This window comes from Chaetodon auriga, chromosome 4, assembly GCF_051107435.1.
Source record: "Chaetodon auriga isolate fChaAug3 chromosome 4, fChaAug3.hap1, whole genome shotgun sequence".
Taxonomy (NCBI): domain Eukaryota; kingdom Metazoa; phylum Chordata; class Actinopteri; order Chaetodontiformes; family Chaetodontidae; genus Chaetodon; species Chaetodon auriga.
Genome location: NC_135077.1, coordinates 8525628 through 8665474, shown reverse-complemented (window position 1 = coordinate 8665474; position 139847 = coordinate 8525628). Strand labels below are relative to the sequence as shown.

The window sequence follows — 139847 nt, the reverse complement described above, 5'->3', positions numbered from 1 at the left end:
GCTGCCTGGCTGTTTGACATCACGTGTTCATGTTTCCACATAACACTTGTCTAAGTTGCATGTTGGACAGAGATTTGCATCAAACTGGTTCTGATGTTACGAAGTCATACTCATGAGTGCAGGTCCTCAAGGAATAGTCTGGCATTTAAGAAAAAAGAAAATGCTTGTTAGATGACAACATACCTCTCTCATATCCGTCTATTCATTATATTACTACAGCTTGTCGTACAAAAACAGGAAACAGGCAAGCAGCTCGTGTGGCTAACCACCCATAACAGATTTTTTTTTTTTTGCATCAATTAAAAAGGAGATTTAATGTGTTATGAGTTTTAAAGATGCTAACAGGCATGTTTTTTTTTTTTTTACCTTTTCACAAAGCCAGGCTAGCTGTCTCCCCTGTTTTCACTCTTTATGCTAAACCAAGCTAACTGGTTGCAATCTCCAGCTTCATATGGAACAGACACGTGAGAGCAATATGAATTTTCTTATATACCTTTCTACCAGAAAGCCAATACTTGTATTTACCCAAAATGTTGAAGTGTTGGACTCAGATACTCAGGTGAGCACAGAGAAATGTTCCCCCCCTTTTTTGTGAATGAATTCTTTTTGTGTCATTCTGCACAGTGAAGGTCAAACCTTGAGGTAAAGTACAAACAAAACATGTTTTAGTGAAGGTTTTTCAGCTAATACAATCCTATCACTTCTTGTACTGTCATGCCTTCTTAATTTATCACATTTTCAGCCTGGGGTAAAGCTAACTCTAAAAACTAACTGAGCGAAGCGATTTTCCATGGTATCTTTGAACGAACTTAAGCCTGCTTTATTCAGCTAAATTTTCTGAAATCTGCCTGATATGCTGAAGCAAGTGGGGTTTGACTTCGTGAGACAGACCTCAGACTGCCCTCTGATACCCGTGACACAGTCAGCAGACAGCTTGTTGAGCATGATGCCTTCTAGCTTCATGAACTGTTGATGCACAAACAGAGACGGCTACAAGAGCCTGAGCACACACTGAAACACTGAGGAGCTTATGCCGTGTCACAGCCATGAGCTGATTCTTGAGAGCAGAGTGACAGAGAAAAGGGGCTTGAGACCAACAGCATACTGTGCAGAATATAGTCTGTGACAGCACTGTGAAAAAAGGATCATTCTAAAACAGAATCATGACCATTTACTGAAAACACCCGCTGCAGTGTTTGAACAATCACATCTTTGTAGCTTTTCTGGATATTTAAAACGCTGTTTTATGGCTCTGAATCAGATGACAAATTGGCAGTAGACTGCTGCATCTTATCTGACTCCTCTGGTTGGCTGGCTAAGTTTCCTTTCTTCTTGGTTTTTCAGCTGGATAAAGAATGAAGATTCATCAGCTCTTCATTTTTTTCATCCTCTCAGGTGGGTTTTGATGGATTTTAGCTGAGATGTATGGTTTATTTGTAAAAGTTGCATTCTAAAGTTATCATTAAGTTATATGTGAAAGGGAAGAAATCTTCAGCCTCTAATTGATTTGAAAAAATGTAAATGTACTGATGCATCAGTACATCTTGGGTGACAATAACAGGAACTTTAAAATTGTGGCGGCTGTTTCTACCAATTCCTTAAACTTCGAAAATCATTTTCTTTTATGGAATCTGGGGTTCATTGAATCACTATTCTTACTGTTTTACCGACAAGAAAAACAATCGATGCGACAGTTCTACTGATTATAACAACTGAAATGTTGTTGTTTAAAACTGTCCTGACATGTAACAAAACCATTGAAACAAGGTACATCTGGTCACTGAGAGGTGAGGACACACAAAATGTAACCACGACCGTCTTGCCTCAATTCCATATCTCCACTATTTCAAACATCTTATAAACAAAATATTGAAACAATTTGAAAAACCGACGTATCGGTGCATAACTGTGGGAGTGATCACATGCAGTTGAACAGCCCATTACACATGAATAAGACAATTTTAAATTAACTGATGACTTCCATTAGTAAAGGATACTATAAGAACCCAATGATGAAACAACAAACTGAGGGCAAACTTGCTTGATTTTACAAATTAATTTACAAAGTTTGAGTGGAAAAAAATTCTGTGGTTGCATGGTATTGATGAAGTTAAGTAAAGCTAACAGTGGAATCAGTGGAAACAGTGGAAGCTCATTGTTTAGCTGTTTTTACTGTTGGTTGGCTCTAATTGCACTGTGTGCAGTAAAAAAGCACAAACAGCGGGCAGACACAGTTAACGAGCTGGTGATCATAGTGGGACACTGAAAGAGACAAGTATTTCCCTAAGGAGTTGGTGGAGACCAAAAACAGAGCTAAAATGAATGAATATTGGACTTATGTTTGCCAGGTTGTTGCTCTCACAGAAGCAACTTGCAAGCAGATGTGCTGTAGTCACGAGTTCATATGATTTAATGAGCCTCCCTGTCAAGCAACTCATCCACATTTCATGTCAATCCATCCAACCATAGTACTGTAAATACTGTAGTCAACTTTGTTTTATACTCTAGTTGTTTGTGTGGAGGCCCCAGCAGTGCTGGAGGTGAGCGGCCATGTTGGATATTACTATTACTCTTAAATGGTAAGTTTTTGGTTGGATGCATAAGCAGTCTTGCAGGTGATGGAATATTTTGAGATAAAAGTATCTTCTATCTATGGACTGTATATCTTCTTTAAACACTAAGGCAGTAATAATATCACGAGAGCACACACACACACACACACACACACACACACTCAGAGCATTCCTTGCCAGTCATCCTCTGTTCTGTCTTCTCAAAGCCTCCACTGTTCTTCCTGGATCTCCTCCCTCCACCACCACCACCCTGCAGACTGAAGCACAGACTCTGCCCCGAGGCAGCTTGCCATCCAGGACCGCACCATCACCAGCAACCCTGCCCGCTGCAGAGGAGAAGACCAACCAGCGAGCAGCAACCAAATTCACAGGTATTTCACAGTTTAGCAGCTGTTCTCATGAATCTTAATAATGATGGTTTTGTCAGTTTGGGTAACGGAGTCCTGCTGCTGCTTCTCGTGGATGTTTGAGCTTCACTGTTCAGGATGATGTCTGTGCAGAGTTTGACACCTGAAAGCTGTTTTCACATGAATCTGCCAAAGGGGGAAACTTTCTCTGTGCCCACCTTAAATTTGAGTTTAACTTGATGATTTTGTGACATCGCAACTAATCTGGAAACCACATTCATAAATTCTGGATTTCCCAGTGACTGAGAAGGAATTGGTGTGCGTTTTTTTTAAGATTTACTTTTAATTTTTAACGAGATTGCTGATTTTTTTTTGAATGGAGAAGTCTTATCAGCCATTATTCAAAGCAGAAGAATGTGACATAAGTATTTTTTTATAAACTGTACATATTGTACATGTACATGTACACTCGTGCAATCTCTGGATATGGTGTTGGTAGTTTTTCTCATAAGAATATTGGCAATAGTATTTTTATGGGCAGTAGATTTTTTTTTGGAAGTGTGGGATCAATAAAGTTTTATCTTATCGTCTATGTGTTAAAACGTGTCAGCAGGAGATTTTTTGGTCACGCTTAACTAACAATTTGTTTTATTATTATTATTTTCTAGCCAACATTTCTGAGGACTAGCATCTGGATTATTTGTCAGCATACATTTTTTCTGGCTTACTTATTTTCCTCTTAGTTTTAGGAAACCAGCACTGTATGCAGAGTGGATTAAACCTGAGTCATAGAATCTAAAGGCCAAACAGACCCCGGTGGCCTCATAGTTCAACAGTTACTAGTAAAGTGTTTGTTATAGCTCCACCATCCACCAAGATCTGACTGCTGTGAGTCAGATCTTACTTCAGTCTGTAACATTTCTTATCAGCCCAACAGAAACCTCATGAGATATCATAACAAAGATATTTCACCTTCCCTCCAGGAGGTGGCTCACTACCATAAATTTCAGGTAGTTGGATGTACTGTATGTACAAAGAGCTCATTCCCAGGTGATAAAAACACTATAATTCTTATCTTCAGGCGACTATACTCTAGTGGAAAGATGTGTGTTCGGGGCAAAACAGGTTTTTTTTTTCCACGACTGGAAAAAATGTGTTGCTTTCTTCCTCTTACCATGAGCCACAGCTGAATATAACATGTTCACACTTGAATATCTGAGTGCACTGAAGACAATCACTAACTAAAGCATCGAATAAGGCATGTTGAGGCAAAGTGGGTACATTAGAAAGTAAACGGACACGTGTCGATGCAAAGAACCTCCTAGAATCCAGAGAGTATTCTTGACTGAATTAAATGTTACTATTTCCAAGACAGAAGATGAACCTGAGACGAGATGTTGAATAATTATACTGTGTTGAACAATCACATTGAGAATTATTATTTTTATGCAGAAAATCAACTGAAAATCAGGCAAAACTGTTCTGAATTGGGACTCTTTTGTGTTTGAAGGACCTTTTGTTCACGTAAACTGCCATCAGCACACGTCTGTCTGCGTCTGTTGTTTGCAGATACCACAGTGGTCATCATTGTTTCAGTGAGCCTGGCTCTTCTGGTTTGTGCCGTTATACCTCTGATATTCTACTGCCGCAGTAACCCGGGTGAGGTGACGCGTGCACACACACGTACACGCACAAACCAAACACCAACCATTCACATGTGCATGTACACACAAACATTTGAATGAATCCTGTTTCTTTTTTGTCTCAGATGATCAGAACGGAAGAGAAGCAAACAAGGGTGAGGTGAGTGACCAGTTAGTAATTTTAATTTTGATTAAAATGTTAATTTGTAATGACTGTTTTAAGCATTAAAGTTTGCGACTCAGATAAAATGAGGCTTAGTGATGATTCTTATTCATTTACAGGCTGATTGCTGTGAGGACAGTGCTCATGATGACTCCAGGTATGCTGCCATCTACGAGGCACTCGATCCTAAAGGCCTGGACTGAGCGTGTGTCTGAGCTGACTCAGACTCCTTGAATCAATTAAAGGAAAAATATTTGAACATATTTCTGCTTGAGTACATATTATTCCTTACATTACTTATGTGAGTGAAATCTCTGTGGTATATAACATTTTCTTCTGATATTGTAATGGAGGGTGACATCCTTGCTGTCCTGTGCATTTTCCAGAATAGGAATGAGGTCAGTAAGACTTTAACATTTTAAATAAGCCTGAGACACACCTGCTGCTGCCTGATGAAAGAGAAGAAGGGGGCTACTATGCGGCATACACAAGTATGCAAGATTTAAAATGCCTAAATTAAAACAAATCAAGCCAAGAAAATAAATACAATACACATTGTAATACATATTTCCTTTTTATGTGCGTATATACTGTGCTGTAACTAAATGAAAACACATGTTTAATGTGTAAGAAACCAAGTGAAGAGGTGTATTGTGTTGCAGTTCAGTGCATAAATAAAAAGGAAATACATACAACATTTTCCACTGTATTTCACTTGATTTCTTTGTTTGATTTCTTTTCATTTAGACATTTAAAATCTTCCATATGATGGGTTGCTGATATATATGTATAAAAAAGGTAAGGCTGTAATGACAAATACGCTCATGTGAATAAGATAATGCCATGTTTCAGGGACAGAAATATACCAGAATAATACGCTGCATATAACACTGCTGACTCACCACATCATCCTCCCGACAGCTCAATGACCATCGTTGCAATATGTGGTCTTAAAGATCACGTCAAACACTTGAAAGGCTTGCTATCACTCATCTAGTTTCCACTTGTCTCTTACTGGTGCTAATCTTGGTGTGACGAAAACAAATGCAATAGAGGGCTGAGTGTCCTTTCCGTATGGCTGTTTACAGACATCTGCATGCACATGCACAAGAAACAAAAAAGCACCAGTACTATATACCACGCACAGTATAATGTGGCTCACTCAGTGTTTTTATTGCTGATTTTGCATGATTAAGATTAGAAATTCTTTTCAGAAACTACATGCAGCTCATTTTGGAACTGGACTCATTACGAAGCAGTGAAAAGCAAACAAAAATATCAGAATTTATTGGTGACATGAAAATAGCACAATTAAAGTTAAATGTACAAAATAATTAATAATTCACGCACACATGTCTGCTGAGTTGTGTTGATTGCTCAGTATCACTCTGTGTCAGTAACTTTCAGGCAGGGTGTGAGGAGGTCAGAGCACTCATTGCTTTAACTCATCAGCCCACTGGTGGAATACCCATCCAGAGCCATTTTCACTCAAGTCTTAAAACTTTATGAAAGGTGTCGCAGCCACAATGATTCATATCTGTGAGGTTTCCTGCTCTTTAAGTAACAACAGAGTCATATCTTATCTTTTACTTACATATAGTGCAACTAAAGGTCCAGTCTATAAGTGTTTCGTGGTTCAAATTTTAGACAGAATCTCATCTCACTTGCTTACAAAAAGATGATATAAAAACCACAGTTCCCATTTACTCTTGGACAGAGCCATGGTTTCTATTTCCCCGTCTTTACAGTCCTTACGCTAAGCTAAGATAATCAGCTGCTGATGGCAGCTTCATATTTAATGGACAGACATTCTTGTCCTACTGTCAGCAAGAAATCAGTCGGTATTTATTTTAAACACAATAAAATGGACAAAACGCCGTCAAAACAACATGCCACTTCTGAAATTACATGCTTAAACCTGCAATAACTGGGCAACTTTGGTGCAGCAGAAACAACAATGTTTTTGGCAAAGAATCGTTCCTCAACATGTCAGTAGTAAATGTGAAAAGAAAGCAGTTCTAGAAGCATAATTTGCGATGCTTTTGTAGGTGATATATGTGGTGAATCTCAATTCCTGCTTTGCTTGACATTCACCCGCATTGCTAAATACACATAATAATACAAGAATTTGAAGGCACTGAAACTGAGTACAATGCTCTCACTTCACCTTTCTCCACGCACGCCTCTCTTCTTTTGGCTTGACACCCACAGTCTCTGAGGGTGGAAGTCAATGCAGTCAAACCACAGGAAGAAGACAGACAAGTGAGTGTTTATTTAGACGCTGTTGCATTTGCACGTCGGTCTGCAGTATTACAAGATGATGAAACATTTAACCACTCTTTAGGTGTTACCTCAGCTTCAGGAGCACTGCGTTTTTTAAAAAAGAAAAAAAAGAAAGAAAAGAAAACAAACAAACAAACAAACAAAAAAAAAAACAAATCCTGGAGGGACGACCCAGAATAAAAAAGAACTGGCAATCAGAATGAAGACCATTTCTGTCTTCTACTGTCTTCTATATGGTAAGTGTATTCATAAAATGCATGCATTAATTTATTTAAACAACTCGACAATGCCTTAACTCTTGTCACATAATTTCATTTCGGCAGCTATGTGGACAGAGGGATCAAGCATCAGTGTAACGGGATTTGAGAGAGGAAACGTTTCGTTCCAGTGTTCACACAAATTTGCAGAGAGCAACAATAAATACTTCTGCAAGGATCCATGTGAACATAGAACAAATATACTGGTAACTGTTAAGTCCGGTAAAAGAGCGGAGTCAGGGAGGATAACTCTGGTGGACTTGGGGAACGGAGTCTTCAGCGTGACTTTCAGTCAACTCCAGCTGTTGGACTCGGGCAGATACTGGTGTGCAGTGGACAGACCTGTTTTTGATACATTCACTGCAGTATATCTAACTGTAAAGAAAGGTACGTGTGTGATCAGTCTTACCATGAATACACAAGAAGGATTAGACAATTATCCCATTCTGTTTATCTTATGTTTTACACAGCGTTCCAACCTCTTTAGAATCAGGATTGTAATTAAAAAACAAAAAAACATGACACCTTAGAAAATAAGCTCCGTTTACAACCCTGATACCAAAAAAGTTGGGACATTGTGCAAAAATGTAAATTGACACAGAATGTGATGATTTGCAAAACACTGAAACCCCACATTCAATTGAAAATAGCACAAAGACAACATATCAAATGTAAAACTGAGAAATTTCATTGTTTTTTTAGAAAATTAGAACCTCATTTAGATTTTGATGTCAGCAACACGTTTCAAAAAAGTTGGCACAGTGGCAACAAAAGACTGGAAAAGTTATGAAATGCTCAAAGGAAACAGCTGGTGGACCATCTCACAGTCAATTAGGTTAACTGGAAGCCAGTTAGTCACACGATTGGGTATAAAAAAGAGCCTCCCAGAGAGGCTGAGTCTTTCTGAAGTAAAGGTGAGAAATAAATATTCAGAGAATCTGAAGGAATCCGTGTACACAAGGGACGAGGCCAGAATCCAGTGCAAGACGACCGTGATCTTCAGGCCCTCAGACACTGACAACAGACAGGATTCTGTCATGGACATCACTGCATGGGCTCAGCAACACTTCCAGAAACCATTGTTGTTGCATCCACAAATGCAAGCTGAAACTCTGCCATGCAAAGAGGAAACCGTATATAAAACAGATCCAGAAACGCTTTAAGATGGACTGAGGCAAAGAGGAGAGCGACCATCCGGCTTGTTATCAGCACGCTGTTCAAAAACCAGCATCCGTGACGGTATGGGGGTGAATTAATGCACATGGCACTGATAACCTGCACATTTGTGAAGGCTCCATTAATGCTGAAGGATATATATACAGGTTTTGGAGCAACCTATGTTGCCAAGTAGACGTCTTTTCCCGGAAAAGCCTTGATTACTTCAGCAAGACAAAGCCAAACCACATTCTGTATGTGCTCCAACAGCATGGCTCTGTAGTGAAAGAGTCCGCGTGCTAAACTGGCCTGCCTGCAAAATCAGAATCAAGGAAGAGAGGGAAAAGATTCCAGTTGCAAAATGCTTACGCAATGATTCATCAGCTTTAACAATCTAATAATGTTGTATGTAATGGTACGTCACCCACAGTTTGCATTTTACTGCAGAAAGTGTACTTTTACCTTTGATGCTTTTACTGAAGTAGGATTTTAAATGCAGTAAAGGTTCTGAATACTTCTTCCATCACTGTCTGCCATACAGCTGTCGTAAAACAGATAACAACTGCCACTCCAGAACTTTCTGTTTCCAGCTCAACACAACTAATATCTGGAATAACCCTTTCAGCAGGTAGGAAGAAAACATCACATTTTAATCCTTACAAATATGAATCCCTGATAGACAACCATTCAGAGAGTAATATTCCATCTGACCTTACAGCCTCAAACTGCACGAGTGGAGGAGAACAGAACATCAGCACAGGTGACTTTCTGTCGTATCATTTGATGTCTACAGTTAGTGCATGAATATCAGCAGGTGTCTGACACTTGTGGACATGTAAAGTTGTTGAGCCCTCGTCTTTGTTTTTGGTCAGGCACTGTGGTCTACACTACTGTTGGGGCTGTTGTCTCGCTTACTATCTTGGTGATCGGTACGTGCTTCAGGAAATACAGGAAAAACTCAAAACCTCAGCCACGAGTTTGCACCAACAGCACAGACCTCGTCAGTGCAGATGAAAGACAGGTAAATTGTGAGACAAACTGTGTTTCTTCACAGCACAACTGTCTTCAGAGAGAAACATGATGAGTGTTGTGACAGCCAGTTAAATGAAGCTGATGATGATCAAGTTTCTATTCCTGGCTGCAGAGGTCGGTGTATGAACAGGGGGTTTCCAGGAGTATATCAGTTCACATTTCTTTTGAAACTGTGGAGTTTTTCACATGTAGAGGTTTTAAAACCACATCTACTCAGTACAGCCAGTAATACAGGAGAAAGAAATACACTTACTCACAGTTGGATGAGAAGACTGATACCAGCATGTCTTTGTATTAAATATAAAGCTGCAGCCAAGAGAAAAGAGCGAGAGCAGGGAGAAACCTGAAGTGGTGCACACAGCCTCCCTCATGAAACCACAACTTTTTGTTTTACACTGTGGTTTTTGTTGGGATGAAATGGGATTTTTGGTGAGCTTTACAGGTTCTGCATTTTGTTTAAACTAAGGCAGGCTAGCTGTTCGCCCCTGCTTAGCATACATGCTAAGCTATGCCATCTGTCCCCTTATCAATTTAGATTTTTATTAATAATGTTTTCTGATATTCACGTTTGTAGTACATCATATTCAGTTCTAAACTGTAATAAGGCTAGTAATTCAAGCTGTTTTGCACTACATCAGTAAACTTAACATAATATCTATACATAATTTATTGACTAGATCCAATACAGAGACACAGTTAAATGCAGCTCAGTAAGATGTAGAACACACTATAACTAATACCTGCTGATTCTTTTCAACAGGCCGACTGTGAGTACGATGATTTTGTCAAGGAAGTGCAGTTGATGCAAAAATTACCTTGTGCTCACCGCCCAGAACAAGGAGCACCACCGCCTGCATCAACAGCAGCAGAACATAACGAACCTCATCTCTATGAAAACATCTGCTGTGGCAAAAGCACTGCAGATTCAAGGTGTTCAGCTGCAAACGTCCAAGACGAGCCTGACATCAGCTCTGCGGTCTACATCACACCTTTGCCATTTGCAATACCTGAAGTAAGCCGGGATAGTTCTCTTGGAAAATACCCAAATGAACCTACACCACTTAGAAATACGACAAGCGGACCTACAGAGATCTGCACAGGCAATGAATCAGATTGTCACACCAGATCTGACAGTGATTACAGTGAAGTGAGACCCAGATCACTTTGGTTTGGTTTGGATTTATCAGGCACATTCTGAGCTCTGCTCTCAAAGGTGGGATGAAGAGGTTTTTTTATGGACATTGATGGATAACTGAACTGCATGCCCCATTCTGCTTTTCCAATCATAAGTTGATGAAGCAACAATGGAGGAAGGTGATGACAGCCCGAGCTCAGATATATCAGGATATGCACAATAACTGGTATACCTTACAATATGATGGCATCTGATACAGCCCTATAATTACCTTTGTGCAGCTTATAATGCACTGTTGTTGATAAGAGAGTCTTTCAAGACTTAAAGTGTAACATCACAGTGTTTGCATCCTGTGGTGAGCTATCTTAAAACTCTTTGAGCTGCACTTCATGTATGAAGGTGAAGTACGGTTCATTATTATTTCTATTATGGCATCTTGTCTACTTGGATGCACAAAAGATATAAATGTCTTTGATATGGTCTCAACAATAATTAATCATTACAGGCTTCAGGTGTGGTACTGATGCACAAAGGCAGAGAACAGTAACTACAGAAACAGCAACGCTGATAAGAAAAGGTCTGAACTATGAAGGCTCTTGGCCAAACTGTGTAACATATAAAAAACTAAAACCTTAAAGTCAATAATTGCCACAGACTTAAAACAAAAAAGACATTTGTATGCTGAATAATCTAAGGGTTGCAGGGAAACGCAGTGTCTTCCGACAAAATATGCTTTTGTTTCTGCAGCTTTGTGGTCCATTTGAACCAATAAGCTACTTTAATGAATCATTTTTCGCTAAAATACATTTAAATATGTGCTTTAAAGCTGTAGTCAGAGGGTGCAGAGAGGCCAGCTAATGCTACTCTGCTAAGCAAGGCTTGTTATTTTTTAGCAGGACTAGTTTTTCTGGTGTTCTGTCCATTATGATTAAATTTGAAGTAACACAAAATGAATTACATTACTGTGTGTGTGTGTGTGTGTGTGTGTTTAGATGTTAAATGACTGTGGCTGATTATGTCGGGATGCATGTACGCATTTCGATGTGTGTAAAAGAATGTGAGCTTCAACCTTCAGTAAGTAATAAGATTTGTGTGTACCTTGAAATACACATATCTACTCTTTTAGGCTGATGGCATTTCTTTGTAAATTTCTTTGTATATTTCTATTGTAATGTACCAAAAACACTGAGGCAATTTCCTTGAGTGTGAAAACTCTTACATGGCAATAAAACTGATTCTGATTCCTCCATGTGTAGCATGTTCAAGGGTCTGACTTTGGCCACTCCTAGTGGCCATATCAATAAAGACACTGTGGCAGACAGCACTGCACAAGTGCATAATATTCTCTATGAGCCCCTCCTCAAATCAGTTCCCCTTTTCCCCTGGTCCTACACTCTGGCACTGAGCACTGAAATTACCCATTACGCATTGATGTTGTGTTGTTTTTTGGTCACTTGAGGGCAGCAGAACGAGCAAACACAGAGCGACTTCAGCCTTCATTTGTAGTTGTTTCTGACCACCTGGCACTTATAATTCCAAAATTAACTCTCTCTTATCTCTATTTATTTATTTTTTTCAACTCCTGAGAAGAACATGTTGCTCTATAGCTGCTCCACTTGCCCAGCTATTCCCTAAGTGTGTCTGTTTGCTGTGACATGCTGGGCAGTCAGAGTAGAGGTTTATTCCCTGATGAGAGTGGTGAGAAAAACAATCAGCTAAAAGAGGCTAAAATGCTTCATAGAGCTGTTAATCCCAGAGTCTGGTCAAGTGAAACCATTCACATTATACATAGCCATGTCATGCATTGTTAATAGAAATATGAATTGGTGCATCGTTCATCATTAATAAATCATTTCTTAAAGCTTTATACATCAGTAATAACAACATCTGGGTCAACACACTGTGAAAACTCCCTTCGGCCGGTGTTGATCCTCGTCTCACCTATTCTTTCGGAAGTGGTTCCAGACATACTGGTGTCAAGCACAGTCTGTGATCAGTGCAGCGGGTTGCAGAGGAGGGTGGGATTGCTTCTCAGGACGCAACCAATCAAACCTGCATTGTTTTTTTAACCAAAGTGAAAAACAGTGACAGTGCAACAGATTGGCCATATGGACACATAAAGGTCACATTCTGAGTGTGAATGTTAGGTGTGCAGTGGTTTGTATATGAAAGAGGAAGAGGTCTCAACACATGGACATGAAAACACGTGATTGAACACACAGACACATTCTTTAGACCAGCTTGCTGCCTCAGTGTGCAGCTGGAAGAATCTGTGTGGAGTGTGTGGACCGAAGGTAAACTGGGAGTGATGGGAGCCACCTGGATCTCACGGAGGACAACGACAGCTGTCATCATTGCTATATTGCAAATCCAAGGTGGGCTCTGTGCTATGCATTTAGACTCTTAAAGCCAATGTAATTGACTTATTCAGCTTATTAAGGCACTTGAGGACATGATTATGCGACTAACACAGCTTACTCTGACTGACAGCGCTGATCAGTGTCGAAACCAAAGCTGTTACCGGTGTGGAAGGTCAGAGATTTGACTTCAGATGTGAATATCAAAACGGCCAGCAGAGCAATCCTAAGTACTTCTGCCGTGTTGATGACGATGTGTCCTTCAGTCACCTGATACGGACAGACAAACACAACCAGTGGGTGAGAGATGGACGTTTCTCTCTGTACGACAACACCACCAGAGCCTTCTTCATTGTCAGGGTGGACAAACTCATCTCAGAGGACAGCGGGACGTACTGGTGTGGGGTGGACATCAACCTCCAAGCTGATGATATCAAGGTCATACAACTGAATGTGTCCAGAGGTACAGTCCACGTCACAGCACGGGATCACTATTGTCACTGTAACTGCTTCTGTCGCACACATTTCATCCATATGCATACAGGAAAATGAGGTTTCTATTACTGAGTAGAGTCTGTCCACCTGGTAACTGGAATCTAAAATTGGCTGCTCATACTCTAAATGAGAAGTGTTGCTTTTCCCATACGTCTTCCTCTTTTTGTGAGCTTATATATATATATATACACATGTATAGAGTATCGCAGGTTATTACAACTGTACATTTGTATGTTTTTCTAAACTGATGATTTGCTCCCCATCCACAACAGCAAACCCTTCAGAAAACCATACACATTACAGTAAGTAAGACCTGTGTTACTGCATATCAGGTGCCATAGCGCTGTGTGGCTGTATTTACTTTCTTGCATTTGCACTTTCCAGCAACTGCATCAGCCATCTTTCGAAAGGAGCTCAAAGTGGACAGTGAGTGATTTGTCTATCTGTGTGTGTGTGTGTGTGTGTGTGTGTGTCCATCTATATTCATAGTGTTCATTATTACATGTGTGTATGAGTGAATCTTCTGCCAGGTAAACAGTTATTGTTGTTTCCCACAGAGCTCAACCTGCCGCTGTACCTGACTGCAGTGATGTGTGTGGCAGCGATACTGAGTGTGTGTTTCTTTACACTTTGTCTCCTGCTGGCTGTTAAACACCGAAGATCAGGCACACAGCAGAACAGAGAGGTTTGTCCATGAAACATTTAGCCTCACTTTGGTCCAGACTGTAATATCTCAGGTGGTTGCGTTCTTCATGTCATCTATGCTGTAGCCTGTGGTTTAACCTCAGAGCCTACACACTTAGTTTGTATGCAGCATTTATGCTCCAGCCCCTTGATGCATAAGAGTAAATCCAGCTTCAGCATACTAACACACTAAACTAAGATAGTAAACATGATACCTGCTGAACATCAGCATGTTAGCATTGTCACTGTGAGTATGTAAGCATGCTGATGTTAGCATTTAGCTCAAAGCAATACTATGCCAAGTACATACTTACAGAGCTGCTAGCGTGGCTGTAGACTCTTAGTCTTCTCTGCCTACTGAAAATACCACAATGCCCAGTAAACGCTAACAAATTTGCATTCCACAGACATCATCTGACTACGAGACAATGAATCCTGGTGTAAGCACTGAGCTTGAACTCTACTGCAGCTGCTGCTGTCCGGACTGCGCTGATCTTTCAGCTTTACCGTCTCCACCACCTGATCTCTACTCCCACTGCACGTCCAAGCATCGAGAGTCTACTGTCACTTCTGGCCTTGGTGAATATGTTGATGTGGATGTACCAAGACACATCTGCCAGTATCAACATCTGGATCTCAGCCAATTAGAGGAGCATGTCTATCACAGCCTTCAGGGAAACAATGGGCCTAAAGATGGACCTCTGGGAGTCCGAGAGCAAATCAACTGTTGATACTGTCAAAGGATCATTCAAAAGTAATTACAACTTAGGTTTTGGGTTTGAAGCTTTGGCCACAATTTCTGTCAGTTATTATAATTAACAAAGTCCAACAGAAAGTCTGTAACTTTGTGGTTAACCTTTGCTTTCCTCTGCCATGTTCCCACAGCTCACCAGTGTAACCTGAGTAATGTGTCCTTACTATTATAGATAGGAATGATGGCTAAAACTGCAACAATAAGATCCAGGTTGTAATGAACCAGCATTATTCTGACTGTGTATAGATGAAAGATTCAAAAGTTAATGATTCATGATCTTCAAGTAATTGTAGTGTTAATTTTTGCTGTGTGTCGTTATTTCTGGGGCAAAATGAACCACTTTGGACAGCACGAATAAAAGAAAAGACTGAAAAGAGATACCACAGTCTGAGCATGACTCTCCACTCAAGCTGTCAAAGTTAACAAAATCCACCAAAGAGAGCAGACTGGACGTTTTGACTACTGTCTCATTCATTTATTTCACCAAAATAAATCAAGTGGTAATATCTGAGGATGGCTGTTTTAATGCCTTTCACACGGTTGAGTAGTACTGTAGGGAGGTTCAGACAAAGGAAGCTGGCCAAAGATAGGAAGCACAACAACTGAAGGAAGAACCCATGACAAGTGCACAGCTGTCATTCATTTGGGAGAATTATAAAGACATGAAGTCAAGACGAGATGAGAAAAAGGCAAACGAAGCGACAAACATGTAACTCCTGGTCTGCCTGCCGGGAGTTACGGTTACTGAGATGACTTATTTTGTTCCTCTCTCTCTTCCTCTGAACGTGGTTGTAAGTTTTCTCAGGTAGATGTGTGTTTTTGTTTTGTTTTTTCAAGTTCACCCTTCCTGATATTGTTACAGGGTCAAGCAGCTCCTTCTGCAAATATAGCATAGCTTTTCTTCTTCAGGCCTCTAAAGATCATTTGGGTGAAACAATCAAAAACAACAGAAATTCCCGACAACTAATAAGCATATGCAACCTGTCAAGAGCCAGAAAGCAAATAAAAATCTGACAGTTGTTGCTGTGTGTTTTGTGCATGATTCTGGAAGACTGAAGGGATGTCAGGAAGTGTTTGGAGAGGAAATTAAAATTAAAAAAAAAAATTAAATAATTAAAATAAATTAAAACACTTAGGCTAACCATCCTGTACAATGTAGCATTAAGCAAGCAACATGCAGGCCTTAACAGGATGACCTGCAACCACCTAAAGGTGATTCACACTGACTACCCTCAAAAGCCCTGGTAACTGCCCATACACCATAAAAATGTATTAATTGACCGATTTTGCAGATTGAGGAGTCTTGTCAACAGTTTTACTGAGGTTGCTGTTATAATAGTGGTCTATGGGGAAAATGCTTTTTGGCCCGCATGGGATTTTTTTGTGACAATACAGTGAGTAGCCACGGGGAAAAATTAGCACCAAGGCTGAGTGGTGATGCTGTATTATGCTTTTTAATATGCAACCACCTAGCAACACCGGAGCACCTGCCTTGAAAACATAGCTTGCATCTAAGTAGCTACCACATGGCAACCGCTTTGAGCATGGAGACAACCATTTATAAACCAAAGTTCACAGTCTGAACTCATCTTCACTGCTAAGTGCCGAGTCTTCCTCTGCTGTAAGAGTTTGTGTTGTGCTGCAGGAAATACCCACCAAACAGATGGATTTCTGTTAATTAATTGTTATAATAATTCAGAATGTATTGATTTCTTTAAATTATCGAAATAAAAATGTAAATTGTACATTGTATCCATAAGATTTGAGACTTTACCTTATGATTAATAAAGTAATGGATTTTCTTCTCTAAGTCTTTTTTATTTTCTGTTTGTGGTGGACTATGGTGAGAAAGTAGAATGAGTTCACACCAACCACCCACTATAAGAGCATAGACACACACACACACACACACACACACACACACACACACACACACACACACACACAGGCACACTTAGCTGAATGATATGGAAACTGATACTGAACTGAAAAGTGATATGAACAAAGGAAGAGGCTAAGAGCTTCTCTCTCATAACGATAACCTATTTGAGCCATGGCTTATGATTAACCTCAAAACCTCCTGTTTCACTGTGGGGCGACAGTAATGTCTCCTGAAAAAGATCAAAGACTCTAATTGATTTTACTGAAGTGATCTGAGAGTTGACCAAGAGCAGAGAAAATAAGGAAAGTAAAAGGTAAAGTGCGCAATGAGGAAAATGCTTCTTCTCTGGATCTGGCTGTCCTCTGGTGAGTACTGAACACATTGATCTTCATTATGCTTTTTTGAGTCATTCTGAAGATAATTAATTTAAACAAAAAATAATCGTCTCTGTTTCTTTTACTTTGGAAGCAGTCAAATGCCAGCAGTCAAAGATTCAGCTATCAGCCAAGGAGGGAGGCCCGGTTAGGATCTTGTGCCGATATGACTCCGGGTATGAAAGATATCCTAAATATTTCTACAAGGGTGATTATGGTAAAAAGCGACCACTCATAGGAACCACTGGTAAAAAGTTTAAAGAGAGCAAACAAAAAGGGAAATATTATCTCTTTGATGATACCAAACAAAGAATCCTGCATGTGACCATCCATGACCTGAACCTGAATGATGGTGGGACGTATTGGTGTAAAATAGACGCGTACACTTATGATCCTGTAACAGAAATCGAGCTCAAGGTCTACAAAGGTATGTTAAAGTTAGCCATTCTCTCTCTATCTATTTTTTTCTTTTTACTGTGTGTATTTACATTCTTCCTTGGTGACACCTACTGTCGTTCTTTGACAGCTCCTGCTCCTCTCAAACCTCCACTGGTCACCTCAAATCCTCTTTATTTCAACCACAGTTCAAGGCCGCACCAGGAATCAGCAAGAACTACAGGTTATTTAAAGCGTGCGTGATACGTTGTGTTGTGTGTTCAGGAAAGCCCATCTTTTAGAGCTAATCATGTAGACAAACATAAGCTGATTTTCAATCTATTTTCTGGTGGCTTCTTTCCCTCAGTGTCAGAGAGTGCCAGCAGTACAGCACCATGGTCCACGCCTCCTGAAGATATGCACACAAGTAGCACATCAAACACACAACTGATTCAGGACAAGATCTGAAATGCATCCTAGTGAAAAAAAAAATAGCAAAGAACGTGTTCTGTTTTGGGGGGGATTGTCCGAGTCTTTGCTTACTTTAAAAGTAATCCAAATAAGGATTGTCTAATTCAAACAAGTCGTAGTCATGATGCCATCTGGTGGTCGGTCTTTGTGACATGGAAGTTCATGTGTACATTGGCAAAGGCAAAAACAAATAAATGAAATAAATTAAATCAAGTGAATATGAATTCATTCTGATTCATTTAAGAATCAGAATCAGCTTTATTGGCCAAGTATGTGTGCACATACAAGGAATTTGGTTTAAACATTGCACTCAATGTGCGTGCATAGGAAAAAAGAAGACACACAAAAGACTCAACAATAAGTGAAATAGTGCAACGATATAAAATAAACAATTTATACAATTTACAACATGTGTTGACAGTGACAGCGGAGTGGCTAAACGCTTTGCCAGCTGTTATATCACAAGTTTCCTTATCAGGGGTTTCACAGGTTTTAAAAAAGGGGGAAATGAAAGCTCTGGGCTTGCATGCATTGCTTAAAGCAAAGAATTGATTGAACCACTATTGCAAATTGGTCTCGAAAAAAAAATGTTGCTTTGAGAAGTTTTCTTTTTTTTTTTTTTTAACTTATTTTCCTCTTTTCAAGCCAAAATGCATGTTTCATTTCAAACTGTGCGACAGAGGCTTCAAGTACACATTTATATTTGTATTGAATTGAAGTAAAAATTAGCAGTCATGACAAATAAAGAGTGCTTTAGGTTTTTTGTTTTGTACTCTTCCCTCCAGCGTTACCTCCACCTGCAGGAAAGGAGCAGTACTTGGCTACTGCTGCTGCTGCTGTCCTGCTGCTGAGTCTGTTGGTGGTTTTGTACTTTAGACTGAGGAGACACAGACATGACACAGCAAGAGGTGAGTGACCTCAATTTACCTTGTAAGTCTCTGCAACATTACCCAGTGATTCTCTGACTGCGTTGCCATTGGTCAAAATCATTTATCCTGCTTATGGTCTGTAAAATGCTCATTGTGCATTGATCCCAGCAACACTGGAACACGAGGCGGACCCATGGATCAACACATCCAGTGCGGTGAGAGGTCCATCTGTGTGTGGTGTGCATGGTTATATTTGAGTTTACACAGCCTTGATTCAACACTGCACTTGTCCTCCAGCAGGGTATATATGTGGAGAATCACAGCCAGGGTCAGCTAAGAGAATCGGACCCATCAGTCAACGTCAGCTCACCTGACAGCCTGTACGCAGCAGTAACCAGCCGCAGAGGTCCAGGTGCCCACACATCAATTTCTCATCCCGACACAATCCAGACTGGGATGGCTAATTCCACGCTCAACATCTCAATGAGATCCTGTCTGCAGGATGATGCCTCTGAACAGATAATCAATCAGCACAAGGAGAACATCTGCAGCGTCAGCAGTCCCTCCACCGAGGCTGGAGACCAACACATCAGCGAGGACGTCCATGTGATCTACTCCACAGTGCGCAAGGCCAAGGGAGTCACCCAGCCCAGGGGCCAGATCGGATCAGCTGCTGGACCCCCTGAGGTGCAGACCACCATCAGATACTAAGAGAGATAGTCCCTGTTGTTTTATATACTCAATTCCTTGTGTTTATTAGTGTGTCAATCATTCATCCATGTAGTTTGGTGGGGGGGTTAAAGAAAAATGGTCACAGCCTGTTCTTTAATCCATTTGCTGTATTATTTTGTCACTTTTCAAACACTTGTTTTTATGTGTTGGATTAAAAAATAATTGTAAAAGTGTGGAGCATTTTCTTGCGTTACATGTTGCTGTGCCACACCCTCTCTCCAGTGCAGCAAATAACTTTTACCAAACTTTACACCCTGAGTGTCAGAACAGACCTTATTCAGCCTCTAACTTAAGCTTTTCTCCGCTCATAAGGTCAGGGGTGTTGATGCATGACAAAATTCTCAGGGGGCACAATTACAGCACATGAGGGTCCTTCCCAAGGGAAAAATAAAGAAAAACTAATGACAGTTTTCTGCAAGTATCACAAATTATTCAAAGACTTTGGGAGGATTATTTTAAAACTCAGATTAATGTTGTCATCATGTGGCTTTTCGTGTCACCCTAGATTGATTTCCACATGGTGGAAACATTTAACCATGAAAAACATCCAATGTTCTCTACATTGAAAATGATCATCTTATATAGTGAATGCAGTAAATACCCATTTAAAGAAAATACATGATTGAATTAATGTTAAAAGCTGAAAAAGTTCCCTGTTCCACTTCCTCTTTTGTCTTTCTACCTTGTTTATCTCATGTCTCACTCTGTCACCTGACACCTGACAACCTTTACGTCATATCTATATTTATTTCATGTTAACTTTTTATAGATACAGTGAACGGTCATTTGGTTTTCTGTCACTGCTTCAGTGGGACATAAAGACGAGAGGCTCACTTTAAATTCTTTGTTTGGAAATGGAGTATTATTTCAAAAGGTTGTTTCAGTTTGTTTCTTTCAGGTACACACACACACACCATGCGAGCATCACATGGTCATACAGGTGCTTAATTGTCCATTAAAGCACATTTTGAATATTCCATTGTGCTGCTGTCCTTTTATCTGAAAAGAATCCATCACGAGATCACTTGGAAACCTGCAGTCTGGATATAAATAGCTGGTATTATAATTATTTTGATGCACAGATAAATGGTACATTGTGGACATTGTTCTGTGAAGTACATTTGGCTTTATGTATAAACAGATGAAGAGATCATGAGATACAGCAGCTTCTGCATTAAACTTTATCTCTGTTTCTCATTTGCCTTTATCTCTCAGTTTCCCCCTCACTGCATGAAAAACCTGCATCCTCATTCTGAGATGCAAATGTTTCTAGTTATGTGCTAGAAAGTAGAAGATGACACGGTCTTATGTGCACAGAAAGGCAGAAGGTGTGACAGAGGGAGTAACAGAGAAAGCTCTGATCAGATTTAAACTGTAAGCTAGAAAAAGACGGACTGAGACGATGGGAGTGTCACTAAAAGTCATCATCTACTTAATGACGGGTAATGATACTCTTCTCTTGGTGTTTTTCTTTGATGACTGTGAGACATATTTTGGTAAAACCTATTGATGGTGTAATGATGACTTTTTTTCTGGCATTTTCTTATGCCAGCTAGGACGAGTTTATTGTCTGTGACAGGAAACAACGAAGGACACGACATCGCTACCAGTGAGTACAATGAAGCTGTTTTGTCCTTTTTGTGCTACATTTATCAAACAGCTAGTCACTTTTAACCTGAACATGTAAACTGCAAGCGCTTTCAATGAAAAAATACTTGGCAGGTGATTGGATGAACCATCTCTGTCCATCACAGGCTAACTTCAACCAATTAGACCAAAAACCCAGGTGAAAAAATATTATACTTAAACTACGCTTGACCTGGGAAACCTCATGCGGTAAGGACTCTAGCTGTCGAGAGAAGAGTGAAAACATCTTTTCCATGGAGAAAACCCTTCAGTGTCATTCATGACGAAATACTCTCCACTTCTATTATAACTGATGCTATAGCAGCATTTACACTTATGTCTTTTGCAGCCGCCATTTTTGATTTTGAACAAAAATAATGTTTTTGCAGTTCATGAACCCCCCCCCAAAACACATCCATACAGCCGCGATGAAGCAGAGTAATTACAATTTTGCCTGTTAAATCTTTCATGAATAATAACATAAGATGTTTTTTTTTACTTTGAATGTTGCTTATTTAGTCATTGATATTCAGTTACAGAGAAACACCTGAGTTTTTAACAGCTTTGATGTAATCCAGTGAGTCAACATATAATCATAAGGGATGGATGGATGGCCATATATGACTGAGATAAACCTGTTCATTTTAAACCAGTGTTGATCTGCTTTTAATCATCCTGATTGCAATGATCACTTTTTTTTTTTTTTTTTTTTTTGGGATGACATTTTACTAGAGGCAAGATTTCATCACTCCGGGGACACTGTACAGATCAAATGTCACTATCCAGACGGCCATGAGAACGATGACAAATTCCTGTGCAAAGGGGAGAATCCTTTCAGCTGCAAGGAGCTAATACATACAACAGAAACGAACACATATGTGACCGAAGGCAGGTTTCATATAAAGGACAACAAAAGGCTGAAGTACTTCTATGTGTTGGTCAAGGATGTGAACCCAGCTGACTCTGGAACATACTGGTGTGGCTCTGGCAAGATGAGGCAGGAGTTGCACCACAAAATCCTCCTGACTGTAGGTGTGTACGCTGAGCTGTGCTATACTAACACAAGTAGAACTTACTCACGCTGTAGCCATGCAGCAAATGCAGGAAAGGTATTTAACCAGAGAAAAGCGTGTGCTGCCGTTGATGAATAGATGCACAGTAACTTTGCAGGTTATCATCATAACCAGTAGCATGTTCAGTAGCATGGCTGAAATGACAGTGTGACAACTGTTTGACAACTATTTCCAGTGCTGGAAAGTAGCTAAGTACATTTCCTATTTCACTTTGATTCATTTCTGTTTGTGAAGGAAAACAGTTGTGCGTGACCATCACTTCCCTGTTGTGAGAACGTCCACGGCCCCTCTGGGTTGAAAACAGTGCCGGCACCAAGTTGGAAAATCTGGTCGCACCATGCTTAAGAGCGGCTGTGCCATATTTCGCTCCTCAGTCAATAAAAATACCCTGCCGCTTTCGATTTTCTTTACTTCCCCAAAGAGCAAGGGCAGTAAAAGATAGTGACAGTGTTCGAGTACAGAGTTAGTGTGTGTGTGTGTGTGTGTGTGTGTGTGTGTGTGTGTGTGTGTGTGTGTGTGTGTGTGTTTGCATGCAGTAATTTCACTTATGCCTTTCACCACATCTCTAACCTTCTGGCTTTTTGCCCTGGCACAGACGAAAGACCCATCAAATCCAAAACAACAAAAGGGGTACCTACTTCTACTCGCCAAGGAAAAGTGCCTCCAAACATAGGTGACTTCATCACTAAGCAGCTGCTTTTCATACCTCCCAAAATATGTAGTAACTTCTGCTGCACAATCACGTCTGCTGACACAACCTCTCACTTCTGCATGATTCTGAGGACATTGACGCTCAGCTGACAGCTTGTATTCTGCTGTTGTCTCTTGCTCGCAGGTGTGATTGGTGGTGTGGTAGGGTGTCTGGTATTGCTACTGATACTTGTGGTCGTATTTCTACTGGTCAGACACAAACTCCCCAGTCGACAAGGTGAGGGATGGAAATTTGGCAAAACATGAAAAACCCCATACACACATACTTTTATGCATTTATTTGTAGTTTTATATATAAAAAAAAATCCTCTTGTCTTGAATCCTCCTTTGATTGGCAAAATTATCATTGGTCGTCTAAGTTAATATATTAACTTTCAAAACAGATCCTGTGATTTTAATGGTAAATAACTGAATTAAGGAGGCAAACACGTTTCAAACTGAATAGCTTTACTTGCATGTGATTATAACTGTGAGGAGTCAATGCAGACAGTTAAATATCTTCTTCCCATCTATTCAAATGTTTTTTTTCTTCTCAGTGTGTTGTCCTGCACGGGGATCAACACAGCACGGGACAAATGCTGGCCATAACACAGAGGTGCATTTGTGTGTGCGTTTGTGTGTTTGCGAGTTTGCATATGAGAACAACAGCTGCATCCATCACACCGCTCTCCTTCTTCCACTGCAGGGAAATCATGGAGATCACCACTATGAGGACATTCATATGTGCAACCAACAGGCAAGCTCAGGAAACACACTGCCATCTGTTTACGCCACCGTCAACCCTCCTGCAGATCAGCTCCACTATGCCAGTGTTAATTTCCAGAACGACCCAGCCAGTGTCTCGACGGACAAGAACGCACTCTCTGACGCAAACAAAAATGGCTCCTCGGCCTGTGATTACTCCTCTGTCAGTAGGACTGTGGCAGCGGAGCAGACTCTCTATTCTGCAGTCACAAAACCTGGGGAACAGTGTTGATGTCAGCTGTGCAGTTTGAGGGGAACATGCTGCGAAGGATATGCATTTTGTCCAATGTAGATATCGTCCATTCACTTACAGAACACAGAAAAGTCATTTAGCAACAATTGTGAGTGATGGACCTTAGAATTTAGCACTATGAGTTTGCTAGTTAGCTAGTTAGCATCTATTACAGCTTTGTGGTGAATAATGTGACAGAAACATCAATGTAAATCTGCTCTAAATATGATTATTAAACTCTTCTGTGAGGATATTTCTTTCTCTGACTTGGGTCTGTCACTCTCACTTGCTGTAGGCTATATCAGTTTGGCCGGGTGATGCTCTACCTTACTTCACAATAAAATTACCACTGAAATAGACCCGACATTACACATTGCCTGCAAAAAAAACCACTTAACCTCAGCCTCTCAAACTGTGTGCTGGCCCTCGCTAGAGGGATGCACAGGCATCGCAAGGGGGATGCGCATGGCCAGGAGGGAAACGTGGAGAGCCTGTAAAGTAGTAAAGTAAAGTAGTAAAGCAGTCTGATGCTTGTGAGGCAGCTGTTAAGACTCAGGTTTGGAAGAACAACATGTACATGATTGGCAGGTTTATTAGTAAGGCAGCATGTCTTTAAACAACTGTTATATAATCCTTGATTCATAGATTTTCTGGATCTTCTTGGTCAGTCGTTCCTTCTGACTTTTGGTTATTGATTTTACTTTTAAATACTGCAGTATTAAATCACACCATTAGATTAAATAATAAAAAGGTTGTGAGCCAGGCCGTAACTTGATACCTCATACTAACTGCAGGATCAGTCTGCCACCTGCCACTCTCTCCATCAGAGCAAATGAGAATACACTGCGTCTATCTTACATTTCACAGGCACGCAAACAGCTTTTATTAGATTTGGTTATATTCAAAACCGTAGCTGCTACTGTTTTGAGCTTTGCTGTGAATAAGACATCAGCTTATACCGACAGAAAATGTTCAGTTTCACTTGTTTCACCACTTTCAGTTAATGATGACATGCTCTACTAACGAGTGATGAACAGCCTGTACACAGAATATTTGTGTTAAATACAGTACATCTGGTTACAGAGAGAAAACGCCATTTGTTGCTGACCCTGTTCTGCTCTCCAGCGCCCTCTTCTGGTTGAACAGGTGATTAGCTGGTGATCGGCTGCTGCGCTAACTCTGCCTCTCGCATACATGTTCACCACCTATGACCTCCACCTGAAAGAGAGAAACCTGTTTGTCTTCTTATAATTAGATCCCACAGGCATTTCTGAGCCCAGTTTAATGAATTTTATGCTGAAAAAACTGTAACCTTGGTAGACATTTGCTTTCTTTGCCTCATTTTAGTCTCAGATAAACGTCTGACTACATTATTGTGTCGAACAAAAGCTGTGGATTTTGTCCTCCATCACTTACAAAGAAGGCACGTTTGGAAAGCGGCTTTTAACAGCCAGTATGAACAGGAGGAAGGATTACAGTTATTAAAACCTGTGTCAGTATTCATATGGAGTCTGGAGAACAGTCATTTTATGGGTCAGTATATTATTGAAGTGTATGGGGTAAATGAGGCACAGCTTGGTTCATTTTTAGGTGACAAATTTTAAAAAAATCGATGAAAAAATAAATCCAAGTGGATGTTTTTGAGATGGTTTAAAGATCATGTAAATGTTTGTGGCTCTGTTGTAAAAACACAAACCTTTGAGGTCCAGGTCCTAACAGAGGTCAGAGTTATGGGTGAGGTTTGAAGGTGGTTAACAGCAGACACACGTAGCTGTAGTAGAACACGACCTGCGAGTTATTTTCTCGTACAATCCTGAACAGCTATCAGGAGCCAGAGCCAGGCGAGGTGAACGTGCGACAGCAACTATCAAGGCAAACAGGAACAGATCTGATAACAGGGAGGATTGTTGCTTAATAGTTTTAAAACATACAATATATAGAAATTAGAAACAAAGGCCAATCCCTAATAAAAGCCCTGCTTAAATAAAGGTGTGCTTCACTCCCTGTGAGGCGACTTTTTTTCTTTTGCAGGTGTAAACCAGGTGAAGGTGAAGCTAGCTGACGTGTTTTGTGTGTTTTTTTATTATGTATACAAATAGATTGTTCATTCTTCCTGTTTCAAAGTGCAAGTCCAACAACTGTATTGTAAAAATGATGACATGTCTGTGTACGTTGACAGACGTCTCGGCTGACCAATGGCTGAAGGCAGTGACACTGGAGGCGGAGCCACAGTCTCCGGCGGAGGCAGGGAGTCGCCTGACCGGATGATGACAGAAGTTTTCGGGCTTAATGAATCTACTTTTTATCATGCGATCATCCAGTTGGTGAAGCCGCCGGTGCTCTGAGCCTCTCTGGGACTCTCGCCTCTAAACTGCCTCCAGTTTGAATGAAATAAACACACTGGGACTCTGACAGACTGCGGTGCCATCTGGGAACTTTTGGTTTGCTAGAAGATCGACCCTTTGGCTCTCACTTGACCGGGCAGGAGAGCAGTAAATAGCCCGCTGGGCTGACCGAGGTGCCGCGATGGGAAACAGGGGAATGGAAGATCTCATTCCCCTCATCAACAAGCTCCAGGACGCCTTCAGCTCCATCGGCCAGACCTGCAACTTGGACCTGCCGCAGATAGCGGTCGTCGGCGGCCAGAGCGCAGGGAAGAGCTCCGTGTTGGAGAATTTCGTCGGGAGGTTGTACCGTTTATATGCAGTCTTGGATTCATCTGACAGTGTGAATGTGATATTTACTTTGTTGACTGAAGTTTGTTACTGTTCGTTTAAGGCAAACTCCACCGAGCTTTTGCGTAAAAGTCGCCAACTAAGCACTTGGTTACGCACTCTGTGTCGGTGCCTCCCAGTTTTTTTTTTTTTTTTTCCCCCTCAACGGGTTTTTTCCATGTTGGAGCTCTCAGCTATTCACAATACATTATTGCGCATTTTACGCAAGTAAACAGCTGTGAAGTGAGAGACAGAAACGATCGGAGAATTGGTGTAAATGTGACTTCAGTCTAGAGCTCCACGTCCTAAATCAACACCATTAAAAATGTAACTTATCAGCAGAAACATGAACACTGACGCGTGAAGTCACTGCTTCAGTTTGTCAAACATTTACAAACACTGTTTCCTTGTCGGCAATAATTTTTATAGGCCTCATATTACGTGGGCCGGGTCAATGTTTTTAACCTTTAAGGGTGAGGTTGATGAGACGATCATCAGGTAGATGAATTTTTGGAGAGTTGCCTCCAGTCTGCGCTCTCAGCTCGCCTGCACTGCTGAATTTCTGTGTGAGGTTGACGAATGACTGAAGGAATTTGAATGAGCAGTTGTGGACCCTCTTTGATGACAAATACCCACAAACCAACTGCTCCATTAATGCCACATGTTAGGATCATTCTGCTCAGTTTACAGAAATGTGGAAAAGAGTCACATGGGGAAGAAGACATGGCTGTAGAGGCCCTGACTACTGAAGACATCCGCAGCAGCTTTGTGTTTTTATCTCCAAGTGTAGGTGCCCAGAACAGGGACCACTTTACGCGTCTCCATGTCAGAATGATTTCACTTGTTGTCCAATAGATAGGGAATGTTGATTAGGCAGCCACGGCTCCTTTTTTTCCTGCTGCCTTTTGTCTCTGAGTCCCGAGCGGTGGCTGGGGGAGACAGTAGGGGCATTGATGTGTTCGTGCTGGGGTCATCAGTGATGTCACCAGCTGCACTGTCATGTGTATATGACACACTGGGTACCAGATACCCACAGAAGGCTACTTAGCTGTTTTCATGTTTGTTAATTAGCCCTCTGACGCAGAGGTGTCACGCCGGCCTGTGAGATCTGTTTATTTATTCACTTTGAGTTAGTTCAGGGCTCCGGCTAACACTTAGTTTTCCACTTCATCGTATAGACCAGTGGTTCTCATCCTAGGGGTAGGGACCCCACCACAATTGGGCAGATTCATGGTTAAGGTTGATCTGAGGGGCCACATGATGATTAATGGGATAAAGCGAAAGAAAGAAAGAAAGAAAGCATTATTCATGTACACAGATTTAAGTTTTTGGATTTTTCTATTATCTTTTGTTTGTGACATATTGGACGATTCTGGCTTCAGGTCAGTTTTTCAAGCATGACAATCTGAGCTGTTTTGAGGAGGAAATCACTCTTTTGTGCACATATGCAAGCTGTGACAAGGAGTCACTGCTTCATTTCAGAAGTTCGAAGGATTTGGAATAGGGAATAATGATTATCTTCATTATGAATTAATATGTTGTTTTTGATAATAGATTAATAGCTTAGTGCATGAAAAGTACAAAAAAAAAAAAATGTGGAAAATGTCCATCATCAGGTCTGAGAGTCCAAGATGACATTGTCAAATAGTCCAAAAAGACATTATATTCAGTTTAAAATGACAGAAAATAGAGAAAGGCACTAAATTCTTATACAGAAGAAGCTGAAACCAGAAAATATTTGGTTTGCTTTTCACTTGATTTAAATGACAAATAACTAATCAATACACAAAATTGTTACAGATTAGATATTTTGTTGGGAACCACTGATTTACACTATAAAGAGTGGAGCCCTGCACAAGTTCTAAACTAATGCCAGACCAACAGCCAAAAGCTCAACAGTCTTCAATCTACAATGATGTAAAACACCAAAAGAAGCGAATCCTCACTGTGACCAGCAAACGTTTGGGTGGGCTGTTTACTGCGCAGATGTCTCAGCCATTTCATTGATTAGCTGTCCTGTTGGTCATTGTGTTGTTCATGTCGTGCTTTCATAAGTGACAGGAAGAGATGAGGAAAGAGGATGGGAATCGCTGTTGTGTAACATCCTGACTGCTCTGTCAGCAGTGGACAACAGGCACAGGGTGTATATGTATGTATGTGTGCAGATGTGTTTTTCTGTATGTGTGTGTGTGTTTATGGCCTGCTTTCCTTACTCTGAAACTCAGCTCAGTCTTTGCTGCTGACCTGGCAAACACACACACACACACACACAGACAGACAGACAGACAGACAGACAGACAGACAGACAGACAGGCAGACATATTCCTGTAGCCTGCAGAGATGTGCAGCCAGTGACCTGAACATGATCACAGTTCTATTGAACAGGAGTTTCCATCCAGATGAACGTCTGTGTGACGAGAAGGGAAACAGAGACACGTGTTTCTCCCTCTTTGCGCTATTTATAATGAATAAGGTTGTAATTCAATCTTTGTTTTGCATCAATAATGCACACGTCTGCATGCACAGAGACTCGGCATCAGTTTTAGAGCTTGAATACTTATTTTGGTCGAAGCTGACCCGTGTTCAGCTTTTTGACATCAGAATGTCTGGTGTGTTTTTTTTGTCCTCTCAGCTGATATTTGTTGACTGAGAAATAGCATCATGTTACTGAATAATTAATCCGGGATTAATGAGAGTGCTTCTTATTTGAACATTTAATTTGACATGTTGTTATCCTCGTCCCTGAGTGTGTGTGCATGTATATTAAACATTATCTCTGCCTCTCCCTCAGGGACTTTTTGCCCAGAGGATCCGGCATCGTCACCCGTCGTCCTCTCATCCTGCAGCTGGTTAACAGTAAAGCAGGCAAGTTGTGTGCATGAGCTGTACTCGTGAACGTGCAGCCGACAGGTGTAGACACACACACACGCCTTCCGTATTTGCCTCTGTATCCATCAGCCCTCCCTCTGATTCTCTGCTTGTCTCCATGTAGAGTACGCAGAGTTCCTGCACTGTAAGGGACGTAAGTTTGTGGACTTTGATGAGGTTCGCCAGGAGATTGAAGCAGAGACTGACCGGCTCACCGGATCCAACAAGGGCATCTCCCCCATCCCCATCAACCTCCGGGTCTACTCCCCTCATGGTAACACACACACACACACACACACACACACACACACACTGCCTACTTGCTGCACTTTTCCAACCTCTGTCTGACTTACTTCTTCCTTCCTGCTTTCCTCTCTCAGTCCTGAACCTGACCCTGATCGACCTGCCCGGGATGACCAAAGTGGCCGTGGGAGACCAGCCCCATGACATCGAGCACCAGATCAAGGACATGCTGATGCAGTTCATCACCAAGGAGAGCTGTCTGATCCTGGCCGTCACCCCGGCCAACAGCGACCTGGCCAACTCTGATGCCCTCAAGATTTCCAAGGAGGTGGACCCTCAGGGTAAGGGGACCTCGCAAGACCTTGAGGAAAACATGCTAATGTGACCATTTTTTTTGTTCTAAATTTGAACAAGGCTAATTACTCTTTGCTGTATCTTGCAGCTATTCTTCTTACTATTAATCATTGCCTCAGCGCAGGAGCCAGCTCGCCAAAATAATTAACAGTTACATTATTAAAAGACTTCCTGGCAGCATAGAGGTACTGAATAAGATTAGTTAGAAAATATAATGAAACTGAATAATCCCCACCTTTGGCCTTCTTTCATTCAATCCTGAAGATGTTATTGACATTTCATAACTACACACTGTGTGTAGACACTGTGTGTAGCACTTAGTAGAGGGTCATTGCTTCTCAGCTCAATGATTTTATTTTGTAGGTTGTCAGAAACATCAGCTGGTTCCACATTAAATGCGTTCAGGTCCTTTTGTTGTCTTTTCATGTCCTGAAACCCCTCACCAAACTCTTGAAGTTTTCACACTCGGCAGCGTATTCAGATGTCACGGCAGGCGCACATTGTTTCCTCTTTCCAGCTGCACTTTCCACAGCTTTGATTTCACTTCAAAAGATTTCACATTTGAAAGCAGAGAGCCGAGAAGCTGTCTGGAGCTTGAGGTGCTTGGTAATGTCCACCATGAAGGCCAAATCACACCGACACTCGCTATCACTGAGTCTCCACCTCGGGTTTTACTTCATGTCTTTGAATTATTCCAAACCGACACGTTGGTAGTCCACTATTTCATGTTATTTTCTTTGTGGCTGAAGTCAGTGCTTGAATTGAATTTTTGAACTGCCTTGTGGGTCGGATCCAACAGTCTCTCGGGCTCCACATGTTCCTCACCCCTGTATGAGAACATAATCGTGACACCTTTGTCCTCAGGGCTGCGGACCATTGGTGTGATCACCAAGCTGGACCTGATGGACGAGGGGACAGACGCACAAGACATCCTGGAAAATAAGCTACTGCCACTCCGCAGAGGTAAGACCACACACACACACACACACACACACACACACACACACACACACAGAGTACATTCTGAGGTGCTGCTCTACTTTTTTGACCTCAGTCTGGTCTTCAGCAGGTGAAACACATTGGATTTGGGTTAGAGGTCAAAAACATTCTACTAGTCGAACAAAAACAACAGTTTGGCTGCCTTGTCTGTATTTTTCTGCAGGCTACATCGGGGTGGTGAACCGCAGTCAGAAGGACATCGATGGGAAGAAAGACATCCGTGCTGCTTTGGCTGCTGAGAGGAAGTTCTTCCTGTCTCACCCTGCGTACAGACACATTGCAGAGCGCATGGGCACACCACACCTGCAGAAGACGCTCAATCAGGTTAGACCTGACACACGCACACACGCACACACGCACACCCTGCAAGTCTATTTAATGTCAAAATTTCCAGGGTTATTCACAGAATAAATGAGAAGCTAAAACCCATTAACAGGTTTTCTTTAAAGGTTATTTTTCCCTTTATTTTTCTCCAGCAACTTACCAACCACATCCGTGACACATTGCCAGGGTTACGCAGTAAGCTGCAGAGCCAGCTGCTATCGCTGGAGAAGGAGGTGGAGGAGTACAAGAACTTCCGCCCCGACGACCCCACACGCAAGACCAAGGCCTTGCTTCAGTCAGTGCATACACACACAGATGCAGACACTCACAAGCACACATTAGTTGAGGAAGTGATAACATTCCCACTATGCTATGCACAACCTGCAGGATGGTGCAGCAGTTTGGCGTGGACTTTGAGAAGTGCATTGAGGGGTCCGGGGACCAGGTGGACACCTCCAACTTGTCTGGTGGAGCCAAGATCAACCGCATCTTTCACGAGCGCTTTCCCTTCGAGCTGGTGAAGGTGAGCATGCCATGATCTTTGCTGTCATAGTACTATTTTTAGTGCCTCTGTGAGTGTTTTGTATTTACACTACTGAAGTTGTAATCTTCATAGATACTGTGACTCTCAGAACTCTCATAAATCTAATACAAAGAAAGGGCACACAACCCTACAAATGAACAAGAACAAATGAAAGCTTAGCCTTTTTTTGCACTGTGTTATAGATGGAGTTCGATGAGAAGGAGCTGAGGAAAGAGATCAGTTACGCCATCAAGAACATCCATGGAGTCAGGCAAGTTGGGATGACCTGCAAACAGCACATCACATGTAGCAGCTTAGCTGTGTGCCAGCCTTTTCCCTGTTTCTTTGTGTCCATTCAGCTTTATAAAGGGCCTCAGTCTTGTCTGTCTTCAGGTGTCTATGTCTGTCCTGTTTTTCATGTCTCTGTTAAGTTCTTCTGGCTCTTCTGTCTGTCCTTGTTTTTCTATCATCTGTGATGATCTGTTTTTATTTAGTCTCCCTGGTTACCCTGATGTCTGTCCTCCTCACCACTTCTTCCAGTGTCTCTTCCACTACTCGTCATTTGGTCTTCCTAAGTGTCTGTCTGCAGATGTCTTCCTTCATCTTCCTGTGTGTCTATCTACATCCCCCCCTCCATGTCTGTCTTGTCTGTATGTCCTTCAGGACAGGCCTGTTCACCCCAGACCTGGCGTTTGAGGCCATAGTGAAAAAGCAGATCATTAAGCTGAAAGAACCCTGTCTGAAATGCATCGACCTGGTCATCCAGGAGCTCATCAACACAGTCAGACAGTGCACTAATAAGGTATCACTGCATGGTCTCCTGCCCGGCGCCCACACCTGTACATACACAGCACAGAGACCAGCCAACTTTAGAGCTGCCAAGGGCTGTTTTAGTGCCAAACTTCTGTAAAAATGCAGCTGTTTTAGTTTTTTAGCCATAATTTCAATAAAATGGATACATTCAGTGGGAGGGTTCAGTTTTTTCAGTCCTGTTTTGAAGTTCATGTTTGAACGTGCCGGCTGTACTGCAGTGCACTGGAGTGGTGTCTCTGAGAGGCTGTGTGGTCAGAAGCAGACGGGCTGTTACATGTTCCTGCAGGTTCATTACAAACAAGCTGCAGGCTTGGTTTAACGCTAAGAGTCTGCAGCCATGCTAGCAGCTCTGCTAAGACACAGCTACACGCAAATGCGAGCATGCTAACATTCTCACGGTGCCAATGCTAACATGCTGCTGTTCAGCAGGTATAATGCTGTCAATGTTCACTATCTTACTTCAGCATGTTAGCATGCCAGAGCTGGATTTATGCTTACGAATTAAGACTCTGCTGCATTGCTGCATACCTACAACGGCTACGTGTGTCGGCTCCGATCACACTGATGATGGAAATGTCAGAAGATAAGTTGAAATTTTGACCTGATGGTGGCAGTAGAGGAAATTTAAAGCATCACCAATAATTGATCATCGTCTGGGAACCATGAATGTCCCAGTGTACAAGATTTAATTGCAATCCATCCAATAAGATGTTGAGATGTTTTGGTCTGGACCAAATTGGTGGACAAACTGACATTTCCATTCATAGAGCCGTGCAGCTAGCATGGCTAAACAGCTGTAGGCTGACTCTTAACATGAGGAGGAAGCTGCAGCTGCAATGAGCTCTGTTGAGAACCTGCACCTTGTTTCTGTTGTGTACATGAAGTAGAACTAACGAAATACCTGTTTTTTTTTCTTTGTCATACTCCTCAATCTCCATCATCCTTTTTTCCTTTTTGAAACTTTATTCTTTATCTAATCTGTTCCGTCCAACTTGGGCTTTTATTTTTCTACCAACATTCCCTTTCTTCCTCATCACGACCCATGCTACACCGCCTCCTCCTTCGCCTGACATTAAACCTCCAACTCCCATGATGCCTCACCACAGGACAGGCCTGTTCACCCCAGACATGGCGTTTGAGGCCATAGTGAAAAAGCAGATCATTAAGCTGAAAGACCCGTGTCTGAAATGTGTCGACCTCGTCGTTACCGAGCTTGTGGCCCTGATCAGGAAGTGCACTGAAAAGGTAAACAGGACCAGCGGAGAGACAGATTAAAAAGTGATGAATGCAGAGAGGGCGCTGAAAGGGGAGCGAGTCAAAGGGGAGAAAAACAAATTCAAGCAAAGATAGAGAGCAGTGAAGGGAACGACTCAAATCACAAAAATCAATGAACTAACTTGTCTCTGTCTTTCGTTGTTGATCGATACCTGCTGCTTTGAAGGCTTCGCTCAGCACACATCCCACCCACCCTACCCTTCAGTGACAAATGAGCCCATTCTGGTCCAGGACCCCTACCAGCCCACTTACCCACTTGGTGATTTATGTAACAACCCCCCACTGACACTCAGAAATTCCCCTGCTTAGAAATGGCTGTCTTCACCCGGTCTTCACACACTCTACTCTGCACCATTGACAACAATAATGCACCCCTCACAAAACTGACCTTTTTTCCTCATTCTTACCCGATTTGTTGAGACTCCTCAAGAGCTTGAGATGATGTCCCGCTAACGGCGATTTTTAACACACTGTTTTGACGCAACTGCCGTCACAACATCTAAAACTGACATGAAATCTCAAGCTGAAGTGGAAGTCATTAGTGCATGGCACGCCTCCTCACTCTTCATCCGTCACATGGCTTTCCTCATAGTTGTGTTTACACTGTATGTAACTGCTGTGGATGCGCAGTGTTTACGGTGTTGTGTAAGCCTACACAGGTGTGTATATCCTGTAATCGCGGTGCCTGCAGCAGTGCACGTGTGTGTGTTTTGCGTGTGTGTCAACAGCTGGGATCGTACCCTCGCCTGAGAGAGGAGACCGAGAGAATCGTCACCACCTACGTCAGAGAGAGAGACAGCAAGACCAAAGACCAGGTGTGTGTGTGTGTGTGTGTGTGTGTGTGTGTGTGTGTGTGTGTAGGATGGAGAGAGGCAGGTAACCCACCTGTACACTTGTATGGTTTCAAGTCTTGTGAACGTAACGAGATGTTTTGCCTCTCAGGTGCTGCTGTTGATTGACATTGAGCTGTCCTACATCAACACTAACCACGAGGACTTCATTGGATTTGCCAAGTAAGACGAAGCTTCAGATGCTCATTGAACTGAGACAATTAATCGATTAATTGATTAATTGATTGTGAGGGTTTCTTTGTTATGCTTTATGCTAAATAGATTTTTTTTGGCTGTCTGTAATAAGAAATTTCAGTGTCATCTTGAGTTCTGGGATACTATCTTCAAATATTTTGATTAATTGGTTAAAATAATCCTTATGTGGTGCCTGAAATTTTCTTGTGTGTCGTATTCTCTTTAACACACAGTCAATGTGTAGGGAATGATCAATCAAATGTGAAGACACATGAACCAAGTCACAGTCACTGCTCATCTTATTGAATCTCTCTCCTGCAGTGCTCAGCAAAGGACTGCTGCTAACGCCACCAAGAAGAGAGTCATGCCCAACCAGGTAATGACCCCCCCCCCCCCCCCCCCCCCACACACACACACACACACACACACACACAATGTCCTCACACCACTGTAGCATCTCGGCAGCTACTTTCTCCTGCTGCTCTTCTTATTTCTCGTTGTGTCGTTGTCTCAGCCCGTCTCTCCTGTCATTGTTGCCCTGTGTTGCTTCACATTTACATACTCTTGTCTGTGCCCCTCTTGTCTTTTCTATTTCCCTTTCCTCTTTCTCCTCTCCTCTTCCTCCTTTTTACGGCCCAGGGAGAGATTCTTGTAAGTACCGTACCCCCCTGCACCTCCACTTGTCACTTCCTCTTTGGGTGGGTGGGGGAGTCAACGGTCATTGAGGCCATGTCGGAACATTTGTGCTCCTTGACGAAGAAGAGGGAAGTGAAAGAGTCACAGTAATGGACGTATTACGAGAACTGGACACAACGCACAGAGACGCTCTGTTCATTCCAGTTTTCCAAGTTTCTCACACAGCGAAAAGGTCAAAATAGTTTTGTGTCATCGTGTTTGATTTTACTCTGTGCGGCTCACTGCACATCTCTGTCCCCGTCCCCATTGACTTTGCACTGGGATGATGTCACACACTAAAGAGGAGAAAGCTTTACAAATATTAAATCTTTGTGGTTTAAAAAGTTACAGCACAAAGAGCAATAACAATGTTTGTCTGCCATTTTAAAGGTGGACATTTTGGTGCTCCTGGTTGGACTGATCTTTTTATTCTAATACTGTGTGGAAGTTAGAATAGTTATTTATTTTATTCCAAATTCAACTTCGATCAACTTCTGGTCTGACTCACACCATCATCACCCTGTAGTCTGTCAGTTAGCACCTTTACATGCACAGTAGTGTCTGTCATGTCATCTCATGGTTTTGATGATGATGATGATGATGATGATGATGATGATGATGATGATGATGATGGGTTGGGGTGGTGGGTGGATACATTTTATTTCTACAATACTGTATGAGAAAAATCGAACTAATCACTTGATATGAATAGAACAATGTGGTGTATTTGACTCCTCATCGAGGACACACGGCATCTGACTTTCTCTTCCAGATGTCCTGACGAGGGTTAATGATCCAAAGTTCAATTTAATTTCATTCACATTGCACTTTTACAGTTCAACCTACAACAGGCCTGGATTCAAAGCTTGACGTCTGTTTCCTATAGTAGGATGCTTGTAGGGTATCTAAAGGGGATGTCGATGTGGATCTGTTTTGACACGGGGGTCTGGACATGACAAATCTCCCTTCAACCAACTGCAGCAGTTTCAAGTTGCCCCTCATCTGTTTGTAAAGTTCAAGGCAGCTCTGCTTGCATGGCTCACTGACGTTCGCTGTCACATCATTAATCTAAACTACTGGCTGCAGCTTTTTGGCAGCTGTCAGTCCAGAGGCAAACATCTGGCTGATACCAAGACTATATTAACCAAAAATACCTGGACTGATCCCATGTCTCTTGAAACTTTATTTCACTCTAAGTTCGGGGTGTAGATCATTACAACTTTCATTGTTCTTTCAGTGTCCTGGTGTCAGTTTTATCCCAGTTTTGATTGTATATGAGATATGATGGAACTTAAGCCTGTCTGGTGCTCTGTCTCTGATTCTTATGCAGCAGTGTGTGTGGGTCATAAAGTAAGTGACAGCCAGCATTTAAGTCAGGACATGACAGTGAGCTTCAGTCCTCAGTAAACTGTTCTCATGTCAGCCTGCAGATTCCACAGATCCAGGCGTATATATGGCAGTATGACCATCGAGGTTTTTTAACAGTGAAATGTGTGCATAGGTTATAAAGTAGATCGGGTGTCTTCCTCCGCTTTGGCACCCTTCCAGCTGGTGGTATCCATGGCAACCATCAAGCTCGTCTGCTCCTAAAAATGGCCCAGATTATAATGGTGGTCTATGGAGAAATATGCTTTTTAGGCTGCAGGGGAGTCTGTTTTGCAGCACCACAGCTGTTACACGGTTGCATGGTTAGACCACCCAGATTAGGCTTTTGCATCTGTCCGCTTATTATTCCTGCGTGTGTGTGTGTGTGTGTGTGTGTGTGTGTGTGTGTCCTTTGTCCTCCTGGCCGTCAGTCCGGCAGTGAGAGGGATGCAGAGAAGGTGACTTTTCATTGGAGCCGTCATCATTTCTTTTTTTGTGTCTCTATGTTTGCAGTGTGTTTTCAGTCCATGCCATGTGGGTTGGCCTGCACTGGTCTCTTATTTAACTGACTTCTGCATGACTGTTGTGCCACATGTCCGCCTTTTTCTCCTCTGTTTGTTTGTAGTGTTCTGTTTGCTTGCTGTAGATACACATTACCCCTCTTGTGGGGTGTGCAGTTTAGTCAACTGTTGGACTCTCGTGTGCAGGTGATCCGCAGAGGCTGGCTCACTATAAACATCAGCATCATGAAGGGAGGATCCAAGGACTACTGGTTCGTCCTGACCGCTGAGTCCCTGTCCTGGTACAAAGACGAGGAGGTAAAGCTGCTGACGGGACAGTGAATGCATGAAAATATAGAGTTTACTCTTCTTTTTTTCTGACAGTTTTCAATGTCATGATCTGTGGGTGTTTTATCAGGAGAAAGAGAAGAAGTACATGCTGCCTCTGGACAACCTGAAGCTGAGAGATGTGGAAAAGGGCTTCATGTCCAGCAAACACGTCTTTGCCATATTCAACACGGAACAGAGGTGTGGATGCCAGCATCCTCTCAGACGGTCATAATCATGCTGTTCATCTGCTCATTAATCTTTGGATAATGTGTGTGTGTATGTGTGTGTCTTACAGGAATGTGTATAAAGACCTGCGTCAGATTGAACTGGCGTGTGACACTCAGGAGGATGTTGACAGCTGGAAGGCTTCGTTCCTCAGAGCCGGTGTTTACCCTGAGAAAGACCAGGTACACAAGAGGGTGTTCACACGTTAAATACCAAAAGCCAAATTGTACAAATTGTATTTACAAAGGATTCCAGCATTGCTTTAAATTTGGCTGAGGGATATTTAAAGATGCACAGCACACATTGCCTGTTTGCATATATTTGGGTAAGATTACTTTGTGGGTAAAGTTTTAAACTGCATTTTACTGTATTATCCTGTTCCACAAGCACAGTGTGTGCTGCTGCTTATTCAGTTCAGTGCCATGCTGGTCCAGGAAGCAAAGTGAGGATCCAGTATCCAGGTCAAAGCTATGCACTGGTGACCTTCCACACTAGTATATTTAGATCATCTAAAAAAAAATTCCCATCCAGCATGTTTAAAATGACGAATGTGTCCAGATGTATTCGCATTGGAGGGTGCATCCAAAAAGATCTGATAGTTGAGGTCATGAATACAGGTGGAGTGTGGTTCAAAGTATTTTTCGAGAACAATAAATAGTCAATAAAAGACATATTTCTAATAATAATAACAATAATAAACGTCATCTATGTAGCATTTTTCTGAACAAAGTGCTATATAAATGAAGTTATTTCTTTTAATCTCAGCCAATCAGATTTGATTGACAGAGTCCAAATACAAATATTATTTCATCCTGATTGTGTGATGTCACATATTGCTGAGCACCAGAGACCCGCCCAAATGGATGCGTCACATGTGAAATAACCGAAAGTGGGAGACAGTATTGTGTTCATGGAGCAGCCCTTTAACCGATCAACACCTCTGCTCTCTGTCCGTCTCTGTCTTGGTCTCCAGCCCGAGAGCGAAGATGCGATGAACCCCAGCGACACCGTGTCCATGGACCCACAGCTGGAACGGCAGGTGGAGACCATCCGCAACCTCGTGGACTCATACATCGGCATCGTCAACAAGTCCATCCGAGACCTCATGCCCAAGACCATCATGCACCTCATGATCAACAGCGTGCGTCTCGTCTTCCATTAGTCATACACAACTTTTAGCATACTAGTATAGCCGTATTAACCGCCCGTCCTGCCTTTTGCCCTCTCCCGTCTCCAGGCGAAGGACTTCATCCACTCTGAGCTGCTGGCCTACCTGTACTCGGCCGGGGACCAGGGCAGCTTGATGGAGGAGTCGGCAGAGCAGGCTCAGAGGAGAGATGAGATGCTGAGGATGTATCATGCCCTGAAAGAGGCCCTGGTCCTCATAGGAGACATCAGCACCACCACTGTTTCTGTCCCAGTGCCTCCACCAGTAGACGACAGCTGGATTGCCAAGGATCCAAAGTAAACATGAATAAACACAAATCTATCAGCCAGTATTTGCTTTTCGGCGTACGTGTCGGCCGATAGGGAACAAGAAGCGTCAGTGCAGACAAGCCAAACTAGATGAGAGGAAATTTAGATTCAGTGTCACCATTTCATAGTTTGTCCACCAGAGAGCACTGATGTGTTGCACAATGTCCTGGTTTGTATTCTGGTAACAGTTCTTTAAAAAAGCTAAATCAAAGGTATCTGCCTCAAAGATTTTCTTGTGACATTTCCTGTAAGAATCAAAACGAATACTTGGAGTTGTGCAGGTCAGAAAGAGGGGCGTATTTATTCCAGATCAAAGTTCCATCTAAGTCAGTCCCTCACTGACTTGATGTCATATTCAACATTTCACAGCTCATCAGCAGCTGGCAGTCTCATCAGCATCACCTTATTTCTCTATTTACATGTGCACACCAGAACAGTTTGAGCGTGCTGCCACCTGATACAAAGGAATGAAATAATAAGTACTTGTATTCAAGCATGTAATCCTAATTTTTGCATAATCCGCTTATCAAAAACATGCCTAAAACCTCTATATAAACCTTGTAAAATGGAATTTCTCTCAGGGAAATTGATAAAGTGTCTTCTTCTTCTGGCTTCGGAGCATCTAAACGTATGACATCAGCATCAACAATTTACCAGATACAAAAATGTGTTTAATTGGCTGTTACTTGAATATTGTCATTACTAATGACCCTCAGTGATCTTTTTCTTCTGTGTGTGTTTATCAGTGAACTGAAGGTTACTCAGTACCATTCTGCCTCTCTGTTTCAGTCATCCACCAGGATCCCGCGCTGCCCCAGCAACAGCGCCCCCTCCCAGCCGACCCCCAGCAGTCAGGGGGCCCACCCCGGGTCCTCAACCCACCCTCAACCCCTCACCGGCGTTCGGTGCACCGCCTGTGCCGTCTCGACCCGGCCCTGGCCAAACGGCCTACGCGGGCGATCCCAGCTCTGGGTCTGTGCCTCTCATCCCCTCCAGGCCGGCCCGCGTGCCTCCTGCCGTGCCGCCCGGGATCCCCAGGTAAAATCGTATGCACACACACGCACACACACACTCTGATGTCTTTATTCGTGGCTTTGGCATTGGTGGAAGTTGAGGGGACTTTTGAGACAGCTGGTGATGGGTTGTACTGTACGTTCTGGCTTTTGGTGGTTTGGGAATCATTGGTGCATGACTGTCTGATGATATTTTGCCTTGCATGTTTCTTCTCTCTCTGCCCCTCCCCCAACACCTCCCCTCCTCTCTCTTCCTGCAGCAGAAGACCCCCGGCTGCTCCCAACCGACCCACTGTCATACGTCCTTCAGAGCCCTCCCTGCTTGACTAGAAACACACACATATACACACACACACACACACACACACACACACACACACACACACACACACAAAACCACCTTTCCTTTTGTTTACACTTTTATATTTCATGTATATCCCTATAACTACAAACTTTGTCCTACTGTAACTGGTAATCTGATGCTGTTTCAGTCTGTGCATTTCAGAAGCATTCTGTATGTAATTTTGACTTTGTGCAGGAAGCTTTTTTAACATGATGAATTATTCTGCGTTCAGTATTATGAAAAGGGATACATTTGATGATTTTCTTGACTTAAAGGTTATGAACCAGCAAGTCATCTTGAATTTTGCTCATTTCATTTGAAATGAAATGTGTCTTAAAACAATATATGATTCGTAACTTTTATATAATGGTAAGAAAACACTTGTAGAAGTAATTGTTTCGTGAGTTGTATACTTGCTAACGTTTTGTCAGTAATCTTACACACTAAGCACCTCATTAAGTAAGCAGCACTTTTTGATAGTCTTTTTCTCCTCATTGTTGGTATTTTCATATTTTCAAAGCTTATTGAAAATAGACTGACCAATGAAATTTGTATGCGCCAATATTTTGTCTAATTACCGTATTACAAATTTTTTACAGTGTGGTGTAGTTGAGGTAAGAGTGACGTCCCACCACAGCCCATCCTTGCTGATATTCGTATCAAAATGATCTTAAAACAATGATGAAAAATGGTTTTGTAGTGTTATCGCCTTTAAAAAGCCATAATGAAAACAGCGACCATGAAAGAAAAGGGCCTCTCTGTCAGAAGGTGTATGAAGCGACGATGAATAAAAGAGTAGAAACAGAAGGTGTGCTGGCCGCCGCTTCTTCTTGCTGTTTGACTTTCTCTGCTCCCCTCAGATTTCCATGCACCACCGAGCCTTCCTTTGTGTTTTTCACCTCATCTTTTGTTCCATCTGTTGTTCGATCTGCCGTTTCTGCGCACTAAACACACACTACATGCACCTCCTGACACTGACGCAGAGCACAGTTCAGTGAGTCCAGGTCAAGACCTGTCGATTTGCCCCATAGTCAAATGGAGACAGCCAGGCAGAACAAGAGCGTTTCACGTCTCTGCGTGCAGCCTGGCGTGTCCGTCTTTCCTTCCTGTATGATGGAGCTGTCGGTTACCATGGTAACTGCAGTTGCCAGTGGCAACACACAGTACAGACAGTGTTACTCGTTGCTTCGGGGCCGTTCATAGAGACAGGCAGGGATGAATAAAGGTACGCAATCCCACTCCTGTTGTGTCTGTCAGCTGTGTGAGTCACTGATCCACTTATCAGCACAAACTGACTGGAAATCTTTTAATGGTTTTCTCTCACAGGCGACCTCCACAAGTCCCCTCTCGTCCAAACCACTGGTAAGAGAAACCCAGATGCTTGGACTCTGTACAGTCTGCTCGGCCTGGTGTGTTTGGCATGAGCGCCAAGGAGTTTCTGGAGCTGTTTCCTGTTTACACACCCAAAACTGTTGATTCTTCATTTTTTTTAGTTAAACATTTCAAGGAAAGACAAAATAATTGGGATGAATTATGACATATGGTCGCGTCTGCACCAACGCTGACGGCCTGTCAGCTCAGCCTCAGTTAAAAGTACTGACGAGCTCTGTAACATGCAGGTATGTTACTGATCTTACGGAGTATTTAATTGACACCGGAGATCAAATATAATGTCTATGAATGTGAGAGTAACTGATATACTGTCTCCTAATTCCTCTCTTGAAATGTCTGTGAAACCTGAGGATGGATGAGACATCTAGTAAATGGAAGAAAAATCTCAATGTCAAATTAAAACATCAAGAAACTCAGAATACTGTAATGTCCTCCTTCGAGATTGTAGAATAAACTGTTTTACACTCCTGCTCCATCGTTCTCTCTTACATTGTTAGTGTATGATGTGCACAACAAACTGTTTACACACATCATGAACTATAAACTCAAGTCAGAAGCTCATCTCTGGCAGCCACATTTGGGACTTCACACTCTATGATCAAGCAGACACTTGGCAATTTGACAACTAATTCAGTGTTTGTCAGATATTACCAGCATGCTGATTCTTCGAGTGTCTGATCAAATATGAGAAGTATTTAACCTTTATACCAACTTCAGCTTCATGTCTGATAATGTCGACGCTGTGGTTGTTTTAAGGTCAGACATTAGGGGGAGCTGCATCAGCAGAAATAAACTGTCTGGATACAGTGTGTTTGCAGGGTTATGTAAAAAAGAGTCTCAGAAGACACACACACAGACACACACAGAGTTTAAAGCCGTCAGTGTTAACAGCACTAAGGTTTCTCAATTGACATGCACAAAAAGCAGAAACCTGCTTTTGAAACACGCCTTTGCAGTACAGATTTTGCTCAACTGTAGTGTTAAATCTGTGAAATTCAGATTTCATTTCACTGGAATTAATTCCAGCACAACAGATGTTAAAAGAATATGTCGATCAACAGAGACAATTTTGAAAGATTATTCCTTTATCAGACAAGAAAACTGACATCAGTCCAAGTTTCTCCTGTGTAAAAAAAAGCATTTATCAATAACATCAATGACATCCATGAAAATATGATTTTTAATCATTCTATAGCATATGTAATGCCTGTCCTTATTTTAAAGAAAAAAAAACCCCACTTGGCATCTGTCTGAGTAAACTCAAAACGTCACATCCTGTTGACGCAAACATACATCTGGAAAATAAAAAGCGAGTCTGATCATAGGAGACCAAGCCGAGACATCCGAGCACTGAATGTTCCTACTACATATCTGTCTGAGTGCTGACGTGTACATTATTGGCAATCAGGCTGGAAAACATCCGTCTTTCTCATTCTACATTCTTATTCGTCAACACGTCAGCGTGGACGTGACCTGGCACATGAAAAGAAATCACCTTGAAACAAAACAGACAAAAAAACCCAACGATGAATGAGACTGTGGCCGAGGAAAAACCTGGACAGACAGACAAATCACAAATATCATGAAAAGATCTTTAACTGTCAGGAAGGACAAATATGCCAACAATACTATTGCACATAGTCATCCCTTACAAACTGGCATGTACCTGACCTTCAAGGTTAATTTCACCTTTAACGAAAAATTCCCAACACCTCAAACCAGTTTCAGAAACCTGGGACAGCAGTAACACCACAACATTTATTGTTCTGTCTTTGCAGGCAGCGCCTTTTTCAAAATATATTTCCTCATTGGTTTGTGGTCAGATTTGACATTAAAGACACTAAATCAAATTATATAACCTCGGTCTCTTCCTCATCTGGTTACCCTTCAGGGTCATTTCATTATTGCTCACAAACTGATCTAAAACAAGAGTGTAGGAGTGGAAAAAGATACATTACAATTGGTGTTAAATGCTGGTGTTGACGCAGACTAAATGAAAAATAATGGAGTGTAATCTGAATGGGTAACCAGCTGAACGTCTTGTGTTGGACTGTCCTCCTTCCCAAGCTGCCATTTATCACCATAAAGCAATGCCTCTATGTGCAGACCCTCCGCTTGTCGTCGAACAGTTTACGGACAGTGTAGACCTGGGGGGGGGGGGGGGGTAAACACAGATATCAAGGAGCGTAACAGACTGTAAAACCCCCTGAAACATGATCACCACAAACTTTTAACAGCTGATATTGTGTGGTGAGTCACTGCTCCATTTACCTGGGTAAGGGCCACACACAGCATCACCAGCACGCTGGCACAGGACCAGAATGAGACCCTCCACAGGTTGTCTTCTAGAAGGTTTCTGTCTCGCGCCTCAAAAGCCCGCAGCACTGTCTGCATCTGCCGGCTGCGCTCCAAGCGTCTGTGCAGAGAGTCCATGGACTCCTGAGGACAGTGTGGGGAAGACACAAGTGGGAGTAGGAGACAGAGGAAATAAAATGACACGAGGGACACAATGGACTCAAAAGCACACAGTATTCAGTCGTTTCGAGCACCGGTCTCTTCTTCAGACTCGAGCACACAGCAGTGAAATCGTTTTCACAGGAACTATTTGTTTCAAACCAAAGTATTACGCCACTCAACCAGCGCTGTGGTTTGGTTTAATAAGTAAGTCACACCTGCAGAGTAGCTGCAGAGTTTAGTTTATGAGTTTTCCGATATGAACCTCAATCATACGTTGGCTCCCTGAGTTTGCAATCAGTCATCAAAACGTTGAGAACTCCCCTGCTTGTTAAGGGTTAAGGTTGACGTTATTCTATAGTTTTCATACTGTCAGCACAACCCAAGAAATGACCAAAACCAAAAACACCAAGACGGCATTGTTCTGTCTTTCAAAACTTCCCCACTTCCCAAGCCTGTTGCTTTCAGCCTCAAGCTCAATTCGCTCCTACGGAAGAAAAAAGAAAATGCGTCCAACTCACGTCATAAAACAGCTGGACAAACATAGCAAACATGACTGAAAACAGGACTAAATTGTGTTTTTGTTGGGAACAATTTACAGCCATGGATTAATGTGCTCTAGTGGGCATTCGGACTGACTGAAAATGAACCACAGTGAGTGTGTTCATTGCAATGAAGAAACACGTCAGCCAGTGCAACAGTGTGGCTCACTGATAATACTCTTTGGACAACAATGGAGCTCTCCGGCACAGAGGAAATATCAGTCTTAGTTTACGCAGACAATACAAGATCAATTGATTGCTGGTGTTAGTCTTTTCATTGGATTTGATGACAGTAAGAAAAACACAGCATAACGCAGCCGTATTGTTTGACCAGCCAAATAATCCAGAAAGCTTAACAGCTCATCAACAAAGGCAAAAAAAACACTGATCCAGAAGACTGCTTTCAAGATACAATTAACAGTATTTGGCTCAGAGGCAAGAGCAGATGTAATCCAGAAAAAAGCTGTCGTCACTCTCCACGTTTGATTAAAACATGACAAACCTGTTACACCTATCTCTCCTCTTCTCACCTGGATGTTGTGTAGACATGGGTGAACGTATCTAAGTCAGTCAGTCAGTCAGTCAGTCAGTCTGGGGTTTATTATGAGGTCAGCTGCATAGTGAACTAGATTCCTATTTATGAATTCATTTGTAAACCCCAAAACAAGCATCTCACCCGAATGTCCTCCAGCTTGTACTCCAGAAGGCTTGCATCAGGCTCCTCTAATCCGACCCACTCATCATCTCCACCCACATCTCCTCCTTGACCCTCGATGATGATCTCGAAGAACACCATCTTCTCCGAGAAGCGACTGAAGCTGTTGTCAAAGCAGATTTCATAGTCTCCCTCCTGCGTAGGCTCTACCCTGGAAAAACAGGAAGCACAGACAAAGATAAACAGACAGCTCTACCGGTCAAGGTCAGTAAATATGAAATACGTGACGTAGCACTAACACATGGACGCCATCAGAGCGTCGAGACTCGAAGATGAGCCGGACGCCTTCTGGAGAGAGGATGGTGAAGTCCACATCCATGCCAGCACCCGCTATCACCTGTGTGCACACACATACATACACACACTGAGCAACACGCTCACAAATGATCCTCCAAAGTCAACCACTTATTTTCACCCGCTTTATCCGGGGATTATTGTTTTAGCAATTTGCTTTTACTAGATAGCTACAGTAGAGCTGACAGACAGGAAATGTGTGCCTTTCAAGAGAGAGCCATTTGCTCTCTTGGATTGGGACCCTCCCACTAAACAAACACACTGCTGACTAGTTGAACTTTATGTGGTTCTTCATGTTACATTTACACAGTGTTGCACAGCTTGGACAGTAGTAGAGCTGTAATGATTGGTCGATCAATTAATCAGCAACAATACTGATAATTGATGATTAATCATTTAAGTCATTCTTTTAAGCAAGAATGTCCAAAAACCAAAATCTCTTTTTCCTGCTGGAAAAGCAATCAAGCAATCTTGCTGTGATGGGGACACTTGGGACACTATGATGGTCACTGGTTCTGATATTTTTCAGACCAAATGATTCATGGAGAAAATATGAATGGATAATGGAAATAACTTTTGGTTGCAGCACTAGACTGGAGGCGTCATTGTGCAGCCGGAGCTCCAGTGGCTCTGCAGCAGCTGTTCGATCCCACTCAGTTAACTTTGATGAGTGAGCGGCTTATAAATCAGCCACTATGACTGATCGATCGTAAGATTCTGATCTCAACCTTTGAATAGCAGTGCCTCGATAAATGGGCACGACAAGGGTTTGGTCGTTCCTTTGCCCCTTCTCACCAGGAGCAGGGCGTCACTTCAGGAACAACCTGCTGGATGACCACAGGCTACCAGGATCTGAAACCTTCAGACAGAAGTTATGTGTACAGTCTCAGATTTACATAGTGACTCACTCAGACCGGGAGCAATGCCTGGTGTACTCTTCATTTCCTGTTATTTCCTGTACACTACTTTCTTTTTTGTCTTGCTTTGCATCTCTTTCGGGAAGGTCTTCTTAGTGCAATCATTCGCAAAGGGTGCTGGATAAAGAAAGTCTGACGTGACGTTACAGATTTTGACCACAGTCTATCGCCGTTTGTGGAAAATGTGAACTTCAGTTGGTGGTGATTAGATTGGTTACGATAACTCCCACAACATGAGGTTAGCGGAAGAATGTGAGCTATTATTAGCTTATTAGCTGACTGAGTATGCAAATGTACTCCCAGCATGTCAGCTAGCTCGAGGAGGGACGGTTAGAAACTGTTAGCCAACAACATCGTTTTCCTGGCTGGTATGAGTCTTTAGCAGATAGCAGTTAAATGTGAACACATTAAGTGCTTTTGTCTGTCGACCACACACAGTACAGTTACCTGATATTCGACCTCCATAGTACCATTCTTTACAGCTGTTTGAAAGAAACACTCGGATCTTCCGGCTGGCAGCAGAAACGTGAACTCGCTGTCTAGGCTCTGTCCGAAACAGCTCACAGACCCTAAACACCACCCAAACACTACCGCAAGGACGAGCAGTCGTCCTCTACTCCCCTCAATCCTCCGGAGAAGGTCCATGGTGAAGATATTCCCAAACCCAGGGCTATCTAAGTTCAGCCATCTCCTTCGCATCCCTCTTCCGCATCAGAACTTTGCGATATTGTGATTGGATGGAGGACCCCGGACGAGGCAAACGATGTGAACCAATCAGAGGAGGAAGGGTAGCAATCCTCCTCCAATCACTGCAGGTCTGAGGTTTTCACTCAGCACCATCCTAACAGTGGCAGCTGCTGTGACCCACTCCTGAGAGGAGTTGACCTGCTCCCAATACATAAAAATATGATGATAATGATAACACTAATAATACACTTTATAACACACAATTTATAAAGCACTTTTCCTATCAAGATTACCAAGCACTTTACATACGTCTCCGCAAGGACAAAATCATTTCATAAAGGGTTTATAGGTTGTAATTAATGTCTTTAATTATAGATTATTTCAGAATTTTCTGATATTTTCAGACTTGTAAATACTAATAATAACATAAACAAAAATGTATAATAACATACAGAATAATATCATTATTTTTGGATGCCAGATTGTAAAAAATCTCTGCAGCCATAGGCTGGAGATTTCACTCTGCAGTTAGTACTTTTTTGGTTATAGAGCAGCTGTTTAAGACAAAAAATAATAATAATAATAATTAAAAAAACTCATTAAGTAAACTTGTGACTGTGGTAATCCTTGGATGTGTGTGCAATAAGAAGAATCTTTGTCAGTGTCACTGTTTCCAAGATCAGCTACATAATATTAACTACAGAAATTGACCAATAATCATATCAGTAATAAGAATGTTGATTGTTACAACTATTAGAAACAAAGACAGAAAAAAATAATGGTAACAATAATAATACATTCATAAAAAAAGTAATGTTATTAGTCATCTTTACCACAACAGCAAATAACCTATTATAAATGCTTACTAATCAGCAAACCTAAAGCCAACCTATTTTCATAGCTGCTCCTGAGACAATGAAAGTACTGTATAGTTACAGCAAACGAGAACTCAAAGAGCCTAAAATATTATTTTGATTCTATATTAGGAAGCTTTATGTTTTCCCAAGCTGTGTGTAAAATCTCCCTCATTAACTGATTCACTATTGCCCACACAAGTGACACAAAAGTGTCCCAGTAAGTCATGACAGTGACAGTGAGCCAGCATGCACACTACCAGGACCTTGAAACTGAAACAGTTAAATGGAATTCAGCCATCATTATTTTTGTTACCTACACCCATGATTTCCTACTGTGGCATGTAAAGATGTCTTCTGGCAAAACGCCTACGGAGTACTCCATAATGAGCAGTGAATTAGGAAGCTAGACACTTGTACATCATTACCTTTTTGCATCATCACTGAGGAAGTGTCACACAACTGTGATTTTGACTGACTTTTATTGTTGGAGGAGAGCACTACATAGTGCATATTTTTCATTGAGAACTGACACTCAATTAAAATTGGGGCGAGTAAACATAGTGCACTCCGTAGCAACCTGAGTGATTTCAGACAGTCCTAGTAAATTACATACTGGACTAAGGGTATAACACTGCTTAATAGCTTCATTTTATTTAGGTGATCCAAGGCCAGCCATGGTATTACTGGGGCACTTAAATGGAATGGATTTATCATTAATGATATTACTTGGACCTGTGCTGTTCCTGAGGCCCAAGTCCTCCTCCTCATGGTGCTCAAACAGCCTCATTACTGCAGATGCAGGCCAGGCAAAAGCAACAGCAACTACCAGAAGAAAATGACTGATTCCCTGAGCTGCTCACCGAAATAGAAAGTAGTTTATATGCCTTCCTCTAGCCTGTGTTCCTTTGTGCTAATGTTGGACATCCACAGCCCAAACAAACCCCAGACATAGCAATGCATCAGTCTCCTTATCATTATCAAACAGGAAATATGAAGAATGCTACGACAAGACCAGGGGTGTGTGTAAAATGTGAACTGAAAGCAAAGTTTAGCTATCCAAATATAACTTCTGTAACTGTGAAGTGACGTGGGTAGAATCATAGCTCACTAGGCAGTTTTAATCAGCTACCGTAAGTCATGCTTGATCCAAGTCATTGCAGTTTGCCTACTGGTGTCCCGTAAACATCTATTCTTGGTCCACAGATGACTCTATTTTATTGGTACATTGCAGTTCCAAAGCAGATGCTGAGGCTAAACTCATCTCCATCTCGATGGCTCAGGTCACGACATGGTTGAAAGAGAGCTGCCATGTTTCTGTGCAAATCCAATAGACCTGCCAGTGACATACTTTTAGCAGGTGAACAGTTACTCCTTTCTTTTAAGTCACGTGTTCAGGAAACCCATAAAAGGGTCAAATTCAATCTTGCAAATTTCTGATGTTTGCACATTCTATAATTTTCACTCATGTGAATTGTCATATCTGTAAAGCCCTGGGCAAAGACAGGCAGCAGCTAGTCCAAGATGAAGTTTGAGCGGGAGTGGAGGAAGAAAGAGCAAGCAGGATGGTAGGTCTGAGACAGCTAGGCGCACGGACAAAGTGGGTATCTGTCGACCAGGCAGGTGATCACTAACCCTGGAGGCATGATCATGATGGGCCAGAGAGAGACACACCCCTCAGCCAAACCATGCAACAGGCCTCCTCTCCTCAGCTGCTAACCAGCAGTTGAAAGTCAACCTGGGCAAGAAGCTGAGGTTTCCTGAGCACATCGTCCCAACAACGTTCAACCCAGGCATGATCAACGCTACGAAGCAGGTGATCATGTTGGAGCTCCCTGTTCCTTGGGAAGAACGCATGGATGAAGCACAAAGGTGCAAATGTGCCAAATACCAGGAGCTGGGGGAGTAATGTAGGACGCAAGGCTGGAAAACCTCCAGCAAACTTACTGAGGTGCTGGGGCTTTGCAGGCTGGTCACTCTGCAAAGCCTTCACCAAACTCGACCGAGTGGAACTGGCAAAGAACGGAGCCATCAAGAGTGTCACTGGCTGAAGAGGGAGGCCCTGTGGTCAACTGCTGCTGGGATGCAAGCCGGGAACTGATCATCCTGTCTGGGTGGCCGGGGTGATCAGACTGTAGACAGATTAGACAGATAGACTGTTTGATGTTGAAAGACCCGAAACACTTGATGACCCCAGGTTAGATCATGTATTGCTGGTTTAAAAAGTTGGTCACAGGCCAACCAGAATACGCCAAAACCACTCAAATCATTATACAATCAAGCATTAAAAACACCAGTTAAAAACAAACTGATTTTAAGTTGGGATGACCTACTAAAATATGCAAACTGGTGCTTAGTATACAAAGTCAGTCATGACTTGGCTCCACTGCCAATTGTAGCCTATGTCAACAGAAGAACCCGTATGAAGAGAAGACAGCTCTATTCTGCTGCAGAAGAGTGCCTTCAGAGGCACAACACAGTGGAATATACAGTAATTCCAAATCCCATCAGACAATTAAACACTGTCAGCCATCATTTAAAACAATGGATGATAAATACTTACACATGTAAGCTGCTGTAACGTATATGTCCTGCTTGTTTGCAGTGTTGTTCTATAAGGCATGTACGTATGTCACCACTACTTTTACTTTCATAACTGTGTGTCCTTTTCCAATCTTTAAACTGCATCCCCTTTTCTGTTTTCGCTTTGATGTATTTTAGGACGTATTTTATGTATATGTATTTTATTTAATACAGCCCCATTTTAAATACACTCAGCTGAATGTTGTTTGGCAAAAATAGGAAATAGATCATCATTTAACTTATGCTATGAAAGTGAGGAGATTAAAAAAATAAAAAGAGTTAGTAAAATGGGCCACGTATGCTGTTTAATATATTATTCATGAAATCAGTTCCGCAGTTACAGTTAAACAATGATCACTTCTGGGGTTCCATACATGTCCAGCTCTCTCTCTTAGTATCTGCCTTTAACAAGCAACACCGGCCGAACTGTAGACTTCCGTCTGTCCTCCTTGAGTCTTTATCAACACTTAACACATTGTGCACTTGTGTGTGTGTGTGGGGGGGGGGCAGTAAGTAAGTCAAAGTGTATGCAGTGTAGTTTCAACATATGGTGCCTGTCATGACAAACTGTCCCCTCCTACAAGAGAGAAAAAAACCCAGATTGGTTCAAAATAACTCAGAGTTTTGCGATTGAGTTTCACTCTGATCCTTGAATCATCTCTTTTTTTTTTAACTGAAACACTTTTCATTACATTTAACACAGCACTTAAATAGCAGGGAAAAAGACCAGCGAGAGGTTTGATAAAGAGAGGAAACTGAAACTATTTCTCAAAATACTTTAGCACATGAAGAAAAAGAACAAAATCGACGAGATTGGCTGTAATTCTGTGCTTCTGCTCCGTTGAACACACATATGTAAGATGGAATTACATTGGTGGGATGCTGCAGGGGTAACGAAGCAGGCAAAGCAGATTGTACCTAAAAACAGAAGCGTGTTGATGTGTCACCCGTAAAAGAAACAATACGGGAGAAAAAAGGAAGAGGACAACGATACTTGACATGAGGAAGCTCTTGAGTGAAGCAGTGATCTTAAACATGTGAAGAAAAAAAGATAAAAAGCAAAACAAACCAAGAGGTGACACCACATTACAACAGGCCTTGCACCTAAACTGCGGTTTGCTTCACTGCCTCCAATCCTCTGCAACACAGTACTTATCTTCAATCACTGCAGGTCAGCCAGCTGACACGAAAAAAGATCCTAACGTTAAAATAAAAGCAACTGCTGAGATGTTTATATTGGCTAATATGTGAGAAAGCAGCAGCCTGTAAGAATAATACTGTGCTGCATTAAAATACAAATGAATCAGGCTGTGATAGTAGGTGGTGATATTAACAGCGGTGGGTAGCTGTTAAAGTATGGGTGTGAATTTAACAGTTTGCAACAACTCCTCCACTGTCCCCTCTGTGTTTAAGGTCACACTGCATGGTTCAATAGGACTAATAATGTCCCAGATGCATGGCTCAGCGAGAAAAACAGTCCAGTTTCTCAGGAAACTGACTAAAGAAAATAGCTTCAAAAGCCGAGAACACAAACCAAAAGTGTTCGACACACACGAAACACGCAGAGTGAGAAATTGAAGAGAGAGGAAGTGTCAACTGAGGGACGATAACTACATCCAGTAGTGTAGGGAGTGTCCCACGCACACACACACACACACATACTCACATGCACACTACTCACTCTCTCGCTCTCTGTCTTTCTCTCTTTGCTGCCTCTTCCTCATGTCATCTTCATTTCCTCCTTACATGAGCTGGCTTGAAAAGCAAAATTAGTGATAGCTGGCAGCAGGCGAGCAGACGCATGAGGTGAGGGAGGACAGATATCTACACTTGGAGGGTTTTCTTTTCTCAGAAGGTGAGATATTTAGAGTAATCATATGCGCTTAAAGGCTCAAAGAATGTTACTATTTTTTTCTCAGCTGTTTAAATATGTTTGAGATGTGTGAGAGGTGTGAAAACTGCCCTGTGCTGCTTGATGGTTGACTGAGCTGTGGCAGGAACATCTGGTGTACATCTAAATCATCATGAACTCTTTCGGAATTACTCTGAACAAAATATAAGAGTTGGACTTTGGATTCATTGAAGCTGCCTCTCCTTGTGTGCTAGCAGTAAGCAGGGTATGTTGAAATCACTTTGTTTCCCAGAAGCCTGTTGCATCGCATGTGCCTACTGTAAACAGAGTAGACAAAACGTCTGCTGTCATGTCTGAATGTCTCATGCCTCTCTTTCTCCGCCTTTTTCTGACTTCCCATCTTTATTTCTTTGCTTTTTCTCATCTCTCCACTGCCTGCCTGTCTTTTTGCCTCTCTGCCTTTCTGCTCCCTCTTTCTTTGCTTTACCTTACCCTAACCCCCATCTCTTCCAGCACCCCTTCTTCGCCACATCAGGCTCTTTGACGTGTAGCTTAGGTGGAGTGTGATCTGGTGGGATGGCAGAGGGCAGCATGGGTACATGCCCTCAGGTGTTTGTGGTGGACAGCCAGGCGAACTATACCTCCGTGCCCGGTGGGAAGAAGCCGAGGTGGGCGGGGGCAGGCCAAAAGTTTCTTCTCCTGGTGGTGGGACTCACCGTGCTGGGACTGGTTGTGGAGGGATTTTTAATCTACAATCTCTACCAAAAAACGGAGGTGAGGCTCCTTGTGTGTGTGTGTGCGTCCGTCTCAGTGAGGGGCTTGGCCTCGGTGTTTGGAACACATGGAAACTTCCTTTCAATTGAATTTCCCTGTTTAGCTCTACGTCATAACCAGACACACATACTCGCAGACAGATTAGTACGTGGGTCATTATTTGATGAAGTTCCTGGTTCAAAATTTCTTTCTTTCTCTAGGTTCTACTTCCCTTTCTTTTTGCTCTCAAGTGCAAAACCACAATTTAACTTCGCTTTTGAAAGAGTTTCATAATGCTGATTATTACACACCTGCCTCTACTTTGCATGTTATGTAATTTGCACCACAGATGAAAGTCAAACCTTAGAGAACATACAATGTCATGTTTTGTCTGGAATAACAGAGGCTAGTAAAGAGAGTGATGGACCAATTACCATTTATTTATATTATTTAAATAGTGCAAAAGTTTCATTATAAAACAAACTGAAAATGGGGGCGGCACAGTGGCGCCTCACAGCAAGAAGGTCGGCGGTTCGATCCTCGGGTCGGGCAGGGCCTTTCTGTGTAAAGTTTACATTTTCTTCCCATGCATGCATGGGTTCTCTCCGGGCACTCCGGCTTCCTCCCACAAACCAAAAACATGCTCATTACGTTGATTGGTGACTCTAAATTGTCCTTAGGTGTGAGTGTGACTGTGAATGGTTGTCTGTCTGTATATGTGGCCCTGCAATTGACTGGCAACCGGTTCAGGGTGTACCCTGCCTCTCGCCCATTGACAGCTGGGATAGGCTCCAGCCCCCCTGCAACCCCAAAAGGGATAGTCGGGTATAGAAGATGAATGAATGAACTAACTGAAAATGTACTTTTTAATTAACTTTTTAAAATTCATGTTGTTGTGTCACAACGTCTGTGTCTTTCTTTGTGCGTGTGACTTAAGTTATGTAAAAGTTAGAATGTGCTTGTATTCATTCAGGATATTTTCACATTTCCAATCATTTCTGTTGGTTTCCACGAGGCTGGGAACTTCCTGTACTTACACGCTCTTGAACTTTTGACATCTTGATTGCAAACACACACACAGATTGTGGTACTCACCTGTGCCTTCAATCTTCATCTCTCACTCACTTTTCTGTTTCTCCCTGCAGGCGTTTTCCCACTGCAACTCTCACCTTCTCTGCCAGAACCTGTCCAACCACAAAACATCTGGCCAGCAGGTAAGCGTGGGTGTATAGTAGGCATGTCTTTGTGTACAAATCATGGCTTATGCCAGAGTTTTGAGCTTTCACTTATTTTTTTCTGTTTCAGGGTGGCACCATAATGAGCAGAGTGGGACCTAAAGGTATGGAGAAAATATGTAATGTATGAATTAATCATGCATCTTTAACAACTGTCGACAGCTAGATGATGTGACATAAGATAAAATGTTGTAAATAAGATTACAGCACAAAAATTTTATTTGTTGAGAACAGGGCTCAAAACACATGCAAAACCTCACATACAAATTCAAATGTTGATTTGAACATTGAATAGTTGGTTGACTGGCTTATTGATCTGGCCCTTTCTTGAACAGCATCCAGTGAGCCTCCTACAGTGCAACCACATCTGGAACATGACCAACAGAGGCCATTTGCTCAACTGATTGGTTAGAGACCTCTCAATGCTCAACCCTAAATACTGTATTTGAACTTAATGGTTAAATTGAACTTTATTTTCTCTTCATTCGCATCTTCGTCTCAGGCTCCGGGAGTCCTATAGGGGAGAACAATGTGGTACAATGGGTACACAAAGGTGGCGAATCCATCACCTACAATATGGGTTACAGCAACGGCCGGTTGTTGGTCGAAAAGGAAGGCCACTATTACCTCTACTCCAAAGTGACATTAAATGCTGCAGAGGAGTGTTCGCTTATCCAGCACAAGGTCATGAAAGTCACCAAGGCCTACGATCACTCTATAGAACTTATGAAATCAAAAAGGTTAGTCAGTGTGCCACTCCTTACTTCCTTCCTCTGTCTTGCACATGTGCTTACAAGTGCCTGCTTGAGTGCAACCTGTTTGCTGCTTTGCCTCTCTGTATTTATAGGCAGGTTGAGATTAGTGCTGTGCTCATTTTTGCTGCAGTACGATTCCTTGTGACATCTGTGGCATGTTTCCTCTAGTTTCCGCTGCCGGACTCCGAAACCTTCAAGCGCAAAGTTTTCAGGTGGGGATGATCTGTGGAACAGTTTCCTGGCTGGGATCTTCCACCTACAGAAAGGAGATGAGATTTTTGTCACATTGGAGGACATACAGAAGATGCGTCCAGGAACTACTGACAATTTGATGGGAGCCTTTATGATATCTCCATAGAGGCATATGGAAATAGCTCTGTCCCACATTGTGATCAACAAGAACTAGTTTCCCTGGAGGTATTAGAGTGTTTGGTTTATTGCAAACATTGCTGTTTTTAGGTAACTTCACCACTTGAAGAATCACATTAGTAATGTTTGTTACAATGACAAAACCCAAAGACACATGTAAATTCCTTTATGACCTCCATGGTTTAGTTTTGGCGCTCTAGTGAGGCGCAGTGACTGATGGGTAATCTTGCTTGTCAACTTGCAGCGAACTGATGGACTCTTCAGTTCTTCTGGACACATCACATCCCACATCACATTTCCCTTTGAACTGAGCAGTTTTCGCAGGCTGAACACCCTGTGCACTTCACAGGAAACTATTGGAATGCAGGAAGCATTTGCAATGCACCTTATGTCTCTGTGTTAATTTACATATGTTGTGTTGAATTTTATATATCTAATATATACTATCCCGTATACATTATCTAAATTATACGGTGTCTGATGAATGTATTTGAATCACTTATGAAAAAGCAACAAATGATTGTGATATCATAAAATGTATCTGATATTCAGGTTATATAATCCTACTTGATAATTTGATATACGATATTCTGTTGTGTGAATAAAATACTGTTTCTTATCAAACAACAATATGAGGTGACATCAGTTCCTGATGACAGTCATATCTCGGACAGATGTCAACATCAATGTAAGAAATATTTTAAGTGGATAATCAGTGGGAGGAAGTTCAAACAGATTTTTTATCAGCTTACATCACAAACTGTGAAAAAACCAACATGAAACTGTTTGGAACCAGCTTGAATACCTGAAGCACACTGAGACAAACCACAGATAAGCAACCCACTCAACACAGCTGCAGATCTATAGATTTTCATTATACACAACTGCCTGCAAAGCAGTGTGTTTGTGTATATGCTTGTGTGTGAAATGCAGGATGTGGTTGTGTAAGGATGCATTGAGGAGAGGATGGAGGGGAGGTGGTGAGGCCGGTGTGGCTGACTCAGCTTTTCTCACAGTGCAGGGGAAAGTTTTGCAAACAGCAGCTGTATCAAATGGAAAAAAGAGCCATATAGAAGTACAGAAATTTTAAGTAAAGGATCGTTCAGCAGCCAGAAAGGGAATTCTGTCAGGGAATGAGGGTGGAAAAAGAAACAAAACAAAAAGTGTAAAAAATGCATGAAAATGGTGTGAAGGCACAGGAAACCATGTAGACAGGTAGACAGACAGGTAGGTGAGTGGAAAAACTGACCTCAGATGCTGCTAAACTATTTGGGTCATTTCCTGCCCTGAGACACAGATAAACATCTGTGCATCTGAGTGAAACAAACACACAATGAGATTACGCTTTTGCAGCTTGAGTGTGAACACTTTGCAAAGAACACCTCATGTTGCGCATTCTTTGCACTGTTGACATGCATCAAGTATATTTACTCAAATACTGTACTGAAGCACAATTTTTATGTGCTCGTGCTTCTTTGGAGTACTTCTGTCTTGTGCCACCTTATACTTTTACTCACTACACTTTTCAGAGGTAAACAGTTTTTAGTCACTTTGATTTTAATTACATTGCATATATCATAAAATATGATGCATTGTTCTAGATTAAACTACTGAACAGTTGTAAAATAGTTCAAATTAGCTCAAACTTGACCATACTGCAACATAAAAAGGCTGCTTACACATTAAAGAGAAGTGTGTGTGTGTGTGTGTGTGTATTGGTCATTTGGCTTTCGCTGGCACAAAGATGAGCAAGTCCAGTCCAGTGTTATTAGTAGTTGGTGTGACAGTCCAATAATAAGATGCCCTTCTCCAGGCAAAATCAAGCCCTCTGCTGTTTCTTGCCCTTCACCACCGAAGCAAGGGTTGCTGAGGCAGCTGAAAAGGATGTCTGGACCATCCTCTCATCCCGCTGTTAGATGGTGTAGCAGCTGCCCTTGAAGCCTGGGGCACTCTGCCCTGGGGCTGCGAAAGCACAGTGGAGAGCGGGCCCGACGAGGGATGAGGATTCACAGGGCAAGCGACTCTTTCTACTGCCACTGAACTTGAGGGTTTTGTGAAAAGGGCTTATTGGAAAGATATGAGGCAGCAGAGAGAGCAGCAGAAGGTTTTGCATTGGGCATGTTCAAACTGCCAACTGCATTTGTAAAGCATTAGTACCAAGTGGCAACTTCCAGGGCTGAAAAACGAATCCAGTGCAGAGACCAGCCAATCCCCGTAGATCCCCATATTAAAATGCCCAACCTTACAGCAGACAGAAACATGATAAAAAAAAAAAAAAAAAAAAAAAAAAAGGTTTTGGTCTCTATAGCTAATTTCCCCATTCATGGCAACTGCATGAGGGCACATTTTCATATAACTCACTTATAGAAATTATGTTAAACTTATGCATAATTATGGGAATAGCATGTTTGACAGATTTACCTGTTGAATAAAATTTGATAATCACTCTTTTTTTTTTTTTTAGCTGTTTTTGGTCTCTACCAATTCCTGAGATAAATATCTGTCTATTTAGCTGCTAAATGCTCCACCATGTTCACCAGCTAGTTACTAACTTTGTCTGTCAGCTATTTGGTGCTGAGCAGATAGAGTTCAGTGGGTTTTTAGATTTTTTTTTCTTAGAAAACAGCTGCTGCTGAAAACAAAAATATGAGCCAGTGAGAGTGAAACAAAACAGTAAAATTGTAATAATAATAATAATAATGATAATAATGTGCTGAAAGTCACTATAAAACGCTGTAAAGCTGAAGGCAGCTGCTCATCACTACTAGAATGTAGCTTTGAACGTAAACAATGAATTGTACTTGATGTATTTCTCATTTGGGGAATCAGTACCGTTGAAGACAGAGCGGCCATTAAGCAAATAAACGAAGGGCAAACAAGTTTAAAACACACACACACACACACACACACACACACACACACACACACACACAGAGGCATCAGAAATAAAAGACATACACAAAATGGCTCGTCAATATTAATTCATTGATTTGGAAAGCAGATCCATTTTTGTGACATGCATAAAAGGTGGATTTGTCTTCAAACGCAACATAGACTCATTAATCCAACCATAACTTTTCGATTTGCATTTGGCATTTCCTTTCAGATGCAAACATGTGAGCATGCCCTCCGCTTCGTGCCTGTGCTGATAAAATGAAGGCCATAACTCGAATATCACGAAGGGAGGCTTCTTTTTTTTTTTTGTCACTTAACATCTGCACCTCGCGTTTATCTAACACAGGAGGTTACTTGTGTTGGTTTGCTGCCCCACAGTTTTTTTTCTTAACCACACTGTATGGTAAATAAACAGGATGTGATGTACATCCAGTTCCCAGTATTGACTACGTAACAGAACGAACTTTCCTTTATCTGTACTCTTATTATACACTAGACTTGAAACTGTCACAACCATTCTCACACGTCATTTTCTACTTGTCACACTAAAATCGTCTCAGTGTTCACCTTTCCATGTTTAATATGGACTGCATGAAATACATTCACCAATGTGTAGTTTGTCCATAGGACTTACATATTTTTCAAAAACAATACATTTCTCAATTCATGAGTCCACATATAGAAGCTGTTTTAGTAATTCCGGTCATGTTTTCATTATGGAAGCATCATTTGAATGGGACACTGTTTCTGTAAAAGTTATTTTAAGCTTTACTCGTCGTTGTTACTCATTTGCACTTGCTCATTTGCCGTAAGAGATTACATGACTCTGCTTGACTAGATCTGACGGAAGTTCCTGCGGAGCTTGTGCCTTGGAGGGGTTTTGGAGCAGAGTTGTATCAGTCACACATTTTTGTCAGCCCATCCATTTATAAAATGAAAACAGAGCCAAATATTCATATCTAACCCAGTGTAGGCTGATTAAACTTTCAGTGTATTGCACATCAACACTAATGTAGTGATATCTACATCAAAATAAACATCTATAAAAAACAGCAAGACAATTATAAATATACATATATAAATAATTCACTAAATAATCACCAAATAAATATATAATATACAGAGTAACATTTAAACATAATAATACAGAATGAGGTGAGAGTCCAGTCTTTTTCATCTGCTGTTGCATCGTCATAAATGCATCCTCTCCTCAGATTCCACCTTAAGATCCTGCAGAACGTCCTATTCTTACACCTTGAGTTTGCCATAAACCTCATCAGAGCTTTGGAAATGGCAGGAGCGCCTGCCCGTTTTCACCTCAGAAGACACAGACTGGAGCTGCTCTTCACTGATGACCCACAGGTCACAGGCAGATCTGCATCTTGATGGCAGTAGTGCCACTACAGTGTCCACATTAGTCCACGAGGAACATCCCGAATCGGGAGCTGCTCAGCTCCAGTTTCCAGTACTGCAGTCCCTCCTTTGGCACAGTCATCTGAGTTAACAGTTTCTGCCCATCTATCCGGCTCACTGTCCAGCACTTCCTGCTCACAGGTGTTTTATCTGCCACAGCTGGAAGCTCCACCTCGCAGGTGAGCTTGTCGCCTATGTGCACGCTGAGGTGGCCTGCGGTGCAGTTGAAGGTGCAGGTGAGGTTGAGATCAATGAACATGAAGTAGTTCCCCACCTTTTTAGGTTTCAGAGAATTCTGTTGTGCGTCAAACAAGAAGTTGTTTCCTACAGATGTCCCAGCACCATACGCGACTGGAGCCCACTGCATGGTGGAGGTCTTCAACTCGCCTGCAGGTGGAGACAAACAGGTGTCATTTAGATGAGGTTCACACAGTGCAAGTGTAAAAGTTACATTCCTGTCTGCTGTGGATTTGATACAGCTAAGAACCACATGCAAATGAACAATCTTTAGGCTATCTTTAATGACTGGAAATGACACTTTGCCCATGAAGGGGAAATGAGACGCTATGACCTTAAAGGAACACACCATTATTATCTAACTACTCTAAATGTCCGCAGGCTATAATTTTGTGACTCTGTCCATAAACTTTTTTTGTTATTTGGCCACTTCTAGCAAATAAAAGTAGACTTACTTGAGGTGGCTTCCAAATAGGCAAAGTTCTGCATCTGTTGACAGAAAGAGAAAAGAAGACAGATGTGAGTTCAAATGTGCGGAGGACGTGGGTCAGACTTGAAAAGAAAAGAAAAGAAAAGAAAAGAAAAGAAAAGAAAAGAAAAGAAAAGAAAAGAAAAGAAAAACAGCTCATTGTTCTGATTTGAATCATTTGTTTACCTTGTATACTGGGTCAGGTGCATCTCCTGACAGCTTTAATGCCTCAACCCCAATGGACGGACGCGCGGGCTCCAGTTTGGACCGCAGCTCGAGCACAGCCATCGATCCGCCGACAGCCACAGCTGCCACCGCCACAAACAGAAAAATGACAGATATGACGAGGAAAACGTCCAGGCAGTTTCCTCGCCGACGGCCGCTCTTCTGGAGTGACTCAACATCCATTTCTTCTTGTTGTCCCATCAATCGATAGAGTGCTGAAGCTTCGGGACGAGTGTCCACTCCGTTCACTTTTCAGGCTCTGTGGATAAAAGGCTTGAGGTTGCAAATGCAAGCTTTGGAAGTTGTACAGCTCCAGGTGCTTTACGTCCACACAGCAGCACAGTCCTGTCCGCGTCTTTAGGTGAGTGTCGCCACTCTGAGGACCGCGGTGTCCTTATATACTCTACTCTACCATACAGTCAGTTTCAGACAGGGAGGAAAAACGCGGAAGTCATGGATTTCCCTCTCGCCTCCTCACACACGCCTCCCTGCTTCGTTGCATGTACACGAGGTGAGAAAACTAGACGCGCAGACTTTCCGCAGATCTCACTGCTGTTGCGCAAGTGCGCCCTGACGAGGCAGTGCATGCGGTGGAAAACGAAAGGGAGAGAAGACTCGCTGCCTCCATCCTCATCACATTCCGACGCACAGTGAAAAAGTCTGTCTGTGGGTATCTTGGTATCTTGATCAGACCCTTGCCAGCCAATCAGATTTCAATCTTATCATGGCACAGACAGCGTAAAGCCTCGACGGAGACAGATGCACGAGATCCACATCATGTGCGAGAGAGGGGTGAGGCAGAAACAACTCAAAAAGATGTGTTTCCCGAGAGAGAGAGAGAGAGTGAGAGAGAGACAGAGAGAGAGAGAGAGAGAGAGAGAGAGAGAGAGAGACAGAGAGACAGAGAGAGAGAGCTCGTGGCTGCGAGGGAAAGGGGAGGGAAAGTGATTTTCACTCCAACTGTTGGAACAAAAGATGGACTTTTACGTGACGCATCAGCGCGTGGAAAATCAGCACTTTGTGTTGCTTAAAGTCACTCTGGACGCTACATCTACCATTTTAATTAAGCTGTAGTAGCATGTAGTCATTTCTGCTCTGGTGTTTCATTGGTTAAGAATATTGTGCTTCCATGTTTACAATTTACATTTACAATGTCATTTACAATTCCAAAAATGAATGCTCAAAATGAGCAGGAAAAGCAGTCCAAGTCCGTTCCTTAACACCCATTATGAGAATTCTTAATACTACAGCGTATATTGATATTCTAGGCAGGAAAATGGTCTCCTTCAGACGAAACCTCCGGTCCCTCACACCGGCTCAACCTTCCAATGAGGTCTTGGCAACCATGCCTCCTCACAGTGTTTTCTCCTTACTCCCTGTGAATGAGGCAACAGACACACTCTGCTCTCCATTAATCTCCTCTCTAAACAATCTATGTCCACTCTTATCCAAACTTGCTCGTAAAACCCCCACCAGTTCGTGGCTCACCGGTGTCATCACAGAGCAACGGGTGGTGCTCAGAGCAGCCGAGAGAATGGAGCAAAACCATTGATCCCTCTGACCTCAGTGACTATCAGACTCTCCTATCTGCATTCTCCTCCCACCTGAAAAGTGCCAAGTCCACTTATTATCAGGAGAAAATCAGTGGTACCAAAGACGCTCGGGAACTGTTTTCTGCTTTTAAATCACTACTCAACCCCCCACCGCCTCCACCCTCAACTTTGCTCATAGCCGATCAATTTGCTTCCTTCTTCACTGATAAGGTTTCAACCATCAGCAACCAGTTCTGTGAGCCTGACCAACTCAGTAGGATACCACCAGCTAACAGAGCTTCACTCTCCTCATTTTCCCATGTCACAGAGGAGCAAGTCTCCAACCTTCTGCTCGACTCTCGCCCGACTACCTGTCCACTCGACCCCATACCCTCTGACCTCCTGCTGGCCATCTCGCCGCAGACACTCTATGGAGACTGTGCTTTTATCTGTAGTGGAAACACTACGATCAGCTAGAGCTACTGGGCAGTCCTCTGTTCTACCATTGCTCAACCTATCAGCTGCCTTTGACATGGTTAACCACCAAATCCTCCTCTCCACACTCGCTGAGCTCGGCTTCTCAGGATCGGCCTCTCAGGATCTGCTCTCCGCTGGTTTGAGTCCTACCTCTCAGGGATATCCTTTGCAGTTTCCTGGAGGAGAGAAGTGTCTAAATTCCACTGCTTGTCCACAGGGGTACCTCAAGGGTCAGTGCTTGGACCCCTTCTCTTCTTAATATACACCACCAAACTAGGTGCAGTCATCTGCTCACATGACTTCTTATACCATTCATATGTTGACGATACCCAGCTCCTCCTTTTGTTCCCGCCAGATGACTCACTGTCTCGGCTTGGATATCAGCATGCCTCGCCGATATCTCGGCATGGATAATGGAGCGACACCTTCAGCTTAACTGTCAAAGACTGAGCTCCTTGTCATCCCAGCTGGTCCCTCTATACAACAACAGATCAGTATCCAGCTTGACTCAGCTCTGCTCACTCCCGCAAAATCTGCAAGAAACTTGGGTGTCATGATGCATGTAACCTCTGTCGCTTGGTCATGCCGACTGGCCCTGTACAACATCAGGAAGATCAGACCCTACCTGTCTGAGCACACAACTCCTAGTATAAGTGCTGACACTATCACACCTTGACTGTTGTAATTCCTTACTGGCAGGGCTCCCAGCATGCTTGTTAAAACCTTTGCAGATGATACAGAATATGGCGGCTCGCCTGGTATTTAACCAGCCCAAACAAACGCATGTCACTCCGCTGTTCATATCCCTCCACTGGCTCCCAGCTGCTGCCCGCATCAAATATAAGTCCTTGATGCTTGCCTACAAAATTGCCAACAAAACCACTCTGACCTACCTGAACTCCCTCATTCAGGTTTATGCTCCCTCCCTCTCACTACGTTCTGCCCAGGATGGCGCCTGGTGCTGCCACTTCCAAAAGGCCCCAAGTTTCTAGCTAGACTCTTTTCTTCTGTGGTTCCCCGGTGGTGGAACGAGTTACCAAACTCCATTCCTTCTGCAGAGTCCTTCTTGATCTTTAGAAAAAGACTGAAGACCAAGCTCTTTACTGAACGCCTTGTTTTATAAAAAAAAATAAAAATCTCAGTCGACTCTATGCGCTTTTTGCATTACTTCATAGCACTGTCTCGTAGCACCTATGTCCAGTTGGACCAGAAAGTTGCATTAGGGCACTTACTCTTGTTGTTCTCTCCTGTTTAGAACCTTGCTTGTGTATGAAAATCTCATATGTACATCATTTTGGATAAAAGCGTCTGCCAAATGACAAATTGTCGTTGTTGTTGTTGAAATAGTATGCCTCCAGGTTTAAGTCTAGGCAAGGCCCCTTGAACACAAAGCTGCCCACATGCACAAAAAACATATAAAGAAATGGTTTTCTCACTTTGGTGTGGGTAAACTTGACTGGTTACACCAGGCTCCTTTAAGCAGCATCAGTGTTGGACCTACTAATGCTCTTGGACTGGAACAAATCCCTGCAACCAGGCTCTAAAATCTTGTGGAAAGTCCTCACAGAGGAGTGGAGGCTGTTTTAGCATCAGGTTAATGCACTCAAGTGTCACACCTTAAATGTTTGAAAGTAGGGAATTGCGGAAAAAACTTCCAACTAACAATAAGGTCAAGTCGATCAAGAAAGACAACTTGTCCCTTCACTTATCCAGTAAAGTATGTCAACATCTACTGCGTAGGTTGGCACAAAATTTTGTACAGGCATTTATGGCTCACAAATGCCGGATCACAATCACTTTGGTGATTCCCTGACTTCTTCTCCAGCACCAGCATGAAGCTGATATATAGTCTTGAGTGAAATGTCTGTAAAACTATTGGATGGATTGCAATGAAACTCTGTCTTGTTAATCAACGCTGGGTCAGTGTAGGCAGCATGCAGCAAGTGAGACTACTGATAAGACATAAGCTGTAAATGTAAAGATGAATAAATGCACCTTGGATCTCTGGTTCACTGAATCTCACTGTCATCAATTGTTACAGTGTGACAGGGCTTTCCCTCCCACATCAGATGGTAATCCATGGAGTCTTGACCTGGTACAGGACAGTTTACACTGAGGTTTATGGTAATCACACTCAAACGCTCCATGCTGATCAAAACAGTCAGATGATCGGATCCACATTTTACATAGATATAAATCTCAAGGGAATGTTTGTGGTTATTACTGAAAGGGAAGTGCATGTTTATATACAAGCAGACAAAGGACGGGAAGTGAGTGTCACTGGCAAAGGTTCAGAGATATGTTTAGACTATCGGTTAACTACTGCTGAGAAAGCTAAACGTGTCAAAGCTGACACTGACATCATCAGCACGGACAATTAAACAGCTTTTCTGTGGAGATCAACAAAACCGCTCTTGATTAAAATGCTTTCTACAGAAAGTGTGTATAGCACACAGTGTATTATACATTTTATCAATCTGCAAATGAATTCAAATGTGAAAACAGGAGGAAGATTATCACCTGCAGCTGATTGGCGGATGGAGTGGCACACAGGACGTAGGTGGAATACAATGTCTACTTGTGGCCTGTGGGCCACCATTAGTTTTCGGTTTTGGGTTTCCAAGGGAAAAAGTTTGGACACCCCTGATATATACACGTTGTCTTCAAAGACCAATGCTGCTGTAAAGTGGGAAGTCATTGAGCAACTTGTAGTAATTGCAACATCTTGTCTTTGATTTAATCAAGGGCTCTTGAAATTTCAGAAGTCCTCTCTGTGTAAATAACTTAATAATATAGCCTTCAAAGTCATTGGGAAAATAATGTTCCTCAACATCTAAATTATGTGATTTTGTCTTTTATGACAACCTGACAAATGATACTTTCAAACAGTGTTTCAACTGGAATAAACCAGTGAGTTGTAGTAATTATATCCCCCCCCACCCCTGCAGCCCTAAAGTAAATGCTATGATTTTGTTTAATTCCTCGGGAAGTAACTATTGTAAAGAATTACAACAATCAAATAACTTCAAACTTTATTTATATGGCACTTTTCATACTTAAAAAGCAACACAAAGTGCCTCACAGAGGCTAAAAACAACAAAGAAGAAAACCCAGTCCTCCCGCCCCCATAACTACATGCAGAAACACATGCACAGACACACACGCACACACACACACACACACACACCCACACACACACCCATACGGACAAGATAAGGAGTAAGCCACCTTTGGGGGCCATCCACATTGAGAGGGCCCCCGGCTCATGACCGCCCGAGACCACCCCGACCCAGGCAGACAGGAGGCCCCACACCAAGGTGCAGAGGCCTCCAGCCATCCAGTCCAGAGCCGTCCCCTCAGCAGCACCCCCATCAGTAGACCAGGAGCAGTTCCCAGTGAGGGAGGCCCCTATGAGGAAACACTGGAGCTAAAAACCAAGGGATTAAGACATAAACATAAAATAAAATGAGTAAATGAAATAAATAGCAATTAAACATGTCATTAAAACATGCAACTAAAATAAGATACGAACAACGATAAATACGCTAAGAAGCGTGATTAAAGGAATAAGATAAATCAAACAAATCAATTGAAAGCCTGATTAAAAAGGTGGGTCATGAGCCTCTTTTTAAAAACATCAACAGTCTCTGCGGCGCTGAGGCTCTCCAGCAGGCTGTTCCACAATCGGGGTCCATAATAACCAAAAGCCGCCTCCCCGTGTGTCTTAGTTCTTACTTTTGGAATGGTTCAGAGGCCATTACCGGAGGACCTCAGGGTCCGCGAGGGTTGGTAGGGTAAAAGTAGGCCAGATAAATAAGAAGGCGCAAGACCGTAAAGACATTTAAAAACTAATAAAAGAACCTTAAAACCTTAAAAATAAAGAATGAATGTCTTGTTACTCAAAATGTAATAAAGAATGCACATCATTTGGTGTGCTGAAAAATGTGTACAAAAAAATCCAGAATAATTGGGCAGGACATGAACATTTGTCATTTTTGCGGATGCAGAACAATAATCTACAACAACAAATTGTCAATACTATTAATGGCGATGCATGACTCATGGATACAGCATTTGTGTTTGTGTAATATATTTGATGCTTATACTCTTTTTTTCCTTACTATATTGTGATGCTTGTTTGGCTGTAAATAATCTAGAAATGTCAAGAGAGGGAAAGTATGATTACTTATGTACTGCAGTACCTGGAGGTGCTGATACAGATATTGCACAGTATTAGAAGTACAGTACTGCTTACATTCCAAAGGTTAGCGGTGTGCCTCTTCATTCAATTCATTTATCTGAATACTTCTTTGCTGACTATAATCGACAATATTTTGACTTCACATTTTGAGCAAACTGGCAGCATGTTCCCTGCCCTGACACTGTCCATCAAACTGCACATCCTCAAAACTACTATATTTCATATATTCATCTTCTGTTACATCTTTGTGTTCATTTTGTTTCATTTCCACTTCCTACCTACAGTATGGGTCCTGTTGGGAGGGGGGGATCTCTCTTTAACTTTCCTTCTCTGAGGTTTCCTCCAGTTTTTCCCTCCTGTGCAGAGGTTATTTGTTTTATTTTTTTCTTCTTAGAGAGCTTGACCCAGGTCAGGAAGTTTTGCTGTTGCAGTTCTGTATTGTGTGTGATACTGCAGTATACAGGTAAATCTGACTTCTCTCACTGCATGTAATGGACCCATGTGACATAATCTGACGTATTCTGAGAGAAAAAAAAAAGTGCTCCCGTAAATATCATGAGGAATGACAACTAAGAAAGGCAGTGGGCATGATGGGAAAAAATGTGGGGACTGTTTCTGTGGGGGTGTGATAGAGATGGGGAAGTCAGCTTGAAACAGAGCAAATGGGAAACTTAGCATTAGAAGCGTAACATACAGTCTGTAGAAGGTCATGTGGTCCTGAAGGCCAAAAACCCAGGCTTTCTGTTCCCTAATGAAAGTAAGGATGCCATTAGGCACAACGACACACACTCACACACACACACACACACACACACACACACACACACACACACACAATAAGATAAATTCCTCAAAAGTTTCAATATTTGCTTAGGAAAGCTCAGTCTTGCCCAAAAGCAGCAGCAGCACACCTGACTGTCTGCATGTGCCTTTACATTATTATTGCTAAATTTGAGGTGTTTTTGGAGTGTTCTCTCTCTCTCTGGTTGCGCAACAGATAGTCATGGATATGATCTCTCTCTCTCTCTCTCTCTCTCTCTCTCTCTCTCTCTCTCTCTCTCTCTCTCTCTCTCTCTCTGTGGGTGTGTGTGTGTGTGTATAATGATTGTGTTTCACTTTGACTATATGGATAAATCACATACATGTACTGTGTATATACGCTGGAATACTGATGTAGTGCCTGTAAAAGAAATCATGAGTTCTCCCAGGCCTTTGCTTTCCACCTTTCAGTACAGGAAGTGACATAAAGCATTACTCAGTGAGTGCTGTAATGTGTCATGTGGAGGAAAATCATTTTACGAGGAGTACTAGAATTTCCTTTCGAACGGTGATGAAAGACCAGACTGAGTCTGTGATGTCACACCGCTTTTGAGTGGCTCACGGAAGACAACTGATTACTACTATTTACATTTGCACATTTTTATGATCATCTAATTACACATTTGCACAAGCGCACAGTTAAAGCACGCAGTACTCATATCTATTGCTGGATTTTCTGTGGTCAGGATTACGTACGGGTCTTTCTGAGCAAAAACAAACAGAAAAACCCTCCATCGTGATGTGCTGGGCTTTCTCACAGGGAAGTCACTGCCTCTGATTTCACTTCACATTTACTGAAGTTCAACTGCTCGCTCTCTCTCTCTCTCTCTCTCTCTCTCTCTCTCTCTCTCTCTCTCTCTCTATGTTTCTCTGCATGGAGAAAGGAAGTAGAAATTGCTGACCCAAATGAAACCTCCCCTGGTGGGGCTTTTGCTGCCCCCTACAGCAGAGAACCCATCCGTCCTAAAGGGCTCTGCTGCAGAGCTTTCCACACGCTCATTATTATTATTTTTTTTTACAACCCTTCCCGGCTAAAACAGTGCAGGATATGACATGACTTTTTGTTTGCTGTGAGGAAACTATTGTATTGTATCTAATTTTGCCTGTTGTTAATGAAAACATATAAACAATATTATCTTTTTTTGTCTGATCTTGATCTGCTACTCCCAATCAACCACTCCTAAAGCAAAAAAGAAAGAAAAAAGAAACAGGATTATATTGACAGGATAATATTACAAAGTCAGTTTGTGTATAGATTCCTAAAAACTAGAACAAGGTTCATACCAAATCTAGTAATCAAACACAACATTGTGGTAGCATTTACTTACTTGTCTTCATCCCCATAGGACACATGATCAGACAATGGGCTCCTTCCATTATTGGCAACATGTTAATCCTCATCCCAAATCCATTTTAGCGACCTGGCAGCTGAGCGAGCAGGTGGGTTTACAGTATGCAACAAAACTGAACAGGGCTGCTCTGTCCTGTGCCCTCTGCTTGGTTGTCTTCCTGTTCTTCTTTGTTGGATACTGTAACGCCACCTTTGTGTCGCACTAATTTGCATATACTAACTCCAAATGCACATTTTAGTTTGTGTCCCTGAAATAAAGTAGTGGTAATAGTATGACATAGCTAATTTGTCAATGTGAATATTGATGTCAGCGTTAGAACAGTTAGAATTTAAAACCTTTTTAAGGTCAGGTTCTTGTTTGTTTCATTCATGAACTAATGTTTCATTCCCTTATTTGAGGGGGACACAAAAACAATAAGTTATGGCAACGCAATCGCAAAGTAAGGATACAACAAACAGCTAAATCTGTAATGGTCAAAGTAATCTAGTTGTCCTCGGGGTGTTTTAATTTAAAAAATTTATAACTTGTAATTAATGTCTTTATTATTTCTCTGCTGGGCGCCATCACAACAACCAGCAGAGACTCCAGCCAAGAAATAATGTAGCACGTATTGACCCAAAACCCACTGCATACACAATATAAGAGGCTAACGAGTGAAGTTTGGAGGTGCTGGTAGATTTCGTTACCTTTGGACAGGCTAGCTGTTGACCCCTGTTTCCAGTCTTTGTGCTAAGCTAAGCTAACTAGCTGCTGGCTGCAGCTGCAGTACGATCATGAGCGTCACATCTAACGTGTGGCAAGCATATTTCCCAAAATGTTTACCTATTCCTTTAATTACTAAATCATTCACTACAGCTTTATAGGGGCCATGTAAGCCATTAATAAGAACATTTTTTGAGTTGCCAGGTTGTGAAAAATCCCTTTGATCCCATTTTAGTGCATATTTTTCTCAAACATTAATATCTGTTGTACTGTAAATCCTTTAAATAGAGAAGTGGCACCTCACTCAGAGGTAGCCTGGTGTTGCAGAAGTTCGCATTAGGCCAATTTATACACTAGGAGCCAACTAGTTTAAAGAAGCAATTAGGAGTGTGTTACGTGCCATGATGCTGATAGAAAGATGACAAGTTGTCCGTCTGCACATTTACAGGTTATGAATCAGATTCTACTTAATCAAAACAGTCGATTTTTTTCTGATCCTTGAGTTGCTCATCCATCAGGAAAAGTTTTGTCTGGGCTACTTCAGTTGTTCCTTGGTAAACTCGCCTGTAGGTCTTACTTGAAAAGGTGAAAGGTGAATCATGGAGTTGGGGAAATGATCTCCTACGTTGCATCAAACACCATCAGATATGACACATATCTGATGCCTGAGCAAAATTCGTGGAAATTGTAGCCCAGGTGGACGTACGCACCTTACTCACAGCATATCAATTCAGTGAAGAGAGAGAGAGAGAGAGAGAGAGAGAGAGAGAGAGAGAGAGAGAGAGAGAGAGAGAGATCATATCCATGACTGTCTGTTTCGCAACCAGTCTGGAGTTTTCCGCTCTACCGTGTTGCATATCTTCAAGGTGACGGATGCCCTGCAACGAGTCAGGGCGAGCCCTGCAGACGATGTGATGAAATTAAAAATGAGCAAAAAAGACCATTTATTGTCTGACAGCGACGCAGCGCGTGCCGCGGGGAACATATTAAATACTGTGCCAACTTGTGGATTTACTTAGTGTCTCTCCGCAGCGCTGCACACGAGTAGCTCAGTGCCGCTCCCAACTTTCTGATGCCAACAACTTTTCTACTTTCACCCGCAGCCAGTCGTCATGTTGGACAAATTCGGGCCGCAGAGCGCCGGTGTGGCCGTCTCCAGCGCGGACCTCCAGCTCAAACTGACGGACAATAAGAGCAGCCTGGCCGCAGCAGGGATGGGGATGGAGAACGGCACTGGGAAGAAACTCATGGAAATAACTGGACCGGCTTTATCTAAAAGAAGACTTCTGGTCGGCTTAGACCTCCTCTGCCTCTTCCTCGGTAAATATGAAAATACTGAGAAAGAAAAAAAACCTTCAAATCTGTTACCTCACTTGTTGAATGCAGGACTGTGTAGCTTCATTGATGTGCAAAGTGGAACTCGATATCGCAAAAGCACCTGTGCAGTATCACGCCATTACACCATGTGTCGGTTTCTAATAGTTAATGTGTGACAAAGAGGTGCTGATACAACTCTGTGGTTAATGCTGAGGCCATGTGCTGTCAGGCTGCTTTCACTGGAAGGAATTATATTGTAAGGTATTTCTGTTATTCTGTCCATCCATCCATAAGTTACGTGAATATGTATATTTAGACAAATAATTTAATCAGTAAATAAATACTGTTTTCATGGAGGACTTTTTACAAGACTGGCAAAGTAGGTCGCATTTTACAGAGCTGATAGTTGAATGAATCAGTTTGAGAACTGGAAATCACAGAACTGAAAGCAATCTGGTACCATCATCGTGGGCATTGTGAATTTGTCATTTTCACTATTTGCTTACATTTTAATTAATCTACTGAATAATTGAGAAAATGACCGATTAATCGACAGTGAAAGGAGCAATGAGTTGAACTTTTTTTCGTTCATACAAGGTGAATTTATTGATTTGAGGACTACGGATGAGTTCCTCTACAAAGTATTATTCCTTCCCGTTCATGGGTTTCTCTGGTGAGGTTAAACTTCAACCATGTTGAGTTCTGCTCCACTTTCCTGACGTTTACAAAGACAGTCAGCGGCTCCACACTCAGCCATGTGGATCTGCGGAAGACGAGCAGCAAGTGAACACCAGGGCTGTACGCAAGAACAGGCAAGAATGGAAGAAAACAGGGAGAAAAAAAGTTTTTCAAGTCCTCTGTCCATACATGTATCCATGCCTCTTTTTCTACTCGTGCGCGCTCTCGAGCGCTCCGTGCCAGCTGGCTCGTGCATTGCCCAGGGAATTCTACAGTTTCCATGACAACATCCAGTTCTCAGGGTAAAGCCGGGCCAGAGGGAATTGTATCTGGTATAAATAAATAAATGTGTGTGTGTGTGTGTGTGTGTGTGTGTGTGTGTGTGTGTGTGTGTGCGCGCGTGGTCATGTATTACTCACGTTGCCGAATCGATGAATTAATATTTACGAGCCATTTTGTATATGTCTTTTATTTCTGCTGCCCATGTGTGTGTTTGTGTGTGTGTGTGTCTGTTACATTGTGGAGACTTGCCGTTCTTGTGGGGACAAAATGCGAGTCCCCATAATGTAAATCATGAAATTTTAGAGTGAAGAATTGGGTTAAGGTGAGGGTAAAGGTTAGGGAAGTAGAGGTTATGGTTAGAGTAAGTGTTCAGGAAATTAATGTAAGTCTATGTAATGCCCCTAAAAGTGATGAAAACTGTGTGTGTGTGTGTATGTGCGTGCGCATGCGTGCACATAACTGTAAGTGCTGATCCTCCCTCCCATGACCCCTATATGTGACAGGAGGGTGCTTATGTAACGATGGCTAATTGGAAAAAGCTGTACTGAGAGGTAGTCTGTATTAACAACAGATTGGACATTTGCAGAAGGGAGCGAGCCGTGCTAGAAGTCTGTGTCTGTCTGTCTCCACTGTGTGAGTGCAGGGATGCAAGACAGAAACACACATACACACACACACACAGACAGAGAGAGAGAGAGAGGGAAGGACATCCAAAGACAAACAGAGACAGTGTGAGGCTGGTCCTGGCTCTGGTCTGCTGCGGCATTTGCTCTTTGTTTTGTAGGGAAGAGTTGAACTGAAGTCACAAACAACCATCCTTTCTCTCCTCATCAACAGAAATGCGCACACACACACGCACACACACACACATGCGCAGTTCAAACCGGGTCTCTGTTGAGCTCTGCCTGCTTTACTCCTCTATTTCCAGACCCTCACATTCCTAATGGTTGTCTAACTAGCCGGGTTCTCCAGGGTAAAACTCGAGGTTCCCACCCTTGTTTTCCTGTAAAACTATTCCTCATGTGACCTTCTCTCCTTTCCTCTGTCTCTGCATGTAAAAAGTCCGCTGTCAGCTTTATTACAGCTTCACATTTATATTACCTCTGTCTGTTTTAGACCTTATTGCTTTCAACTGTAATTAAGGAGATATGTAATGTGTGCCTCCTGGTGCGCGATAAGGATATAGACTAGGGCATTACATCTGCGCTGCTGCTTTTTAGTATTAAATCGAAATCATCAGTCATATCAGAATCCTACATTTGCCAGTTTAAGCCAAAGTTCTTTTATGACTGCTTGTGTTTTGACAACAGTTAAAAGGGTTTACAGCCACATTAGCAGCTGTGTGAGGCTGTACTTGCAAAGCTCTGAACCAAATGCTAGCATTGCTCATAATGGCAGGGTTAAAATGCTGATGTTAAGCAGGTGAATGCCATTTGTCACCATCTCAGTTTAGCGTGCTAGCATTTGCTAATTAGCGCTAGAACACAAAGTGCAGCTGAGACTGATGGGAATGGCATCAGTTTGGCCATAAACCAAAGTTTTCCAAGTTAATACAATTCATCATGAGCGTGACGTGAATGTCCATGGAGACTTACTCAAAACCACAAATGTCAACCTCATGGTAGCACTAGAGTGAAAAGTCAGGGGATCACCAAACTCAGTAGGGCTCATCCTCTAAGGAGCATGAATGTTTGTGGAAGATTTCAAGGCCATCCAACCAATAGTTGTGGAGATATTTCACTCTGGACCAAAGTGGTAGACTGACCGAAATCGCCATCCCCAGAGCCAGTTGTAGAAAAACATCCCTAGTTTCCTCAAAGTATCACAAAAATATCATTTTGGTTTTGATACAGAACCACAGGTGTTATTTTGGCACTTCTATCGAAAAATGTCAAATAGTATCCAGCCCGTATCTGCGCGTATTTATGTGTGGATGGCAGTGAAGCGCTGGAAAGTCAGGCGTGCATGTTTCAGGTTGCAGATTCCTCCCCACTTCCTCTTCTCATCCTCTAGCTTTGCTCCTCGTTTCTGCTCCCACGCATCATCTCTAGTTTCTCATCACAAAGAGGAATATCTACACTCCCGCTGGGAATTGTTGTGATATCGAATAATCTCCCTCCTCCTCCTCCTCCTCCTCATGTGCAGCTTCCATCCCTTTCTTTGCGTGTGAGCTGAAGGCAGTGAGTCCTTACAAAAGGGGCTTCATGTGCGGGGACCCCAGCATCACCTATCCTTATCTGCACCAAGAGGCCATATCAGACGAATTACTCATCGCTGGTGGCATCATCATCACTGGCCTCACTGTGAGTAAACTCCTCACCCTGATCGTCCCTGTCATAGCAGTCCCTTATTCATCGTACACCTATACATTATGTCCCATGTCACGAGAGGGATGAGGGGAATGTAACATCATGCTTCTGACTATGTGTCCACCTCCAGATCGCCCTCGGGGAGTGTTACCGGGTTCGTTTCAGAGGCGTCAACTCCAAGGCCTTCGTCAGGAACCTGTATGTGTCCTGTCTGTACAAGGAGCTGGGCTGCTTCCTGTTCGGCTGCTGTGTCGGCCAGTCACTGACCAACATGGCCAAGCTGAGCGTTGGGCGGCTGCGACCGCACTTCCTGTCTGTGTGCGGTGTCACGTATGCATCGCTAAACTGCACACCTGGGACATACGTTGCAACAGTGAACTGCCGCCAAGTTGACCACCGGTTGGAGGAGGAGGCCAGGTGTGTGTGTGTGTGTGTGTGTGTTTATGCACTACATATGTGTTATACGTTGTTCTTTTGTTCTGTGTAATTCTAAATACTTCTCCAACTTTTTAGGAAGTCCTTCTTCTCTGGCCACGCTTCCTTTGCGATGTACACAATGCTCTATTTAGCAGTGAGTATTTCTATCTACCTCTCTGTCTATCGATGGCTCTCGCTTTCACGCATTTTCTCACATACACTCACAAACGCTGGCGAGCACAATTTACTGTCTCTCCATTTTCCTATTACCACATCTCGACAAAATGCAGAGACCGAATGAAAGGAGCAGGGAGCCATCATCAGTCCAGTTAGCAGCAGAAAGCGAGAGAATGAAAGAGGAGAGGGAGAAAGAGAAGGACTGAAAGGAGAAATAGGACAAACAGAGACAGCTTTGTTCTGCTGTGGGAGGAGTGTGACCTCGCCTCACTGCCTCGCTGCTCTCCTCTATTGTGTGTGTGTGTGTGTGCATGCATGCAAGCTCCTGCATTTATATGTGTTTATGGTGGGCTGTGTGTATCCATGCCAGTGCCTGCATATGTACATGCAGCATATTAATGTGTGTGTCATCTTTTGTGTGCACACTCTTGGCTTGCTTGTTCACGATTACGTCCTCCAACTGTTGCCCTTCTTTATGTTAAATTCCATTCAGTGTGAGCAAACAGGGAAGATGAAAAACACCAATAAGCACCAACAAGATTGTCTTTGTTTTCACCAAATCTTAAGATCTTGGAAGCTCCATCAAGTGCACCAAACACTGCGCAGTGTACATAGATATATCTTGTGTATCCGGAGGGAAATTGTGTCTATGTTCACATTTAATTCCCAGATAAAAGCCAGTACTTAAATAATGACCAAACCAACTGCAAGTAATTAGTTTTAGATAGCATTTCTGTTTTCATAGACTCTCAAAAACAATGCTGGCAACACAGATGGGCAACTGACACAGAGTCCTAACCTCTCAGGGTTCTCCAGATTCACCATGTGGCAATTCAAGTTAAGTGTAAAACATGATATAAACCAAAATAACAGGAGTTATTACCATTAGACTTTTTGTTTTAGTTGATGCATTGTTATGTTTCAGGTAGGACTTGGACTCAACAGCAGACACAGAACAAACACTCAATAATAACTAACATGCATAGCACTGGCAACTGGCCAACAATACCACTCAGCAGCAGAAACAATGTGGCGACGAGTCTTCAGCAGTCCACAGTCTTTATACTGTGCTGATTGTGACGAGTCCCAGCTGAGTAGGAGCCAGCTCCCAGCCACCTGGAGAACCACGGCCAGCCTCTGCCAAAAAAGGCAGCACAGGAAACACAGCCCCACACCAAGCTCTTCAAACCACCACATGCTTTTTACTGCAGTACATCCGACTGTACACATACATCACAGTGAGTGGTGTGACATCACTGACTGTACTGATGTAATTAGTACTGAGTTTGCTTTAACACAAGTAGCACCAAGAGCAAAAAAAGACGGACAGAATATGACGAAATATACTTAAACCAGGGAAATCAGGAATATAGGCTTTCTTAGTAAGTAAAGGCGCCGGCTACTGTTTAACAACTGTCAGATAACAGCTACATTTTCTTTGAGGGACTCTGTGTTAAATTCTACCAGTCCGGGATAGTTTTCCTAAATATTAAAATATGCCCATTACTGAAGAATAAATAACTGGTCATCATTTACAGTAACATCACGTTTGTTTTTGTCCTATAGTTTTACCTGCAGGCGCGGTTGACATGGCGTGGGGCTCGGCTGCTGAGGCCGGCGCTGCAGTTCTTCCTGGTTCTGCTGGCAGTCTACACAGGTCTGACCCGCATCTCAGACTACAGGCACCACCCGTCCGACGTGATAACAGGCTACATACAGGGAGCCCTCACTGCTTACTGGGTGGTCAGTATACCTTGCCTGCATGTTTTTGTTCAACCGTGTGTGTCCACATGTCAGCGTTCAAATTTCATGTTTGAGCATTTGTCTGTGTGCTCCCCAGGCCTTCCACATCTCATCCATGTTTAAAAGCTCAAGTTCAGACCTGTCCCCGACCGAGACCCTGGACAGCCCCTTGTCACCCCACCATACTGTCTGCTAAACCTCACCTCCGCCAACTCCTGCGTGTACCAACACCCACCTGCTGCCTGTAGTCTGCTTCAGATGGACAAGTTTTAAAGAATGTGAGACCATTTCCTGTGAAGTCAAACCACATACCTCAGTATTCAGACTCTGTGAGTGAGAGAGAGAGAGAGAGAGAGAGAGAGTAGAGCTTGTGAGATACTGTATGTGGGTCAAAAGAGAAAACATATGAACTGAGGGAAAGGGAGAGGGAGGGTGCTATATTGGCTGCTCGGCTGGTGTGTTGCGTAAGCAGCCCGAGCGCTCGAGCTGCTGTCCTTGTGACTGACCTTAGCTTCACATGTGAAACTTACCTGTGAGATGAAACGACTGAATCCTGAACACACAGCAACCACTACTACTACTCTATACATCACCTGTAAATATATACAGATTTTGTACAACTCGAATGATACTGTAAAAGCACTTTTCCATGTTAGTGTTATTAACTACCACTTTGTTATGATTTATGTAGGATGAAATATATTTTATACAATGTGTGATACATCGTGTAGATCTTTTTTCATAAGCCCTGTGAATGTAATGACGTTGAAGGAAAGCACAAATAGCGAGAGAGCAACTCATTTTCCTAATGTGTTGTAGCATTTAGATGTGGTAGGATGTGTCCGTCCTCCTGTGAGCAGTGTGTTGTATACGTAGATTATTAGTGACAAAAGCACAATAGAAATAATTCATGTTTGAAACATACAGACGCTACTAGTTCTCTGACCTTCTTTCTTATAATGCTAATCTATGTTGCAAGACTACTTACTCGTCCAAGAGCACAGATCATTAAAGAAAAATGTGATTTTTTAAAAAGCCTCTTTAAGTTCAGTTTGTGACATTTTCTTCTACTAACATTTCACACACATTTTGTGTCCATACATTTTGCCACATACATTTTTTAGATGTTGTAGCATAATCCTTCAAATGATGATCACTGTACATCCTTCAGTTCAAAACTGTCCAAGGTTTGTTTGCTTTTAATACAAGATTAATATATTCTCACCTCACTTATATAGAGTTTATAGCAAATAGTTACCTATTAGCAAATGCACAGACGCATACAAAGTATTTGTTTGAGTCATGTTTCTGGCCCCTCAATGAATGTAAGTACAATAAAACTTTTAGCTCTATTTTTGGTCTCCACCAGCCACCTGGGAAAAAAACTTTGGGTCAGCACAAAAATATTTAGCTCTTTAGCTTCTGAATGCTCCACTATGTTCACCAGGTAGTTGCTAACTTTATGTGAAGCGTGCACTGGATTTATCAGAGCACCTTTACTGTGAGCAGCTGCCTGAGGTTGAAGTTGTTTGGAGCAGATTGAAGCAAAAAACGCCGAACTCGAGCTGAGCTGCAGAGTCGGGAGATGATTCTCTCTGGGTTTCTCACAGTGAGCAATATGTTTCACAACAGACATTTGTTTTTTTCCAACTTATTTTTCACGTTTTCAAGATATAATTTTGTGCTGACCCGAAGTCCACACAACTGCAGTTCGACTCCTACGAATGCATTCGCTCTAATTTATTCATGGACCATATTTTTCTCTCCATCTGTCCTGTGCTGACTGTTCTGTCCTGTTTACCTTCTTGGATGTGCATTCTACTGTGCCTATAATATGATTTTGAAATATCCTTCACCAGTGGTAGAAGTGCTCAGATCATGTACTCAGGTAAAATTAGTAAAGCCACAATGAAAAATTACTTGGTTCAAGTATACTTAAGTAATAGTAGAGAAGTTTTACCAAAATATACCAAAATAATATTACTATCACTGTTGCATAAATGTGTAATAGACATTTCAGCTTTGAGGCTGAAATTGTAGCGCTGCTTGAGGTGGAGTTCATTTTAGATACCTTGTAAACTGTAAAATCATTGTATGCTTAGTGTAACTAGTAACTCCAAAAAAACAAGTAAGAAGTACAATGTTTCCTTTGAAATGTAGTTGAAGATCACAGAAAATTCAGAAAACTCAAATGAAAAACAAGTAGCTGAAGTACAGTACTTGTACCTGTAACAGCATTTTTAAAATCTTTTTATTCGTCTACTTCAGTTTTTCTCTTCATCATACACCTCATCAGTCTCTCCTCACCCTCATTTTCCACCGCAGATTCCTTTCTCCTTTATCCGAAAACCTCCTTCTCTCCGTACATCCACACAAAGAGAAAGACGGGAACATTTATTTCACATGTTTACTTGAACTTCAATAGCAATACAAGACAATCAGAACACTTGAGGTCGATATGTACAAGGATCTCTGGGGGTTGCAGAAAAGTTCTGAGGTTTTATATGATCTCTGGCTCCGGAGTCAAGAGTTCTGTTGCTATGACAAACTCCATCACCAACAGTTAGTGGCAGGTGGAGGGGGCGGGGTTTGGTCTTCATGTGAAAATGGGATTGGTCAAGAGTTCAAAATCAGTCAGAGGGGATGTGTGTAAGAGGCCCCCCAGTTGATATTGATAAAATGCTTCACTGTGATACATTAATTATACAAGAATGATGTATATACAGTCACACACTCCCACACACACGCACACATCCTTTCACACATGCATGCTCATCAAGCTACACACACGCTCCGACATACGCTCACACACACACACACACTTCAGCACTTTCCTCCTACAGTATGTAGCCTTGTAAAGCCACTATAAAGTCATGCACATGTTCTTTGAAAGGATTTTTTGGCAACACACAAGTGCTTCTTTGACACACTGTTTGCTTGCTACAGGGAGGGAAAACACCCAGCCGATGAACCGATAGAAACTCAGACGATGGGCAAATAAGGATGAGCACCGATGAGATGGGAAGATACACCAGGTTTCAGGGAAGAGAGAAGAGGGAGAGGAGGAGGAGGAGGAGGAGGAGGAGGAGGAGGAATAGTTATAAATGGATCACAGTCATAGAAAAGTAACAAAACATGAAAAGGGGGATGTCTCGTGGTGATCGGGAGATAGAAGCAGGGAGGAGTCATCACTGTCATTATCATTACCTTCATCATCCACCATCACTGTCCTCAACAGTGTCATTACAATCATCATCATCATCATCATTTCCATCAGTTTGATCATCCTTGTTTGTTGTTGTCACCATCTTCCTCCTCCTGCCTGGTTTCTATTCCCCGATCACCACCGCCCTAGTCACAGGCTCGTCACCCGCTGCATCTGTCCGTCGTCTCCCTCGGAGGTGGGCTCTGCTGTGTACACTGCTTCTCCATTGGATGCCAGCGGCGGTGGCTGGTAGAAGGTCTGCAGGTGATTGGGCCGAGGGCCCAGCGGGGGTCTCCCCAGGCTGTAGGGAAGTTCCAGGGCAGGCCGCTGGGGTTGGCCAGTGGGACTGACCTCTTCTGGACCTTCAGGGCTGCTGTCGGGGTACGAGAGGGTCGGAGGGGAAGTGCGGGTGTAGAAGCGAGGAGGGGAGCTGCTTCGGCTGTACACCTGGGGGGAGTGGCGGGTGTAGAGATTGTTTGGAGGCGAGTTGCTATCTCGAGGAGCAAAGATATTCGTTGGGGGAGAGCTTCGCGGGAAGATGCTGAGTGGGGGCGAGCGTCGGTCTCCGGGGTAGAGAGGGGAGGGGTTTGAATCTCGGGCGTAGATAGGTGAGGAGTCAGGGTCGAGGTCGAGGTCAGGGGTCAAAGGCAGAGCAAAGCTGTCAGAATCTTCTCGTTCGCCATGGTAACGAACAGAACCTCTTTTCCTGGCGTCGAGACCTCCATCTTTGCTCTCAAACAGAAAAGATTCCTCCCTGTCTACATCCATCCCTCCTCTCCACACATCCAGAGCTCTATCCTTCTGTTTCTCATTCTCCCGTTCAATCCCTGCTCTCCATCCGTCTCTGTCCTTTAAAAACAAGGATTCATCCTTCTCTCTCTCCATCCCGCCTCGCCATCCATCAATCCCAAAATCTTTCTTCTGAGTTATGAAAGTCTCTTCTTGCTCCGTCTCTGCTGCACCCCGCCACACCTCCACCCTTCCACTTCTCTTCTCCAGCAGATGAGATTCCTCCCTTCCTCTCTCCATTCCACCTCTCCATTCATCCATCTCTCCATCTCTCTTCTGAGAGGTAAAAGACTCGTCCCTCCCTCTCTCGGTTCCTCCCCTCCATTCGTCAATAATTCCGTCTCTTTTTAAGAGAAATGTCTCGTCCTTCTCTCTATCCTGGCCACCTCTCCATGTCTCTACGCCTGTGTCTCTCTGTTTCATCAGCAGCGGCTCTTCCAGAGCCTTGTACAGGGGCTCAGACTCCTGTGGAGGAGGGGGAGGAGGAGGCGGGAGAGGCCTGTCCCGGTACCGATCCCTCTCTCTTTCCCTGTCTCTCTCTCTGTCCCTGTCTGTCCCTCCGCTCGACTCCACAGTGCTGCGGTGGCGGGACAGAGTACCAGGGGTGCGGCTGAGGGTGGAGTAAGGCCGAGCCTGAACATCAGGGGGACGCGCTTGCTGCCTGTCCTGCAGCCCGCGGCGACCCAGAGTGCCTTGCAACGACCTGTCCCCATCTTTAAGAAGCTCACGGGACTCGGAATCTCCAGAAACACGCGTGTGCGACCAGCCGTCTTGCAAGCGTGGTGTTGCGGTGTGATCTTGTCCACGTGTTGTGGAGTGTGTCTCAGTGTCTTGTGTGTGGTGCCTCGTATGCGGCCAGCCCTCTTGTGCGTTGTGGCGTGTGTTTGGCTGCATGGTGGCAGCCCAGCCCTCTTGGGGAGGCTGTGCGTGTCGAGTTAGCGTGGCAGTGTGAGTGAGAGCCGCCCTGTCGTGGTGGTGAGGCCTCGCCAGGCTTCCGTAGCGCTCAGGAGGGACAGGCATGGGAACTGAGGGTCTCAGGTTGCTCTGCACCAGCTCTGATATGATCATCTTTTCCAGTGCCGCTGCATCAGACAGGTTACGACGCATTCCAGCACTGCTGCCAAGATCTGTGGCCCCGTGGGGGGTGAGGAGGGCTGGTGAGATGTCATCCCCTCCCATCCCAACTCCCCCCTCTCTCAGAAGGTCAGTGCTGCCCACCACTCCAGCTCGGGATCCAGGTGTGGTTCCCAGACCGTGCAGGGTGAAGGTGTTGGGGGTGTAGCCTCCATTGAGACATACACTGTCCAGCCCACAGGACTCCTGGCTCTGGGACACACCACCCTCTGTTGGACAGGAAGATACCAATTACTGAGCTTTACCTCAAAGATTATAGATTTGCATGAATGAACACATGAATGAATGAATGAGCAGAGTTTAGGGTTCATGTGCCTACTGAGGGTGTGGCTTTACCAAGAAGATTTGGATATTAACAATAGTCTTTGATGAAATGCTCAGTTATGTTGCCACATGGAAGAGATGTATGTTATGTCTTCATGGTTTCTTAAGAATTACTGTGTGCAGATATTGCACAGATAGTCTATGACTTGAAGGACAGTGCACAAGGAAGTGGCGCTCAATGATTCGAGTGAGCACAATAAAGGAGAGCTCATACTCTGCTTGTTTCTGAAGGTTCCTACTGGTCCACGTTAAGACAGAGAGACAGAGAGGGAGAGTGTCAAAGAAACATTTAAAACACAGACATTTCAAGGTCAGACACTGAAAACAGAACACCATTCGTACAAAAGCAAAAACATTTCAGGAGCTTTTAATATCAAACATTCACACTGAACAGAAACTAAAAAATGACAAACTGTAGTGGACAAAAGTCTTAGACCACTCAGAAAACTCAGGCAGCCTGAGCGGTAAATCAACCACTTGACATTATTGGCCCATATTATCTTATTACAGACACACGTACATTAGTGCCATCTAGTATCCAACTATGTGCCATCACAGAATTTGTTTATAAGAGAGAACCAAGTTCCCTTTGTTAACACATCAGTAAACAGCCATACAGAGACATCTCTGAATGTGGCATAAGAGTTTTGCAAAGTACCGAGTACACATAAGTGAAAGGACAGTAAAAGAAACCAACAGAAAGACGGAGAGTACGAAAACTGTGTAGGAAACGTAGACACAACGTTAGGAAGAATCACAGATTGCAAGTTGCAATGAAATGTACCTGTGGAGGTGAAGGGTTGATTGTATCCCTGAGCCAGCATTGTGTCATAAGGAGAGGCTCCAGCATGGGTTTGCAACACTGGATTAGTAAGGAAATGGTTCCCCAAAGCAGCTGAGGATGGAGAGAGAGAAAATAAATACAGCACTCTTGACAGAAGGTCACTGCAACACTGAGATTTAAAGGAACATTATGCAACTATTTTACCATAAAATAGCAAAATCATTTTGATGGTACACTGAATTGTAATAGGGACAAAAATGCCTCTGTCGCTCTGATCATCTGTTCTTGCAGCATGAAACTCGGGTGAGCGGGTATGATCTCCCGCGAGAAGATGCGTAACACTTAATGGCACTATGTCACACACGACCAACTATGCTGGTGAAACTGGATCATATTTTTATGGAAAAAATGTTCATTGGTTTTCCCTCTGATGTCCTCCAGTTGCTCTGCCTCAACTATCTGTGAGTTATGGACTTTCCTGATGGACAGGTAGCTTTATGGTAACTTGTTGCTAAACTAACTGCTAATTGCTGCTAACTGTAGCTGCCATTAGCTAGTCAGCTGTCTTTGGTCCAGGTTACATTAGCTTGGCATGCTGCTGTTCTGAGTTGTGTGCAATGCAAAGCTTATGCAAACTTGACATAGCAAAAGCATGCTTGTTAACTTCAAGACATAAGTTTAAAACACATAACATTTTTATGATGCCGCCGAGCTTCGGTTGTTGCACATTTGACAATATTGTTATTGGATTTGTATTTGCGACAGTGGTTTTGCACTCAGAAACCGTGGGGACGCCAAATTGCACAAAATAAAAATTGCATAATGTTGCTGTAAAAGAAAAACAGCAATCTTTACCTCGATTGAGAGTCGGGGTATTGTTCACGTCTGCAGCTATAAAAGAAGATTCGGTCTGTCTGCGAACAGTGTCGTTCCACATCCTCCTGATACGACTCTGAAAGAGAAATATTCAACACAAGGTCAAAACTGACTCAGACACACAGAGAGAGGCATAGAGGCACAGTGTGCTGAAATGTACCTGTCTGTTAGCTGTAGCTCTCCGACTCTGGCTGCTGGTGTAGCGGCTGTTGGAGCGCAGGGCTGCACCCTTCACCGAGTCCGGAGAGCTCGAAGAGGTGACGCAGCACTGCGAGAGACGCAGACATCTGCCGTAGTCCTTCTGACCCTGCAGGCAGTGTTCAAACATATCTGTCTCGTCACAAATGATGACATTGCGCCCAGATTCCGGGAGCTACATAATGACACCTGAACACAGAGACAGACCTTCCTGGCAAGGGTGCAGTGCAGTATGGTGATGAGGAGGGCCTGGGCGGTGTTGAGGGAGGAGAAGAGGTAAGCCAGGAGGAGCGACGGAGCAGACAGGAAAATCAGGCCCGAGGACCAGGTGACGCTCTGCAGGAAGAGCAGTGTCAAGGAACCCACCGCCCACGCCCTGGAGACCCCAGAGGAAGCAGGCCACGAGGTAAAACACATTATATTTTCATTCTGACAAGCAATTTCAACAAGAGCTCACTCATCTTAATGTGTTGGAATGATTTTCTAATTAGATTTTTCAAGTCCCCGTGCTTAAAATACCTCAGGGGAGGTTTAACTGTGCTTCTTCTTTACAGCTCAAACGTGGACAAAGAGAGAGCTGGGCTGCGTCCAATTAATATCAGTGTCTACTGAAACAGAAACTGAAAACAGGCTCTATTTTTCCTCTGTTGAGTGCGGTTTGCTCACTCTATTTTTCATTTATACAGCATTGCTCAGGTTTGACCTTTACTTACTCAGAAGAACGGAAAGAATATAAAGACTGCTGCAGTGCATTTTATTCTGCTCTTCCAAAAGCTGTTAATGCTTGACTTCAAACTACTGAAAATGCTGCTGTTGAACAAAATGTTGGAGCTTTACTTGGACAAAAGAAAGATCGCATTACATGCGCTTCATACAATTTACACTGGCTCCCTGTCTCAGCTGGGATGAGTGTTAAATATTTTAATTAACTACAAATCTCTAAGCGAAGATTAGATTCTTCAAACAGAGTAGACTGCCTCCAGCGAAGGAAACATTCATTTTCAAATTTATTTTTATCGTTTCCTTTCATTTTTTGCATCTGGTTAAGTCAGGTTTTGGGACACTCTGCAGCACTGAACAAAAACTAAGATAGCTCTGAAAATAAGATAATAATGTAAATGAACAGGAAGGTGCCGAAACTCAAGTAGAGTTTTTATCAATTCAGGCCCCTTTCAGCTCATCAGTTCAACTTTCTGTATTTTTCAGATGGGAGTCAAAGCCACTGGAACACAATGAGCTCTAGACATTATCACCCACAACAGATCAGTATGAGACGCGGTCCTTACCTCAGGTTGTCATGGCGACTGGAGTCTGGCTTCAAAGCAGCAGTACTGTGCATCTTATGTAGTGTCATCACCAAAACAACCAGGTTCAACTGAGGCCGAAAAGACCAAACAGCAAACACTGTTTAATATCTGTTCGTTCATGATGAGCCAACATGACGTGATCACACACTGATGACTGGAGGTGTATGAAAATATATATGGAACGGCTGGTATCTGTGTGAGGGCATGAACTCTCACCGTAATGATAACAGCAACAGGTCCAAGGAAACTCCAGATGAAGTAGTTGTCTGTTCGCAGCCAGCACCTACACACACACACACACACACACACACACACACACACACACAGACATAAACAAATCACACAACATGAGAATCTCCAGGTGGATCAAAAGTAACTATTCCAAATCTCTCTCTCACACACACACACACACACACACACACACACACACACACACACACACACACACATTAATCAACTTACGCCGTTTTTGAGCCATAGCCTCTGAAGTCAATGGCTGCAGACACGGCCACCACCAGTCCAGGAATAGAGTAGCCACACAGGTAGAAATATTTCCTCCTGGAGTTCCGTCCCTCAAATACCTCCCGCTGCAGCAGGTATAGTTCCACCCCCTCCAGACACAACCAGCAAAACACTGAGAGCAGCGAGAAATGCAGCAGGCCGGCAATGATGGAGCACACAACCTGGATTTGGATAGAGAAGGAGGAATATGATCCACAATATCATACTTTACCAAATAACACCTACCCAAAGACTACAAACACAAAGTACTCACTGTGTACTGAGTCTTGTTGGCACCGACAAGAAAGAGCAGCTCAGTGATGAGCAGGTTTGCCCACAGGTTGCAGTGGATGGTGCTGTGGTCTGTGTGCCAGGGCGCCCCCTGGCAGCACAGGGTGGTAAGACAGGTGGCCAAACACACCAGCGCTACAGAGATGCCAACCCAGGAAACCACATAGACGAGAAGCTCCTCTACACCGACACCAAACTGATGAGGACAAGCAGGCAGGAAGGAGGGTGCAGAGGGATTAGAGACATTTTTTATCTGATCACAAAGAGTCCATGAATGTAGGAGCATGTACTGAGCATATGTGGATGTGTAGTTTTTTGAGGTGTGGAGTGCTCATGTGTATTTGCCTCTGGTTGTGTAACCGTGTGCGTTATATAACACCCATTCAAATGAATAAAACCACACCTAACAAAGAGAACATCTTGCAGAGAAACACTTAATTCAATTTCATGGCAGGACAAAATACCCTGCAGCATTCATCTCTCTCTCTCTCTCTCTCTCTCTCTCTCTCTCTCTCTCTCTCTCTCTCTCTCTCTCTCTCTCGCCCGCTCTCTTACAGCTACAACCCACAATTATCACTGCCTGTGTGCTTGATTTTTATACAACATTTTGCAGAGCACAGTGGGGATGAAGTTCGACTGTGCAACAGCATCTGGGTGCATAAGGGTGGAGTCAGGGCGCTTTTGGTGGTCAAAGATGGAGCTGGATTTACAAAGTTTAAGTTTGGTACCAGACCATCTAAAAAGAAATCTAAAGCAGTAATAATGTCTAACATGGGCCTTTCTTGAACTCTTGATTTCATCACCATTTATGTACAAATGCAACATGCTTTTCAGTGTTGTGTGATTATTGACTCTGCAAATATCTGCAAAATTAACCATCTGAAAACCCAAAGCAGTGTCTGGTGAGTGAGATAAAGCTACATGTTGCTACACTGTCATAGTTTTTCTGTACTGCTTGAGAGGTCATTGACACAAATCAAGCAAAAAAAAAAACACACTGTCGCCTTACATCTGCTTTCTGCCTGCCCTAGAGATGACATTTTTGGTTGGTGTCACTTACTGCAGGTTGCTGAAAGGTCATGAGGACAGCATAGCTGGACAGGTGGTTGCAGGCGCAGGTAGTGTGTGTGTTGTTGGTGTGTAACAGGCGGCAGCCCTGCGTAGACCACCTGCCACTCCCAGAAACCCCTGATGCATTCCAGAAAGAGCAGTTGGGGCCAAAGTGGTTCTCCAGCTGTGGACACAAATGCACACAAAGACATATAATATAGATACTCAGGGAGCAGATTCTGCACATTCACTTTGAGGTAAACAGATTTCCAAACAGACCTGCAGGTGCCTGAGAGTGAAGATCACCGGCTCGGAGAGATACACCCTGTTGGATCCTCTGTGCACAGAGGCAGAGATGACATGGGAGTTTACCACCAGGCTCCTGCGCCTGGCCTCGGACCCCTGGCCCAGCCCCAGACTGAGCCGCAGAGTAGAGTTCTGGGTGGTCAGGAAGGCGCCCAGGTTCTTATAGAGTGTGAGGACCAGCTTCACTTGGCCTGCAGAGGAAACCACAGAGAGGAGGGGAGAATATTTTTACCATTTGTTCTGTACTTTCATTTATCATATTCGAGGGGAGACAGACTTTCATCTAATATTTTATATTTTTTGGTATGTGGAGGAAACCTAATATTACTTTCACAACCTATTTCTCGTCCTTCCTATGGTCTACCACCCCAGGCAAGATGCTGTATAATAATGAGCTTTCACTGTATAAATGTTGATTAACTTTGGAGTGTGCCACAGACCATTGTTGCTGTACTGTTGCAGAGCCAGTGCTGATATCTGCAAGATGCTGTCGCTGTCGTAGGAGTGAGGGAACGTCAGGTCCTGTATGTCTGCCTCTGTATTTAGTACATACACCTCCAGATCTGTGCACACACGGGAACACACAGACACAAAAGCTTAACTGAACTGGTCATTTCTACAACGCATAGAGCAAAACAATGTGTAAAGAAAGACCACGCACCGACATTCGGTGCCCTGTCACTGAAGCGGCCTTCATAGAGATTGTTAGCCAATAGAAATGCTCCTTTTTCGACTGCGTCTAGCAGCAGTGATGCTGAGCGGGACTGGTCAATGCTGCTCATATCCGCCCAGGACACCAGAGCCTCAGGACCCAGCAGGTTATCAACTGTCTGAACGACGGCCTGACAGAAAGAAACACAGAGTGTTTCATTCCTATTCCTCATTATGATCTAGTTACCTGTCTGTCTATCTGTCTCACCTGCACATAGGCCCTGCATGTGCGTTCCCGCTTCTGCAACTAAAAAGAAGAAAAGCATCTATTGTTAGAATCATCATCACTGACATTTCCGTTTTCATTTCAAGGAAAGGTCAAGCACACATCTGCTCTGACAACAGGAACAATTTACCTTGTTGTAATTGCGTGCTGCTGACTCTTTATTGGCTGGTCTCAAGGCCTGAAGCTGTGAGTCCAGGATGTCCAATAGCTGTTCAATTAGCCTGACGGACATGCTGACATCACCGGCATAGATCCGCCCCCGTGTCAGGTTGACCAGCTCCCCGGCGATGTTGGCTGCGTTCTCTCCGCTCTTAATCTAGAGTGAGGCGGGGGTGTTTATAATGTCAAATATTTTGACATTTAAGAGGGAACTGCTTGCTGACTGGCTTTTGGGTATGTGTGTGTGTGTGTGTGTGTGTGTGTGTGTATGTGTGAATGCGTGACTAACCTTCTGTGCAATTTGGCTGACCCAGGGTGAGGTGCAGTTGGAAAGGTCAGGGCCTCTGGAGCTCCAACCCACTGGAGACTGCATGCACTGATAGGAGGCTATACCTGCAGAGACAGACGAGTGACATAGAGAGTACCAAATTTGAACAATGAAATGTTCATTTAGAAGAATCATCGCTTATTGATGCTAATGCTAATGCTGTCAATAGAATTCACAACATTAACAATAAACCAGGAAAAAAGATTCCTAAAAACATGCAAAAAATTTGTATCTGTTGGAGTCCAGTGGTGGAAACTAAAGCCAGAATTTGATTTTCTATTAATTTTTTTCTTTTTTTTAGTTTTCATTAAATATATAAAGCTGCATTAGAAAAGTTAGCACATGTAGGATCGAAAACTCGTGGCATGGAAAGAAAATAAAGGGCATGATTCTTTGCTTTCTTTCCGAGTAAAGTGTTTGAAGTCGTGTTTGAGTCCACCTGATGAATGTGCAATATTCACCCTCCTTTTAGCTCTGTTTTGTTCTTCACCAACACCAGGAAAAAAACATCAACGTCTAGATTGTTAGCACATTAGCTTCAGCTTGTTTGACTGTCATCAAAGTCGCTAACTTGTGGACTTCATTAGAGCTTTTTTTGATTAAAACAGCTGCCTGCTGCTGCTGGAAATAATAAGAGTGCATCCATAAAGTAAATGTACCATGAAAACAAAACTACGAGATACAAGCTTTACCTGATCTATTTAATTGTTGCATAAGTTGAAAAATAAATTACTCTGTTTTTGTTTGCTGCGTATCTGTTACACACCAGTTTTGCAAATTAGGTGTAAGTTTAAGTCATCCGTTTTCAATTCTAAACATGTTTTAAAATTAGATTCTTTCACAGTGTAATCATCACGTCTGTGCTAAAACCATGTCCAAACCATTCAACATGATTAGGGCGAGGCAAAATGTACCACAGGCTGATCTAAATAATCAGCATAACAGCTTTTCCTTAGAGGGAGCTCTGGGCGGAAGACAGCTGCACAGCGAGAGAAAGAGTTGCCAGCTTGAACCCAGCTTGTCTCAACACTATTTTCTTCGCTCTCATCTGATGGCAAGTTCAAAGAGAGGACATCCAACTACATTTCAAAGGGAAACAAGATATAGACACACACATGCAAATACCACACACACACACACACACACACACACACACACACACACACACAATGCCACACACAGACTGGCATGCTCACATCTGCAAACACACACATATGCCACACCTACCTAATGACCCTTTAGGGCAGGGCCTCTCCACTGTTTCTCCCTTCAGGGTTGGAGGCCACTGCACTCCTCGTGCCACCCGGCCCTCACAACCGCCCACCTGACCGGGGCCCCCGGGAGCCAAGGGGACACGCAGAGGTGGACGAGGGGTTAGAGGGACCATGGCTGTGATCGGCCGCTGATCAAAAGGTCCTCGGTTGATGACGCCAATTGGGTGAGAGGCAGATGGCCGCACTGGGGTCAGTGCAACAGTGGCCGTGTAGGAGCGGACGGTGGTCATCAGAGAGGAAAGAGGACCTGGATGGACAGAAACACTGTTGATTCTCTTGTTTTATCACTTACTTGCAAATACACAGGTGCAGTTTTTCTACAAACCTTTAGTGGGCGGTGGTGGTGTGAACTGTAGCGGGTATCTCAACACATAGTAGTTATTCCACACATACAGCTGGTTGTCTCTGGGGTTGTAGTCTATGGAGGAGATGTACTGATAAGGGTTGGGGAACGGTATTTGAACGGGCAGCTCCTGTCCACGGCTGGTGTCATAGGCATAGACCACCATGTCGCTGCCAACTCTGCCCTCTGCCTGCCCCTCATCATCCTGGAAGATGGAGCGCACGGCGTAGAGCACGCCACAGGCCATGAAGGCGTTGCTCGCCCCGCGCTTGTCAAAGCCGGTGGCCCACGTACCCTCAAAGCGCAGGGTGTACGGATTCACCTGCAGGACAAAAAAGACATGGGAGGATGTGAGGTCTCAGTCACAAAACCCTCCCTTCTAGTGTCTTTCCAACCATCGATCTGTTTTCATTCCTGCTACTGCACCTGGCTGACCACGATGCGTCCATTATTGGCTTCAGTAGAGTAGATCACCCAAAGGCCGTTCTCGTCCACTGCCAGATCAATGTCTGACTTCCCTCCCCAGCGGTAAGGGGAGGTGTCGTGGTAGTTGGCATTGACCACCACTGCCTCGCCGCTCTTAATGCGTGTTCGCAGGTCGTACTTGACCAAGTTGCGAGTTCGTTCCTTGTTATAAAACACGGCGCCGTCATAAACCACAAAGCCTGTACCATCCACACGGCTGGGCAACCTAAGACAGAGGATGATACTGATTAAAGATTGTGTACATGCAAATTTACACTGTTAATATTAGTGATTTATTTTGGCTATGTATCATCCTACATGAACACATTTTTCTGCGGTTACAACAGTTTTGGTTATTTCACATGAAAGATTTCTGGATTTTGTCTGTGCTTCTATCACTGGTCTGTGGTGAAAAAGGTGGTCGCCTACTTCTGTGCACCAATCAGGATTCAGCAACATCTGAATCGTGATATAATGACACTTCTCTTGCTTATTTTATCAGTCCATTGTTTGTGTAATATTCAGAAATACTACCTAAGGATGTCTTTTCAAAACTTCGAAGTTGTAATCCTTAAGATTTCAGTTGTGGTTGATCGGACAACACCGTTCATGTTTTAATCACACAAGTTGCAGAGTTCCATTCGAAATGGCCTTGAGTTAATAAATCTCAATCTGAATCTGAAAAGCACTACGCAGCTACATGCACCGCTTCCTGTGAATCCCTTGTACATGAGTACACGGTTTAAAGCCAGAGCGGGAATGCGACAGTGACAACACAAATTATCACACAGAGATATAAAGACAGTATCAACACATTTAAGGGCCATAGCACAATAAATACCAACCATAAATATATCAAAAGTTAGGTTTGATATGATAAAAACCTTAAGGATTAACATTAACTTAACTTTTCAAGCCGAATTTTCAGGGGCTCAATTGGAAAGTAAATATTGCTGAATTGATTGAAGTGAATGTGAAATTAACCCCCAAGACCTGCCAACTAGCAATTACATTATATCATTATAAATTAATTCATTTATATATTTCTGAATTCACTGATTTCATCTATGGGATTTCCAAAAGAAACAGGCAATCATGACTTTCCAGAGTCCAAGGTCACATCTTCACTTTGCCTGTCTTTTCTGTGTTTTGACCAACAGTCCAAAACCCAAAAGTAACTAATCAATTTACCAACTATTTCAGCAACACATACAGTGTACACAGACATTACTCACTTATAGGTGGTGGTGACTCTGTTCTGGCGGTAGTCGTCCCAGGAGGCGTACTCATACAACACCTCTGTCCGATATGGCGTCCACGGCATAACATAGAGCCTGTCACCAGCCTGCAGCGGGTCCTTACACCATGCACCCGACTGATGCTCTGCCTCCAGGAGAGAGGAGGCCGGCTGGATGCTGAGCAGTGAGCCGGGACACACGAAAACTGGAAGATGGGAGTTAGGAGGGGTAGACAGCAGGATGTGAGAAAGAAGAGAAAGAGGGAGGGGAAGAAGAGCAGGGAGGAAAGTGATGGAGAGAAAAGAGTGGAAAGATAGTGGAGGCAGGTGTGGAGAGAAAATGGATCGATGCATGAAAAATGGATTGAATTAGATGCATTTGATGCAGCAAGAGGAAAAAAGAATGAGGAAAAAAAGAGAGAGGGATTTAAAACACCTGTGCTGATCTCGAGAGGCAAGCAACAGAGGAGACGTAAAAGTGTTGAAAATCACACACTGTTAGTGTGTGTGTGGTGAGTAATACAACAGGGACACTGCAATGAAAGGTGTGTGAGTGTATTTATGTGCTTTGTATGCATGTGTGTGTGTGTGTTTGTGTGTGTGTGTGTAGGTTAGTGCAAAAAGAGTGAAGAAGAGTGTGAGGTAGAATCAGGGACGCAGAAGGCGGGGCTAAATTTTGCCTTGAAGTGAATGAGAGGGCAGGTTAGTTTACGCCGGGCACAAAGATTGGTCCACCCACATGTCAATAACTGTATGGACACATATGTATACTGTACAGTCTCACACTGGCATGCAAATAGGCATGCACACACACTCATACACATAAGCAGTGCTTGGTAAGCACACATCCAGACGGATATATAATCACACACATTTGGTCTTATTTTTCCTATGAAGATAAATAAGGGGCTCTTCCTATAAGGGAAGAAAAGGGAAAATAAGCATGAGGAGGATGATCGGACAGTAAAGAAGGATTGGAAGGAAGGTAGAGAGAGAGAGAGAGAGACAGAAAGAAAGCAAGAAAAAAGCAAGAAAGAAAGAAAGAAAGAAAGAAAGAAAGAAAGGGTGCTTGTGTTTAAAAAGGAAACAGAGCAGAGAGGGCAAAGAATATTATGTTTGTGCGAGCAGTTTTGTTTCAGTTTATGTGTGCAGAGAGAGACCAAGAACAAAATAAGAGACAGAAAGATTGACCAGGAGCAAGAGAGGAAGGAGAAACTGGAGAGAGAGAGAGGAGGGAGAGAGAGAGAGAGAGAGAGAGAGAGAGAGAGAGAGAGAGAGAATAAGACTAGGTGCAGAACCTGGATAAAATTGGATAAAAGGACGGGTTTCCATACAACAGGAGATGGATAAATGGGAGGGGAAATAATAACCGAGTAGGAAATGAAAAAAGGGGGGCAACATCCAGCATGACTACGAAACAACGTCCTGGGTAGGAGGAAGAGAGAAATGGTAGAAGAGAGGAAGAGAAGGAGAGAAAAGAGGGGGGTCGGGGGTAAGGAGAGTTCAAGATGCTACAATGTATTGTCTTTACCTTTTTGGTCCACTTCTACTCAAGCATAGGAAAAAAAGAGGGAGAGAAAGAAAGAGAAGTCAGAGGATGAAAGAAGGGAAGTAAAGAGAAGCAAGAAAGCAAGCAAGAGAGATGGAAATAAAGAAAGAAAAGGAAAGAAAGAAAGAAAGAAAGAAAGAAAGAAAGAAAGAAAGAATTGCACAGATAAAGACTTTGGAACTCATTCTCACCACAAACATTACAGTTCACATTAAAGAAAGAAGAAGCACAAAGGAGACCCAGCATACTCCCCTCCTCTCCTCTGCCCTCCCCTCCCGCCCCATCCTCCCTCTCTTCCCTCCCTCCACTTCCCCCGATCTCTCCTCCCCTCAATCAGGCTCCTGTGGAGAAAAGAGAGCAACTCCTGTGGCGTGAATCTGAAAAAGAAAATACACACGCATGCACGCACAAGTGCAGCCGTGCTGTCTCGCATACTCACGCACACACAGATGACATACAGTATGTAAATGTACCACAGTTTCCCTCTCTGTACTTTCTCCATCCAAGTTTCTTTTTATATTTCAAACGCACAAAAACATTCACTCACACACACTCACTCACACACACACACACACACACACACACACACACACACACACACACGCTCCCTGAGAAAAAAAATCTATTCTATCCATCAATCTCTCAGGGATACAGTCGACATCAGAGGTTATAAGAACAAAAAGAAAAAAACACCTTCAACCTAGAGTGTAGCTCGACAAAAATAGGTTAAATCTCTGTAGTTTTGCATGCACTTGCACATAGTTGTGTGTAACCTTGTGTGTGTTAATCTGTGAATTGAAATATATATATATAGATAGATATATATATATATGCATACTCACTGTAAGGGACGCACTCATACTGGATCTCCAGGTACTTGTATGTTCCAGGACAGGGGTCTGGGAAGACATCGACCCCTGCGACCACCACACACTGAGTCCTGTTGTTACACCTGGAGGACAGCAGATGGATGGATGGATGGATGGATGAAGGGGATGATTGAGTGAGAAAAGAAAGAAGGGAAGGCCAGTGATTAACAGACAGGAAAGGGGAAGCAAAGGACACTCCATTTGTCTGCTCTCCCACTCCCTCTCGCTGAATATTGATCAGTTCTTCTAGGAAAACACTGCTGAGTACACAGCTAATGGTGCAGCCAGGCACTCAGACTTAGCTGGAGAGATTACTGCACTTGCATGCACACATGACTTACAACACAACCATTGGCTTTGTCTAATGTTTCCTCTGACGTGAATCCACACGTATGTTGTGCGGCAGTGCACACATGCTGTATGTACAAAACTGTGGATACTCTCATTGATTGGTTTAACTACTTGCTACTCAAATAGCACAAGGATGGCATTTACAATTTCCATCTTAGCTGTATAATTGAAGCTCTTGCACAAACACAGTATATAACCCCGCATGCACACACCTCTGGGCCATAATTTTTAGCGCGTCAGGGAGGTAACACTGTGTGTTCTCCATTTGGAAGGGGTCTGCATCACAGATCTTGTCATCAGTACGTCCATAGTTGGCGGTCTCCACCATAACCACATCACTTCCTGGACAGCGTAGCTCTATGGGGTAACCTTCGCACGCCAGCTCTCTGCGCAGCAGCCCAAACGGCATGGCAGCCCGGGACATAGCTGCTCATGAGGGGTGGATGAGGGGTGGATGGGGAGGGGGGATAAGATGAGGCAGAGCATAAGGGGTGGAGGTAGGAAAAAAGAAAAATTAGCATTGACTCTGTCTTCAGACTGCAGTGAGCTGGAGAACCCAGTATATTTCAGTGAAAAACACAAATGGCAACTTTAATGGTAAAATTGGACCACCACAGTTATTAAGCTCTGTCCTCTGTCGACCATGGGGGTCTGCACCAAATTTCATGACAACCCATTCCTCAGTTGTTGAGTTATGTTCAGAACTGAGCAGCTGGAGCACCAATGAAGACCAGACAGTTTTAGAAGTGATTTCTTACGCTGAATGGTCTGGCACCAGTCGTTCTCTCAGACATGCTTTTTAGATATGTGCGTAACAGATCCCTCAGATCCTCTGCAGCTGGCCTCCTAGTCTTCCCAAGGATATCAACATAAAGGCAGTGCTGAGTCACCGTTCGGCCGCTGTGGCCCTTTTCTTTGGAACAGTGTGCCTGTGGATCTGAAGGGCTCCACAAAGAAACCCCAACATATCTTTTTAGCCTGGCTTTTATGTAAGCTGCGTCATCATTTGTTGCCTTAGTTTGCCTAAGTTGTTTTTTTTTTTTTATCCATTGTGTTTATTTATCTTAATTATTTATTTCTGACATTCATAATTAGAAATCTTAAGTCTTTTGTCAAAATTCTATTTGTCCTTGTCTCTTCTTGTTTTTGCTTTTCGTCCGAGCTTTTTTAATCTCGGTCAGTGAAAGACTTTGGGATGTTTGTATGACAGGTGCTATATAAATAAAGTTGAGTTATTTCAGTCAACAACATTGTCATCCACAGAGCCACATCCCTAGCATGGCTAAGCAGCAAAGGCTGAGAGAGTCTACAAGGCTAAACTGAGATAAACCCAATGACATTTTATTCCCATTGGTGGTTACACTGATCATCATATGTAAAATGAATGAGTTCCCCTTTAAATACCTGCTCTGGGGATTTAAGCAGCTGTGCAATAACAGGTATGGTGATACAATTATTCCTCAATTACAGCAAATGTCATGTAAACACCATAATGTGATTACCTCAATCTAATCACGCCCATACGTGTGTCTGATGAAAGCATATCATAGTTAACACACATTTTTGCACATCTGACGTGTGATTTAATTTAACTAGATTAAATTCTAATGCACACACGAGTGAAAGCTGACAGTGGAAGGATTCCCAGATGCAAGCAGGGTGTGATTGTTGACATAAATCACACAGCACCTCCACTCTGACACCTACATGCAATGTGATGCGTGGGTGCGCCACAGAACCTTGCGTTTCAAGTCAGTGGGGAGGATAAACCTCACACCACTGGCTGCATACTGTTTGGAAAACACAATCTGACAAGTAGGAGATTTTATTTTCCCTCTTTGAGGCTGGATCTCACTATGTCACATATCTCTGGGTGCAGGCTCACCTGACTGCCATATTAATCCATGTAAACCAGGGTTATTGGAGAAAATCACATCTCCATTACCTTAATCCGGTTGTTCACATCTCTTGAGTGTCATGGGGCAATGAAAAGGTGTTTTTGCTGTATCAGGATTAAACCCACATTTAAAGCGAACACGGTGCGATCAGTATGCTACTGGTGTACAGTAACTGTCCGTGGTGGTGAATGCTGACTGATTATCAACTAGAAGCTACAGGCTTCTGAAACACTCCCTCTGGTGTGCTGAACACTTCAAATATTTTGGTAAGCTTTTGTTTTTGTAGGTCACAGAGTTTCTTGGACGAGATGACTATGCAAGTTTTAGAGGCAATGGGGCTGACTTCGACTTTTCATGACGACTTTGCTCACTTGCAAAACAATATTTGAGTCACACAACTCCATGTAGCACTGTCGTCCTCTGTCGTTACTTTTTAACGTGTTTGGGATTCGCCCTGCTGATTGCTGTGTCAGGATCAACACCTCCATATGATGCTACCTCGGCACTTTGGCGTTTACCTTGGCCAGAGGGGGCGACGTGGGCCAGGGAGAGCGCACACACCCCCAGGAACCACAGTGATACAGCCATGCTGGGCGGGAAGAGTTAGGACGTCACACCACCAGCCACGTTAGGAGAGCCTGGGGAGAAAACAGAGGAAGTGTGAGATTGAGGCAGAAGTAGTGCACTCTCTCCTTATGTGTGTTGGATGGTCTACGACACGCACTGACAATGAATGACTGCACGTGAGAGAAGGCGGCAGGGTGGGATGAGGACGGAATAATAGAGAGACCGACCGAGAGGAAAGAGAAAGAAAAAGAGATAACAATTGAGCAATTGGTGCAGCAAGAAGTCCCTCAATCTGCTGTTACCATGGTGATAGCACAGTGCAGTCTGAGGGAGAGAGAGAGAGAGAGAGAGAGAGAGAGAGAGAGGGAGAGAGAGAGGAGATACGCCGGGTGTGTGTATCTGTGTGTGTTTGTGAGTGAAAGAGCACGCGTGTGAGTACGTGTTTTAAGTCCGTAATTAGCTGGGAGCAACAGCGGCCATTGACCCATAAAAGAGTCTTAATCTTTCTATCCACACACACACACACACACATAGAGAGAGAGAGAGAGAGAGAGAGAGAGAGAGAGAGAGAGAGAGAGGGAGAGAGAGAGTCAGGCAGAGAGCTTAGGCCACTTTTCAGTAATCCTAAATAAATGATGTTGTGGAGAGGATCTCTTCCCCAGCAGGGGTAACAAGGTAAACAGATGACTAGAGGCGCAGGTGATCAGAGGGCGATGCTGCACTGTGGAGTTTTTACGAGGGAACATACGGGACGCAGGCGGCCGAGCTACGAGAGAACAACAGTAATACGACTCCTTAATATAGTCTGAACTCTTGGCCCTGGACAGAAGGGAGGATGGAGGCTGAACTGCATCATGCATGGCATCACATTCATATTTTTCCCCTGCTTAGCATTCCAATCTGCTGCTGCAGTGTGTACACATGAGCATGATGGTTTCCAGAGACTGTGTGTGCGTGTGTGTGTGTGTGTGTGTACATATGCAGTACATGTGTGCTTGCGTGTGTTTATTCGCGACTTGCTTTTCTCTCCATCTTCTTGTTAGGTAATGATGGCAGACAGATTTAGGTCACTCCTCAACAAATGTCCAACATGCATCCAAAGACTTGTGCTTGTACAGGGTACACACACACACACACACACACACACATGCACAAGAAAGGGAAGAGTAACCTCTGATTTCTTTAAGTCCACTGAACCAACAAGGCTGTAACAGAGGCCCCAGGACCACCGTGACACACACGTACACACACATACTATAGCACATAAAAGACTCAACAGAATGAGTATTTTTCATCACACACACACACACACACACACACACACACACAATACGTCTCATCTCATCCAAAACCCTTATGGCAGCATGTTCTTTTGCTTGCAACCCCCTTTGCTCTCTCTCTCTCTCTCTCTCTCTCTCTCTCTCTCTCTCTCTCTCTCTCTCTCTCTCTATCACACAGACACACACACACACACACACACACACCCTTAAGTGTTGATGCACAGTAAGTAGAGCAAGGACACTGATGGGCCTTGACAAAGCCACACACCCAGTCCCCCTGTTCACAGCACCATGCGCCCTGCCTGCAACCAAAATCCAGCCCCGGGCCACCGGCCGGCCTACTTGGAGGAGCAGCACTCTCTAAGTGAGAGTGTGTGAGTAGTGGGCCTGGAGCACAATAAATTACACACACACACACGTACATACATACCGTGCACGCATACAGTACACATAGAAAAGCTGTATTTATCTGCATGTATCCAACAGTGTTAGTGACTCACCAGTTACCATTTTGATAATCAAACGAGCCCCGTAACACAACTGCTTTAAGGTTGTTAAAATCACTTCATTCCAACTTGTTCCAACCCTCCACTGAAGCTGTATATGATGTTTACACTTAATGGCTCCACCATTTAAACAAATGGGAACATTCTTGATGTTGTGTGCACCATTTTACACAAAATTCCCCCTGACATGTTTTGTATCTTTGGAAACTTTGGGATCTCTGCTTTAAAAAAGCTATGTGGGCTGAGCTAGCAATGGCAGACACTAGAGGGCTTTAGGGGGTTAAGTAATTTGAGAAGCAAAATTGGCAAATATTGGCTGGTTCCAGCTTCTCAAATGTGAGAATTTGTTGCTTTCAATGTGAATTCAATATCTTTGGGGGGTTGAACTGTTGGCCAGACAAAACAAACAATTTCACCTTTAGCTCTGGGAAATTGTAATAGACATTTTCACTATTTTCTAACACCGTATAAATATTTAGTCTGCCAAACAACTCCTGTGTGGCTCTGGCTCCTCAAAACTATAAGCAATAAATAAAAAAAGAAAATTGAGTGTCTCACTGCCGCGGGAAGCAAATGATACCTGAAAGCCATTAAAGTCAGCCTGTTGGAAATCATTCAAACTGATGTGAAATCAAGCCAGGTACAAAGATTCACACTGTTGGAGGTGGAGGCCATGAAATCAACAGAGAGATAGAGAAAGAGCGAGTAACCTCCCCCTCCGCTGGTCAGAGAGCTATCAGTGCCTGAGGGTAGATTGCTATGAAGCACAAAGTGACAAAACAGCCTTGTAGTGTTATGTTCCTAATGGAAGAATGAATGTGTGTGTTTGTGCGTCTGTGTATGTGTGTGTGTGTGTGTGAGAGAGAGCGATAGACAGCAATCAAGAGATGCGGGAGGGGCAGAGAGATTAGACTTCTATCAGCACAGCAAGACCAAAAGCTTTATTGGCTGCGAAACTTTTTTAATAACAACAGTGTTGAGAATTTTCTCGTCGCTGTCGATAATATTTAAGGCTTAAGAAAGGATTTTAAAACACACTACAGTGCCCTCTGTGACTGCGAGCCTGTTTCAGACCATTGACCTCTACGGCTCCCAGAGGGCCGAGGCCTACATGCTGCAGTCAAAGCCACTTACAGGGTTTTAGAGCCTGTATGTTTGTCTGGTCGATGCGAGACTCTGGGGAATGGAGGTGTCGCCCTCTGTCAATCATTTGCTTGTTGCAGGCAGGAGACACAGGCGACGCTCAGGGCCAAGTTCAAAGCATTAGGACCTGTGCTACATGTCCGAGACTCTCCTGATAGCTTTAGGGCTTTTACTGTAAAAAGAAAATTGCTTGCAGATACATCCAGATTGTCTCTTAAAAGTCCTTTTCAAGTCATTCACTGTTTTATGTGATCTTGGCCATCAGTTTTCACATATGCTCAACGGCTATTAGATCAAACTGGATCTGTAATACTAAGAGATATAAAGAGAATAATAAGAGGACAATATGGAAGGTCAAAGTGGCCAAAAACCTTCCCATATAATTCTGTGTGTGTGTGTGGCAGACAGGTGGTTTGTGAGAAGGTTTTGAGTGTGAAGTTATTTGATTTCCTTTCAGCTAAAGAGTTGAGCCTCTTCTAAAGTCTGCACCAAGGTTGATTAAACATTGATAAGTTTCCTCACATATTTATCAAGATCATAATCCTGCTCTCACCGCACACTCTCTGACTTAAAAGCACATCACTTCTAAGTGCCCTATAAGCACTTTCTCTGTATATGAGAATCTGCAGACTTATGTGAGCATTTTTGATCATTTATCACTTTTTTTAATTTAATCTGATCACTGTATAGTTTGAAGCAGAGCAGCTGATATCTGGCAAGTCTAAGATCACCATGCAGGAGGGAAAAACAACCCACAAAGGAAGGTAGTTTTGCAGTTTTTTAAAGTCTGTTTTATAGCAATATTACCCAACACATATATGTACATTGAAATGTACATAGAGATATTTGTCGCTCTAATTGTGTCTCTTCTGCCACACTGGCCATGACATGAATCCCTCTTAGTGTGACTCCGATTTACTGTAAGTGATGGGGAACAAAATTCACAGTTGTCAAATCTTGCAAAAACGAATTACAGAGTTGATCTGAGGCGATTATGAAGCTTCAGCAGTAGAAAATCCTCCCTCCTGCTTAGTCAGAGGTGGGCATGACACAACCTTAAAAGTGGGATGAGTCATTCTGGAGAAAAATGGTTGATATTCACTGAATTTGAAATTCAGAGACAGAACTGCAAAGATTAGTCGACTGAGAATCCTCAACTGTTTTTACAAATAATGTTTGTCTTTTTTTATGCCTCTTAATACGCTTTAAGGCGATATTTTATGGAAGCTAGATTCAATGCTTTTAAGTCTTTTCGAGACCGGCCCTGTTTTTGTTGACTTTAAATGAATCTATTTGTGTACGTTCACACTGTCTGTCATCACTATTGCTTCTATTTCTTACTTACTTGCCATGTCGTGATATGGCATTTCTCGTTATTTCAGATAACACTTACATCTATCACTTATTTTCATTTGCCTTGGAGCTTCAAATCCATCTGAAACGGCCATCAGGTACAAAGAAGAGTTCAAATCCTTGAGAAAGAAAATGAAAAGCTGAATGTGTCTCTAGTCCTTGTGCTTTAACTGATGTGCTGCTGCAGAGGCTCATTAACTAGAACCAGCCTCTAGAAACCTCACTTCCTTACAGTCTGAATGAGACCACCTACGTGACTGTCTTCCAAAAGTTTGTGTTTTTAGTTCTGAACTTTACAATGAGTCTTTGCACAGAGCGAGGACTGCAGATTTCATTTCTCATCTCATTAAGATGGCATCTTGTCATGGCAAGTATGGGCAGGAACAGGGCTGGTAAGAGATTTTGCCATCCTATGTGTATCTCCGAGTGTATTAGGCTTTTGTGGGCAACAGTGCAAATCCAAGAGCAGAGCTTCTTTATGGAAATGCTGAATTTTTATATGACTTTTGCATTAATGTGACAACCATATATAGTGGGTATTTAAATCACTGGATTAACTGAACACAGACATCCCTGTGTGGTTATTTTATCCAGAAACAGTTTCTCAAAAGATTTTGCGTAAATGTCACTATTTCACATTATATATTATCACCACAATATGAAATTATATATACTTTGATAGAGGATTTTATCCGTGCGGCCAACTGCGACACAGCAGGAACAACTCTTTCCCCTTTTTACACCTCTTTGTACTTTTGGGCATGTAAGTATTGTAATCCTGTGAGACAGATTTGAACGAATCCATTTAAAGTAGCACACTGTGTTATTGTATTTAACCCTCAGCTTGAAGTTTTCACAGTAAAACAGCAGAGAAATGCTGCAGTAAAGGTCACGTAGATGTTGCAGTTCCTTGAAAATGTAAATTCCAACATGTGAAGTGGCCGGGGACCAAATGTCTTGGGGTTGGTTAATTATTCACAATGGATTTCTAATGTTAAACACGCAAAACATCTTCAGATGTGGTAATCTGTTAACAGTTTGATACTGTCTGGATGTGTGTTGTCATGGTGATTTTGAGAGATTAGCACAAAAAGAGTGCGTATGTGAGCTTTTCCAGGTCTCATAGCATTTTAAATGACTGCATACGTTATTAGCCTTACTTTCACGGCTATATTATATTTCACTGGAGGTATAACATGAGACGCCATGTATTTACTGAAGTTAATATTCAGATCAGAGCGAGCGTGTATTTATAGCAGCTACAACCTTGTACATCAGACTCTTGAGACACTGAGGTGACATGTAGCCTGCTGTCTGTAGTACTGTATGTCCTGTACTGCACACATGTGTCAGCAGAACATGCTGCTATAACATGAGGCGTTTCAACACATCACACAGAACAGGACTTTGATCACACAATGTCACGGCTACAAAAACTGCTTGTCCTTCCTCTGAAATCACTGACGGAGGAGTGACAAAGCAGAGCCGAGTGATCCAGTAGCTTTTGTTTGCAGGAAGGCAGAACAGGCTAGAGCTGCACAGTGGGTTTGGGCGATGTGACGACATATAGTGTGAGATGACAGAGTCTATCTCCCATCAGAGATTTTGCAATAATGTGTATAAGATGGAATCTATCCCATGAATATCTCTTGCAGATTTAAACTAGCATTACTTAATGTTAGCACAGGATTTAAATAATGTCTGGATTAACCAAAAGCATTCCTGTCTGCTTACTTTATCATGTACATGGCATACGTCCGTACATGCTGAAGAGCTCATCTGGGCTTCAAACGCTGCACTTTGTCTAAATACAATGAAGAAAGTTTAAAGGGAGATTTAAGGGGAGTGTTGTGAGTCAGAAATTCATTCACCTGTGTAAGAATGTATTTTGTATAAATTGATTACTTGGTTGTTTCATCCAAAAAGTTTCTCCAATGGGTTCTGAGAAAATTTCCTCTACCACAATATCAATATCATGAAAAAAAAAACCCTAAAATCCAATCATAGAAAATGTCGCCCACATCTACTGGACAATAAATTTGCACACATAATTATTTATATAACATCATGTGTAAATATATATATTATTTGTGCTTTTTGAGACATTTCCACACAAGGACATGGATATAATGACCAACAGGCCATCATTGTCCTTCACTACAGCAGTCCGGTAAGCTCAGAAAATTGTATCACTGAACTGTAATGCTGCTATCAATCCTAGGAAAAAAAACAACTATACGCTGTACAGTAATATTACAGCAATTCGTCAAATTACATAATATCAATTTGCAGCCATTTTGATACTCATTTCAATCATTTTTTTTAAAGAAACTGTCAAATATCCACTGGCTGCAGCATCTCAAATACCAGGATTTGTGTATGTGTTTGCTGCTTTTCTATGATTTTTTTTTTTTTTTTTTTTTTTGGTCACATGAAGGGTTCATTTGCAAAACCAGACATCTCCATTTTTATTTTTTGTGCACTCCACAAAATGTCATTCAAACTGCTGTTGGTTTATTTATTTTAAGAATGGTGTTCTTATTATATTTTCATATATGATCAAGGTTTTGTTTTTGAACTAAACATTTTTTTTTTCATTTCATAGAAAAAATATATTATTGATTTTTTTTGACACCTTGTGAAGGAAAATGAGGGTTGGTTGCAGCTTTACAGTATTGTAATAAGCAAAATCCCAGCTGATGTCTAATCTCACGACATTCATATTACACTGATATATCCGCCCACAGCTCTGAACAGGCCACAGCACAAGCAGGAAGACTGACTCAGTGTGTCTGACTGATGCGAAGGGACTTGATAGGAACCTGTGTGAAATGATCCAAACAGAAAAGAGCCAAATATGTTGCATTTTACAAGTCAAATGACAGAAAATCCACCCAAACTCTGCGTGTGCGTGTGCATGTGTCTGAGTGGTTTAAGCAAATCAGTTTGCTTTTTCTCTCCTCAGTGGTTGATGTAAATGATCCCTACATGGAAACAAACCTCAGTACGTTTGTTTTCTTTTTCCAATCTAACATGCATGGAGCGGACACACACACACGCACACACACACACGAGCAGGTGAGTCACCTTATTAAAATGTGTGTTCACTAACATTTCTACATATAAATCAGTTCAAATCAGTCATCTTTTTCATGTCTGCCACACAAAATCTATGGTGTACTAACAATATGACACACACAAAATAATACTACACAATACCATCACACACACACACACACACACACACACACACAGAAGGTTACAAATGTAGAAATTTGGCCTGACAGAAGAGCAGGAGTGCGGTCAGCCACTGAGCTGTATCTTTCTGCTCTCGTCCCTCTGTCTCCTCCATCCTTCCCTCATTCATCTGCTCTCTCCTCTGCGTATCTCTCTGTCTCTCTTCCTCACGGTCACTCGTGCCTCACTGCCTGGCCTCCTCCACTGACCCAGTCCTCTCAACGCCTCTCTGAAATATTGATAATGGACTCTCACTCTCTTCCTCGCTGTCTCTTTACTCCTCATGTTCCCATCTGTGATGAATCAGCAAAGCAAACCAGCAAACATCCAAATCAAAACCTGCATTTTGGACTCCTTTGTGTGTGTGTGTGTGTGTGTGTGTGTGTGTGTGTGTGTGTGTGTGTGTGCATGTTTACACCACATTTCACTGCAGCACACCAGACACTGCAATGAAGGTGTGTGACAGTGAACATAATTCAAGCGGACCCCTCTGGTGAGGCCAGCGTGGGACACCCTGAGTCATTATGCCACTTTCACCCTGCACTCCTCTGAGGCCCATTGGAGGCTAATCACGTGCCCATGAATATTTCACGTGCACTCCGATGCCTCACTCTCCTATACTGACCCAGCTTTAATGGATGCCAGAGGTATGAGGCCCAGAACAGCAGCACATCAGATACCTGTCCCTCACTGATCAAATGGCCTTTGACAGCAGCAGCAGCAGCAACAGCAGCAGCAGCAGAGGAGCAGGGCACCTTTGAGAGAGAGAGAGAGAGAGAGTAAAAGAGAGAGAGAGAGAGAGAGAGAGAGAGGAGGGGCGGGGTGCATCCTCATAGCCTATATCCATATCTTACCGTCAATCCTCCGCTTTCTCTCCTCCTCGTCCTCCTCGCTCACTGCGTCTCCCGCATCCCGTCTCTCCGCGCCCTCACGCACCCACTGTACTCTCCTCCCTTTCTCCCGCTCCGCTCCGCCCGATGCATGAAACAAATAAAATATTCAATGGGGAAAATTGTGGTGGGCGATACCTGCTGGGCTATACGGCAGTCATTAGCGCGATGTGTCCAACAACAACTGGGCGTCCTCCCCCTGTGATCAGTGGACTGTGCGCGGCTCTGCTCTGCTGGACCTCACACCCTCCCTCCGTCCTGTCGAGGCTCGATGTCTTCCCCGCTGTGCTGTGTGACTGTGCGTCACGTTGGTATCATAATTCCCACGGGTTTCATGCCCAGTGATGGTGCGGGCTATAGGCCTTATAGCCCCGAGAGATGAATGGAGGAAAATACGCGGCGATCACTTGCGAAAACAATAATTAGGCGTAAATTAACGCACAGACCCGCGCTGCTCCGTCGCTGTCCGTCGATTTCTGCGGCTCATCAAGTCCGACTGTCGTTTGTCAGCGTTGATCATATGCTTCCCATATTACATCCTTGCATTTACTGGAAAATAACGTCGACGTGATAACAGCCGCTTTGCATATCCTAGAAGAATCGTGATGAGGCGCAGCAGCACATCAGGACGGACATGGGGACATATCAGGCTGTTCTTTCAACGGCAGGAATCGTGTAATAAAATGATGCTGTAGCAGTAAAAAACAAAAAGACAGCAGCTGGACAACCAGGAGAGATGAGGTTTTTCCGCTCCTGGCCTCGCCTTGCATCCGTCCTTCTCTCTTCTTCTTCTTCTGGCGCTCTCTCTCTCTCTCCATCCGCTGGTCCGCTTGTTGCGCGTTCTGCACTCGGGAGCGCGCAACGCGTGTGCGCACGTGCGTGTGTGTTTATGTGTGCGCGTGTGTACGTGTGCAGAAACAGAGAACAGCAGGGAGAGAGGGGGGCTTCGACTATATCATCAAGGTTTGAGTGAGTAACAATAAGCTGCTGTGCTAGGCAAAAGGCGGGGGATATGGAATAAACAGCGGCTCATGTTTATTTAGGCCGCTGTGTCCTTTTACAGGTCTGACCAGCTCGGATTTAGGTTTAGCATTTGCGTTTCTCCAATGACAGGAACATGAAGAAAGGGGAGCTATTGTGTTTGCCTGTGCAGCACAGTGCACATCCAGCGAGCACAGGCACAGGCACTTGCAGTATTTCCATTAACCTTTGGAGGAGCTTTGTTTAGAGCAGCTCTGAGGGGAAATGTCGCCTATTTGTCAATCTGTCTGTAACACCGGACACTGTGGAATAAATCATCATGTCACTGCCATTTATAAAGCACATCAAACCGACCAATCAACCAATCACACCATGATGACACCTGATGACATCCTGGTTTCATCCTGTCTCTGCAGATGCACTTTTACCCCATCCACTGCTGCCATTACTGCCATTAGTCCTGTAAGGCTGAAAAAAGAAAGGGAAAAAAAGGCACTCCACCGCTTTTCGTCTTTGCATTTAGTAGTAATGGCAGGATATACTGTAGTTAAGGCTCGGGTCACTCAGAGGATAGAAGAAGGAAAAAAACCTCATAGTCTGCTGAGGGATCAGGAATCGTTGCAAATTAAGATCCGGAGTGATCAGATGAAAGCACCATCTATGCGGTTTACGTGTGCGAGGAAGTGTGCAAAGGCTAAACACAGTCCTCAGCATGAAAGAAGATGAGTAAGGAAATCACTGGTTATGTGGAAAAGCCATGTTTCTCCATAATTTTACTTGACTCCCTTTGAATAGCTCTGATTGGTTCTTGTGCAGTCTATAAAGTGGAGCTAGACTTCATAAACACTCAAAGCACAACAGTCACTAACAAAATTATTTTAATGGTTTTGAATTATTCATTGATTTCAGATTATGCATGCTGTGTTTTGATTGGGCGGTACAAATGATCATGTAAGAGAAGAAAAAGTGCGCTGCATTACAGAGCCGTGTCGTTGAAGATGGAAAAATGGTTCAAATGATCTCCTGGGTGTCATAAAACAAGCCATAATGGCAAGACTTGGCTCACATCTAACCTTGGCTTGATTGTGTGCTTGGCAGCATTCAAAGACATTAAAAGACAGCCAATTCGAAGCTGAGGTCAGCATTGGTTAGCAGCATTCAGAGTTCCTTTAGATAGTGTTTTACATAACTTTTTATTAGTTGTTGGCATATCCACACCCACTCATACTAGAGTTATGTGTGCAGGACGACCAAAGCTGTTGCAGCCAAGTCGCCAGAATGAAGTGTTGCCATTGCATGTTTCTGTAAACCACAGATACGTTAAATATGTATGCTTCATATGTATCACATCAACGTTTCTACAATGGGCATCAACGTGACTATTTAAGATTTCTGGAACATGTGTATGAGTTGAATTTGTGATCAGGACAAGGAGAAGATGGTGGTGGTGTGACAGCTAGGCGAGATGACAGCCGAGCAGTAGACCGCTGCTCACGCTGTGTCTGCGGTGGCAAAACCAGCTACTTTAACCCAAAATCTGTTCTTCGGGTGGTTTTTGTGCCTAACTGGACCTTAATCACAGTCACAACATGAACATTAGATTTGAAGCATTAAGTTTGAACATAAAGAATGCAAAGAGATGTTAAGTTTCAACATTTCCATGGTTGCAGAGACGTACAATACCAACATTTATTCTGCCGACAGTGTTGGCTGTGGCTCATATAGAAAAGCAAAGCTCATCACATCAGGTAGACATTTCTATTTCCTGAACCAGATGGGATCATCCAGCTGTGAAAAGTTTGTTTGGCTAAACAAAACTCTGGTACTTCAGCAGCATCAGTCGAAAACTTTGTGTCAAAGCTTTAATGACTAACTGGCAACTTTTGAGGACATTCAGAGTCTCGTCCTCTGCCTGGTCTCCATCATAATGGTGACCCCCCTCCATCTTCATCTCCGCCTGCACCCAAGCCTCTGCGCCTTTTCTTCTTCTTTTCCTTCCTCTCATCTTCCACCTTGTATTTCAGCCTTCTCACGGGGTCACTCCAGCTTCGCATGGACTTCGGCTCAAAGTCCTCACTGATCATGAAGTTCCTGTTGATTAGCTCTGCTGCTTCCTGCCAGTTGCGGTAGCAGTCTGGGCCGAGGCTGAGTATCTCCTTCACTGCATTAGGGATGAGGATGGAGCAGTCCGGACGCAGCACCACCACTGTGGGCAGCTCCTCCACATTAAACATGGCCTCCAGCTCCCTGTGGACACATGCACACACACACATAACACACACACCCACCCACACATGCTAGCATACACATTGGCATAGAACTAATGTATTTACACAGTTAGATGTATTTACATTGCAATCATCCACCAGCAGGTTGTGCACACAACTAAGTGGCCAGTCCCACACACCTCCTGTAGGGGTCCTCATAGGGCAGGAACAGGCACTTCTTGGGCAGCTCTTTGAGGAAGCTTTCTTGCTGTTCCTCTGACTGGTCCAAACTGACAGATGAAAGGAAAAGGAAGAGCACATTGCTGTGACGAATGAAATGGGCAGATAAACTCCCATTCAGGACAGCTTATCCAAGCGTTTGTGTATTCTAATCATGATATGGACAAGCTCAGAGCAAGTGCTGTTTAACGTATGCGTGTGTGTGTGTGTGTGTGTGTGTGTGTGTGTGTGTGTGCGTGTGTGTGTGTGTGTGTGTTGTACCTTATGTACATGAGAACCAGCTGAGCAGAGCGATCCACGTAGGATTCATCTGTCAACCGTCTGAAGAAGTCGGCCAGCGTGGGAGCAAACTGCTGGCAGCTCTCACATGCAGCAGATGCAAAGAAGAGCATCAGGATGCGGTTCTGCAGGCGCAGGACGATCTCACGCTCTGTGTCCAGCTCATCCTGGTCCTTGTTGTTCTTCACCAGGATCCGGCCAATGAACAGGTCCACCATGGTGAGGAGGGCGGAGGCTTACAGGAGGGTACACAGAGATGAAACACTTTGTGTATACCGGTGAGGGTTTTCACATGCATGTGAGTGGCAAACGTGAAGAAAAGCAAGACAAGGCAACTTTTTTTGTACAGCACATTTCTGCAATTCGTTGTCCTTTAAAGGGTAATACAAATACAGCAAAGGTGAAAGATTTACACTTGAAAAAGTGCAAAAGTGCAGACAAGCGATAAGAGAGATTCAGAATTTAAAGGTAAACTACTGCAGTTTAAATCAAGTGAAAGTAAAAGGCAAAGAACGCAGCAAGCACTCCCATATTTCAATGCACAATTAAATTATCGGAAAACAATTTTAAAAGCAATTAGAATGAAGGCCATTTAAGCTAAGGAGGTAAGTGTTACTCATTATGGCCTACTGGGTCGAGTAGGCAATGTGGAATAGGAGGGTGTCGAGCTTTGACTTAAAAGCCTTCAGAGTCGGGGCTTGTCTAATATCATCTGAGAGGTTATTCCAGGTCTGTGCTGCATGATAATAACCGCGCAAACACAGACTAACAACCGTAACCCACATAAGAATATTTGACACTTTTGGTATTTCGTGCTCACTGTGTGGTTTGATGACTCTGTCCTATCAATTAGACTGTACGTATTCAGACTTACAAACCTCCCAATAATCATATGAGGCCATCTTGCTTGCTGTTCAGGCGGATAATCCTCACAGTTGCTTACCTCTAATAAATATTATCTCCCCTTGAGGCTTCGAATCCAGGAGATAAAAAACAGCATTCAAAATGTTGTGGCTCTTGTTCTTTTCAGCTCTTTCTGGATTGTACTTGAATCATTTTCCAGCCTGTCAGTTCATGTTGCGTTCACTCATTCACTGTGCCTCCTTCACCTTGATGGCAGTAGCTGCTCACTCCTTCTTCCTTTGTGTCTCTGCGCTCCGCCCGCCCCCTCCTCTGTCCGGGAGGGAGGGATTGAAAGACAAGGTGACAGAGGGACAAGGGACGACAAGTGCTCACAGTGACTGACTGTGTGTGTGTGTGTGTGTGTGCGTGTGTGAAGAAAGTGACTGGACGAGAAAGTATAGAAATTACAGAATGAGAGACGTGCTTAAAAAATAAAAAGACCTTAATGAAGTGAGCCACAGTGAGACCTTTATTATTCAGTAACTAATGGAAGAGCAGAACCACAGGGAATATCTGGTTAGTGTTCGTCTGTTTCACTCTTCTGGGAACAGCACAATACGGCTCATGAAGCCACAGCAGAGACGTGCAGACACCGTTTGTGTTGGCAGAGTGGAGAATTTATTGTTTTTGGAGATCAATACAATTTCAGTTTGACTATTCAAAAACAAAATAAAAACGAGCTCAAGAGACATAACAGAGATGCAAAATAATGCTAAAAATACATATTCACAGAACTTGGATTTTGAAACACCAGCAGGCGCCAGCGCCTAAGTTTAGTTTAAAGTTGCAATTTTTTTTATTTTTTTTTTTGCCACTTGAGACCATAAACTGATCAGTATGTATTTTTTTAATACATCCAACAGACATGGATAAACATTATAATGAATTTGAATTTGTGTTTCTGCCCACCTGATGAATGTCACTCTCCTATTGCTCTGGTTTGGTCTCCATCTACTCCTGAGAAACATATGTGGGTCTGCAGCCAGCTCAGGACAAGATGTCTGACTTTCTTCACTACATGTGGTGAAGTCATTGGATGACAAAGTAATACGACTGGACTGGATCACAATTTGTAAAGAAGAGGAAGAAAAAGAATACAGGCTCCATTAAAGTATACAATAAGTAACAGCTGTAACAGTAATAGTGGCATGGCATTTCTTAAGATAGAGCAGCTGTCTTATATGATTCTTGTTAAAGTTTTGTATTATCTGTGCAGGGAGACACAGTTGTGCTTTGCTTCCACGTGTTAAAACAATTTACCTGAGGCAACACAACAGCGGAGCGTGGATTTTTATTTTCGGTTCGACTGTACATGCCACTGCAGGCAGACAAAATGAGCGTTTCTTAAAGAGCCTGTGAAGAGGCTGCAGCAACCGTAACCAAGAATTAAGCATTTATAAGGTTGGATTTGAAGACTGTCTGACGATGAACACAAAACTCTTATGTATGTATTTATATTCTTGTCTCTTTCTCTTCATCTTATCCTCCATGTTCCTTTATCTCCCTCCTTTCTCTTCGTATCCCACGTTCCATCTTTCTCCTCCTCCTCCTCATTTCCGGCTTTGCCCTTCCCCCATATCTTCCACCATCTCTTTTTCCTCTTGTCGTCCTCTGTCTTGTACTTGAGTCTCCTCACAGGTTCGGTGGCGCTACGCAGATTCAGGTTGTCGAACTCCTCGTTGAGCATGAAGGTCCTCTCGATGAGCTCTGCTGATTCCTGCCAGTCTCGGAAACAGTCGCAACCGAAACGACAGATGTCCTGCACAGCGTTTGGAGAGAGGACGGAGCCGTCGGGACGAAGGACCACTACAGTTGGTACGTCCTTCACCTTAAACATGGCCTGCAGTTCTCTGAAAAACAGAGAAGCACACACACATACACACACAGGTATGGCAATGCACACTACTCATAATCATACTCAGAAATGTCAGAATTTGAGCTGGTTTGGATTCGATTATTCTTTGGTTTATGTTCTCATGTAGCTTCAAAAACATACACGGAAAAAGGTTAAACATACAAATGTATTCACAGGCAGTCAATATCTCCATCCACCTACTTCCTGTATGGGTCCTCAAATGCCAAAAACAGAACCTTTTTGTGCATCTCTCTGAGGACGCTTTCCTGCTGCTCCTCTGATTGGTCCAAGCTGGAGAGAGGAGGTGGCAAAGAAATCTTATGAATGATAAAAAAAAAGTGTGAATATGAGTTTATGCAACCACACGTCTGCATCAACGAGATAAGGGAGAGGAAACATAGAGACCTGATGTAGATGAGTGCGAGCAGTTTGGGGTATTCGATGTACGCTGGGTCTTTCAGCCTCTTAAAAAAGTCATTCAGAACAGGTACAAACTCTTGGCACTTGTCGCTCTTAGCAGATGCAAAGAACAGCATCAGGATGCGATTTTCGAGGATGCCGACAATCTCGCGCTCTGTGTTGAGTTCATCCTGGTCCCAGTTGTTCTCTACCAGGACCCGGTTTAGGAACAGGTCCACCATGATGAAGGAAAGGGATGGCAAAGGGTAAAGGCCCTCTGTAGAGAAGGGATGGTGAAACACAGATTTCCTTACATACAGTATGTGCTGTGTATGCATGAAGTTCATCATCAGCAGTCTATGCTCCAAAGGAAGAAAGCTACTCTTACACTCTTGGCTTAAGAGATCATCTGAGATCTTCAGGCAGCCTCATGAGTTTAACTTTACAGTAACTAGTGAGTTCATATTTTTCCTAGGACAACTTTCAACAAAGAGAAGCAGTGTGAAGTTGCTGCATGCAGCTGTGATCTCTACATGTATTTGGGAAAACATGCAACAATAACAGATTTATTTCCAAACTGCAAAAAACTACATCGTGGCTGCATTACAGGGCGGTCTATTGGCCCCTAAAAACCTTCTTTCAAATCTTGGGTATTTCTTCCCAGAATTAAATATTTATGACTAAAAAAGCAAGATTAAAAGTTCAAGGAAAAACATCTTTAGCCATTTCTGATTAAAAGTTTTACCGTACAAGCTTCATCAGGACTGTGTGGGTGGGATCAGATTTGACTGACAGCACATTTAAAAACAAAACTCCACAACTGTCATGGTTTTTATGTAATGAAAATAAGGTCTAACTCTGGTAGATTTCTCCTGTAGGAGTCCATCACTCAGACACACTTTGGTGTTTGTGCCAGTAAGTTCTGGCTCAACTTACTGCGACAACAAAGGCACTTATTGTAAACACTACATAACTTACATGTCTTCCATATCTATCCTGAACAAAGAACATTTGTTTACAATGAACAAATCATTTTTGGTGCAGCAGAAGAAGCTCGACATGAGTATTTGGAACAAAAGCAGCTTCAGCATTCTATTCATGACTAAAGAATCACTGCAAAATAGTGAGTCTAGAAAATGATGAGTGACTGATACCACAGTTTGTTATTGATCAGTTTCTATAAATGGAAGGAAGACATCTATTCAGTTCCACTGCAGACGCAGGTCTGCACATTATCCAGAACGGCCGGGATGTGGTCACTTATGGTAACAATATCTGGAGTCAGACGAGCTGAATGTCTGCAAAGAAATAAAGTATTCTACAGGTTTTCAGGTTTTAACAACTGAGATCTGGACGCCTGATCAGCAGTTTTTAATATATGTACCCAGACATCCCTACTTGCGTACTTACATACAAATGAATTCTCTGATTGGTTGCGTTATCTGTAGCAGGAGCACTGAACCAAGTAAGAAAACAGGCCATGAAATGTCACTACCTCTCTCTTTATATGCTGGCTAGCTCTACCTAAGTAACACCATTTTGGATGGATGCTCCCTTTAAGTGATGCTGCTTACTGTATGATGTTCTTTTTTGTGTTGTGGCCCACTAAAGGACATCCAAGCGATAGGCTACAACAGTTTTTGTGGACAAAAGTCGACATGATAACAGCCCAGCCAGGATCAGCTGGCCAGGATGAACCGGCAATTTATAGGATGCTGTTGTCTAAGAGCAGACTTATGGCTCAAACAAAAACCACATAAGAAATAAATTTCAGATATAGAAATAAAGTTCAGGCCTAACAGCTCAGAAATGTGCTTTATCTGTCTCGGCCAGCCTGTATTTCACTGTCGCAGCAGTCGCTGCAGGCTGTGAATTGACAGCGATAACCTCACAAATTAGATTTGGCTCTCTGGCTCTGAGCTGTGCCAGATCCATTTGAGACTACAACTGTGGACTGAAACTTCCAAGGCTGATGCAGAAGAAATATGTTTGAAATGGAGCAGCATTGCATCTCACCTGGAAAAAAGAGGATTTACTGGAAGACTCAGAAAGGTCAGAGCTTAAATCCTACATTTGGAAAAAGTATTTCACAATCATTCCCTTTCTGAAGCTGATCGATCGCACCTGATATACACCAGCTACACCGCCTTGTTTGGTTAGTAGCAAATTTAATAGGCCATCAATCTTTGTACATACTGTGGCAGCTGCATATACCACAAGTAATTTACCTCACCTTGAAACTCCTCGACTCCTACAAGGAAAGAAATACATCCAGCTGCTCCTCTCTCTCAAGCCATTGTATTCTTTCTTTGATTTGCCTTCTTTCTGCCTTTAAATCCCGTTAAGTTTGTTATTTTAGTGACACCTTTCACTGCCTCTTCAGCCCTCTATCTGTAATTTCTTCACCCTGCTCTCTTTGGTCTACTGAGGGAGATTACAGATAGCTGGAGGTGTGGCGGTGCTGTAATTCAGAGGCAGAGGTTGCTTTCTCTCTGTGTTTGTGTGTGTGTGTGTGTGTGTGTGTGTGTGTGTGTGTGTGTGTGTGTACTGTGGGCCTTATAACTCCAGCTCAACGGTAGCAATCTTATTACTTAAAGAGAAGAAGGGAGGGAGGAAAGGAAGGATGAAGAACAGCACAAATTGGATTGCAAAGAGAAGACTGACATGTAGGTTAATTAGTGGAAAGATGTTTTACGTTAGCATCGAGACATCCATACCATTTCTTAAACATACCCGCCATTGTCAAGAGGGGCATGATTAGAGGGGCCATACATATCACAGTGTCACGTCTTCTGCCCTGACTGTTTTGAGTTATTTGATAGAACATTTTGCATGAGGCAGCTTTGAAGACTGAAACATTAACCCAGCTACAACTTAAAGGCATAGACCACCAAGAAATTAAACTCCCATATTCTACAGGATCTTTTCCCGTTTCTCACTTTTGACTTAATGGAAAAAATAGGAGTCACTCAAGCTTAGATTTTTGGGCCTCTAGACTCCTTTAGTCCTGTCTTAGCCATTCATTCTGGTGTTTGGACCAGCACAGGATCTACATTGTGCTGTAGTGTGTTCCCTTTCTCCCCTGTAAACAAAGTTGACTCAACTCTTTAATGTCATTGTCATTCACCCTCTGAGTGAAGCCTCCTAACCTGTGTCAAGCTTTCCTTTACAGCCAAACAGTGATAGTTGCGGTCTTGCTAATTACTGATGTCACTCATTTACCCCTCAGAGCTTTATAATGATTCTGTTGCATCCTGTTATCAAGGTGATTTGACAGCCAGGATGCGGAAGCGTCAAGGAAATGAACTGAGACAGTCGATAGTTTGAGTCCAGCCTAGTTCTAGTAAAACCCCAGCAGGGCCTACTGTAGAAAAGTGGCTATTGATCTGCTGAGGCACTTGCAGAAAATACCTGGCTTAATCTCAGTGAGGTAAATATAGAGGTGGAGAGAGAGAGAGATCTAATAGGATTAGTCTGAGCCACACAGACATGCCAATGCACGTGGATACACACAGACACATACAGACACACTGTACCACACAGGTCCTCCTGTGGCATAATAAACATATACTTACTGTGGACATGTGAGCAAACGCACACACACAGCACATGCTAAAGCTTTTTAGCTGTGCTAGTCGGATGGCTTTACTGTCAGACGGTACACCACCTTAAATCTCTTTCAGTGTTCTCCTCAGGATGAAATGTAATAACTTGTGTGACCCTTTTATCTCGTGCTTATCTCGTGCACTTTGGTTTATGATCAAATATCTGCAAAACTAATGACAGCCCATTCACCTTCAGCTGTACTGTGTTCAGTACTCATTAGCAAATGTTAGTATGCAAACACGCTAAATGGTAAATATTGCTGGCTAAACAAGTGTGTCATTGTCAGCATGTTAGCATGCTGATGGTAGCATTTAGCTTGGAGCACCGCTGTGCTTAAATATAGCTTCACAGTTTGGCTTTTCTGTCAAAATTTGCAAAAGAAATAGACAGCAAACGTGCACACCTGACGTTTGTAATGAAATCATTTAAAGTATAATTTTCTAATTCTATGACAAAATGTCTGTGTCCAATATAAATATGATGAAACTGTCAGTACAGCAGGGTAACGCTTCACAGGTTAACACTAAATGAGGGATCGTGTGTGTTAGCACAGTGAGGGAGGAGGAGTGACGGCGGACTGCTTCGGTCCAAACTGACCATTATGTGCTGGCAGGGCAGGCGAACACCAGCAAGCACTAATTAAAAGAAACGTCTCAACCATAGACCCAGCTGGGCTGTTGGACATCATGTCTGCACTGAAATAAAACTGCTGTGTCGCCTAAAAAAAAAAAGAAGGTAGCGCAAAGTGTATTTTGATGTTTCAGCCGCTGCAGCTCAGACTAGACGTGAACCCACAATTTGTCAGTGCCACCATGTACTTTTAACTGAGCTTAAAGGGATCGACTATATCCCCTTGTAGTCCGAGCTAAATTCAGTACAACACAACCAAACTGGCCTTTCATTATAAAAGTTTTTATTCATTCTTTGGTTAAAAAAAGAGACACTCTGCAAAACACAGAGACAAACCATGAAAAGTTACTAAAAATCTATATTCGCTTGTTTTTCTGATCTTCAACAAACGGAATGCAACAAAAGTTGCAACTGATACATTCATGAGTGAAAAAATAGAAAAGGTTATTAAGTAACAGCTTTACTTCAATAACACACTGGTGACTTGGAGCTAAACACAACTGGCGATCAAGGGTTACAACGAGACATCGCTTCAGGCTGGGAACCACTGAGAGTGTAGCAGAGTGTAGTTCTGTGCAGAAGAGATGTAACATCATCTTTCAATATTTTAGAGGCTCCCATTCGAAACCCAAAACATTATGCAGCTTTAGCATGTAATTAGTTTTGGTGATGTGAAGTTGTTGAAATGTTACTAGAAGTCATTTAGAGACATTTAAGAGTTGGGCTAAATAATGCATCTTCTCCCGTTTCTTTTTCTTTCTTTTTTTTTTTGTTAAAAGGTACAGAAAGAGGGAATTTCTGTGTATAAAATGTGGTATTCAGTCTGGGAGAAATATTATTTCTTTAGAGGACCAGGCTGTGGTCAAGGGATGTGCGTTGGATGCAATAAATAAAACAGAAGCCGCTAGCTGACTCTTCAAGAGTTAAATCTACATCTAACCTCCTCTGTTCAGAGAAAGATCAAATAGTGGATAGATCAAATAATTCTATTTCATTGTGACTGTATGTATACGTGGGACAAATAAACTTGATCGATTGATTGGAGAGAAATGTATAAGGATAAGCATTTGTCCCTCATCTACTCTGCCTTCCCTCCGTCCTCTCCTGCATCCTGCTTTATTCCCTCCGTCTTATTCATTCCCCCCCCACTATCACAGCTTTGTTCTGTCTCCCTCATCCTTATCTCTGTATGCCAGAGTTCGCTCCCATCTCTCCTCCTCATGTCCTCTCCTCGTCATCACAGCTCGTCCCGTGTGCTCCAGTTCTCCAGTTCAGACTGCAGCACATCAGAGTTCTGGGCCTCAAAGCTCAGCTCCCCCTGCTCCTGCGTTTTCCTCGACTTGGCTCGGTCCCAGTCGGTTTTGACGGTCTCGTTGTCCCAGACCACCGATGTTTCCGTGTCGCTGATGTAGCCCGGGTCTCCTGTGTAATGGGTTGGATACACCAGAAGCGGCTCAGCAGAAAACGCGTGCAGGTCCCGACTCTCAAAGCGGTCCATGTACTCTGAACTGAGGAGTGAGAGCAGCGGGGACGCGGTCAGGTTAACAAGAGCTCGAAATGACAAGACAAATAAGAGGAACAGAAAGAGGATGAAGGGGTTTTACTCACACTGGATGTTTGTTGTACATGACAGGGAGGAACTCATCGACAGGAAGCATGTTTTTCAGAGGTTCGGCCCGAAGGAGTTTCTGGGCTCCTTGTAATGACAACATGTAGCCGAGTGTCCAGTAGGAATAGTCTGCCTCCACCAGATTGTGGATGTTCGGTACAGACGTCTCTGGGTGGTCCACCTGCATTCGCTTCCGTCCGATGTAACTGTGTTTCAGATAAGAGACAAAAAATATCACAAGCACTTAACTTGGAAGCCAGTTACAGCAACATTTATTACAGCATTTCAGACCTGAATGAACCCGGAGAGAACAGAATGGTGGAAGTTATCTTATGAGCCGCGTAGCAGCGTCTGATTTCATGTTACACTGTTCCACAACAGAGAAGCAGCATGGTCCTCTGTCAGTCATGAGACAAGAGTAGATGTTATGAATGCACTGTAATGAACTGAGTGTGTGGACTTATTGTCCATTCAGCAGTCAACAGCCCAAGTCACTACATCACAAAGCTTCCAGCAACATTCATTTCACCAAAGATGAGCTTTGCTCTGCTCTGACTGTGGACGTGGGCCACAATAAAAATGTAATTCCCCAAACAAAATGCAGTCATCATCCTTTCTTCCAGTCAATTACAGCTGCAAAGTGAGAGATTCTTCGACATAGAAACACTGGAGGCCCGTGGATAATGTAGCAGAACTATAAGTTATGGTTATGGCCATCAGTTTGAATTATTTAAATTGTGATTCTGAGAAGTCATGTTTTTATATTCAGTTTGGGACGGTGGATGGCTTTATGTAACACATTACCCATGAGCCTCCACCACCGCTATGAAAAAAAAGATGCCGATCAAAGAGGAAAATTAGAGTTGGAGCAAATTCAGAACAGTTCAGTTGGAACAAAACACTGCACCGCAGTTGATAAACTGAACAAAAAATTTACTTAAAAGCTAAAAGTGAGTTGATTTAAACGGCTGAATTTATTACACTGTATCACATATAACACCATTAACTGCAGGTTTTTAAGCTTTTAAATGCTTCTTGGGAGTCGTAGGACTGCTCAACTGACACCTTGATTCCACCGAGGCTCTTTGATGTTGTGTTTGCAACTCAGTGAAAAAAATGTAAGATGTTTTCTACTGGAGTTTTTCATTTCTGTGCAAATGATGGGAGATCTTTATGGCCATACAAGCTTTGGAGGCCCTGTCAGGCACCTGACCTGACTTTGTCCATGCAGAAAATGAACGCTACTTTTACGTCAGGAAACAGGTTTTCCGGTATCTGTTCATTACCATTGCTTTAATGGGACTAATTAAATGTCTCCATTCGTAATGTCCGGTGAAAACAGTTCCTGAATTAGATGTGAAAATATTTGGCCTGTACATGCTGTTTCCCTGCTGCTTCACTGATGTCCGCCCTCCCTCTCACTCCTCTCCTGATATTTTCACATCTAACTCGGCGAATGAAGGGTTTAATTTTTACCAAACGAGAGTTAATGAGCATTAGAACAGTGGACAGACCAAGAAGGTTTTGGTGAGTCATATTTTGTTTCTGTTGAGTTTGAACAAAATGTGTTTGAAAATGACTGTTTCTGTAAATGGAGTCTGGTGGCTTTGGCGAGGGAAATAGAGCAACTGTTCCTGGTGTAAAAAAAAGGATCTCTTGTAGTCTTTTACAAAAACGGATCCTTTCCATAATGTTGTCAGACACTTAGAATAACAATCTCAGCCTGTCACTTCCAAAACCAAACACTTTGAGTGGACGTACATGGACAGGGCTCAAATGCCTGGAAGGATTATATTGCAGCTATTGGCTGCAACACTCTCCCTCAATACTGGACCAATTTCAAAAACTGTTGTCCCCATTAGTCACTTCGAAACAAAAACATGGGCAAATAGAGTCCATAAACACAGACAATATTTGCCCGGATATTTCTCCCATTGGTCCAGGACACTGGAATCCAGGACATGTGAACCGGCACCAGTTTTTTTTTAACGGAAACTCTGTTCGAAAATAACTCGCCCCACTTTGTTATCCTCACACAGTAGTGCGATGCTGACTTGCATGCATTTTCTATATCGGATCAGTGGTGTCTGAGATATCATGTGTGACAGATGGGCAGATTTCAGCACAGGGGGACGATAATCCTCTCTGTTAACGACATCATGCTTTTCTCCTGTTCTGAAGCGTCACTCACATGAGATCCCAGTCCAGCTTGTGCGTCGTCACCTCCTGCAGCAGCGTCTGCAGACGCCGTTTGAAGAACACCTCGAAGCGGAGGTCGTCCTCGATGACCAGGGAGGTCGGCAGACCACGATCTACTATCTACGCACACACACACACACACACAAACACACACACACACACACACACACACACAAACACATGAATTTAGTGATGATGGTGAGCTGGCACAAGCTTTACTGTGATGGAGAAGTTTCTTCAGTCCTTTACTGGTATGTTCAAAATAATTACAAGGATAGAACTATTCACATTTGTTTGTTTGTTTGTTTGTTTGTTTGTTTTGGCTTTTTTTGTGAAAAGTTGGTGTTCAAAAACCTTGTATCACAAAAGGCAGTACATTTGTTGAAACATAACATAACATTACACCCACTAAGCTGCGCTTCCGCACGCAGAGTTACTCTGTTTTCAGTAGTTAATGTTATCTACCATGTATGTACAGATAGACACAGAGGGCCTACCGCCTGTCCAAGGATCTCACCTCCTTCCAGATGTTGTAATGAGAGAGGAAACAACCCAGTTCCCCCTTGGTGAGAGGCCGACCGTGATAAGGGTCTTTGTATCCCGGCAGCATCTGAATCCCCATGGACTCTATATCAGTCTTGTTCAGAGCTCTGAGAGAAGGAGACGGGATACACGAAGAGATTAGACATGGAAACAATAAATCACATGGATGTGATGTGTGTCGTCTTCAATAAAGAGTTCAATAAAAAGAAAAGCCTTGAAGATGGTATGACAGTTTTTTAAAAATCAGGTAATAGGAGAAACAATTCTATAAAACACGACACAGCCTAATAACCGGAGAGCCTACATAAAGATTAGAGCGACATTTTCCTCACAGATACGCAGACGCGCTCAAATTACGTGTTCAGAGAATCTTTAAATGACAGCATGCTCCCACTACTCTTCACCTTGTTGTTTGTCTCAGCTCAGCCTTCCTACATCAATCTACACGGCATGTTGCAGAGGCACAAATCAGGAAGACACAGGCAGTGGGGGAGGAACAAGATGGGATACGTACTTGCCATCCACAGCAGCAACAACCTTACAGCTGAGCTCCTGTTCGTACAGCGCTCGTAGCATTCGCTCACGACGGTCAGATCTCCGCACCAGATTGATCATAAACACCTGGGTGCACACAAAGGCAGAAACTCACACACGTGTGTCGCTTATTGTGTGTGTATTTATGGGTGTGTGTGTGTGTGTGTGTGTGTGTGTGTGTGTGTGTCTGTACCTCATCAAAGCCCATCTTGTTAGGCTGTTTGGGAGGAAGAGACAGGAAGCTGGAGGGCTCCAATGGAGGATTTTTCACTTTCAAAGAAAAAAAAGGGGGGGGGGGGGTAAGGTTACAAAGAGAATTAGTAATGTGTTGAAACAGGGGCTCCCAAACAGAGGTACAGGGGTCCTCAGGAGATTCCCAAGGAGCTCTCAAAAATGAACCAAAGTTTAGCTTTTGCTTTGATTTTACATGCTAGAATTTAGCCAGACAACAATGTGATTAACAATGACTATTCTATTATTAGTAGCAGTATTCATGACCTGGGTTTCACAGTCAACCCTACTGGTCCTTCCTCTCCTGTGATACATACATGCTGTGCAAAGAGTGCAGTATATATAGTAGGATATAATGTAAGAAAAGAGGGACCATGCCCTAATTCTGATAGCATGGAATCTATTTCGGGAGTCCCTGAATTATGGGGACATAATCTATCACATTTCATTTCCATTTTAATAGCACTCTTTTGTGCGCTCTTTCCTCTTCTTTTGTACTGTATGTATCATCCAAACAGCCTTCCACAGCTTACTGTAACTGCCAATGTCTCAAACAGAGAAAATAAAAAAACTAGCTGCACACACATTTTTAGTAGAGAAAGGTTTCTGTCATTCGCACGACATGCGCAAAGTCTACAGTTAACTTGAATTTACTGACATTATCCCCCGGACATGATATCAAGTGTCTGCGTAACATCCACTTCCTGAACGACACGAGCAATAAGCCGCATGAATTTGCCACCAAATTTAGGCACCCCAACATTTCGGTTACTGTGAATAGCTAAGTGGGTTTCCACACAGCAAGTTAAAGATGACACATTCCTTAAATATCTTAAACAAGATTATTTTCATATTTCCATTTTTTTATAGTTTCAAAATCACATAACAGCAAACGGGCCTGAAGCAAAAAGACCCTGCATGGTGAGTGCTTTGTAACACCCCCTTTGGCAAGTATCACAACATTTTGTAGCCAACTAAGAGTCTTTCAGTTCTTGTTTGGGGGATTTTCAACCATTTTTCTTTCAAAAACCTTGTACTTCTGTGAGATTTGTGGGCCGTCTTCCATGCACTGCTCTTCTGACGTCTATCCACAGATTTTTGATGATGTTCAGGTCGGGGGGGCTGGGAAGGCCATGGCAAGACCTTCAGCTCGCGCCTCTTGAGGTGGTCCATTGTGGATTGTATGAGGTCTGTTTAGGATCATTATCCTGCTATAGAACCATCTCTTTTCATCTACAGCTTTTTTACAGATTGTCTGATGTTTGCTTCCAGAATTTGCTGTTATTTAATTAAATGTATTCTTCCTTCTACCAGTGAAATGTTCCTCCGTGCTACTGGCTGCAACACAAGCCTAAAACATGATCGATCCACCCCCATGCTTGACAGTTGGAGAGGTGTTCTGCTCATGATTTTTTTTTTTTTTTTCCTCCAAACATATCTTTGCTCATTGCTGCCAGAAAGTTCTATTTTATCTTCATCAGTCCACGGGACTCGATTCCAAAATGCATCAGACTACATTACATGTTCCTTTGATAACTTCTGATGCTGAATTTTGTGGTGAGGCAGCAGGAAGGTTTTCTTCTGACGACTCTTCCATGAAGGTCATATTTGTGCAGGTGTCACTGCACAGTGGAACAGTGCAGCACCACCTCAGACTGCTCAATCTTCATAAAGGTCTTCTGTAGTCAAACAAGTGGTTTGATTTCCCTATTAAGCAATCCAACAAGCAGTTATGTCTGAAGATTTTCCTGATCTTCCAGCCCTCGACTCAACCTCCACCATTTCTGTTAACTACCATTTCTTAATTGCATTACGAACTGAGGAAACAGCTACCGGAAAACACTTTGTCATCTTCTTACAGCCTTCTCCTGCTTTGTGGGCATCATTTATGCTGGGCAGCTGCTCAGAGGAGCCCGTGGGCGCTGATTGTTGGGACAAGATTGGAGGTGTGACTATTTAAAAAGCTTTCATCGTTTGGCCTTTCCTTATGATGACTGTGATCAAGCCATAGCCATAACAAGCTGATAAAGGCCAGAGACCTTAATAAAAGTTATGTGAGGGCTCAAATCTCTTGGGGTGCCAAAATGTCTGCATGGTGCTCTTTTCCTAAAACTGTACAAAACAAACATAAGGCAGTTATCTGTCTGAAAATGTTGACGAAGATGTTTCATCTTTAACTGTATGAATTTTGAGTCGATCATTTACTCATTTAAACATTCACGGTAACAGAAGCTTTGCATGCCACTGTGTTAGTTAAAAACGAGAACCCGATTCACACAGGACTAATGCTACCATGTGACCTCTGTGTTTGGGGATATATGGGGGGTAATTTGGATTTTTTACTTTAATTAAAAAAATTTATGGACATGACAGATTTGCAAGGAATTAAGATCATAGATGACCTCTGCAATTATTACAAATTACTTTGTCCCCAGGTAGTACCAGTCTTGTGAAAAAAGGGTTTAAGTTTAATTAAGTGTGTGGTTTTTAGGCAGAGGCATACACTTTATTTCTTTGCTATGTAACTCGATATCTCTATAACTCAATGTAACTTTAGAGCTGCGAGCTACTTCCAGAAACCCTTTTCATAAAAAATCCAGTTCAGCTAGACAGGTTGGAGAAATCCATTAAATGCAAAACCTGCAGACGAGCACAACATGAGACTGCAAGTTGAAGATGAAAGTGGACTAACACCAGATCAGTCCATTTAAAACCAACAAACTCCCATTGTAAAAAGACATAATAAGGTGTAATCACAGCCGAGTGTCTGTTTAAGTGCTTTATCACAAGCAAACACGCTCCCTTTTGCTAAAACCGTGAAACACAAAGAAATCATTCTGGTCTTTCTGGGCGCTCTTGACTCACCCATGACCTCAAGCTGAGTATGCAAGAAGCTCTCCAGCTCATCCTGCAAGGTTGCGTGGGAGGGCATTGGAACTGGAAAATACCCATAAGTTTCTTTGTTGCACACGTACATCTGCACATCTGAAAAGAAAAAAAGAGGAAAACATTCTTACAAAACACGTCTGGAAAGACATTTAACCAGCCCTCTGATAACAAATCCACCCGTGTTGCATTTGTCGCACCTGCCATGCGAGCTGAGTAGGCAAAGACGATGACGTCATCCAGGGGCCAGCTGTACTCCGGGTGTGGTGGATAAAAAGCCAGCTGACGAGAGGCCTCTTTCTGTAGGTCCACCAGGTAGGTCGAGTGGACCATCGGTACAGCGAAACAGCCGCGACGTTCCCGCTTACGGATAGGCATGTAGGCTGGTGTACGCTTGTAATAACCCTGCAGAGAGTGCACATGAACACTGTGCTATTCAAGAGGAACTGGATCTTAGACTTGATTGAGAAAATCAGCTGTCCCCAGTCTGCGATGTACGTCTCTGTGAGTTTACAGGAAGACATATCTGAATCTCCATGTCCTGATAGACATGCTTATTGCCTTTTGGCTACAGGCCCGTTAATTGTCATGGAAGAAAATGTTCTTTGCAGGAATCAGAGAGGCAGACTCTTGGTTTGAGTTGGTTGATTTCGTGCTGGAGGACAGACAATGTCCACATGTCTACTCTGGTTTGAAAGGAAGCTGAGATGTATCCTATCTAGACAGAAATAGATCACAGACAGAACTGTTTCCAAGATCTGCAAATAAAGATGCAAGTCTGTCAAAGTCACTTTGATAAAAAATTGAAAAAAAAAATTCAATTCCACACTGTCAAATCTTTACAAAAAAGATAAGAAGAAGAAGAAGAATGAGGAATGAGATATATCTCAATTAAAATATACTGAGGCCTACAGTTTTGAGTAAGTTTTGTCAGCAGCACAAACAGCAGAAGTAACAGACTGAGAAGGTGGAGCAAGTTAAACATAATGAGCTGAGTACCAGCCATACACTCTGCTGACAGATCAGCTAAGCCTCAGTTCACCTCTGAGACAAATCATTCACACACTGAATACAATATAAATAAGAAAACTCACCTCCGCCTTCAAATTCAAACTCATTCACAGTGTTTCTGAAGTGAGTTACTTGCACAAATTTGATCTCCTCATGCATAAGAAAAAAACATCAAGTGTAAAATTTGTACAAGATCATATTTCTGTGTTATGGGGGCGGCAAGAGATGTGCTCCATTATTCAGCAGGACGACATGAAAAGTGACATTTTACTCGCTATCAGTAACCCACAGAGTTCAGAGCAGACATTTATCTGGATTGCATTATTCATCAAAAGGTGTAAAAGAAATGTTTTTTACACTAACATTATACAGAGGCTACGTCTGATAAATAATCCTCAAAGTCTGTCAGCTGAGTTTGTGTGTTAGAGTGAAACAGGATGCTGGTGGAAACTTTGTTATGTGTTGTTATGCAACAATACAAAGAAGAAGAAATCCCCATTTCTTTTTCTACAGCTGTGCTAACATGCAGCTCATCATTTCAGGGCCATGCATAATATTTGTACAATAGTCTTACAGGGATTTCTGATTGGGTGTGACAATTTTAAGGTGGCCTAAAACCCAGATTCCCATAAAGCTGGGATGCTGTGTACAGCTGTGCTGCCAGTGAACCTGTTTACCTGTGGAACGGTCCAAACAGGAACATTAAACATTAAATATATTGTCTTTGTACTGAGTATATGTAAAAAAAAAAAAAAAAAAGAAGATTATACTTTTGTTTGCCAGGTTTCAAAGAGCAGAATATTTATACCACCCTCATGAAGGATACATGACATGTTTAAATCTGGTGCAAAGGATGTGAAGGAACCTGAAGTACCTGAATCTGTTATACAGGTGTGAGCGGTTCACAGCATAAAAACAAAACATCGGCGGTACCTGTGAAGTCATGCCGCACCAGAAGTTGGAGTACGCAGCTCTTGACTCCAGCATGGGTGCTACAACAGTCTTGTTCTCGCTCATCAGCTTCCGCAACACATCCGGCCTGATGAGCAGGTTGTCACAGTCAGCCACCTGCAGACGGAGGAGAAGGGCACAATATTGACGACGGCTGCACACACGCGTGCACATGCAAGCGCACACAAAATGTCAACTGCTGCCACTAAATGATTGATTGGACCACAGCAACATGGTTCACCGAGAGCCGTGAGCATTCGCAGCTCTTTCCTCGCCCGCTTCGTCTCACAGCTCAGAGCCTCCAACGAGCCCGGCAAACAGACTGCACTTGTATTTGCTGCAGGCTTTTCTGTACTCTGGTGTATTTACTAAAAATGCTGTTCCGTGTCCAGAGAAGAATGTTTTTTTTTTTCTTTTTTTTTCCAAAGCCAAAACATTTAATCGTGGTGTGCGTTTGATGTGTTTCACCACGAGCAGTAAATGAAGATGGCTCACAGTCAAACCGCATTTTCGTCAGCCAGAATATTTGTTCCACGTGTGTTTCATCACAAATCAGTAAAAAGAAAATTCACGACAGAATTGCCAAAAATATGTCTGAAGCAGTTTAGACGCGTTGCATGTTTGTTCACCAGAGACGACTGACAAATGTATTTTTCAACTGTAAACTCCTGCTCAGTACACATGTTGGTCACAGCTGTTTAATAACCAGATTTAAAGAATCCTTATGAAAGACTTTGTTCATGATAGCTGTGTTTGTTAAAAAAAATCAAAATACCCTCAAATATCAACATGCATTTTTCATATTTTACAGGAAGTAAACAACTTTTGGCAGGCAGGCGGTGTTAAAATCAAGACACCTGTTAAAAATTTACATTTTAACTAACCATCAAAGGTAACCGCTGACCTTGGAAATACGAGCGTTACAAAAAAAAAAAAAAAAACGACTCGACGTCTACTCGCAAGCCTTTTCCGCGGATTAAAAGCTTGAGGAAAACATTTTAACAATGTGCATGTGATGTATTAACATGCAGGTAACCATAGCAACAAGGCTTCACCCACCGTCTCCTGTACTTTATGATACGAGCACAGATCTTTCTGCGCTACTCTGCATTACTTTAAATATGCTGGAACAAAATGGCACTTTATAACAGACAACTGTGAAAAAACACTCTCCTTCTCTGCGTTAGAGCTTAAAACAAAATAGAAATTAAAAGTTTAAATAAGTCTGTACCAGCGAGAGGTCGTTGAAAATGTCTACTGGTCACTGATTTTGTCACTTGACTGCAGTTCCTTTTGCCTCCTTCCTCCCTATAAGCAGGTGTAGGCGGTGGATGAATCAGCTCATACTTATCCACATCTCCTCACACATCTGACCCAGAGTCAGAGACACCTCTGAGAGTACATAAGACGAAGAGGCTCGTGAAGCTGTTGAGTGGATGATAACATACCAGGAGGTAGTCGGCCCAGATCTCACGGGCGGTCTCCAGCGCTGCCTGGCGGAGCTTCATTACATGTTCATAACGAAGATTATTCCAGTGCTTAGGCCCTCCCTCGTCCTCAAAGGCTCTGAGACGTGCACAGACAGACCCGTTCAGTAATCTTCTTACATCACTCGCTCACACACTCACACACACACACACACATAGACATACTGTACCTTTGTTCATCATCAGGCCTCCACTCCACATAGTGATAATAATTCTGCACCTTGATGAGCCACTCTCTCAGGATGGCTGTGGTGTTATCTATGTTGTGATCTGTCGCCACCCTGTGGGAGGACGACAGACAGCAGAGAGAGACACAGAGGCCGTGACTGAGGAGCGCACCTCGGTCAGCAGTACCACCAGCTGAGCAACATATTCTCCTCAATGATCCCATGTTACTTTGTCTTAGGGGTACATATGTGGAAAAAACTTCTATCACTGTGTGCCCAGTTTTCTGTTACTGACAGTGACAGCAAACCTTCTGTATGATAATGTTGTATTTATAAATATTAACCAGCAGTTATTATTCTGTCACTCACAGTCTCACTGCAGGAGCTCCATTATTTCCTGGTCCTGATCTGCTCAATTCATTTATTACAGTGAGCTCATGTCTCTACATAAATAATGCTTCTACTTATAGTAAGAAGTGCTGTGTATTTATACGCTCCTGTTGCCTTTCACGTAGACGAATGAGCCCAATCAGCTCAATAAACTGAGGTATGCAGATTTTAAATTAAAGCAAAAAAAAAAAAAAAAAACCACACTGGCATCTGATTGGTACTCAGTGTTTAGGTATTGGAAAATGTATTCTCAACAGCATTTTGGAAAAGTTTGAATCCTGATATAGAAAGTAATTAATCAAGCAAGTATGCAAAGCATTTGAATTTTACAGCTTCTCAAATGTGAGAATTGAAGCTGTTTTTCTCTCTTATGTAATTATACATACAGCCTGCATAATGAGTCACTGTTCATTTATTCGAGCTAAAACACTCAAATATCACTCAACTGCAGCACAGCCTTAAAGCTGAAATTTATTTGGGGGGGGGGGCTATTTGTGGGCAGCAGAACAAGCTGAAATCAAAACACTGGCAAATTACAGTAATTAGCGAATGATTACAGTCAATTACATCCATTTTAACCATTTTTGCTTGTATGAAAACACTGATTACTGCAGCTTTAATGAAGACGACAACATTTAAGATACATCTCGATATAACCGGACCACACTGAATTCTTTATCCAATATTGATATAATATTTATCACCCATCTCTACTTTTGGCTTTTCATCCTCTGAGGGTTTTGCTGTCATTAGAGTTGCACATCACTAATGTCAGGCGTGGACAAAGAAGAACAAAGACAGACAATAGGGGCTAAGAAGGGGAGGAGCGGCATTCGTCTGCTGTCTGTGTTATCATAACAAATCTCGGTGTGTGTCAGTGAGGGGCACAAAAACACCCGCAAGAGAGAGAAAGAATGTGTAAATATGAGAGAAGTGGATCTACTCCCAGCCCTGTCGCGTACTGAGTGACAGTCGGCGTGCTGCAGGTTTTAGTTTCCCATCTGTCTGTGGCGTTTTAACACTGCAGTGCTGGTACAGCACCTACATGTGACCGGCTCACCCATCCATCTTCTTCCTCTCTCTGAACCCGTCTACCTCTCCCTCTCTGACTGCTGCGGAGTTTGAATGAGCAGAGGCAGTGAATAAAAATGGGTTTATTGACAGTAAATATTTGGGATTGCTTGCATGCCGGCAATAGAGCCATGCCTAAAGGATAAGAGCGCTGAGAAAGGGGCAGGGGGCTGAAAATGGAAGATTAATGGATTGATTATATCCATCCTGCATGTCCCTACAGAACAGACACACGCATACACACGAGGCAGTGTCAATGTATGTGTGTCTCTGCGGCCGCTTGCCAAGTGCTCCATCTTAACCTGTCAGGCTGATAACTGCAGGTATCGACAGGTGGCTGGCGAGCTGCTCAGTTTATGTCTTTTACGTTGCATTTCACAACTTTTTATGTCTGCTCTTCCACCGAGGGAAGAGACATGTTGCAGATCAAAGCAGCCACGCAGAAAACTGAGCTCTGGCTGCCACATGCGCATAGTTAGACTCGGGCACAGAGGCTGAATTTTTGTCTCAGGGACGAGGAGAAAAGCTCAACATCCGGGCTGGTTTGTTTTAAGAGACTCACGGACACTTGAATTCCTCATTCCAGCTGCCACTGAAAAAGTTCAATTCAACATTCACTCCCAGACCAAGCAAAGCACCCTCTTGGATCGAACAAGCAACTCATAGGAGAGAATGATTAATTTTAATCCACATTCACGCAGTCCCATTAAACACAGCCCTGCTTGAGGCTGTTGCCAAGACATCTAATCTCACCTGTCAGATCTGAACGCTGATGAACAGATTAACTTGATCTTTGAAGACAGATCTATTGGCACGGGATCAAAATGAGAAGAGGAAGCGAGCAGCGCTGTAGACAAGAATAAAGTGGAAGGCTGGGGGCTTGGTGACAGAGCAACAGGCTGAGGGAAAGGAAGGTAAATCCTGCAGAGGATAGTTATATAGACAGCTTCCCACAGAGACACATCTACGTGGATTTATAACATTTTTCTAACAGTATTGGTTTTGTTTCCAGTCGAGTCTGCAGGAAGACGATGAGGAAGGGGAAGAGGGAGGGGAAAGAAAGCGGGGGGAAAAAAGGGAGGAGTAGAGGGGGAAAAACCGGAGGGGCGACGAGAAAGATCTATGACTGAATGGAATCTTTCATGGACACGATTCTGCTGCTGCAACGCGCCCTCCGCGCGCCGCAACCGGGGCCAAGTCCTGACAGCAGCCCGGCGAGCGTGGAACCACGCTGCTTTAATTTTCACTCACTTCACTGCATACGTGTGGAGATAAGGCGCTCGTGCGTCTACCTACATCTTCATAATAACACAGCGGCCCCCACCTAGCCCAAACTCACAAGCGCACGCGCAAACGCACGCAGAGTTTTCCTGTGTCTACACGGGCTTGACGTGTCCCTGGTGCTCCCGAGCTCACACTGATGTTAAATTAGCACTTTGCTGCCAATTTAATATTCCTAAAATAATTGTAAAAGTTTTGATATGACATAGACTGACATTCCCTGTTATTCCCCAAACTGTTGGCACTCACCAAAGCGCAATGCGGTCCTTCGGGTAGTCGAGGCGCTCGATTGTCCCGAGGAACAGCGGCAGAGAGTGCGCTGAGTTGCGGCAGACCAGAGCGATGACGACCCGGGGAGCGAGGAGCGGAGACTCGGGGCTCCAGCGCTCCTCGGGGAAATATCCCCGGCTCGGGCCCAGCAGGAGAACGAACAGCAGGGCAGGCAGTAGCGAGGTGACCCGGAGCATGGCAGGGGAGAGAAACTCGTTGGTGACACGGCGGACAGAGAAGGGCAAGGAGGATGTAGAGAACCGAGGGTCCCGCTGTTGTGTTATGCCGACAGTGGGTACATGGCGGAGTACCTCGTCTGGAGGAGCTGGCTGAATTAAAGGGCAGGTCTGGATTGGTTAAAGGGGAATTCGCTCTTCTCACAATACAGACGAAAGCCCTCCTTTCTGTGCCCTGGTGAAAATGAAGCATACCATAGTTTATCAGGTTTGGGTTTAAGCTGACTTATATTTGATAAAAGAACAACTTCTGTGTCCTCTAAGGCCAAGCAGAGTACCAGGCTTCCCTCCGCGATGTGCGGTCCTTCCCTTTAAGAACAGATCCAGCTGTAGAGGCAGAGGGTTCGCTCCATTTGTGTACGCTGGTGCACCGCTGAACGAACACACGGCGGCTTTCAAAGTAGATAGTAGTCTGCCAGCCAGAGACAGCAACCACGTTAATTGTCAGATGACAAAACAAACAACAATGTCAGCCTACAGGTCAAAAACCATGGCAGCTTGACAAATAGTTGCTAACGTGGACAGTGATGGCGTTGTAATGGTGCGGACCCGCATCGAGAGCGATATATGGGCGTTTCCCTGTGTTCAATAGACTGTAGGCTTGTCCTTCTGTAGGATTATTGATACTGTTGGAAAGAGTTGTTTAAAAAAAGTGTTTAATCAGTTTTTTTTAATTATTATTTTTTCGTATGCAGGATTTTAGAGACAGGGAGAGCTAAAAGTATGCGGTACTCGATATTGATGATATGTGATATGATATCAAGTGGAAAGCAGCTCAAAGTGAAAAATATGTCTACAAAACACAAAACAACATTATACCCGTAAAAGTTGATTGTTACAGCACAGCAGTTGAAAACAACACAAGGCGAATGTGCTGTGTGCTTTCATGAGAGACAGTGGGTCTACCAATAAAGGTGATTTTTATTGTCGATTAATCTGTGGATTCATTTTTAAGTCGTTTATTAATTGTTTAGTCTAAAATGTCAGAAAATGGTGGCAAATGCTTATCACAGTTTCCCAGAGCTCAAGGAATAGTTTCAAAGTGCTTGTTTTGTCTGATTCTTTCCAGAATCCAAAGATATTCATTCCTCTGTGAGAAGAGAAAAGCAAGTAATTCCCACGTCTGAGAAGCTGGACTTTTGGGTAATAAACATCTTAAACTATTGACTGATTATGAAAATAGTTGCTGATTTATTTTCTGTCCATTGACTGATTATGATAGAAATTTGTTGGACATAAAGGAATCTTTAGTTTGTCCATTGACATGATAAGCTAATGTGACCGTCATCTTCAGAGTCCCTCACACTTGGCATCCTTTATTTTGGTAGACATGTGCCCGGATGGAAAGATAAGATGAGATGGGACCTTGGAGATGTCCCAGACTCCCCTGATAATACTGAATGAGAAACAACATTGACTGAGGGTCAACCACATTGTTTTGCCTCATCCCTGGTGGTGTGATTGTATGTGATTCAGTATGATGTGTCCTTTTTTCCCATCCCAAGTGTTTAAAATAGAGTCAAATTCCTTGCATATGCACACAAACTTGGCCGATAAATACGATTCTAATTCTGATGAAGCTGAGTGTTATGTTACTTTAAGCTCTTGGTATTTTGACTCGGTCCATATATACTGATGATCTTCTCTGACATCAGGTTTGTGTTGCAATAAACGTAGAAAGTCGAGTAAGGACAACTGTGGCGTTTAGAGTTATTCGTTTATTCATCAGAGTGAAAATCGACCAAAAGTACAAGTTCTTCCACATCATTGATGTGTTTGCTGTCTGTAACCTCACTGCTAGATGCCACTAAATTTAACCATTAAGCAGACATACAGCAGCAGAAGTACAGTGAGGTTAGCAGGTTCATGTTTTAGAATATTCTCTTCATTCTTTAATCCATTCAGTTTAATTAATAGTACATTTTAGAGTATCAATACCTGCTGATATCATGATATAGCTGTGAATTTATTCCCTTTCTTTGTGTGTCTTTGTTGTCAAAAAATATGCAAATTTACATAAACATACACAGGACAGAGATTATGACACGTACCTGTATTATGCTTTATTACACTCACGCTGGCTTTGTTCTACAGTTCATTCATGGCTCAGTGAGATGGACATATTCTCCAGCGTCGAGCAGTGCAGGCATGAGGTTTTCAGACTTTTCTGCATTAGCCAAAGAGTTATCCAGCTCAGACGTGGTGTTCGGTGTGAGTGTTTCAGGTCCCGAGGTAGAGCCTTCAATGGTTTGGCAGAAGCTCCTCTGACATCTGCAGTCACCAGGAGTTAGCAGGCTGTGGTCCACTGGCTCTGAGAAACTAGTGCTGGAGCTGCAGGAGCCACTGGGATTGACAGGGAGAGGCATGCACTGCTGTGGCAGGAAGTACCTCATCACTGCAGGAGAAAGAACACAAATGTATACACAGCTGTTTGCTGAATATATAATATAGGCATTACATCCTTGAAAAGGTAGTAAACAGAGGCCCATATTTACAGTACGAAACTAAAAAAAAAAAAAAAAAACAGTAACTCCAAAAACTCTCATCACACACTGTACCTGACTGGATATAAGAGGTCAGTTGGTTTCTCAGGATGGAGTGGAAGATGGTGTCAGGATGGATGAAGAGGGCTTGTTCCGAGTTCAGCATGACATGATACCGAGACAGATCCTAAAACCAAGGAGAGGTGCCTTTGGTGTGAAGACCAAAATTTTAACACTAAACATGAAGTCCACACATAAAGACACATACCTGCTCACCCACTCCTTGTGTAAATGCTGGTAGTGTCATCTGCTGGATCACCTCCAGAATTAACTGAGATCGGAGAGCCAGCAGTTCTGTTTCCAGGTGCTGTGTTGGTTTGCATTGTGTGTGTGTGCGTGTGTGTGTGTGTGTGTGTGTGTGTGTGTGTGTGTGTGTGTGTGTGTGAGTGAGAGAGAGAGAGAGAGAGAGAGAGAGGCACAGACAGAGAAAATTGTATTTTGTTTGCAATTCAATAGAAGTGTGTTTGTCCCAAGCTCACCATGATACACACCTTTACCACTCTCTCTCTGACCCCACACAGCACCGCCGTGAGCTGAGAAGAGACTAAAGAAGAACATGGATATCGAGAGACCAACCTCCAGAACATCACAGTGCACGCATCAACTACCTGGAAGACAGAGACGGGGGGAGGGACGTGAGAGATGCCAGGGTTCATTTTGTAAATTCTTTAATTTACTGGATGCTCCAACATGTTTGGTAAATTACTTTGTAGAGAGCGTTCTGAGCTTTGAGAACCAAAGGTCTCCAGGCTCCACTCTGGACTCCCCACGTCTCCTGGAGCCACCTGTGGCGCTCCAAGCTCAACTCCAGCCTGTCCAGACACCGCCACATCCTGGCACCATCTGGACCGAGGCCACTCAGAGGCGACAGCACCTAAGATAAAGACAACTTCTGTACAGTGCCATGTATTGTGAATGAGCTGACTGTTGTTTTTTTGCTCACATTAGAGTGAAGAGCTACGTACAAGCGTCAAAAAATACTAAACAGATGATATATTCCACACTGATTTTAATGGAAGATGGTTAATGAGGTATCCACTTGTAGCTTAATATATTACTCTGAACCTTAGACTAGAAGAAACATGAGATGACCTTGCACTTGTGCCTCAAGCTTTGTAAACATTTTACGTTTCATCATATAATTATACAATTGAATAGCTGCCAGTCAAATAATGTGGTCTACAGAAACTATAAAAGCAACTCTCCTGCTGCCTGAGGGACGTTTTCATCAAAGACCTTTCTTCTGCTCTTTGTGCAAGACTAAGAAAATATTTGGCTACAGTCCTTACATCTAGAACAATTCACACCTTTGGCTTGTGACCATTTAAAATAAAGCCACGCTGTTTTGAAGTTAATCAGATTACGGCCTTAATGTGAATGCGAGTTGTCAGCAGTTCAACCAAACAGTGATTTTGCCTTTTCACATTATTTTATTGAAATATTTAAAAGGCCAGAAGAGCTGGAAGTATCAGGTATTTCATTCATTTCATTTTGGGACCATCAAAAGAAAAACATCAAAATTAGCATCTTAAAAACGTGAAGGAAACGGAGGTTGACTTTAAATGATACAACCACCCAATGCACCTCTTTTTTGATATCTTTCATGGATGTGCTTTTTGATGCCAGGTCTATGATTGCATCACATGTCTCCAGGAAGAATCGGCAGGTAAAAGCAAATCCATCACAGGTGGGCGTGGCCACTTCCTGCAGAGTGCGGTCGAGCTTCGGGATGATCACGTGGAGGAGAGAGTGTAACATCGGCTCACACATGTCCTCTAAGGTGAAAAGAGACGGATCCAGATGAACGACACAGTCTCATTTGACATCTTTGGACTTCACAGACACAAACGCACACCTGAGATCGTGTGAGTGATGTGGTCTTGCATCATACCGGCCTGTTGAAGCCCTGCAGAGATCAGTTTCTCCACATCAGAGCGATAAAGTGACAAGTCCTCCTTCACAGCGGCCATGGCAGCTTTTACCTGACATTTTGCTGTCCTGTAGACCTCAGCCCTCAACTGGCATGCATGCATAAATACACAGACTAGAGTTTAAGACAAAGATATGTAAGATGCATCTGTCCATTGCCTTCTACCTATGCATATGTATGTGTATGCTTAAGCTAAATTACATTGCACATATTACTTTTCCTTTCACTCACTCTGATCCAGGCGTTCCTCTTCCTCCTGCGATGTACAATGATCCTGGCAAATACTTGCTCCTTGAGGTAAGACATCACTTCTTCCATCACCATGCTTACCAACACCTGAACGACAAAGAGAGACAGAGGAAGAAGAAGCAGAAGGATGAAAGATGGGAAATACATGAGAGGCAACAAGGCTCACATGGTCAGAAAAGAAGGCAGCAAACAACAACATACTAATACAAGACAGCGTACAACATAAACCTTCTGTCTGATGACTAGTAGATCAGTTTAAGATGGTTAAACATTAGACCAAATGGTTTAGAAATGGACAGAGAGGGACAGAGGCTTAGAGGATGACGACTCGTGTGATGGCTGCTCACCTCTTCCTCATTGCCCACTGGCTGTACCTCTGTTTGACAGCTTCCTCTGAGCTTCTTCAAAGAAGACACAGCAGCTAAGAAGGCCCTGGATTCTGGTGAATCTTCACACCAGAGTGCTGACAGACAATACGTAATAAAAGGGAATGGATTGGGAAAAGAATAACTTTAAAAGTGGCATTGAAGCATGTGAAAATGTTGTGATTGGGAGCAGTGATAAGAGAACTACACCAGAGCTCTGATGATGTGCTGCGGCTCGTAGGATGTTGGCCCACCGTGTCTGCTCCTGGTACGATCCGGTGGCCAGACACACTGGGGCACTGTAAGGGTGCTGTATGAAGACAGGAAATGCTGTGGGGCAATCCCAACATACCAGTTTGTCACCTGATTTACCTGAAGCGTGCATGCACACAAAAGCACAGACATGTACGCACATTAAAGTGTGTTTGCAACAATGTGTACATTCCAGCTGCCTATAGACAATAAATAGAATCTGCAGTCTAAAAGCATACCTTTGATGTGTCGGCACATGTCATCCACTATCTCACAATGCTCTTGTACGGAGGTGCAGATATGACAGCCAGAAAGCACCAGCTCTGTCTTACACTCCCAACCACCTTCAAATACCTGCAGCATTCAAAGTCACATCCAACCCCACACACACACACACACACAGGACACACAATGTGCAGATCAAACTACAGTGAGAGAACCAGATGTAGGTCAGGTAGCAGATGGTTCCTGGATTTCTGTTTGTACCTGTTTGGACTCACGACTCTCGACTGCAAAGGTGTTGGTGACCTGTAGGTGGCGATGTGTCCAGATCCCATCTAGGTATTGAGGCAAAGTAACCTCGATCACAGTCCCAGCATTTGCGACAACATCCTGCAACACGGAGTAGAACAAGTTTGCTGAGATCTGCTGTTCACTTTTAACACTGTTGACACACATAATGCAGAGTTTTAACCTTAAAAATGTGCTGAGATAAATATTAAAGCATGAAATATTTGATGTTTTCTCACAGGATGCTGAATCAGAGGGCGAGGTGCAGTGGGCTTCACGTGTTTGTTCCTCATGTTGGTCAGAAGATTTGAGCTGAGGTGACGTTGGTAGAGAGGAGCCAGCGCCTCCATGATGTCAACAATGTGCTCTGTTGGTTCACAAAAGGAAAGACTCCAGCAAATCAATACCAGTTCATGCACGTGAAACATTAAAAGACAAATCTGATTAAATGAATGGAGAAATTATGCTTCCACAAGACATCATTGAATAGCTTGATGAGTATGAATCCATAGTGAACACCATGCTTTTGCCATCAGTCACCAGATCTCCACCAAATTCACAATCATCACACAGAATGTGGGAATATGTTGGTTTAATTTGTCACCAAAGCTAATCTGGAAATATTTATTTAAGAGATATTGTGTTAATTTGGCCATTGGACCTGTGTCCGTGTCTACACTTGAGAGGGTGTTTGGTAAATAGTGACATTCTCTGTCCTTGAGCATGAGTGACAAAGAGAGGGCAATATCAAGGATAAGATGATTACATACTTTTATGTGACAAATAATACATAAATCTCATATTTGAGTTCCAAACAATGACAGACTTTTCCAAAACCAACTACATTAACATCTCAACAGCTTTCAATAGATGGGAAGAAAGATAAACATGACAATGAACTGAGCTGAACTCACTGCTGCTTACCTGAGATGTACCTGTGCTCTGTGGAGTTCAGGTGACAGGTGAGCTTCCCTCCCATTCTCTGCTGTTTCCCTTTCATCAGTCTCTGTCCTCTGGTTTATTTCTCTCTGCACTTGTCTCATACTAACCTGTTTCCTTTATCAGTTACTGCTGCTTACCTTCACCTTTTTTCCCTCACTCTTTCTCCACCTCTTCCTTTACTCACGTCATTTCTCTGTGGTCCACTCAATAAAAGTGATTTATGTTGACAGTCAATACTTGAGACGTGGCAAAACAACAAC

General features: G+C 43.0%; 10 protein-coding genes and 1 pseudogene across 18 annotated transcripts; 4 read left to right on the top strand and 7 right to left on the bottom strand.

Annotated features, from left to right (window-relative positions):
* Positions 1–20930: 20930 nt before the first annotated feature.
* Positions 20931–23967, top strand: LOC143319009 (uncharacterized). The gene is made up of 7 exons (XM_076727566.1): positions 20931–21023; positions 21134–21190; positions 21940–22239; positions 22876–22953; positions 23116–23208; positions 23528–23586; positions 23677–23967. The coding sequence occupies exons 1-7, from the start codon at positions 20984–20986 to the stop codon at positions 23965–23967; spliced, it is 918 nt and encodes a 305-aa protein (XP_076583681.1). The 5' UTR covers positions 20931–20983.
* Positions 23968–26195: 2228 nt separating this feature from the next.
* On the top strand, positions 26196–41077 carry LOC143319166 (dynamin-2-like). 6 transcript variants are annotated; one of them, XM_076727833.1, is made up of 21 exons: positions 26364–26654; positions 29473–29546; positions 29674–29823; positions 29930–30133; positions 31011–31109; positions 31309–31469; positions 31622–31764; positions 31857–31992; positions 32196–32263; positions 33912–34050; positions 34809–34895; positions 35023–35093; positions 35427–35481; positions 35745–35756; positions 37853–37963; positions 38064–38173; positions 38271–38382; positions 39174–39341; positions 39438–39664; positions 40466–40714; positions 40950–41077. In XM_076727833.1, exons 1-21 carry the CDS (start codon positions 26494–26496, stop codon positions 41017–41019), a joined length of 2607 nt encoding a protein of 868 aa, XP_076583948.1. In that variant the 5' UTR covers positions 26364–26493; the 3' UTR covers positions 41020–41077. The 6 variants fall into 6 exon arrangements, with proteins under 6 accessions (XP_076583951.1, XP_076583952.1, XP_076583948.1 ...); XM_076727832.1 differs by lacking the exon at positions 33912–34050 and adding an exon at positions 32656–32794; XM_076727835.1 differs by having other exon boundaries at positions 40953–41075.
* A 2210-nt stretch (positions 41078–43287) lies between these two features.
* Positions 43288–48075, bottom strand: tmed1b (transmembrane p24 trafficking protein 1b). The gene is made up of 5 exons (XM_076727838.1): positions 47794–48075; positions 46375–46472; positions 46097–46286; positions 44696–44863; positions 43288–44571 (listed from the first exon to the last, which is right to left on the bottom strand). Exons 1-5 carry the CDS (start codon positions 48043–48045, stop codon positions 44521–44523), a joined length of 759 nt encoding a protein of 252 aa, XP_076583953.1. The 5' UTR covers positions 48046–48075; the 3' UTR covers positions 43288–44520.
* Positions 48076–53204: 5129 nt separating this feature from the next.
* On the top strand, positions 53205–57054 carry LOC143319720 (tumor necrosis factor ligand superfamily member 14-like). Its single transcript, XM_076728890.1, has 7 exons — positions 53205–53325; positions 53836–54096; positions 55221–55289; positions 55381–55414; positions 55646–55717; positions 55813–56050; positions 56234–57054. Exons 2-7 carry the CDS (start codon positions 53899–53901, stop codon positions 56421–56423), a joined length of 801 nt encoding a protein of 266 aa, XP_076585005.1. The 5' UTR covers positions 53205–53325; positions 53836–53898; the 3' UTR covers positions 56424–57054.
* A 2269-nt stretch (positions 57055–59323) lies between these two features.
* Positions 59324–62165, bottom strand: LOC143319783 (uncharacterized). The gene is made up of 3 exons (XM_076728998.1): positions 61635–62165; positions 61435–61468; positions 59324–61129 (listed from the first exon to the last, which is right to left on the bottom strand). The coding sequence occupies exons 1-3, from the start codon at positions 61872–61874 to the stop codon at positions 60744–60746; spliced, it is 660 nt and encodes a 219-aa protein (XP_076585113.1). The 5' UTR covers positions 61875–62165; the 3' UTR covers positions 59324–60743.
* A 9416-nt stretch (positions 62166–71581) lies between these two features.
* LOC143320131 (phospholipid phosphatase 3-like) lies at positions 71582–78717 on the top strand. The gene is made up of 6 exons (XM_076729580.1): positions 71582–72076; positions 75179–75336; positions 75473–75759; positions 75856–75913; positions 77503–77679; positions 77777–78717. Exons 1-6 carry the CDS (start codon positions 71869–71871, stop codon positions 77873–77875), a joined length of 987 nt encoding a protein of 328 aa, XP_076585695.1. The 5' UTR covers positions 71582–71868; the 3' UTR covers positions 77876–78717.
* A 1355-nt stretch (positions 78718–80072) lies between these two features.
* On the bottom strand, positions 80073–107693 carry LOC143320130 (adhesion G protein-coupled receptor L1). 3 transcript variants are annotated; one of them, XM_076729577.1, is made up of 25 exons: positions 106795–107693; positions 98373–98492; positions 96169–96382; positions 95579–95688; positions 93186–93393; positions 91912–92176; positions 91468–91807; positions 91096–91389; positions 89830–89933; positions 89512–89697; positions 89364–89402; positions 89106–89286; positions 88885–89007; positions 88418–88635; positions 88149–88322; positions 87072–87284; positions 86759–86979; positions 86513–86579; positions 86276–86364; positions 85197–85365; positions 84952–85098; positions 84771–84867; positions 83916–84026; positions 83346–83369; positions 80073–83016 (listed from the first exon to the last, which is right to left on the bottom strand). In XM_076729577.1, exons 2-25 carry the CDS (start codon positions 98440–98442, stop codon positions 81035–81037), a joined length of 5646 nt encoding a protein of 1881 aa, XP_076585692.1. In that variant the 5' UTR covers positions 98443–98492; positions 106795–107693; the 3' UTR covers positions 80073–81034. The 3 variants fall into 3 exon arrangements, with proteins under 3 accessions (XP_076585692.1, XP_076585693.1, XP_076585694.1); XM_076729578.1 differs by having other exon boundaries at positions 83346–83366; XM_076729579.1 differs by lacking the exon at positions 83346–83369.
* A 979-nt stretch (positions 107694–108672) lies between these two features.
* LOC143319586 (nucleoredoxin-like protein 1) lies at positions 108673–111666 on the bottom strand. The gene is made up of 4 exons (XM_076728669.1): positions 111481–111666; positions 110520–110772; positions 110219–110308; positions 108673–110058 (listed from the first exon to the last, which is right to left on the bottom strand). Exons 2-4 carry the CDS (start codon positions 110753–110755, stop codon positions 109734–109736), a joined length of 651 nt encoding a protein of 216 aa, XP_076584784.1. The 5' UTR covers positions 110756–110772; positions 111481–111666; the 3' UTR covers positions 108673–109733.
* A 262-nt stretch (positions 111667–111928) lies between these two features.
* LOC143319483 (nucleoredoxin-like protein 1) lies at positions 111929–115965 on the bottom strand (annotated as a pseudogene). Its single transcript, XR_013077088.1, has 4 exons — positions 115928–115965; positions 113701–113971; positions 113497–113586; positions 111929–113290 (listed from the first exon to the last, which is right to left on the bottom strand). The product of XR_013077088.1 is annotated as a nucleoredoxin-like protein 1 (transcript).
* Positions 115966–118676: 2711 nt separating this feature from the next.
* On the bottom strand, positions 118677–133136 carry LOC143319482 (procollagen galactosyltransferase 1-like). Its single transcript, XM_076728502.1, has 12 exons — positions 132540–133136; positions 129552–129662; positions 129343–129460; positions 127877–128011; positions 126133–126337; positions 125912–126031; positions 123009–123085; positions 122796–122902; positions 122256–122388; positions 121731–121858; positions 119539–119745; positions 118677–119438 (listed from the first exon to the last, which is right to left on the bottom strand). Exons 1-12 carry the CDS (start codon positions 132755–132757, stop codon positions 119168–119170), a joined length of 1830 nt encoding a protein of 609 aa, XP_076584617.1. The 5' UTR covers positions 132758–133136; the 3' UTR covers positions 118677–119167.
* A 2803-nt stretch (positions 133137–135939) lies between these two features.
* LOC143319008 (protein Niban 1-like) lies at positions 135940–138723 on the bottom strand. Its single transcript, XM_076727565.1, has 9 exons — positions 138622–138723; positions 138375–138489; positions 138094–138255; positions 137866–137981; positions 137501–137605; positions 137195–137357; positions 136924–137114; positions 136096–136213; positions 135940–135947 (listed from the first exon to the last, which is right to left on the bottom strand). Exons 2-9 carry the CDS (start codon positions 138391–138393, stop codon positions 135940–135942), a joined length of 882 nt encoding a protein of 293 aa, XP_076583680.1. The 5' UTR covers positions 138394–138489; positions 138622–138723.
* Positions 138724–139847: the final 1124 nt, after the last annotated feature.

Bases quoted from the DNA above. Each gene is read 5' to 3' on its own strand.
- LOC143319009 (XM_076727566.1), top strand. From the start codon at position 20,984: ATGGGAGTGTCACTAAAAGTCATCATCTACTTAATGACGG. The intron at 21,024-21,133 runs GTAATGATACTC...TTCTTATGCCAG, and splicing joins CATCATCTACTTAATGACGG to CTAGGACGAGTTTATTGTCT. The intron at 22,240-22,875 runs GTGTGTACGCTG...GCCCTGGCACAG, and splicing joins CAAAATCCTCCTGACTGTAG to ACGAAAGACCCATCAAATCC.
- LOC143319166 (XM_076727833.1), top strand. From the start codon at position 26,494: ATGGGAAACAGGGGAATGGAAGATCTCATTCCCCTCATCAACAAGCTC. The intron at 31,110-31,308 runs GTAAGACCACAC...ATTTTTCTGCAG, and splicing joins GCTACTGCCACTCCGCAGAG to GCTACATCGGGGTGGTGAAC. The intron at 38,174-38,270 runs GTGTGGATGCCA...TGTGTCTTACAG, and splicing joins ATATTCAACACGGAACAGAG to GAATGTGTATAAAGACCTGC.
- tmed1b (XM_076727838.1), bottom strand. From the start codon at position 48,045: ATGCGAAGGAGATGGCTGAACTTAGATAGCCCTGGGTTTGGGAATATC. The intron at 46,473-47,793 runs GTAACTGTACTG...GTGTGCACACAG, and splicing joins CTATGGAGGTCGAATATCAG to GTGATAGCGGGTGCTGGCAT. The intron at 44,572-44,695 runs GTAAATGGAGCA...CCCCCCCCCCAG, and splicing joins TGTGTGTGGCCCTTACCCAG to GTCTACACTGTCCGTAAACT.
- LOC143319720 (XM_076728890.1), top strand. From the start codon at position 53,899: ATGGCAGAGGGCAGCATGGGTACATGCCCTCAGGTGTTTGTGGTGGAC. The intron at 54,097-55,220 runs GTGAGGCTCCTT...TTCTCCCTGCAG, and splicing joins ATCTCTACCAAAAAACGGAG to GCGTTTTCCCACTGCAACTC. The intron at 55,718-55,812 runs GTTAGAGACCTC...TCTTCGTCTCAG, and splicing joins GCCATTTGCTCAACTGATTG to GCTCCGGGAGTCCTATAGGG.
- LOC143319783 (XM_076728998.1), bottom strand. From the start codon at position 61,874: ATGGGACAACAAGAAGAAATGGATGTTGAGTCACTCCAGAAGAGCGGC. The intron at 61,469-61,634 runs GTAAACAAATGA...TTCTGTCAACAG, and splicing joins CACCTGACCCAGTATACAAG to ATGCAGAACTTTGCCTATTT. The intron at 61,130-61,434 runs GTAAGTCTACTT...CTCCACCTGCAG, and splicing joins CTATTTGGAAGCCACCTCAA to GCGAGTTGAAGACCTCCACC.
- LOC143320131 (XM_076729580.1), top strand. From the start codon at position 71,869: ATGTTGGACAAATTCGGGCCGCAGAGCGCCGGTGTGGCCGTCTCCAGC. The intron at 72,077-75,178 runs GTAAATATGAAA...CCTCATGTGCAG, and splicing joins CCTCCTCTGCCTCTTCCTCG to CTTCCATCCCTTTCTTTGCG. The intron at 77,680-77,776 runs GTCAGTATACCT...TGTGCTCCCCAG, and splicing joins CCCTCACTGCTTACTGGGTG to GCCTTCCACATCTCATCCAT.
- LOC143320130 (XM_076729577.1), bottom strand. From the start codon at position 98,442: ATGGCTGTATCACTGTGGTTCCTGGGGGTGTGTGCGCTCTCCCTGGCC. The intron at 96,383-98,372 runs GTAAACGCCAAA...CCTCATGAGCAG, and splicing joins CGTCGCCCCCTCTGGCCAAG to CTATGTCCCGGGCTGCCATG. The intron at 88,636-88,884 runs GTCTGTGGCACA...TTTCCTCTGCAG, and splicing joins GCAACAGTACAGCAACAATG to GCCAAGTGAAGCTGGTCCTC.
- LOC143319586 (XM_076728669.1), bottom strand. From the start codon at position 110,755: ATGGTGGACCTGTTCATTGGCCGGATCCTGGTGAAGAACAACAAGGAC. The intron at 110,309-110,519 runs GTACAACACACA...TTCATCTGTCAG, and splicing joins CTGGTTCTCATGTACATAAG to TTTGGACCAGTCAGAGGAAC. The intron at 110,059-110,218 runs GTGTGTGGGACT...ATGTGTCCACAG, and splicing joins TATGAGGACCCCTACAGGAG to GGAGCTGGAGGCCATGTTTA.
- LOC143319482 (XM_076728502.1), bottom strand. From the start codon at position 132,757: ATGCTCCGGGTCACCTCGCTACTGCCTGCCCTGCTGTTCGTTCTCCTG. The intron at 126,032-126,132 runs GTGCGACAAATG...TTTTCTTTTCAG, and splicing joins CTACTCAGCTCGCATGGCAG to ATGTGCAGATGTACGTGTGC. The intron at 121,859-122,255 runs GTGAGATCCTTG...GTGTGTGCGTAG, and splicing joins ATTACAACATCTGGAAGGAG to ATAGTAGATCGTGGTCTGCC.
- LOC143319008 (XM_076727565.1), bottom strand. The intron at 137,606-137,865 runs GTGAGCAGCCAT...TTTGTCGTTCAG, and splicing joins CAGTGGGCAATGAGGAAGAG to GTGTTGGTAAGCATGGTGAT. The intron at 137,115-137,194 runs GTGTGCGTTTGT...TTTTCACCTTAG, and splicing joins CATCACTCACACGATCTCAG to AGGACATGTGTGAGCCGATG.